The following is a 121,896-nucleotide window of genomic DNA, read 5'->3' on the forward strand; positions in this document are numbered from 1 at the left end:
GTCGTCTATTCGATCTGTCGACTATAGTCATAGTTAAAGAGTTAATTATACGAAAAAAAAAATAATGTTCGTTCAGCGGAGCAAAGCAGGTATTGAAGCTAAACAAGACCATTCCTTCGTAAAAAAAAACATGTTGTGGCCCTGAAAAGGGCCATTTGCGATCGATGCCGGATTTATGCTTTCTTTTCCGTCTTCTTGGGCAGCAGGACGGCCTGGATGTTCGGCAGGACGCCACCCTGGGCAATGGTCACGCCGGACAACAGCTTGTTCAATTCCTCGTCGTTGCGGATGGCGAGTTGCAGGTGACGGGGAATGATCCTGGTCTTCTTGTTGTCACGAGCGGCGTTACCGGCCAACTCCAATACTTCAGCGGCGAGATATTCCATCACCGCGGCCAAGTAGACCGGTGCACCGGCGCCAACGCGCTCGGCGTAATTTCCCTTCCTCAGCAGTCTGTGAATACGGCCCACGGGGAACTGCAGTCCCGCCCTGTTGGAACGAGACTTCGCCTTTCCCTTGACTTTGCCACCCTTTCCGCGTCCAGACATGTTGCTCAATTGGCGAATACGGATTAACGGAGATGCTTCGTTCGTGAGAAGCAAGAGGATTGTGACGTTTCGAACGGGAACGCTGCTATTTTATACTCTGCGACGACGGCGCCCCCTCCACCAATAGGAACGCGCGGTTGCTTTCCGTCCTTCTGATTGGCGCGCCGTAGCCAGCTCGCGGCTGGTATATATACCATTGCGCCGATCGGACACCGTTTTTTCTTGTGCGCACACCGCGGACGCTGTATCGTGGTTTTATCCGCAAATAGCCTTCCGACTGTACGAAAATGCCTCCTAAAGCGAGCGGCAAAGCGGTGAAGAAGGCGGGCAAGGCTCAGAAGAACATCAGCAAGACCGATAAGAAGAAGCGTAAGAAGAGGAAGGAGAGCTACGCTATCTACATCTACAAGGTGTTGAAACAAGTACACCCGGACACGGGAATTTCCAGCAAAGCCATGAGCATCATGAACAGCTTTGTGAACGATGTGTTCGAAAGAATCGCGGCTGAAGCGTCGAGATTGGCGCATTACAACAAGCGCTCGACGATCACCTCCCGGGAGATACAAACGGCCGTGAGGCTCCTGCTGCCGGGCGAATTGGCGAAACACGCGGTCAGCGAAGGCACCAAGGCAGTGACGAAGTACACCAGTTCCAAGTAAATTGGAATTTGGCTACGATATGACACCGGCCCTTTTCAGGGCCAACAAGAATTTCGAACATGGACACGCTCGAGTTTCGCACTTATAAACCTAAAACATTCTGTGCGTGACACCGTAAAATATTTTGCCTAATGTAGCAGTCGTGTTGAATCATCTTCGGTTTAATAGTTTTCGAATTTTTAATATGTATGGAACATTTTTTATTTTCTTTAATACTCTCTCGTGCTAATTGTAGAAGACTTTGATTACGAAACGGTCTTTACGAAATGACATCTTTGCCCGTTCTTGCCAATTATCGACGACACAATTATCGAAACTCAAATTTCGCTTGTTCGATAGAAGCGTGGTTGTCTAACGATTAAAAATTAATCCACCAATGTTTGCGAAAAATCTGATCTGCGCGAAATGTAAAATTCTTTTTAAGCACGACTTGAAATACAATATCTACGAAATCACTTAGAATTTAGTTTTAGAAAATTCCAAAACGGAACATAAATAGAATTACATAAAATATAAATAGAACAAATAGAAATTTATAAATCACAAAAATAGAACAGATAGAATTTTATAATTCTATAATAAACTGAAAACTTTTTTTGATCCAACTTGACTATTGACTTTAAAAATACAATCTCTGGCCATTTCATTTTTAATTGATAATATCGTATTTAATCTGTTTTGCAATATTGAACGTCGTAAGTACGATTTTATCAATTTTAATTTACTAAAACTTCTCTCGGCGGATGCCACAATTGCAAATAGTGCAAAATATATTCGTAAAGCTAATGAAAAGCAACTGAAAACAAAATTAATTTTAATACAAACTAATTTGGAGAAATATTAATTTAAAAACAATGAGAAACAGTTATATAGTTGTGTTTTGACGAAATTTCCGCTGCATTTTTCTTCTACACGGTCCTGTAAGCGAAGTTACGTGAGACTGTACATTTTACGCAACATGTGAAGCATCGAGACGTTTTTAATTTAAAATATTTCGTAAACACGTGACGTAGAACACAGCGTGAAAACTATACCGATAAAGAAACGAAGCGCGTTATCAGAGTTTCCTTGCCGCGGTTAATGCGCTCAACGATCGATCGTGATGCGCAAGAGAATATTCCACAAGTTCATTTTGCACAGGCAAGTGCGCAATCTCTGCACGTTTCATCAGTTCCAATTTGAACGTCTCGGAGAAACGTTTCGTTTATGTTTATTTTGATTTTTCCAGTCGTTCGGCCACATTTCGTCCTAACCTCTCGAACATTTCCAAGTGTACGATAAATTTAAATCGCGGTATGGCAACGGACACGAAATTTCTGTCGGAGTCGAGGGCCGATCTGCGGGATATCTTTCGTTCCGCCGTGAAAGCGGTGTCGCCGAGCGAGATCGTAAGGAAGCGAGTGAAACTCCGCGACAACGTCCTGCACGTCGACGACAAGAGCTTTCCGCTGAACGGGGACGTTTATCTCGTCGGTTTCGGCAAGGCGGTTATGGGAATGGCCGTGGAGCTCGAGCGAGAGCTCGGCGACGCTTTGAAGAGGGGCATTGTCAGCGTTCCAAGCGTATCGATGGACGCTATTTGGGCCTCCGAGGATAAATCTGGCTTCCCTAGGTTACACAACGGTAGGGTAGACTATCGCGAGGGTGGCGTCGACAACCAACCTGACGGCAGATCGTTGGACACCACGCACGACATTGTAGACTTGGTCGAGAAGCTGACCGAAACGGACACTCTCGTGGTACTGGTGTCGGGTGGAGGATCCGCATTGCTGTACATGCCGAGGCCCGTCTTGGACCAGGAGGACAAGCTGGAGCTCTGTAGGAAGCTGCAAAACGCGGGCGCCGATATCGCCGAGCTTAACACCGTGCGGAAGAAGCTGTCTCTGGTAAAGGGTGGCGGTCTAGCGCGTATGGCCTATCCCGCGTCTGTTGTCGCGCTGATATTGTCCGATATTGTCGGCGATCCCGTAGACTTAATTGCCAGCGGTCCCACCGTTTACAGTCCGAGACCACCGGAGAATGTCGTCGCTATATTAAAGAAGTATAACTTGTATCAGTCGCTGGAGGGTGATTTGAAGGCGGTTGTAACGTCCAAGGAGACGTTTAACGACAAACCGCTGTTGAATCCGGCTAAACAGTTCAGACACGTGACGAATATAATTCTGGGAAACAATAGGACGGCTCTTGAAGCTGCGAGCTACGAAGCTTCGCGCAAGAAATTGACTCCGATAATGTTGAGGAATGACGTTACGGGAAATGTACGGGACGTCAGTTCGGCGTACGTTCGCGTAACGAGTCTGATATGTCTTGTTTTGTTGAATGAGCTGGGGAGAGAGGAATTTTACGATGAAGTACGGACTATGCCGATACTTTCGTTATCTATCGATAAAGTCGATGAAATCTTTCGTTGTATCGGCAATCTCGGTGGTATAGTTTTAATCGGGGGAGGAGAACCCACGGTTGTAGTGACGGGTAAAGGAAAAGGCGGTAGAAATCAGGAGCTAGCTTTACGCTTTTCGCTAGATTGGTTGGCAAAGATCAAGAGTTATCCGCGACTCGCTGAATACGATGTGACGATGCTCAGTGCGGGTACCGATGGTCAGGATGGTCCTACTGACGCGGCAGGTGCGTTCGGTTATCCCGCTATTGCGCCTGTGATGCGTGATTTTTACGCAAAAATTAAATCCATGATTACTAAAGAGGACGCGAAAGCTGAGCGGGAGACGACGGACAGAAAAACTCTGACGCAGGATTCGCGCGACCGACAAACCGGTAGATTTATAATAAAATCCAACGTCGAGCCAAAGAGACGAGAGTCCAGTAGTAGTCCAAAAGAGTCTCCTCGAGAAGATGTTGGCGAACGTATCGATAATTTAATATTGAAGACAATGGCGGTGGAACGCATGTTACCTGAGAATGTTTTAAAAGATAACGACACGTACACGTTCTACTCGCGCTTCAAGAAGGGAGCGGATTTAATTAAGACAGGAAAAACTGGCACCAATGTTATGGATTTACATTTTATTTATATCAAAAAGCGTTTGTGCAAGTGCGAGATTGATTCCTCTGACAAACCAACGTGCGAAGAAGATATTTTGGACGTACACGATTTGCATATTGACGCATTGACCGTTGAAAAGTACAAGGCTACGCGCGCTCCCTTAAAATTTGACGAAGACAGACTTTTACAAATTTCACCTTTAACTACTGAAGCTAAAGGGGAAAAACCGTTTCTTAATGTAAAAATCATTGATGAAACTTTCACAGATCCGTGTTGCGATAAAAAGCATAAACTTGATTGATTAATAAATATACAAAGAATATATCTATGAAAAATCCTACATTATATTACATAATTATGTCATGTAAAATAAATTTTTACGTTTTTAACGATATTCCTTTGGAAGAAAATAGATAATTCACATTGTGTAAATGCTGAAAATTTTTAAATATATACATATAGAATCTTTTTCAATTATAAGTATCCGTATGTCAAAGGCACTGCTTAAAAATAAATCTCTTAAATTATAATGTTTACTGCGTAACACGCTTGAAGATATGACAATATATATTCTCTTTACATACATAGAGATATCTACAGAGATCGTATAATATGTTTATACATATACATATATTATTATATTATTTGTTGAGTGCATCAACGTTTCTTCTCTTATGATAAAGAATTATAAAACTAATTTTTCATAAAGGAATATTACAACTACGTAATAACATTTATACAACTAGACACGATACAACTTTGGTTATCTAATACTTTCTATCCTAGTATTTTTATTTCATAGATATATCTTATTTTTCTCCGAAGTTGTTAATTATTTCGGTAGATACATAATTACTTTTGCAGAGATATTACTTTAAAAAGCTTCTTAAAATATAATTTGCTTGGATATATAAAAAAGAAAAGATTTAATATGTAAGTAGGGTCTCTTCTATCACGACTGTTTATTATATGTGTGTGTGTGTGTGTGTGTGTGTGTGTCCGTGGGTGCAATTAAATAAATTAATAAAATATAATTTTCTTTCTAATAACATCTATAAATGCTGTTATAATGATAAAAACGAGATTATTTATTTGTACGTTACGTTTCTTAGTCATTATTGTGCATTAAACTTCAAAATTTTAGACGATAAAAATCTCTTCGATCTTCGAGATTGCCGTTATTTATAAAAATTTTAAAAAATTAAAATATATTTAAATATATTCTGATCTTTTTTTTTACTATATTAAATTAGAGACTAGAAATGGAAAATTAGATCCCAAATTTCTGGACGAAAATCAGAGTAGTGGCATAGACTTATCAATTGTTAACTCTATCTTATGTGCTAAAGATCCCAACTAAATAAATGATGTTTGACTAGCATATCGCGAACTCCATCTTTTAAAGGCTGTGATTGTTCCTTTTTGGGCGGTAGTTCCCAGTCGGGATTCAGGTTGAATGCAAATTGACTTAATATTCTTAATTCACATTTTATTTGCACCCAACCTGGACTATTTATGAAGCTCCATGGTTGATACCTAAATTATATTTAGGTATTAGCATATTAATTCTAAATGCTATTATAAATTGTAGCAGGAAGTATGTACTATTCTATGGTACACACTCTCATACACACAAAGACAATATGTTTGTACACTTATGTACTTACCACTTTTGTACTACTTCTACACAGGAACATAAAACTTCTAACCATAAATGAAGCACTTGTTCGTTTAATCCGAGACAGATGAGAGAACGTAATTTCACATCCATCTGAGCATGTGCGTTGTCATGTGTTAAATTTACAGACTGGACGCAACGATATAATAACTGGAAAATTTCCTTCATTATTTATTGAATATATACGCGAGAACACACACACACACACACACACACACACACACACACACACACACACACACACACACACACACACACACACACACACACACACACACACACACACACACACACACACACACACACACACACACACACACACAATGATAGCGTATGAATAATCTGTCGTATACCTCTTCTGGGGTGAGAACTTTGCCATCTTCATCCAACCTATATGTTTTGCACAGCACCAATCGACTATAAACAGAATTGAAGTCTTTTTCCACTTCTCTGTTAGAGGCTTCTTCTATAAATAGCCACGGATGACACGGTCCGCCCAAAAATGATGGTCTCTTCATTCCATGCTCCAATACTGCTTTCACAGTGGGGCACAATGTACCCCTTACCAAGTCAGTAACAGCTTCGCTAACCGCGTCGTCTCCAGCACATGTATATTGTTTGCTTCGTTCATCCAGCAATTCTACAAACTTCGCGGGAAACCACCCTAAAAATATATTGTTAGATTAATACATATTGAATATCATGCACTTACCACACATAAGATGAGAAAATAATATAAAATTTACTTTGATGGTCTGTATGATTATTAGAGGAATATAATACAAAAATCGCAAAAAATGACAAAACAATATTTAAAAAATTTTCGAGAAAGAAGTTTGCAAAAAAAATTGACAGGATTCATGATATCGTAAAATCATTTTATCGTAATAGTCAAATAATACTGTAAAATTTCTTTCGTAAATACATTACCTCTCAAGCCATTCAGTTCTCCTACCCAGCAATGTTCATCTTTTTGACTAATGATTGTAATTATATCATTCTTTCGGAAACCAAGCTCATCGTCATCGTGTCTTTCAAAATCTGTAACAAAATTAATATATTTGCAGAGCAGCATTCTTCAATTGACTTGATCTGTTAAGTTACATGAGAATTTTTACTTTTATGGTTATTAAAATTATATCGTTATGTATCGTATACAGCCCTATGGTTGTGTATGCACAGGCCCCTCCCTCATTCGCATCTTTTATACAAACACCCCTTTTCCCACCCATCTTTTTTCAGTACTTCTCTCTCTCTCTTCTGCCATATCTATCAATAAATTAAATATACCCGGATTTAACAGACACCCTTGTCGCACCTCTTTCTCTGTTCCAACTCTTTCCCTCATCCCCCCTCTGTATCTCGATTCCCCCAATACATCCCCACACTTCCTAATCAATCCCTCTCAATCCCTCTCTAATTATATCGCTATGTAACAATAGAAATATATTTGTACCTAATAAAGCTTTTGCTCTTCTTTTTCGCGTTCGTGATACATTGACGTAATTATCATGATCTTTCGCATGACTTTCCATCGTATAATCTGCTATAAGAGCAACATTATTTAATTTTGGATCAACATTTATGAAATGCCTCGCAACTTGTAAAACAGATTCCCTCAGATCGACTAGAATTTCTGAAAATTCATATATTAAATTAGATAAAATTCTAAATTTGATTGAAAATTCTACGTTGCTGCATATGTACCTGTTTGACGAATATTTTTAGACTTTGCATCGTCTTCACTATCATCATTTCCAAATAAAATTGTTTGTAACATTGATTTGGTTCGCTTCATTTGACGTCTGTAAAAGTATCGCAAAGCATATACGAAAAGTAAAAAAGAATTTGCAATTATATTAAATAGGAATATATATAATGTATTTTTCATCACTTGTACCTATTCAGATGTTGTTTCGGCAAGTTCGGTACCGCATCCGGATTTCCTACTAGTCCGCCTTGATCAGCCATTAAATAAGCTAAGTGACGACGTCGATGAGTCTCGACTAACACGTCTGTCAGTGACCCACTAACTTCTAAAGATACCTAAAATATATATATATATATATATATATATATATATATATCAAATACACAGGGTGTCCGATAATTACCGTGTCATCTTTCGTAGGCAGGTAAAGCGGGTTAAACTGAATGGAAAAGTTCTTTATTGTTTTGTTTCTCAATAATTAATAAGAAATTAATTATTGAGAAACTTACAAAACAAAAAAAGACTTTTAATTTAACCCGCTCTACCTGCCTACGAGAGGTAGGCACGATAATTACCGGATACTCTGTACATTAAAATATAGTTGAGTTTTGTCATAACGTATTTCTAAAATTATATCAAGAGAAATATACATTGAATAATTGGTCCACATCGTCAATGTCTCCCGGTATATCTGAGAGAGCGTTAAATATTTGTGCAGAGTTCTCCAGTTGTTTTAAGTCTGTTTCTGAAAGAACATTTAATAAGTATTTTATAACAAAATTCAATTATTATAAAATAGACTCGCTCTATAAAAAATATATATTAAATATATACCTTTTATCTTCAACATCCCAAGCGTAATTTGGAATAAAACTATAGATCCATCGAAAAGGAACATATCCCATATTCGTAATAATATTTTCATGTGCACAACTGATGCGAACAGAGTTAGAAACCAGTGTAGAGATATAAGACTTAATTCTATATCGTGTTGCACCAAAACATGATCTATGTCAGGAAGATAATTAGCTACTAATGTGCGAAGTACTTTTTGGTCAGCTTGAATACCTATGGAAATAATAATAATAATAATATTTATCGTAACGCACTAAATTTTCATTGACTTCAAATACTTTATAAGATTGGCAAAATGTGTTACCCAACAATGTTGAAGAGTAATAAGAAGCTGGTAACAAATCTTCTACTATCGTTGCCATCATCCAAAATGCATCTTCCTCTTCCAAAAGTAATAATAATGACGCTGCCATCGTACCCGTACCTTGACAGTAACTTGATACAGCAAGAGATAAAAATTATATGTTAATATTATATATTTAACCTATCAAAGGCTGCGTTATTTACTACCAGTGAATATCGGAACGCAGTCAAAAGAGTCATAAAATTAATCATATACTTGTCCATACCCAATATCAGGATATAGCCAAGCCAAGGCACGCATAACGCGTCTTAAACGCGGTATACCAGTACTATGGAGATGACCAAAACACGCGTTGGCCGGCATAATGCGAAGGAGATCTTTCTCTATTTGCTTATTGGTCATTAACGCATCATTACTCGAGGCTTTCACTATATCTTTGTACGTTATCTCCGATGAACATTTTTTCTGAAGCGCTCCTGTAATTAAAAGAAACGTATTTTTATAACTCGTCGTCCAACAGTTGTATTTTTATTTCATACCTGACATTCGCATCCAAATTTGAGGTCTTAAGGAATGGGGTATGCCACTGCGAACCATTTCACGTAATTTATCCGTACGTGGTAGACTTCGATCCATATTTTGCCAGGAGAGTTCCGCCACTTCTTTGTTATGGCTGAATTCCAAGAGAGCGATCCATTGCAATCTAAAAGAACAAATCCAATACATTTCAATTTTGTATACTTTTATACCCCTTTTATAAATACAATTGTAACAGCTATATTTTAAGTGTGCAAAGTAAATATGACTAATCAACCTGTGTCGAGGATCTTCGACAAATGGTATTCCTAGTAACTTTTTTGAATTCTGTTCAGGGCCATCTTCTTCCTCTACGCGAAAGCCAAATTCGTCAAATCTAGGTCAATCGAACAATTATAAATATTACTTTACAATACTACGATGTCTATAAATATAATCTTTTTTATGAATTTTTCAACCTAGTTTTACATATTATTTGATACATTTAATTGTAAGTTTTACCTATATTCAGGCTGTGAATTCGGATCATCGGGCTGATTCAATTTAGCTAGGATATCTTGCGGCCACATGGATGGAGTTAACGCCGAAAAGGGACCACCAGGCGCTGGCGACAAGGTCTCTCCACGCAAACCTCCAACTTCTACTTCAACCTCATCTTCGGAGACAGCTGTTTCTAATTTTTTCTAAAACGTACAATTACATTTGACAAATATAGACCACGCAAGTAAATGATCAATATAAGATAGTCTTTGCTTATCTAAATTTGCTTTTGAAGAAAAAAAAAAGGTCAATCGCTGCAAGTTTGAAGTTATTTCTGGGCACTTTATTCACCATCTCGTTTCAGTTTCATTTAACATACTTTTACACGCTGAAACAACCATTAGTCTGTGTAAACGGCTTCGAGAAACGACTTGGACTTGGCGAGGTGTCAACCGGACTCGATTCCGCATGTTATCTTACGCGCCTATCAATCTGGAGCAGAAGTCGACCGAGCGTCAAAACGACTCGACCGCGCGGATACTCACGCCGTGCTCGTCTTTCCCGACATAACCATCGTGATCACGAACGTTGAAGAACGACTTGGCCAGGTCCATGGTGCGAAAACAATCCTTGTTTACGGTCTCGAGTCCGTCAACGCGTCAGATCTTCATTGACATTTCTCGTCCCGTCGTCGGAGCCTGTCAAACCATGGCGGTGTGCGGTGCGGGGTGCGGCACCGTGGAGAGTGTGGAGTAACGTCACAACATCTGGGAAGAAAAGAAAGCGACCTGCGTCACACTTACGTAGCGTCATCTGGCAGCTCCTGATTCAAAATCCAGCAGGAATGGAAGACACAGCGCGATAAGAGCGTGTCTGATAACAAGCAGATATATATTCCTCGTGAAAAAAACCGAAATTAATTCGCATCCCGAGATTTTAATCGCACTTCGTACATCCTCTTTCTCATCCCTAACTCTCCAAGTTCCTCAAATTAAAATCCAATTCTCGGTTAACCGCGCACGCATGCAAATCCTGTTCACCGAAATAATGAGTAATCGGCGGACGTCGGTTAATTTATGGAGGCTTAACTCTCTTATCATATGGAGATAAGAAAATGTTATGTTACGTCTGTGACACACTTCACGCCACAACTTTTTTGACAGCTTCTCGTCGCGCCTTCTGTTTTTTTTTTTTTTTAATTATTATTAATTAATTATTGATAAATTCAACAGAGATTAATCGTCCGCGCAAGTAAAACAAAAGGCTGGAAAGCCAGTTTAGTAACATTGCGTGCTAATTGATATGTAAGTTTATTGAGAAGAGGATCGGGGTGTATAGCTTCTTAATTTTTTTAATGAACAACTGTTCCCCTTTGGGGATGCAACATCGCGCTTTATCTCTCTCCCCCGTCACTTTCTTTTTTTTTGAACTATATATACAAAGCCGTCAAAAGGGTTTTGATTGCACCGGGGTGCCGAACGCGCGAAACGGAGCATCGAGAGAGAGAACAAAAAGCGACGAAAAGAAGAGGATGAGATTCGCGAGATCCCGTTACACTCGCGTTACCTCGAAGAGGCGACGGCAGAGTGCAGCACCGGCCGATAATTCCAATTCCCCTTCTCCCTCCACCCGCCGCGACCGTCCAGCCTCCGGCGCCCCCGTGACTCCCGTGAGCGAGTGATGCGCCGTGCAGGAAAACATGGCGTAAAGTGAGTGCGTTGCACATGTGTCAGTGATTTCGGTAAGGGGCCAGAGTTGTGTTGAATCGCGAATCGCGAGGTCGGCGCGAACCGCGAGCGTGCTCCGGCGGGCCGCGGCGGGTAACGGTGTCGTCGGACACGTCGAGAACGGCACGCCGCGCGGCTCCCGGCGACATATTCGCCGGGGAACACGCCGGGAACGCGGCGCGGGTGACGCACGGAGAGAGCGCGAGAGGACTCTCTTTTGGCCACGTTTGGTCACTGGTCAGTCTCCGTTCTGTCATCGCGGAAATTCCCTCGGCCGGCCGTTCGTCCGCTCGCTCGCTCGCGCAGCCGTCTCGGCGGATCTGCTCGTTCAATCGGATCGCGCACAGCCGCGGGTAATAACCCGCTCTCGGGGAAGTCGTCGCAACGCGTATCGGCGACCCATTCCGCGCGCGCGACACGCGGATCCGCTCCGCGGTCGCTCGTCGCTCGTCGCTCGTCGCTCCGCCGATCGCCCGATCGCGGCTCGGTCCGCGCCTCGCGGGTGCACGCGCCGAGCAGAGCTAGCTTTCCCCGACACGGCGACGCATTCCGATCTCCGTGGGTCCAACTGGCGCGACTAAGCACAGATATCTGTATTTACATAACGCGCGTAATACGCGCGAGCGATGCTAGTAATGCGGCACGATGCAACCGGGTCGAGAGATCCCCGATGAGAACGGGAACGTCCCCGTCGAGACGCCGATTTGTTTGAAACACAGTGTCTTTCCCGTTGCTCCTCCGTGTTCTCTACACGAAGTATTTCGAATACGATATCTTGCATAGGCTACCCAAGTCTTATTTGAATACCTAGAACGCTGAGAATCTCCTATTTTTAAATTATTGTTATCTTACATGTTGCTGTATCGTTTGTTATATCACTTATCAAACACCAGTTGTGCTTACTGCAATTGAATAGATTGATATTTATCGCTCTAGGCAAAATTTGTCCTGTCTAACAGAGTTATAGCGCGTTAAAAGTGCACGTCGCAGTCGTGGAAAATACTATAGAAAATATAAAGTTATATTTTGGTAAAATTGAAATTTATGAACGGCACGTGTCACTCGTAACGATATTTGTCTGATTAATTTCTTTAATTCTTCAAATTAGATGATTTATATTTTTAATATATATATTGTTATATTTATAATATTATACTTTTATATATATGTGTTATACATTTTCAGGTTGGATCAGTTGGTTAGGAATAAGCTTTCTACGTTAGAGCATACATCGATAATAGACCGGTAAAAAAATAGGTAAGCTCAATAATAAAATCTAATCTAATCCCCAGGTTCTTCAATTCTTTATAAAATGTATCTTAGATGTACATAATCTCAACCGAAACGTTGCATATTATTTATCTTTATTCGATTAGACGTTGCTTGTAATTTTTGAAAAAACCAGTGTTATCTATAATAACAAATAAAACGAGATAAAGATAATTCCTATTTTGTAGAAATATCAAATAAAAAATGGAACTTGACTTATATGTGTATAATAACTGAATAAGAGTACTAAATATATAACGCACAGAACCAGATTTATATAGAATAATTAAAATGAGAGTTTATAATTAGTAATCTCAAGTAATTGTGATAATTGTTTGATACTTTAATTCTGTCTCGCGATTAAAAAAAAAATGAAGATTATAAAATAGGAAAGCAGAGAGGCGGGAAGAGAGATGGGTTGCGATCTCAGAAAAGAGAGCCGTTTCACAAGCTTGGTTTAGACATTCTAAATATAGCTGGAGGCTCTATAGGCTTTCCGTACTGTGTCATGCCGCGCAGAGCAGCATCCTGCTGTGTTGCGTAGATCTTGCTCATTTTCCGCCGTCAGTATGGCAGAATGCCAAATTTGGTCAACTCAAAAGTATCCGATGATTTTTTAATAATCACCTTTCCAAATTCTCAATTCCATTAATAAATGAGATATACGTGCTTTTTTCGTTCTATAGTGTGTTAAAATGTAATAATTTTCTTATCAAAAGGTCTTTATTAAAAGACTATCGATAACTATGATTCATTCTAAAGATTTTTATTTCTTATAATCTGATAATACACAAATTTTATTTAAAGTTCGATACAATTTGACAGTATACTTATCTACGATTACATTTATATTTGAACTAAATGAGATCGTACAATTCATTTTTCTTAGAAAGTTATTTTGTCATAACACTCCTAGATTATATATATATATATATATATATATATATATATATATATGTGTGTGTGTGTGTGTGTTTTTAATTGTTATAATAAATATGTGATTTAATGAAACTTATGTGTTTGGCGTTTTGTTCGCAGATCATGGTTTGCAAAGCTGGTGAAAAGACTCAAGTATGTGTCGTTCAGTTTAATATACCTTTTGAGGCTAACCATAAACTTTGCACTAGCGACAACTTTTCCTTATATGCATCGACGCGCGTGAAGGAACTTTACAGCTATATTGAAGAACATTATCACATGCAACTGGACAGTTTTAAATTACTTCTATGCACATCGTCATGCACAATGGTTATTTTAACTACTTTAAATATATATAATTAATACTACATATGATGTGTAATCATACATGTTCTAATACTCTAATCCATATTATATCCAATATTAGGTTGATTTGTCTGATGTGAAAGACAAAACGGTGGAGCAGATTGGAGTGGATTTTTCAGTTGATCCGAGTTTATCTGAAGTGAAAAATACTCTATATGTCGTTGATCCAACAGAACCCTTTGTTATTGATCTAACACCACCGAAAAACATGGATTATAATCTGCCAACGTATAATCTCACAAGTGCACCGTCCCTTCAACAACGATGGACTGAGGAAAATATTGTTAGGGAAGATGTTAGGGAAGATGTTAGGGAAGATGTTAGAGATGGTAGAGATGGTAGAGAAGAAGTTAATTTCAGAAGTTTTATTAAAACTGAAACAAGTATGTAAGCACCATTTAAGAGTTATTTTAATATATATTCGTATATATTAACGAAGATCTTAGTATTATTAAATATATATATCTGTATAATTATTTTTGTAATTTCTTCAAGGCTATGTCGGTTTAGTCAATCAAGCAATGACTTGTTACTTGAACAGTCTTCTCCAAGCGTTGTACATGACACCAGAATTTCGTAATGCACTGTACAACTGGGAATACGTAGATGGTTCAGAAAAGGATGAAGCTCTAAGCATACCATATCAATTACAGAAATTATTTCTCAATTTACAGGTACAACGTGTGCTTATAATCTTAATATCTATATCTGTGCATTATATGTATATGTATATATATATATATATATATATATATATATATATATATATATATATAATAAATTTAATTTATTTTTAAACGTATATTTAATTTAATTTTTGTGTTTTTGTGAATTGTTTTCAAAATAATTTTTAATAATATCACATTTTTTTTAAATAGACATCTACAAGATCTGCAGTGGAAACAACATCCTTAACCAAAAGTTTCGGGTGGGATTCTACCGAAGCATGGCAGCAGCATGATATTCAAGAACTTTGTAGAGTTATGTTCGATGCATTGGAACAGAAATTCAAAAATACAGAACAAGCGGATCTAATCAATAGACTTTACGAAGGTACAAAACATCATTATGCGTAAGTTGTGAAAATATCTGCAATTTGTTTTCTATGTCGTTAGGAAAGATGATCGATTACGTTAAATGTCTTGAGTGTGGAACAGAGAAATCAAGAGAAGATACATTTCTCGATATCCCATTACCAGTTAGGCCGTTTGGAAGCAATGTTGCATATAACAGTGTGGTAATATATTGCTGCAATTTGAAATATTTGCATTTATACATATAAATATACATAAAAAAAAAGCTTTTCTTCTCGTAGGAGGAAGCGATTAAAGCGTTTGTTCAATATGAAACATTAGAAGGAACTAATCAGTATCACTGTGAAAAGTGCAATAAAAAATGCGATGCGCACAAAGGATTGAAGTTTACGAAATTTCCATACCTATTAACTTTACATCTCAAGCGGTTTGACTTTGATTATAAAACCTTCCACAGAATTAAACTCAATGATAAGTATGTAAATTGTACAATATTATATTTGATTAATGAAAATTCTATTCCTAATTTCGAAATAATTTCACATTACCGTGATTTATGCTATTTCAGAGTCACGTTCCCGGATATATTAAATTTGAACTCTTTTATCTCGTCTACAACGAGTCAAGAATCTCCAGGTGGTGAGGAAGACATCGGTTTAGGTATCAAGTGCGATGATAGTTCCACGACAGATAGCGGTACTTTAGATGACGATTGTGCACCGTGTGACAACAGCCTTTCCAACAGTAATCATTCAGCCAGTCATGATCAAGACGATGATGAAGGTATAATATTATGGTTGTGATTATTTATCGAAACAATTTTCAGAATTATTAGAGGATGTGTATGTCCACCTTCAGGTATTGATATGAGTAACGGACCGTCGACATCGAGTTGTACTACGCATAATCACGAGAATGAAAAGAATCGCAGTACTTATATGCTGGGAAAAGGCCCATACATGTATGAACTGTTCTCAATCATGATTCACAGCGGCAGTGCGAGCGGAGGTCATTATTATGCTTATATAAAAGATTTCAGAACACACGAATGGTTATGTTTTAATGACCAAAGCGTTACTCAGGTATAAAAATTAATTTTAAAGCAACTTATCATATTTCTTGACATTATTAACAATTTTTTTGATTGTGTTATATTTTCAGATAACTCACGATGATATCCAGAAAACATATGGCGGTGGCCCTTCGAGGGCGTATTATAGCGGTGCGTATAGCAGTAGCACGAATGCGTATATGCTCATGTATAGGCAAATCGATAGTGCTCGTAATACTTTACCTATGCAAACCCAAGATTTTCCACGACATATTCAGGTAAGATTCAAACAAAAACTAGAATTCAGATACAAATTCGAATAAATTGTATGCTACACTTTGAATTAAAATAGTTTGTACAATTCGAATCAATAATCAAATTATTTGTTCGATTTCCGCTTACAGTTTTAAATTTAAATACAATTACCTATAGTTACTATAATTATTTTTTTAGAATAATAAAATTTTTTTTAATGAATAAGGAATTTTAACTGCAAAAGGTTTTTTGCCTTTTTAAAATTTATTTTATAGGAAAACACTTTCCAAGGTACACTATATTATTTAATACATTATTTTATCTTATTTTTGTAGGAACTATTGAAGAAAATGAAGGAAAGTGAAGATAACGATAGAAAAAATCATGAGAAGAAAATGTCTATACCTGTGTTGAAAGTGTACTGTCATCATCCGGTAGAAGGGAAATTGATGAATGTCAAATTATATGTCATGCCTGATATTACTTGGGCCGAAGCAACGGAGAAAGCGTATAAGAAATTTGGTCTTGAGAACGTAGTGAGTCTGGATCAGTGTCGTTTAGTTACTTATGAACATAATACTGATTTAATAGAATGTAGTTATGATGATCGAGAGCATGAACCTGTTGGAAATATATGGCGTTTCTCACGTCGATTCGATTTATTATTAGAAATTCGTCGCAAAGATCAAAAGTTTGAGACGTATTTACCAGGTGGTGAGTATAAGACGGGATGGATGTATATGGCTAATTACAATATTTATGGTCAAAATTTAAATTTTTCAAATGTTACGTTTTAGGGGTTGCAACTAAAGTATTTGTCATAGACGTAACCCGAGAGGAGGTAATTGACGGTCCGATCGATATCCGAGGTTTATTGTCGCAAAGTGTTAAAGAGTATAAACAAACCGTAGGAAAAATTATTAATATGGATCCTAAACAAATGAAAGTAATATTGCGAAAATATCCGGAAACTAGACCAGTGGAAAATGATGATACTGACCTGCAAACTGAAGGATTTTATAACGCGAATAAAGTATTCATTTCAACGATGTATGATATAGATAATAACAAACCTTTTCAAGAATCAACAGTACACAGAGTCATAGAGAATTTCAAACATGTTATCTCTCTGCATGTCCAGTTACCAGATACCAGTAAAGGTGACATATGCTTTTTAAATAGTTTGCAAAATAAATGTCACATAACATTTACAATTGTAATTGCCGTATTACAAAAATTTTAATTTATTATAATTTTTATGTAGAAACATTGGAAGAATTGAATATCCCATTGTTAGATGATAAAAATGAAGAAAAGGAAAAGTCTGTCAGTGGTCCATCGAAACTTGGCGTTATTGAATCACATTGGGATGCCAGTTTGAAATATAACGAAACCTCGAAAGGTTGTACCCGAAGTAACGAGGATGCCACCATACGAAATATAAGTCCTCAGTTAGGGGAAACTGAAGAATGGAACACTCCTGAACAAAGTAATAGTGAAGATAGTAGCCTTAGCGATAGTGATAAAACGTTGGTCGGCGATGCACCGGAAAGTGTTGATATTGAACCACAATCGTGGGATAGACGCCACTATGATAAAGACTATATGATTTCAAAGCAATTCGAAATAGAAAACTGGGACATTGATGACGACTCCGATTATTACTTTAGAGCTACACCATATGCAGATAGTACTCAACAAAAATGTATGTCGTTAAAGTCAATTTTAGTGACTATGACTGATGGTTGCTTAATTTAAAATTGTCTCATTTTTCTTTTTTACAGTACTTAAAGTATTAGTGGATAAAAGAATGAGATTGAGCACTTTGAAGAAAGATTTAGAACCATTTGTGGGTGTGCCTGTGAAGTACTTTAAAGTTTTTCGTCTATCAAATTCTGGTGAATCAGAATGCAGCTGTTTGACGGAGCAACTTAATTCATACGAGGATGGTGAAAGACTTAATGTGAAACTCGGACGAGCTTTGCGTAACGGAGAATTCAAAGTAAAATTATACCAACTACTGATCAACTCCATTGAGGTTTGTACTGTTTTTTTTTGCACACATAGAAAGTATATTTTATATATGTTACATTATTGTTATTAAAATTTCTTATTATGGATTAAAATTTTATTAGCCTTACAAATTTTTATACGAATGGATTGTCTCGAAAGATATGACGATTGGACATGCAAAGAAAGAGATATTGGCAGAAATAAAGAGAAAATACGATATAGATATACCATATGAAAAATGCCGGCTTAGGAAAAAGTGTTATAAGACAGCCTCAAAAGTATTTCTAAATGAACAGAAGTTTGACGATCTGCGATTTCATTCGAAAACATTTGAAATGATTGTTCAAGAACTACCAGATAAAGAGACAGTCACAGACACCGATCAGATTGTCGTGTTCGTAAAAAGGTGGTTACCAGCAAAATTGCAATTTGGACAATTCCAAGAAATTGTTATGGATAACAGAACGGTCGAAGAACTGAAAAAGAAAGTAAGATGTGTAAAAAAAATCGCTTTGTATCAATGAAAAGATAAAATGGACTTACATTTTTCATTGTTCTTCTTTCTAGCTTTCCGCAATATCAGATATTCCGGAAGAGCATATAGATATAGCTAAGGGAAAAGGTAGTTTTCCATATGACCATTCTGTGCTTCGAATCCAAAATGAGCATGATTGGAGTGAACATCACGATAGTTTATCTTTCAATTTTGAAGATGGTGCCGTCTTCTTATACAGGTATGCATATATTCATTATATTTCTCGATTGTTAAATCTATGTGAAGTAACTTTTAATCTCACTCAGTTTTTTGGTTTGTTTTACAGGGACAATAGGGAAAAACCAAAACAATTAAATGCCGACGAGGTAATGGAGATCGCTTTTAAGGAAAATTCACGCTTAACACCGCTTTCTACTACTTCGAGTTACAGTCCACGTCGGGAGAGAGCACTTAAAATATATTTGGATACCGAATGATCGTCCATAGAGAGAGAGCACCAATCTCCTAAAATTGAGTTGCTAAATAGACAGATGTGCGAACACAAAACATTTGCACATAAAATGGTTGCGTGTTGGGTATTTGCGAAATCGATATTTCTTCAAATGCCAAATGTTTTGTGTTCCAGTGAGTCTTCAGCATTTCAAAGCTTTCGCGTTCCTAAAGATTTTCGGCTTTTTTTTGAAACTATTGGATTTTTTAAAGCGTTTGGATTCACGAATTGTTATATAGTAACACGGAATCCCGGTATTCGTACCTGATTTCGAGATTTCTAGAATATGAATGATTTATATGAAGTGTAAAATATGTCCGATATCACCTGGTCTGTTGAATCAGTTTTCCATCTGTAGAATCAAACTGAGCAGTACGATTATTCATAAAAAAAACTAATAATAGCGATGAGCAAATTTTCTGATTTAATGAAAATTCACGTGTGTTATTGACTTTTCAATATTTTGCATGACAATGTAACTTGTGTTCCTGTCACTCTACTATTTTCGCGAATCTGCTCGGTTTTCTCTATTGTACATAGAGAAATCTTTATATCTTTATGTCTGTTAAAATATATTTATAAAATAGGCATTGCTCTTTGTTGGAAACAGTTATATGTCTAGTATTGTATAAGAACTGCACTGTATATACAAAAACTATCAATACTTTTGTTATCACTTATCTGGCACAATGATGAAACTTGTATTTTTTCTAGCGTATGAAACTTATGGGTTTGCTACTTCATGAAACTTTACTCCATGAGTTTTGTCAATCATTTCTGAGTCTTAAAATGTATTTGTATAGCATTTTACCTGGCAGTTATCGTGTGATGGCATGTGTCAAATCACTCAATGTGATCAATTTTTTAATAACAAATATGTTATCACATGTACGTTTTATTATTTTTCAATTAACCGATCTATACTAATAATGTGCATAAATTCGGAAATAACGACAGAAAAAAAAAAGATTTTTTAAAAGAGATTTTGTGAGAGAAACAGATTTTACACGGTCTCTTATTCCTGACCATACTACCGATATACAAAACTTGGGAGCATATTGCTACTCAATATTACATTTGATTACTGTTTGTACTCTTTAAGAGATATACATATCATTGCATTATCTTTGCAATAATACTAAATACTAAAAATAGCTTCTTGTGGGTTCCGAAGATGTGTACGGTAGCTTGAAAGTGTGAAACATTCATCGTTTTAGCAGCCAATATTTATTCGCTTGGAAGCTGCTTTCTGTTGATTTTTTTTCCTCGTAAGGATGAAAGATTGATGAACTAGACCAAGTGGTAACTTAATAGTTCTATTTGTTGCGTCTTTATTTATTTTTGTTATCCTCCTTAACGTTTTATTTATCATTTGAAGCTAGGTTTCACACATCGTTTGATCATCGTTTTTATAATCGTTGAATGAAGAACAAAAAATGTCGATTACTATCTTTTAAAAAAATGTCTGATACTATCTTTTAGCAAGGTAGATAACAATGAAAGCAGCGAGCTACATTTGATCTTTTTTGGCGAATAAGATAATTGTAAGATCGTGGAATACATCTCTCTGGACACGGATTGTAATTTAAAACTCTCTAATCATCGGCGATCAAAGGTTATTCTCTGTATAATACACTGAAGTTATGAAACAAATTATATTTATAATTATTAACAATGAAATAATGAAGTGTTTGAATTCGTCATCCTTATCCAGTTTTTAAAAATATATTGAACGTTTTAAAAAATGCTAACATCAGTTTATATAAACATTTAGAATTCTGTTTTTATTATAATAAAACATATGATGTAAAAGGATAAATCAATAAGGAAAAATCAACTTAAATGCAGTTGCAATTATTTAGGTAAACGAAACTTTGGAATAGCTATAACAATAGAAAATCATTGCAGTTTATCAATTTAATTTCGTGATAAATATATTGCGTTGAGAATAATGAGAATGTGCGTGAAGCATAAGTTAGCTCGTTAGCTACGATAGCATATCGTAGAGCGATTTCGACTAAAGTTCAATTAATTATAAAATTATGTAATAAATTAATCAGCAATTCTCTCTCTCTCTCTTTCTCTCTCTCTCAATCAGTAGAATTGTCTCGAAAGTAAAATTTGATGAATTAATTGTCAATTAGGTTAATATTTAGTCGAGGTCGTCCGTTCTTCCGAAACGACCGGGTTTCCTCTCGAACCAACGGTCACGATACAGGGATTCGAGATGGAGCAACTTGAAGCGCGATGGCACTCCCAACTCCCAACGCTGCAACAAATATGTAGTGTCGGCTTGCTTCTCTCTAGTTCATTCCCTCACATATAATACGTGTGTGACACTTGTAAATAAAGATCCATGTAAAGATCAATAAGGATACCACTTTACATTCCTTACAAGTGCCAAAGAATTTATTGAGTACGAGTGACACCGAGTGGAAAGTTAGATAAAAATACGTACGTATCGCGACTGTACACAATGACACAAAACGACACCATCATCACCAAGGTATTGACGATTTGGCTGCCTCTGCCATCATCAGTTGAAATGAAAATTCAGATTAGATTTAATCTTCGGTATGTTTTAGGTGGAACGCTTAGAGGAGAGCTTAAAAGAAACCTTACATAAAGTCGAGGTAATCAAGAGGAAGCTTGAGACGAAACTACTCAGTGCAGAAAGTCGAGAGAGATTGGAGAACGAGCTGTACGAAATTAAGAAAGTTCTCGGGCGAAACGAAAAGGAATTACAAAGCTTGAGGAAAGAGAACGCCAAGTCTTTCATGATAACGGTGTGCTTGGTCTTTGTGTGTTTCCTCTTCTATGGAATATATTTGATGATTTTCGGAAACGCTTAATACCCGTAGGAAATCGCGATATTAATTTATCTGCTTTTCGCAAGCTTTTTATACGCGGTACGACTGTCAGAACACAGTTTTACTAATTGTCAATTTATGAAAGCCAGGTTTTATAAATAATTAAATTTATTTTATAAAGAGTATGCGGAAAATGAACTTATAATACTTTAATTTTGATATCTTTTTTTTACTGTTAGTAAATTAGCTACATATGTATATCATCGTTACTGTCGCGTCACGAGTAATATTGCCAAAAACATAATGAACACCATATTCAAATAGAAACATTATTTAAAAGTACCATATATACCATACTAAGATACCATATATGTAAATAATACCATTGTAATAAAAGGTACGTTTTGTTCCATGCATAATGCATCACTTATCCTTGTTTAACATTCGGTGAACAACAAGGATAACTGATGCATTATGCGCATCATGCGTGAAACGGAACGTACCCAAACATATCTCAGATCTCAGATATATGTAGGTTTTATAGATTATATGCAAGAATTTGCATGGCACTCGAAATGCCCTGTATCATATACATAATATAATTACATGTATACTTGTCTAAAAAAATTTTTTTTAAATGTATATATTGCAAAAACGTAATTTTTTATGCAAAAAATTTATTTCCACGTATCAATCAACATAACAATCAAGATAAATATCTCTGTTTTATAAACTAGTTAGTATCTGTTATAGATATTACATAAACATCAATTTTATTTTTTAAAAAATATATATGTATTTAAGTATATAGAACGCGTAATTTTGCTATGTTGAAAGGGCAACGAAGTGGCGCATCCATGAATACGAAAGGGTACGAAGTGGCGTGTGGCTTGAATTTAAGACGGAATAAACCATAGACTGGACTATCTTTAGCTGTTAGCTATTAAATCATACTGAGGTGTCCCAGCTAAACGACTACGTATGTATCTGGCGTGTACTTCGGCATCCAGGAAGCTGCCGCTCACCGCAGGATCTTCTTTCATGGCGACTCTCCATTCAAGCTGCATTATATAAGAAAATTTTTGAAACATATGCCCAAGTTTTTTTCCCGAAAAAGTCCCTAAAATCAAAAATAAAAAAGGAAAGGAGAAAAGTTTTTGAAAAAACAGAAAGAATAAAAAATATTTAAAATAAAAAAGAAAAAAAACCCCAAAAAGGGAAAAGAAAAATTTCGAAATAAACCGTTGAAAGGATACGGGGAAAGTTGTTTTTTGGGGGGAACCGGAAAAAAGGAAAAAGTTTTCCAAAAGGCCCCCAAGGATAAAAGGTTTATTAAAGGGGGGGTTTTTCTCCCCCGGGGTTGGGCCCTTCACAATGTATAAAAAAAAACTCGTGGAAGAACATTCTATTAGGAATTTTTATCTACGTAAAATTTTTTCTATAAAACTTTTTAAGAAAAAAACTTTTCTTTTTTGAAAAACTTTGTGTTAAATTTTTTTCAAGGGAATAGAAAAAAAAAAATTTTAACGTAAAAAAAATTTTAAAAGAAATTAATTTAAAAATTTGATTCAATAAAATTTTAAATTTAAAATTTTTTTTTTTTAAAACAGGCAATTATGAAAAGCTCAATTTTGGAAAACAACGAGAAAAAATGTAGTTTTGGGTAATCGTGCTTCGGTTTGTTTGGGTCCAAAAAGGGGTTATCCTTTGCGCATAACAGAACCATCGTACGGGTATTTTCCCGGGGTTGGGGGGGGCGGTGCTACCATCCTAAAAGGGGAAAAAGCACATTCGGGGACTTCAATCTCGCAACCGTGAACCGTCAACGCGCGATTTACGCACCAAAGCTTCTTAGTACCGGTACTCAAATTTTTTTTGCCCATCCACATGGCCCGTACCCCAAACCTCAACGCTCAAAGACGGGGCGCGCCGACCTAAATAGCTCGACTTTTCCGTAGGGTTTTAGAGCTAGGATAAATACGATAAGATGAGACAGACGGGGCCCTTTTTGTTCGCGCAGATTCATCGTCTACGTACACCCAATACCGTACAATGGGTGAGAGAAAGAAAGACAAAAAAAACCCCCGGGGCAATAGCGCCTTCTATCTCTTTCCTTTTTCTTTTTTTTTTTTCAATTTTTAGAAAATTTTTTAAGTGGGGTATTTTTTCCCGTCAGAGAAAGTGGAAAACCCTTTGTGTGTGTTGAGGGTCAAACCCAACACGTGGGGAAAGATATAACCTACCATAGCACACAAAAAAAAAAAAAAAATTTCTACCCCTGAGAGAGAGAGAAAGAGATGAGAGAGAGGGAAGAGAGAAGAAGGAAAGGTTCCCGGGTTTTGCGCTCCTCTCGGGGGTTCCCCTTTTTCCCCTTCCCCGCCCTCTTTCCCCCGGGGGCCTCTCCCCCCTCTCGCCTCCCTCCCCTCTCCTCCCCCCCTCTCGTCGCGGGGTCTCCTTGTTTTTTTTTTTTTTTGTTTTCTTTTGGCCCCCCTCCATACTAAGGGCAAAGAAGAATACAATATAATAAACGTAAATAGAACATGTCCATTGCTCTCTCTCAAACAGTACGCACTTAAACTAACTTACAACTAACTCGCCTTAAAAATTAATGCAGCTTAAAACTAGGAGAACAATGCTACGCAAAAATAACTACAAGAAAAATATAGAATACGCTACTGCAAGAACAGAAGTCCAGTTGTAAACAGCAAGCAGCGAACAGAAAGCAATCAAAGTCAGTCAGACTCCAAAGCAAACAAATACGGACGAAGGAGATTCTTAAAAGAGCCAAGAGAAGATGCAGATTTAATATGTGTCAGGAAGAGAGTGCCAAAAGTACATTGCAGAGGAGTCGGAAGAATTGGCGGTAGGTAACAGTTCGGTGGAGAGGAATGTGAAATGTATGCGAGGATGAGGCCAAGCGGTCCTGATCTTCTCAAAGCTGAGTCAGGAGGGATTAAAGTTCCTGAAGATAAGAAGGAGATTGAGCGTAGAGAAACACGGTAAGTTTGACAGCCAAGAAAATAAAGCCTTCTATTTCTGACCGAGAGCCATCCCAAACGACGCCTGAACGGGGATAAGGAAGTGATATGTTCATCTCGCCTGAGATTGAATATAAATCTTATGCAACAATTAACAAGTCTCTGCAGCTTAGTATCCAACTCGCCACTTAAACCATGATATACAAGGCAAGCAGTAGTCGATGTGTGGTAAGACAAGAGTATTAACGAGCTTGATTCTAAGCGCAGTGGGAAGTGAGTTCTTATTAAATTTGAGTTTGTACAGAGCGTGGTGAACCTTCTGTGAATACATGAAGGACGTGCTTCTTCCATGACAGGTTGGACATTAAGATTACACCCAAATTTTTCACATCACTAACAAAAGGGAGAGGCGTCTGGTTAATAACTATCGGTGGTAGAAGGGTAGTGTCAATGTTACTAATATGAGCCTGACTGCCAAAATGATGACGTTGGATTTAGCAAGATTGAGTTTAAGGTCGTTTGCAGTAGCGTATTCAAAAATGGCACAGGCATCTCTAGAGATCAGCTCAAGGCCGCGGACAACATCGGCAGGTGGACATGAGAAATATATCTGCATGTCGTCAGCAAAAAGCATATGGGATTAGAGTAAGACAAAACCTTGCTAATGTCGTTAATGAAAAGGGAGAACAGCAGAGGACCTAGCACCGAACCCTGAGGAACACCCAGGGACACTGATAGCCAGTCAGAACAATTCCCCTCATCGTCGACTACTGCCTGAGAGCGGCCCTGCCAAGTACCAGAAGATCCAAGTAACCACGGCATCAGAAAAACCAACTTCCACCAGTTTGATAAGTAGGAGGAGATGCGAGATTTGGTCAACGCCTTGCTAAAGTCGACAGAATCATGATGGTAACAAGTCCCCTGTCAATCGCTTCCCTGATATCATCACAGACACGTTAAAAGAGCAGACTGCGTGTTGTGACCAGAGCGATATGCCGATTGTCTAGGATCAAGAATATTATGTTCGTTTTAGATAGTCGGTGATCTGTTCAGCAACAATCCTTTCAAGGATTTTGGAAAGTTCAGGCAAGTTAGCATCGTCGCGTGTCTGATGGGGACAACGGAGTGCGAATCTTAGACAGTGGGCGAATCAAGGCCCGCTTCCATTCAGAAGGAAACATGGAAGACTCTAATGATTTATTAAAAAGTGTAGTGAGCCATGATGAGATACTAGGCCCAGGCCATACGCAGAACCTGAAGTGGAAATGCCATCTGAGCCGGAAGCGTAAAGAGTTAGCAGGTCCAGCCATAATATACTTAAGAATCGTACGAGGTAGTATCGGAGAAAAATGAACTCAGGACGCTCAGGTGGGCGAAGCAGCACGAGAGGAAGCCAGATAAAATCGTCATAACTCAGCGGTGGTGCGCAGGAGACCAAGCATAGTGAGCATTTTAACTGATCCGGTGTGAAGAAGTGGAGAGGAGGAGAAACAAAAAGAAGACTTAACGAGTACCAAGGCGAGCCAACTCTCTCCACAACTTAGCCGGGTCAGTGATGGCACTGAGCGAGCTCCAAGTAAAACTCGCTCTTAGCACGATTTATTCCGCATTGAGCTGACTCCGAAGGAGGTCTATATCTAGCATATCCTAGCAAACTATTCGAACGTTTAGCCTGTTTATACAGTAGGTTTCGATCACGAATACGCCTCCTAAGTTCACACGAGAGCCACGGCCACAGGGCGCCTTCTAACAACGAAAGCCCGAGCAGGCGCAAATACATCAAGTGCACCACGTAAAGTACGGGATAACAACGCACAAGATTCCTCAACGCAAGTGACATGCGGCAGATTGCTAACCACAGACCCGGCGTCGCTAACATGAGGCTGAAGAAATTCAAGAAACTCGGAATCGACTATACCCTTGTAACTTCGTCGTAAAATAGAGCGCCGAATGTCGACATTGAAATTAATTGACAGCGAAAGTTCAATGAGATCATGACCGGCTATAAAAGGACATGAGGACTTGTTTAAACGATAATATCTTGTCGCAATCATCAACAACTAATACATCGAGCCATGAGTCGGAGGAAGCGGGGAAGCGGTTGTGTGATGGGTGGCGTCCGAGTTCACAATGTGTAGCGACAGGCTAAGCATTAGTTCGCGGAAGTAGTTTGCCTCATAATTATTTGCTAGTAAATTACAATTGAAGTCGCCACCAATAATTATATTCTTGTAAAGATGTGAGCAGCCAGTTAACGACTCTACAAAATCGCGGAGAAGGTGACCCTTTGGTCTCCTATATACCGATGCAAACAATATCGAGAAAGAGAGAGAGAGAGAGAGAGAGAGAGAGAGAGAGAGAGAGAGAGAGAGAGAGAGAGAGAGAAGCCTGGCTTCTCTCTGGGTCCGTTCCGTTTCACGCTTGATGCGTGCATTGTCTATAGTAAACGTTACGTATGCTATAGATAAATGCGCCATTGCGCGCATATGCGTTAAACGGAACGGACCCTCTGTCTGTCTGCACATTATACGCTACTATGTATAGATTGCGCGCTGCCATTGGAGGCGCGAAGACAGCAGTAAAGGCCTAAGCAGTAAGGCAGTAAAATCGCGTAAGGACGTAAAACGTAAGCGTAAGAAAATCGACCAATCCCAATCAAGTATTGCGCTGTCCGTAACCCCAGTGAGGGAAAATACTTGATTGGGATTAGAGATTATGAGGAATAGAGAAGCACGCGTACAAATAAGTTTGAAATATTTAGCGATGAATTACGTGCTTTTTTTTAACGAAAAAACGAAATTGTATTCGTATCACGTATTACTTGCGCGCGTCGCTGCCGCGCAATCGGGAGGGCGCAGTCGAACGCGATTGGCTCCTCGCGAGGTCGAGCCCACGGATCCGGCCAATCACGTTCGGCCGCTCCGAGTCGCTGGCGCGGCGTACGCACTAGACGGCAGACGGCTGAGACGGCATACTAGGCGCGACGTTCGTTTGAACGCAACGTACCGTCAAAGTCAACGCGCGGCCGGTTGTTCTTGTCGGCGAGCGGCATTGCAGCTTATTTCCATCAACCCTCGGGGTACCGTGTTACCTGCGGAAGTCAATCAGCTATCATTCTTTCGATAAATTTCGCACACGTCGCCGTGCTTTGTGCTACGTGTTATTCCGAACGCGCTTATTCGTGCGATTGGCACTCCTGCTCCTCGTTTCGCGGGCAGCAAGATCGACTACGCGCCGTTCAACAATTCGCGAGTGTATCAAAAAGCGTTTGTCGGAATAAACGTGTCGCGTGAATCGCTCGCTCGGGACGGAGGCGTCGGAGACGTCGAGGCGGAGACGTCGCGAGACGGAGACGTTGAGGCGCAGGTACGTACACGGCAATTAATTGTGAACGAATTTTCTTTCGTTGTGATATTCGCGGGCGATAATCGTGGCGTTCGTCCCGTCATATTTCTGGACTCGAACGTAGAATTTGTGCATTTGTCTCGATCGTGTCGCGCTTTGAACGCTGTGCCGGAATTGTGTGATTTATCTCCGCGTCTCTCCGTAGGGAAAAAGAGGGCTGATGAGTTATTATAATTGTCATAACGAGTGATTCGCGAATAACGGAGCGCCATGACACACCGCCCGTTCGTGAATGCTTCGTAATTTCGTGTATCTCGCGTCGCGCAAATTAGCGGCCGGCAGTCGCGATTTTTTGTCGTGTAAATTAATAATGCATATTAATAATGCAGTTTTACTTTCGTGAGATTTACGAGATTTTTATTATAAAAATTAGGTACTAATGTTTTTATTATTTTATTCTTTTAATTATTTTTTTATTAACTTATTAGCGAAAAGTGAGACAAGGAGGAGAAGGAGGTCGCGGCCTGGACGTCCTGAGACAAGGAGGAGGTCTGGGAGAGACATCGGGCTCCGGCGGAGCAACCTTGGGGTGAGTATCATCTCATCTTATCTAACTACACAATAATTTCTTTTCCATTTATTTAGATTGTTTTATCTTGATAAGTTAGAAATAATTAGAAAAAAAGAAATTATTCAAATTTTTATTAAAGTTTCTTTTTGTAGATATCTTTTTCGAAAAATAAATAATTATATTGTTAAATATCTTATTAAAAGACATTAGAGACGCGTAAGATTTATATCTTTTAAAATGTTGATCATTCTGAACGCTTTTTGAATTTGAATCTTATGTTCGTATGTTACAGTATCATCGTAGCTACATGACTGAGTAACTCCGCCCGTTGCATATTGAGTCGGTGAGTCAAAACATTTTTTTATCGAAGTAATAAATTTACGATTAATTAAAATATAGAGCAAATGTTTTTTGGTATATGTCGAATTATGACAATTAATAAATTGTAGTATAAAAAATCGTAGATCTATTGCCTTTAAAATGAATAAATGTAAAAAAAACTTTTATTGTAAATAAAAGAGGACCGTCGATCGCGCGCGCGCGCGTAATCGGCAGGGATGGCGGAGGGCCTCTGGCCTCGGATAAAATCAGATAGAAACAGGTCATGTCAGAGGATATTTAAATTAACATTTTTAAATTAAATGTAATATTGTGTCAAATTAAATATATTTTATTATAATATTTTGATAAAACATTTGCACGATTGACTCAATAATTGTAATTAAATTAATGTTGAGCAAAACATTAAAAAATATCTTTCAATAGCTATTATTATTATTATTACTATTATTATCACTATTATTATCATATTTTACTAACAAAAAATACATTTGTTACAAAGAAAATTTATTTCTCAAGTATAATCGAAAATAAAATGCAAGTATATTGAAATGCCCATTTTCAATTTAAATGCAAATATTATAAGAAAGAAAGCATGGCACACACATATGATTACAGAAAAAGTTTTTAACAATAGTTCTCGATACATAAATTAGATATATTAGTGGCTCAATTTATATCCTCATTAATGCAGGTTTATGGGCCCTAGGCTCCCCGAACCCCGAACAGCAAATAAGGATAAGGATGCCATGCCTTTCCTCTACTTCGTCTGTGTTGAATCATTTTTTTCCAGCATGTAAATTAAGTGGATACTTGCAATATATCAGAGTTATACATATCTATTGTTGTCGCTTTTCCGCGATGCCGATTAGTTTTCTCGTTGCGCTTACTTTGTGAGTGGTCATCTATCATCGCATATTTTGACAATTGTGTATATTAAAAGTTAATTAGTGTAATACACTGTAGTAACAAACACTAGTAACAATATAAAATATTGTACTGTTACACTATTATACTCTATATTAACCCCTTAATACACACAACTGTCAAAATATGCAATGATAGCCGCTCACGAAGTAAGCGTAATAACGATTTAATAAAAGCTAAATAGCGCGTCTCTGATGTCTAGTTTATAAAAATTATTAAGATATCTTAAATTTTTCGATGACCAAACACATTGAAATCTTGTAAGTAATTAGCAGTATTAAATTCATAATAATTAAAAATTTATATCGTTTTCGGTATAAAATTCGGTAAATACGTATATTAATGCATATACTCATCTTTAATTATATAAAAGGATTTTTAAACCTATAAATGGAATATAATATACATATACGAAAAGTGTATACGAAATAACGCGCTCGATCGATACTTTAGCATTCTCTCTCGATTCGGTTGAGCTCTGCAATGGCGACAAGAGCAAATAGTACGAATTGTACGCTACCAGATAGCGCCTCGGGTACTTTTTCAAAATTGCAATCAGTAGTAAGAGCGTAGCGGTACGAGACAGGTGAGATGAGAGCCGGTGGTTCAGAATTTTTGAAAATTCTATGCGATATTCGTGAAAGTAAATCCGACTTCGTTCCCAGACTAAAAGACTTAGTGACTTTCAAGACTTGAAATTCCGATGATAGAGATGATGGACACTTTATCCGGTTCCGCACTTTCAACGCGCGAAATCAGACAATCGTGGATTTCCCAAGTAAGTTGTACATTATTAATCGATAACCTTGAATCGGCACTAAGTGGGGTATGTGCCAGGGGTAGGCGAAGTAAGCACTGATGACGGAGGTCTCTCTATTTTCTGTAGAGGAAAAGAGAGGAGAGAGAGAGACAGAGAGAGAGAGAGAGGAGAGAGAGAAAGGAGAAGAGAGAAGAGAGAGAGAGAAGCAGAAAGATCCTACCACTCATGCTGTAGCAGACAAAAAAGCGACCATCATTCATCTCCCCTCGATCTAGTCTCCCTCTTCCTCTATCCTCGCTTTATTCTATTCTTAATCTCTCGTCTCTCTCTCTCCATATCTTTTCTATTGGTTACAAAAAAGATGAAAGAAGCAAGTACGCTTTAATAAAGCTTCTTTCGTTATTGGGCAAAAGTAGGGCGTCGGAAATTGGGCTTAAGATGGTTCAATACGTATTAAGCACGAAATTAATGTTTGGGCGAGTCACTTGTTTGTTCTTCGTCTTCGATATATTGTTTTTTAATTCTAAATTTTGCACTCGTGACTAAGGCTGCGGTCCACTTGACGCTACAAATGATGCTTTGAAGCATTTTTCTTCTCCTTCTTTCTTCATTGAAAGAAAAGAGAAGAGGAATGCTTCGAAGCATTTGTAGCGTCAAGTGGACCGTAGCCTAAAACATCGAGGGAAGCCCGTCGTTCGTCCTAAGCTATTTAGGGTAATATTTCATTTGTCGTATGACAAAAAAACATATTGATTGACTACAAGAGAGAGGATTTCTAGAAACTCGAGAACTTCTCTATTTTGTAGCCAATTAACGTGCTTAATAAATTCGTCATACAATATGAAATATCAGCCTTATTCTTCTACTTTAAGTATCTTCAGAACTAATCTTTAAATCGTGATCTTTATATATAATCATATCTCCCCAAAATAAAATCGATTTATGAAATTAAATGAATCGTGATATTTTATTATTCGTGGTTCTGAAACGTAATTTTTGAGAACTTTTTCTCTTGCAATCGTTTACAATGAAAATTATTGTTTATTCTTTTTTTAGGAAAAATTGATTCCAGCGATTCATTATAGAAATCACATTGATAATATATAATTATTTCAGTATAAAAAGAACTATTTATTACAGCGGCTTTTGACTGGAAACGTTCTCTTATACTAATTGATAAACGCAAACAACGAATTTATATAGATATTTAGCGCGTATCTTGTAGGTACATCTTAAACTTCATTTTTTAAAACAGGATCAATAATTTTCTGTCGTGAGTGAAAGATAGAGCAAAATTCTATTTGGCACAGAATGGCATAGGGACGTCAATTGTCACTTTTCTCTATGAAATTTGCATAGACAGAAATGCTTCACAGTGATCGTAGAACACAAATTTAATTTCTCGTAAAGTCTCTGGTTTCCGTGAGACCGCGACGTTGTTCCTGCGCGGAACGATTCGATTAACGAAGAGCAAACGGGTAGTTTATTTTCCGCATTGAGATCCGAGCAAGACGCGCCTCTTAACTTCGATACGATGCAATATTGTATCCGCTCGCGGTGCATCTGGAATCGAATAGCACATCATACGAGGGGGTGATGAGCGGAGGACTGAGGAGAGCACATACGTAAGGAGAGGTGGTGTTGATAGCGCTAACAGCGCCAAAGGAGGGTATAACGCATCACGGTAGTCGATGATGGAAAAATGGGTGTGGGGGTGGCGGCTGCTAGGTAGAGCCGGAGCTCGTGGTGGCGAGTGGCGGTAATGGTGGTGGTACTGGTGGTAGTGTGCACGAAATATCATCAGGGAGAAAGAGACAGAAAGAGACAGGAGAGAGAGATAGAGAGAGAGTATGCGTGTGTGTGTTTGCGCGCGCGTGCATGCGTGTGGGAGAAAGATAGAGAGTAAAGTGGAGGAAGATGTGGAGGAACGGCGCGGGCGCTGATTGGTAGCAGAATCGATTAGCCAAGCCGAGCTAAACCTCCGGTACCGCGGCATGGTTCGGCGTGGCGACGCCACGAATTTCCCGAATGGGGGTTTCCCGTTGGGGCGGACCCCGCCGAACCCGGAGAACACCCCGGCCCTCTTCGCCATGGCAACCCGACCAATTCGCCAACCGCCGGCAACCGAGACTGACCTACCGTGTGTTCCTCGGCTTATTTTTTTCCTATCTGCCTCCGCGCGTTTCTCTTCCCTCGGTTCTCCTCCTCTTCCTCCTCCATCGCACCACGACCGTTCTTTGTGTCTCCGTGCCGTTCTCTCGTCTCGCTTCTTTTTTTCTCTCTCTCTTTCTCTCTCCTGGTTTCGTTTGCTCATACGCGTTTATACATACGTAATGCGCGAGGAGCGGGAGAGAAGAGCTTCATTTTTTTCCCCTCTGATTCCTCTTCGATTGTCTTCCATCCGTTTCCCTCTTGCTGTCTCTCTTCCTCCCTATCTCTTCGGTTGTACGTTTTTCGTACGCGATCAAGAAGACGAACACAAACGCATAGAGAAATGGGAGCCACATTGATTTTGCCGACGACTGATACAACCCCGTCGGCACGTTTAATTAGAACATGGCGACTTTAATACAAGCGCACGACAACAAGAACAACAACAGCGCTCCCCCCGATTTCCCGGGTGCGATTCCCGCGATTCTCTCGGGTCTATTCCGTTGTATCTTCTCCGATTCCGCTATCATGCTAGCGATGAGAAACCGTGTCCTTCGGTCTTCGACGGGAGGGCGGGGGGGAGGGAGGGGGGAATCGCTTATCTATCTAACCTAACGCGTTTTACGCTAGTGCCAGACATCCCTCGTTCATCCACTCATCCATCATTGTCATCGTCGTCATCGTACAGTCATCTTAGTTATTATTCATCTCCATTCTCGAAATCACGCCTGCTCGAGTTCACGCGCACACCTCATACTTTGCACACAAATACGTAATACGCACGCAAACACCTTTACTCCATTCTCTCTGTCTTTTTCTCCTGACACTCATTTTTTGTCGCATCCTCGCGCTAAGACTAAATTCTCTACACGCCTAAGCTACACATGAAAACACCCTATCTACATGAGCGCCCTTCGCGCTCGCGACCCGTCGGACCGATCCGGAAACCATTTGCTGGATAACGACCGTTTCCCGTCGCGGTGCCGATCGCACGATCGGTCCCACGGGCCGTCCCAGGGGGGGCCGTGCTAATCGTTAAAATTACTCTAGGAATGCTTAGGGCCACTTACGAATAGTATGGTACAGTATACGTCTTAAGGAGTTACGCTTCTCTCCGACACGAGGTATGCCTGCCTTCCTCCGGGGACGGATTGCCGACACGCGTCGATTAGGAAGTTGCAATAATCGCGAAGAAAAATCATATCTGTTTTCTGTTCTTCTGGTTGTCCGTCGGGCGCCTATGCTCTTTAATTCTATGTTCGCGGATTTCAGTGACTTCTAAGCATCGATGTGCAGATTAAGTATTGAAAAACAAAAATTAGTGATAAGCAAGCAAGATGCAAGTTTCAGATAAAAGTTTACATATTATCAGTGTTTATGGGCCAATCTATACTGCAAGTCTTTCCATTTTTTCTTTAATTTATGTTTATAGTTGGAGTAGTCTATTCAAATAATAGACTCTGTACTATTCAAATATTAGATTATTTTTTAAATTTCATTTTTTAGTATTTTGATTGTTAATAAAGAAGACAAAAAGTTAAGCACTAAACAATGTATATTTATATGTCATCAAACGTAAAACTATTATAAAACTATTTCTTTATTAATCGCCAAAAACGCGAACTTTTCGAATGATTTTATTTAATTACGATACAACAATTCCACAAACAGATTATTATCGAATCTTTGGCTTCGTTCTTGGTACTTATAATAATATAATGTATAATTCAATAACGTCGTTTTATCAGCAGATTTTTAACAGGTTAAATATCAAATCAATCAAATAGTAATTTTTTTCCTTTTTTGAAATCTGTACTGCAACTTTTTCCAACTAGTAAAAAAGTTCAATGTTTAATGGACATCTCCGACATTTATATCCTCGTAGCTACCCTTTCCGGAATAGGTAGATTAAAAATTATTATTTATGCGATTCAATACGATGCGGTCTTTGTTCCGAAGTACGAATCTGTATGCGCTGTTTGGATCGAATACCAGTTTCGGCAATCCGTCCTTCGTCTCGACATGGGTAGAGCGGCCACATATTTCACGCGATTCTAAAAAGGATGGGGGTGAAAGTTCGATTCTGATTTGCGTGTGCCGTCAATTGATATGACTTAAACGTTGTACTTTTTGATTATCGTCTACCTCTCTCGATGTGACGGATGATGAGAATATACGGTTAACGCGGTTTCGTTGTAAAATTACGTTAAAGGAACGAGCGATTCTCACGCTTAAGCAAGCACCGACCATATGCTGACCAATAGTTGTACAAATATTATGCGTTCGATGATAGTTTCTCGCACGCCCATCGCTCGATTTGTTCCTATGTAGCGTCTCTACCCATTTCTTCACGTAGCAAATAAGTTAAAAGAGTTTATGATACACGCGTATCAGCTTTGGTCTAAATCGAACATGAATACATTCTGCGGAACGAAGTACCGCGATACCTCGTTTGAAATTTGTGTTATCGTCATTATCGAGCGACACGATGACAGGTTTTGCGTTTTAATGTACACACGCCCGATTTAATCCAAAATCGTAAACGCCGACGATGCTCGGTGGAATTTTGTCGGCTTCTGATTTCGCGTACGAGTTCACGTTCCCTTGGACCAGACGATTTCGCATGTTCAATTTACCGTCATGCGATTATTATGCTTTGCTCTTAGGCTAATATCTCCGCAAATGATATCGATGGGCATTTCGATAAAAAGAAAATTGAAACATTTAAATGCATGACTAGATAAGATGGCAAACGACGTCGAAGAATGGAAAATGAATATTAGAGAAACAACGTTTATATATATGTAACAAGTTTTAAATTACATGTTTTTGTCACTTAACATACCGCAAACCATAAGAAGCTAAGTTTTCTTTGGTATAGATATTTGGCGAAGAATTTTTGAGGCTGACGTTTATCTTAAACGCAGGCTCTGTCGAATTGATATAAGATTCTTCCAAGGATGCGCGTTTTTTCGTTACGGCAACACGATAACGGTAAACAGATTCATGCGAATTTTCTCACGGACGCACACCCTGTACTAACGTAATGCATTATACTGTATGTACAACGTTCTTACAATAATCTTTTTTTTCTTTTCTGAGCGCATTTCGTCGACCGCGAATCAGAGTCCGTAGTGTAATATAATTACGTAGGGTCGCCTATCTGTACACAGGCGGCGCAAAAATAATCACTGATTGCGACGCGTTGTTTAGGTATTTTGCACCGAAAAAAATTGCGACGGTGCCTTGTTCAGGTTTATTTATTGCACACTTTGTTCGAACGACCGTGTCGCATAATTTCGATGTTTAATCTGTCCAGACGTGTCTTGTGATTATATTAATTACGTTCCTCACGTAAACATGCATGTCTCATTGTCTTCATTACTTAACAAATAAATGCGAAGAAAGCGCGGCGTTATGTGAATATTATTGTATGTTAAAATTGAAAAGGCTGCTACTTGGATAAATACTTAGAAAAATCTTTTCCTTCATTAAATTTTTCCATCTGTTCTATAACTTTAATGATCACAAAGTTGTTTAAAGTTTTTCTAATAAAAAGAATACGCGTTTTTTAAATGAGCTCTATATGCGCCGTTGAACGGATGTCCTGCGTCTGTTGCTTGTCGTTACTACTCACGTGATTGTCGTTCGTTACTACTTACGTTCGATCGTAAAGCTATGTGACTACTTGCGACCCGACGGTGACCTACAATTGTACGTAACTATACTCGTTATAGGGTTGGTCAGTGTAAATGTCTGTACTTCCTTTAAATTCAATAGAAATATATCTGCGAGTGCGAAACTTGAATTTTTAATAATCCAGATGCATATTAAAAAATATACGCATACAGGCCTTGGCATTTAAGTTGGTCGACGAAAATTTAGTTAGAATGCAACCCACTCATTTAAATTAATGTTATCTCTTTTTCAAAGTAAGTTTCTCCTACACGTTATAAACATCTAATGTTTCCATGTTTAGAAGCACTCTTGAAACTCTTCAATTGAAATGCGTTACCTACCGGTAGAGATGTCAGTTGAAAGTTCTTTCAACTCAATAAATGTTTGTATCACTTTGAGACAATACGCGCCGTTGTTTCTTCTTTCTGCAAATATTTTTCAACAATTTCATAAATTCTTTAACTTTAAATTTATAAGAAATTTTATATTTTTGACGCACAGTCAAGAGATAGTCTATTAAATGAACAATTACTGAGTGTTATCGAACGCTATCAAAACGAGATATATATTGAATGTAACAGACAACATATTGGTTGTATATTTAATCATGCTTCTCCAAGTGTAGGAGAAAAAGACGCTACAAAACTTAATCGCTTCCTCTGCTACTCTCATTCATTTGGAGTTAGAAATGTGACGGTTGCTTTGAAATCCGTTATACGAATGGATAATGTTGCAAACAAGTACGCGGTATGGACAGATTCGTGCAAGTACCTGAAACAACGTGCGGTCCGAGCCTGCGGGGGGGGGGGCGGGATAAGGGGCCGAGTGCGGTGCGCAATTTACGATTTCATGATGCCGCCGACGGCGGTGGTGACGGCGACGGCAACGGCAACGGCGACGGTGGCGAATGCGACTCCGTACTTTTTCAGTAGAAACGTTTCAACGCGGCGTACCCAGGGCACCCCAGTGCTCGGCGGCGGGTCATGCGTAATGTGGGTAGGTGCCGAGATGAGGTGGCACGTGTCCGGAGGCCGTGTGATGGCCGGCATACAAGTTGGCGCCCGGGCTCGTCGACCAGTAGCTCGATGCCGATTGGAATAGGCCGCCGGGAACGGAAACCGAGACCGACGCCGCCGGCGGCGGCATCAGGTTCAGCTTGGCGTGGCCGTAACCGGACATGAACAGCTCGCTCTGGTATTTGTACGCCGCCGGATCGGCCGCCGCCGGCTGCGTCGCGGCTGCCAGCCCTTGAAAGTCGAACTTGTACGCGTACCTCTTGCCGTGCACCTTCGTCATGATGTTCTTGTCGTAGTAATACCTGCGAACAAACCGGGCGGACTATTCAGATTTTATGTTGGGCTTTATGATGGGTCCACATTTTCAGGGGCTAATATTCATGTGAGTCTTTCTCCCAAAAAATTTGTCGGCGATCATATATCTAAGTTTCGAAAACTATTTGGCATCTCTAAATCTTAACTTTTTCTTCTTTATTAACTTACTGATAGATTCATTTTGACATATATGATTGTTTTGCCATAAAACATGTAAAACTCAGACATCGGAACTCTCTGTGACTATTATACGGTAATTTAAATATTTATTGTTCATCAAATAATAAGATAACGATTTATTTGTCGTTTTTAACCTTTAAACTTTTATGATTTTAATTTTAATAAAATTATTTAAAATAAGCTCTTACGAGATAATGAACCATGTACAAATTACAAGTGATTCAAAACGACAATTCATTATTTGGTTGCTGTTCTTGAAATCGCGTATCGCGTATGTGTTATTTTTGAATCGTGTATATGTAATAGTTTCTTAAATATTTTGCTCTATACTTGGCGGTTAAAAAATATTGAATTCTAAACTCTCAACGTCTTCAATTCCGACATTGAAAATGAGCTTGCTTGTCCGAGAATTCTTTATATGATGGGTGAAGGGATGTCAAAAAGAGCAATCGCGTAATATAATCAGTGGATCTGATGGAAAAATAATAGCCGCGTCTAGCATCGGTCTGACTGTCGATGATTGAAATTTCTCCCTCGTCCGCCACCACTCTCTGAGTCCCGACGATATCGACACATGCACACGTGCGCGCGAGGAAACGCGGAACATCCGAACGTTCATGTGCCGAACGAATTTACTTTCACCCCGAAACTTCGTCAAAACATAAATGATGGTCCGTTAATGGCTTTTCCATTTGACGTTAGCGAAAAACGCGCCGCTGCTATCGCGAACGCGGACGCTGCGAATCGACGCGTGGCGGCGACGGAGCTCGCGCCCGTCCTGAAACTCACCTCAGAGCCCTCGACAATTTGTCGTAATTCATATTAGGCTTGGACTTTCTCTCGCCCCATCGTCTCGCCACCTCGTCGGGATCGGTCAACTTGAATTCGCCATTGGTTCCTTCCCACGTGATGCACGCGGCGTTACTTGAGTCCGACAGAAGCTCGAGTAGAAACTGCCAAAGCTGTATCTGTCCGGAACCAGAGCTCGCGAGCCGACTGCTCGTCGCCCCGAACATTTGGTAGGGATCTGTGCGGGCCACAACAAATTCAGTACTTCACAAGTCTCATATTTAATTAATTAAACAAATCAGAGACTTATCTCTCTCTCTCTCTTCGCTAATAAATATTTAATAAAAAATGATTTTTACACTCGACCCAACTGGCCACGCATTTATTAATTGTAACAATCACGACGTTTCGAACATTGGTTGTGGTCCTTTTTAAATTAAGTGTGAAAAAATCTAACAATAAGTCATAAAATAAAATTCATAATGTAACATTTCGCAAATACTCCAAAATAATGACGTGTGGCAGGCACAACGTCGTGATTATTACAATTAATAAATGCAACCAGTTGAGTCGAGCAAAAATTATTTTTTATATTTAATCATTACATTGCTTATATGTAAAATATATAGGAGATATTTTACTCTCAACACGGGTTCAAATTTGTTACTAGCACAAACATCGTTGAGATTGCTTCTCAAGATATACTATATTGCTAGTTTGTTAATTATTCATAAGAGCATTAAGCAAAATGTTTGCGTGATCTATACCAATAAACGTAAACTCCGTTTTCGCACTGTGAATGAGCGCGAACGATGAAATTTTTCGCAGTTTCACGTAGGTTATACCTATCCATTACACGGTTGTTTTTCAAGAGCTCCCGTATCACCCTTTAAAAGCTTTACAATGCGTCATCACCGACGCTCGCCGCCGCTCAGACATGAAGAGCCCTACAGCCATACAAAAGAACATAATCGCAACCCCACAATAGAATAGAATTCATTTGGATCATAATAATTTCAATTTGAGAAACTGCCGCCGAAGTGGCTTAAAGGGCGACGCGAATGTCTTCTAAGCTTTTCGGAGCTTTAAACGAGCGATTCGATATATCGATTTTTATTGTCGCAGTATTTTGCAACATGAAAAAGAGCGCGACAGCTTGGAAACTACAAAAGACAGCTTTTTTTCTCGAAACTTAGCTATACGGTTAGGATTTTAATTTCTGAAATGTTGAGTAGACACAAGTATGATACAAGTATCTATAAAAATAATATTTTTAAAACTATATATATATATATATATAATCTTTTACTTTATTAAAAAAAAGGAATGTACAGAAAAGGATTTATGAGCTTATGAACAGTAATTGTAAATCAAGACTTGACAATTGAGATTGTAATTTAACAATGGGCCTAATTAATATGTGTGAGGGTATACTTCGCAATTTATCGTAAAGAAAAAATGTCACAGACTTTCTAACGAGGAGGCTAAACGTCCTGATTTAATGATTTGGACGGTCTGAAAGAGCGAAGGAGAGCCCTGGCACGAGAACTCCAAGACGAACCCCATAAAAATACAAGTCGAGCGATTATGAGAAGGGGACAGACGCGGATGATGGGGACGGATTCGGAATTGCCGGACCTCAAAGGTCGTTTCGCCCGATGAATCCGCTGAATGCGTGCCGGAGTGATCGCCTTTCGATCGAACGGTAATTCACTTACAAGTTAATAATGGGAAGGGGCGCGGTACACCCATTTATCTGCCGGGAACGAGGGAACTGACGGGAGAAATACTGGGATGCGACTACGCCCAAGGATTCGACGCTCTTTTCTCATCGCGATTCGAAACTCCGAGGAATCGATGACGCGCGAAGTAACGGTGACCTTGTTTGATTATCGCGTAGATAAGCCCCCTTTTCAGGTGAAAAGAGACCTTGTACTCCCAGTCCTATTATAGATTTAAGCGATTTTAAATGATCTATTTGATTTGTAATTCAGAACAAGACTCCAATACATAATTCATCATAATTTAGAAAACATATGCAGAGAATAAGGATTACATGCGCAAATAAAAAAAAATGTCTTGTGGTTATGAAAAAAATTGCAAGGTATATATAATAGTATAACAATTCTATATACGCAGTTTGATACGTAAAATTATAAATAAAAATCTGTGCAAAGTTCTGTTTTAAATTATATGGATATTGAATACCCGTGATAGTTTTTACACTATCAGCTGCAGTGAAATGTGTGTGAGATCTCTTTGGGATAACTAAATTAAAAATTTCATGCCTTCGAAACTTGTCAAACTTTAGTTCGGTCTCAGAGACCGGTATTTTTATACTGATGACTTTTTATCAACAGATATTTTTGCAAGTAGATATTTCAATTAAATTAATTCGCTGGGAATACCTCTGATACTAAAATTCATTTTAGATTGGGTTAAGTGTGAGGAGAGAACGCTTTAACTTCTCAAAAATATCTACCTACTACATACCAGGCTGCCTGAGATGGCTGTGCGTGTCCAGTGCTGTCTTTGATAAGCTGCTTCCATAGCCTGAAACAGGATGTTTCGCATCCATGCATTACTCCCCATCGAAAATTTATATAGGAGGAAATATATCTAGAACGTTAACGAGTAATTTTTTTTCTTAAGAATGGAGGAAGACCAGGATTCAAGTGGAATAGTGCATGAAATACGGACGGCGCGATTTATTCGAATTTCTGCCTGAGCCGTACTTAGTTCCCATCGTCACAGACGCGTAATTATCTGTCGAAGGAGATGCCGGATAATTTCCGAGCATTTTCATGTAGCCTCGATGTCGCTCGTGGTGGATCGGGGATACTTCGATCGCGGGCGAGACGGCGCGCGGGAAAGTCATCGGTCCGAAGATGAAAAAGCGCAAACTCGGTCGAGCGTTAGAATCCGTTAGAGAGGATTTCCGTGTAGGCAAACACACGGGGCTGAGTGTGCTACGTGTACGTTTCTCTCCCCGTTCGTTTTCGTCGCCGTGTCATCCTCGTCGTAGTGTAGTAGGCTTCCTCTCTTCGTCTTATCGCACAAATTCTCTCTTCGTGCGAGCGTTTTTCGTCCGATAGCCGGGCGGTCACGTTCACGCACGGACGTGTGCAATCTGTTTAAGGGCACAATGCCCCTTAATTTCGGCTCGTTACAGGCTCGCAGGCGATAGCCTGCGAAGGTCAGTCGCGATTGGCTCTGCGTTATTCGAAAATCGGTATAGAATTGCGATTGTTTCTAAATTGGTTCGAAGACCGTCACGCCATTAACACGCCATCAATGCGCATTTTATTTATATATTTCCAATTTTTACACTCCTGCATTTGCGGTTCAATAATCTTTAAGTTGTAGGCTTGAAAATCGTGCAGTCTTTTAAAAATGTTTTATTAACTGTTTGTGCTGTACTTATTATAAACGCAGTATATTATATTATACGTGTTATAACTTTTATCCAAGTGATAAAGAGTTGATAATTAGTCTCAAAAATTTTATTAGCTAATAATGTAACGTAAGCTTTTACATGCTTAAATTTTTCAGCTAAACATCCGTTTTTATTTAAAGATCGAATAGACATCATGAACTAACAATAGGTGCAGAAAACTGTAAAAAACATTCGTTCTCGTTTATGTACTCGCCAATATGTGTCGATTTGCAAAGATCAATGCGAACGATGTTTCCCCCATGACGATAACATTTTCGACAACGGTTTCTATGATAGAGCGACGTCGCGTCGGAATGTAGCGAGCCCCATGGGGCAGATGCTGCCTTTAAATAGCAGTCGGTGTCCGCTGTGTTAAACAATCTGATTTCGCCTCTGATTGGGAAGCGGGTACGTCCTTGGACGAGGGTTCCGGCCAGCCGGGGACGGCGTTCTCGGGTCTGTACGGGTCGTAGGGTCCGCCGCAATCAGTGTAGCCGCGGGGCTTCGAGCCGTCGCGCGCGCGTTCGTTTCTCCAACGCAAACTCCGACACCGCGATCGAGATTCCATCGGCAGCATGTACAGCGGGTGTCACTGACGATGGCTCCATCGGATTTACGACACTGATTATAGGCAGTGTGAATTATGTTGAATTACCTAAACCCGCTTAGCCGTTATCGTTTCCGAGTATTATGACACGGCTATTCTTATTAGTATGAAAAAAAAAGTTTTTCGCGTATAGTTCTTATTTACGGATTTTTAGATAAATTTGGAGTCGATTTTTCTCGACGAAAACATTGAAATATCAAAATTCATAACTTGCGAATGCATATTGCAAGCAATAAGATACTGAGAGTGTAAATAGATTCTTAAGAACGTCCATTGTTTACTAAAAAATTTCACGTTCACATCTATATTTATTCGAGGATTGTTTATTGAAATATTTAATGACAGATATGGAAAGCTTTACAACAAATAAAATAATCCTCTTCTTTCAGTATTTTTGCTAAAATAATTTCAATATTATGGACTTTTCCATACTCTACTTGCTTTTTTAAACAGTTTCTTGTATCCCTTCTTAATAAATGTGTCATCGAGAATTAGCAGAAAGTAATCTACGCGAAAATGTTGTTAAGCATTGTTTTTACAGATCGATCTTGCGTATTGTATCGTGATTCGTTTCGCGTCACCTCGTATCGACGAACGTGCACCCATTGTCGCGAGTATATCTGCGCATTCACGAGCAATTACACGGGGCGGGGTAATCCCGTTAGGCGGCATACAGCCTCCTCGAGGGAGGATCAAAGAACTCGTCGTCATTCCGTGCTGCTGAACTCTTTGGTAACCTCGGACGCGTACAATGCCGAATAATCCCGGCGCGACTTTGGAGAAACTTTGGGCGCGTTCCAGCAAACACACCGACGCGGTCCAGACGAAATCCTCTCATTTGTTCGGTCATTCTTATCGTATCCAGATATCGTTCCGCCACGCTAATTTTGAGATGTCGCTAACCGAAAACTGTCGGGATCGCGTCCAAATTGCATGGATATTTTAGAAGTATGTTTTACGAGGGTGGAATACAGAATAAATTAAAGCTTTGTTAATGTTTGTTTCGGTGCTTTGAAAATAGAGTAACTGACGCCATTTTTATTATTATATAATTGACAAAAGAACGTATTAGCTCAAGTCAAAAACATGGAGAATCCTTGATATTAAATTCTGATCTTTCACATTAACTACAAACTATAATTAATATAATAATTAGTTTGAGTTTTATCTGTAATTTTATTATGTGTATACATAGTGAATAATAATGGAATTGTGCACCATGCGATACTTTATCAAACATTGACAATTAAAACATGTACTTTGGAAAATTCTAAAATTTGCGTTAGAAGTATCTCCATCCGCTCGTTCACGCTCGACGATCAATTCATCGTCAGACTGTGGCCTAGATCCATAAATCTTTAGTCATATAGTCTTAAGTGGTACTGATTCATACGCAGTCCTTTGCACAGATCTATTTCAAACATAAATCACGTTGCCATGCGGTGTGTAATAATGAGCAAGCGAGCGCGCGCGCCTAACACGTCGAGGCTTGAGCGTAGCGAGTTGCCCGTATGAACTGTAAGATAGGAGAGTACTCTACACCTGCGTACAAAGGTAAAGCTCCTGCATGCGGGTACGAAGTTCAGGCGAGCATTATTTTTCGCATCGTTCCCGCCAACGGCAACGTTCCGCCAAGCTCGTCGGAAATGTGCCGTGGAACGCGAATATTTTTCTCGCGTAGATCAGCGAGGAGCAGTTTATAGCGAGATCGCGTGTCTCACTTTTTTGTACATGAAAAGCCGAAAAGAGATTTTCATAAACCGAGCAAAATCGAAAATAGATATAGGTTAAGTGTTGAAAACAGAAGAAAGATTTTCGGAAAATATTTATAGAATTCTTTTGTTAATTTTAATTTTATATATTACAGCACGTAAACGCTGTAGCACGTTTTATACAAGTTCAAGAGTTTTATATAAGTGAAAGAAATAACGAAAGACTCGATAATGAAATTAAAATAATGTAGAGTTAATAAAGGGCATTTTTATGTAAGTCTTTATCGCATTACCGATTGCGAATTAAGAATGCTGAAAATAAATTACGTCGTTATATTATAATTATTTATTCGTGACACATATGACACACAAAAATATCTGAAGTAGGTACTCCGTATCGACTAACTGTCCAGTAAATTGCCTTCTAAAAAGCGGAAGTCGCAGTTGTTAAATGAGGCTTTCTCAAGAAGTTAGACGTGCGGGCGATTCGTACCCCGTGATGGAGGTAACATGTTTTTGTTCGTCAGATAAGGGCAGGCGTAGCAAAAGTTATTTGTAAGAGCGAGCTGCGTAGCGCGGAAAGAAAATTAATCGTTTCCTAATTATCGCATAGCGTGAATATAGCGCCGGCTCGGTAAAAGGAAAAAAGATTCTTGTCTTTGACTTGAGTTCCCTCGCGCGATACGAGCGACCCGCAAGTATTGTTTATCATATTTTTCACGTATCCACGCGAGCTCCTTGCGCAATCTCTCAACAGGAATTCTTTCTCTCTTATCGCATTCCTTTGAAAAAAAGTGTGTTTATTTATAAGAAAAAAAACGTAAAAAAGAGAAAAGATTATTAAATTTGAGATAAAATAAAGTGCTGGATGTAAAGAAACGTGATGTATGCACAATGAAAAATTTTGCGATCTATTTGCATGTTTGAAACATAAATCCCGAGAAGACTTTCAGTTCGTATCGCTTCTAACTTACAAATATGTTTGTCGATATTATCTTTGTTAAGAAAAGACCAACTCCAAATTGATCAAAGAATTCATAGATAAAATATAGGGCTCTCAATATTATTCTATATATTATTTTTATCCTTAGAGAAGATATCGGAAACTTAATTTTGACAATTTTTCGTTTCTCAGTTATTTTTACGCGGATGTTAATCGACATTTGACTCGACATTGACGGACGACGGATGTTGAAAAACTCACGACTTTTCGACGAAATCGGCTACTTTTTGCGCGTGTGGGCGATAGACGTTCGACTGCACACGGTTAAAGTGGAAACGCAATCCCTGCACCCCAACAAGGAATCAGAGATGAATGCGAGCCGATATGGGGGGATAGTCCCGAACGCAGGCAGCCATGCGTGAACGTGTCACGCATAGGCACGTGCCCGTGTATATACTACCGAAAGACATAATGCGAACGGCGACAGCGACTCTGACGACGTGTCCCGCAACCCCTGCAATATGCCACGGACGTTTCTTCCGCGCGATTCCAATTTACCCGGTCTTGTATCGCCAGGGATATAATAGTCCAACCGAGATGGAGCGTACTTCACCCAGTCGCGCCAACGCGTTTTTCCACAACGTGGAAAGATCACGCGACTCGTAGCAGATTAGCATGCAATCAGATAGCGTTTCAAACTTTGCCATCAAAATTTTTTATCATAAATATAGCACCTAATAAAGTTTATGCTCGAACTTTATAAATCAATTTTATCAATTTTTTACTCGCATATAGTTATATTTAATAGTCATTTTCACATTTAACAATAATTTTCACGTTTAATAATTAATTCTTAATTTACTTTAATTTTAATATATCAGTGCTTAGGTACGATTGTAATATTGCTTGGAATTTTTATATGTATAAATTATTAACGGACGAGTGTATTGTTTTATAAACGCATATACTTATTGTTAGTAAGATATATTTCTAACCAATTAATAACTAATTCGTGTGTCAAAGGATCGAACTACGGTAATCATATCAGTGTAGAACAAGACTAGTTGTATTTCCAGTTACATGGAGAATGTGCACAGAAAAAATGCGCGCGAATAAATTTTCCTCCAATAAATTTTCATCAAAGTAGCGATGAAATGTGAACCGCATCATCGTCCGATCGATCACCTTTGTTTTCTCCCGAGGGAATGAGAGAGAAAGAGAGAGAAAGAAAGAAAGAGATAGACGATGTACCGCTTACCCTTCCTCATTTTTATTGTCGTAAATCTGGCAGCGCGAATGCGCTGGTCACGCGCCGTTTCCCAGTGACTTGTTGCCCACGATCCATGTCCCCCAGAATTTCGTTCCATGAACGAGCGGAACCCGTGCCAGCAAGATCCGGTCGCCCGCTCTTCTTGGCCGGGGTTCCGGTCGCCCCCTTTCTGGATACGTTAGCATTCGCGCTTCAAACTTTTAGAGATTTCTCACGAATTCAAAATCCATTTTTTTTCGGACGAACTCTCAACGCTGATCTTATCGATCTTATCCAGTCAATTTTATACGTTGTTAGTCTATTCCCTGCCTCTTTCTAAATCGTAGCACCAACTAAAATTGCAATAGAGGGAAAATATTTAGTTATTCGCTACTACTGCTAATTATACCGAATTAATAATTATCAGAAATAATGCATTGTGATATAATCAAAGAGTATAATTGAAGAATGAATTTGAAAGTTCATGCACCTTCAGCTTCACCTTTAGGTTCTACGATGGATATTTTAAGATCATACAATAACTTTTATCGTGTATATACACTTCTGTCGAATTATTCGTTTATTGTACCTGACTTTCCAAGACAGTTTTTACACGTGTCAAAAATCTGATCTAATGAGCACCTGAAAGGCGTTGAAAAGATTAGATCGTTTTTAGACATCTTTTGAACTTTGCATTATTATTAGGATATCCTAATTGTGCCTTCTAGCGTCAATCACTTCGTACATATTTTAAGGGAAGTAAACTCAGAATTGGATAATGGGGAGGAGGGGGACGGGCGAGATAGTTACCTATGGTGTCGAGGATAGTCACGCCATACGCGATCGGGCGCGTGAGCGAATTGCCGAGGCACGCGCCGCTCCGGAGTACGTAATTATCATAGGGAGGTTGCCCTCAGACACATACACACGCGCAGGGGGTCGAGGGGTCGGTCGAGTCGGGTCAGGAAGTCACGCGAGGCGCACTGGGGAGCGGAAGGGCAGCACGGCGTCGACGGAGGTAGGAGGAGAAAGAGAGAGTGCTTTTATTGTTCTACGAGTCGTCTTAAAGTCGCTTTTCCTGGCCAGTGGGCAGACCCGCTGAAACCCCCCGGCTGGTGGTCGATAACGCGACGTGATGTTTCTCGACAGACGCGCCAGCGCGCCTCGACAATTCTCGAATCGACCCGCTGAGGTTTATGTTATTTTCGCGGTGTATATAAGCCGTCGCGCGCAATGGGAGGAGCCGCACTCGTTCAGATTAATCCTTATATGCTTGTGCCGGATCAATTCGACCGAAACGGTTTTCCTGCCGTTTATAAAGAAGAATCCGTGAAAGAGAGAGAATTTACAGTCATATAAATTAAACTTTAAGCTCTCGCTTGGTAGAAAGTTATTCAAATACGTTGTAGCTTACATTTTTTTCCGGATAGGAACAATTTAACATTATAATTTATTATAAAACTTAAGATTTAGTTGTGGAAGAAACTGTGCGTGCAGCTAATCTGTTTTAGTTTTCTTTGTGAAAATAAAAGAAAAATTGTTTGAATCAAATTTTTGTGCATCCGATGTGTGCACTTAAGACCGTCCATAACTTGGATAACACGAATCAAATATAATAATATTTACGACGTTTGCTGTTTTTCCCGATAGTATAAAATAAACCCAAATGAGAAACTTGTCAAGAGCTATAAAATTCTGGGCTATATAATAACGCTGATGCCGGCGCCACAGATAATTAAGTTTCAGGCAGTTCACGCGAGAAAGCTTTTTTGACCACTTCGACTTTAGATTAGATCGCGTGGAACAGTACAACGCTTCAGTGCGCATTTCGGTACGGAAAGGTTACATGAGCATGACCTGCGCTTCGAGACATGGAACAACTTTGGGTTACCAAACACGCGAGCAACATTAATGGGTATACTCGAATTACCGTTTTACAGATATACATATCTCTAATGTGTTAATTCACGGGTGTCAGTTCATCATTGTCTTTGCATGACGTTACGGAACGTCGCGAATATAAGTTGGGAAGTAATTTGCATTAAAATGCGTCGCTCAGACAGCAATTCGCTGATTTTTTTCGCGTATACATGAGAAAAATTTCTTCGGCATTTTAAAATTTACAAACTTAATTTCTTGGTTTTGTTCAAATGAATTAATCAAGCGAATTATTACACAACGTTATGGCAATCTCGTCGAAATATTATTAACAAAAAGGTAGATACAATTCAAGAGATACATATACAACACGTACACCTTGCATGACATATAGAATTTAAATCGTTTAAATTAACAATTTAAAGTTATTTTAATTAAAAAATTATATTATTTAGGCCCAGTTTAACAGTGGCCAGTTAGCTTAACTAGTAGTTAACTCTCACTCTTCGTCTCTATCTAACCTTTGAGTTAAAAAGAGACAGAGAGTGAGAGTTAACTACTCTTGGCCACTGTTGAACTGGGCCTTAAATGTTTATCGTCATTGCAGTTATATAAACGACAAGCACCATCGCGTTTCGTGTTGGTATCATTGAAATAACGCTTTTTCAAATATATCTTAATGCACTTTATTTATGCTTGTTATTTATGCACCACGGATTGACGTTAAAATCTCTCAACTTCGACTTTTTCTCTAGTTTCCTTTACGCACGATAATTATCTAATGAAACTCGAAAGTTGCCGCGGTAACCTAAGATCAGGTTGCTATCCGAGGAGACAAGCTTGTAATTTCAATTTCACGCGGCTCGGAAGACCACAAAGTGCCCTCGGGTCAACACGCGTCACGTCACGTAATTTCATGAATCTCGGCGATGACGACGATGTCGCTCCCTTTCGCGTCGCGGCGCAAAGCGTAAACCGAGTCAAAGGCGACCCCGCGCCTGTCAAGATCAGAGGACGATGCTGGAGCACGCCATTCGAAAATGCCCCCGAGCCCACACCGTGCTAAAACGACTCGTGTGTGCGTCGTCGCGAGAAATACCTGAAAATTAAACGTCCAGGGCACACGGAGCAATGCGAAGAAGGGACCCAAAATCTTCCTTTCAAGAAGCCTATAATATATTCTTCAAAAAGAATCTAATTCACAGAATCCTATATTAATTAGCACAATTCGCGGAATTTCATTATCAATCATTTACATTTTTCAAGTAATTAACTTGGCCTTCAAAAGTGTGTTTCAAAATAAGGACGAAAGGGACACAATTTCGTTTTGTCTTGCACAGTGTATTTTGTTCTACCCTCCTATACATTTATTATAATGGTATTGGTAAAAGATTTACGGTAAATTGAAGCTAATTAATGCATAATATGAAGAAATAATAAGTGACGCGAATCATCATTTTTCTTCGTTCTAGAATAACCATCGGTTTTACAAGACAATATCAGGACATTATTATTTATGCAGTATTTTTAATTTGAAATTCTAGTGCAAAATCGTCCGGTTAGTTTGTACGTGGTCTGCTATATAATTTGTCATATACTACATTGTATGTACGTTGCGTTAAATTACGCTTAAAGGCCCGGTGCTAAGGTGTGACATGACAGACTGCGCGCGAGTCGTGAATGCAATCCTGAATACAAGGGCAAGGTGACACTGATGGCGCCAACGGGTTTCGCGCGCGTTCAAAGGCGAGACTTTTACGTCCACCCGCGCCACGGAGGTGATCTCGAACAACGTCGGGACTGTTTGTAACCTGGTTGGTGGCGGCCAGAAGCCGTTTATAACAAAGATGCCCGCGGGCAGGTCCCTGTGATCTCCGCGAGATGATTGTGCCAGAGTCGGTGTTGGCGTCCACACCAGGGTGGGGCCTGCTCTTCGGCGTTACCACCGTGCGGGCAGGCGTCTCTACACAGCCCCCGGGGCTTGCTCTCTGCCACCCTTCCTCACCATCCCTCGCCACCCTCTTTGTCGCTCGCTCGCTCTCCGTCGACGACAAAGGGGCCGCGGTTCAACGCGCCACAAAGCACCCGGGACGCCACCTACACCCACACCAACACCCACATTCTCGCATCCTTTACGCGTCTGCACGCACAAAGCTTGCTCGAACAAGCCGGAGCGTCGCGACGCGTGAACTTGTACCCAGCGGCGCCGCGACCCACCCTTTAGGTATACGTAGCGTCTAGCGAACCGAGAACGAGAAAAAAGAAAACCTCCTCTTCAGCCAGAGGGGCTTCCGCGAAGAAGAATGGAGGGCACGCATGGCGAAGGGGGTTGTGGAATTTTAGAAAATCACTCCGGGTACCCCGGGTGTTTGACATTAATATGACGGAAAATTAATCAAAGAGATACGAGAAAATTAGAGACCAGTCGATTGTTAGTGGTGACTAAAACAGGGCTAGAATAGGGCTACAAAATCGTTGCGCTAAAGACTGGGACTCTCTGCAACCTAACGTGACGTTGATGTTTTTGCTTTTATTAATACAAGAAATTACGTATATACATATGTAAACGCGTTAAGATTTATTATATGTGAGATGCGCTTGCATAATCCAAAAAAATTTATCTTTGTGACTTGTTTAAAAAAGACGTAAAGGCGCAAAAAGTAATCATTGCTTAATATTAATAATATCAAGGTGTTTTCTGCAATTGCAAATAGCAAGAGGTAACACATTATATTCTAAAGGTTTTATAATCGTATTTCTTAGTGAGTATTCTAACTACTATGATGCTATCTGAATTAAAAACATGCTACATACATTTTTATTATTTTATATTAAAATATGATTTAAATTTGTGTCCTTCTAGTAATACTATAAAAATTTCGTGTAATAAATGAATACAATCTTGTCTTTATATATCCTCCTCTTGATATTGTTAAACACCTTTATATAAACAGACTCAGGTGACACTCACCCTGACCAGGTGCCGGCGACGTGGCGTGGCTCCAGCCTCCCTTGTAAGAGCTGCCAGCATCTAAAAAAAAGAAATATTTTTAAATAAAAAAAAAAAAAAAACATTTCTTCTTATTCGCGGTGCAAAGTTCTCGATTTGCCGCGCGACGCGTGTTGAAAATCTCTCTCTACGGCTTATCGATCCGCGCAGATATTCGTGATCCGGCCGAATTGCGATTACATTTTTTGAGGTCACGTCGGTAGCGCGGGCGAATATATCCGCAATTACCGGTTAATCGGTTCGAGGAATCACGAGAAGCCGTAAAGTATATCTGATTGAAAGTGCTTCGAGCTATCGTGGCGGCTTCGGCAGGGGAGAAATACGAGTACACGATTCTTCTCCTTCGCGAAATCTTTACGACGCTTTAACGGCTCTGATCGTTCCTACATGAGCGCGGCGCAAGACGCACGCGAGAGAGTCCATGAATATGCATTGCGGATGCATATATCGTCTTTGAAATCGATTCTCGATATGTGGATTTGATAACGATAGACGTAGCTGAGCTATTTGCGTCCAAAAGACGTTGAAAAGTTTTCGGCTGTTATGTTAAAATTCTAGCTGTTCGAGTCTTTCATTAAATATACACATGTCAGAAAAAAGCGAGAAGATGTACAAAATATGTCAATCAGGATCAAATTTCTCTTAGATACTTAGAAATTTGATGTTAAAATTAGACAAACTGTTATTTGTTTTTGTGCGTCTTAAATAACGTTTTAGTTGCAAGAGTCAAAGATGAAAGTTTTAACATGTTTTAACAAGTTAATTTATGATTTCTACCAATTTTATTGCTGAGAAACAGTGTTTGGACTGTCTAGAACAGTCTGTACGATAACATTTTATATGAGAAATATCTGAAACATTAATTATGGAATAGTTATGGAATAAAACGCGAAAAAAGACGTAAGTTGAAAATAAATGTCACTTTTTGATTGCGTATAATATCGACTTATACACATATGTATTACAATAAAACTAAAATCAGCATTATCTAATTAGCAATACTCTTTATAACTAGTAAATCATTTTTTGATCATTACACACTCTTCTATCTTCTATATGTTTTATATGTAATCTTACACGCAATTACAACAACTTACTTCTTTTATTTTTAAAACTATTTTTGCTTAAATTTTCTCTTTTCTGGATCCGTTAGATCGACGATCGCCGATCTAGCGGTTTTCTCGGTCGAATAGTATTCGAACAAGACGCACGTTGGTCGAACAAATATGGAATTATTTGTAACACGTGCGCGGAGATGTTGCTCGCGACATCAGCGACGGCGGCGGTGTTATATTCGCCACGCGAGAGTTCTCTCGAGAGCTCCCGGCGCCGAGCGAGCGTACGCGTCGCCGTCGGTGGCATGTTTGCGAACAGATATATTTTCATTTCGCAGTTATTGGCACAAAGGGTCGGCCCTCGTGTGTACATACGTAGGTACGTCACGCCGCGCGGCAGAAACTCCGACTTTCCGAGCAAACAAAACGACCTACGCGCGCGCTCGATCTTTCGTCTTTACTGCCCCCCTTCATTTGATCTGGAGACCCCGGAGTCCATTAATGGATCCTCGGATTTCACGTTTCTCAAGTGCCGAAGGGTGTGCCGATCGTTCGGTAATGCGCGCCGGATTTTCTTGGGGTTTCCCGTGAAACGGTGTCGTAAGAGTCGTAAGACCTACATCCCAAAATCCTCTCTCGTGAACCCTTCTTTTCTCAATAGAAATATAGATAGCCTAAAAAGCGTGAATTCCGACGGATTGCCGAATACTACAACTAACACTATTTGTAATAAACACTTTGATGGTGCAATTGTAAATTTCATATAAATCCAGATATACATTCTTTATAATCTTTATATTATGGATTAATAATTATATTTATTAACATAAAATTATACATATAACACACGTTATAATTTTTTATCTGAAGATAAATTCCAAGTTTTATTTTAGAATTCGTTATACCTTTTACTTTTCTTAAACTTTCCGATGTTAGTGTATTTATTGCAAATGGCGTTGATATAATAAACAAATTTAATGACGATAACACTCAATGACAAACGAATGGCAAACGAATATTTTCGTTTTCCTTATACTTTATGGATTCCAGCTTATTCTTCGACGGTAACAACACACACACACACACACACACACACACACATGACACATGATTAAAAAATAATGAAAATTTAGTGAAGCAAATGGAAAATAATAAAAACTGAATTCGGAATTGTTAATGCGTCGAAGGTTGCGTAATAGAAACTTTATACTAAAATGCTTTACGAGATTCTGATGTAGTATAATATTCTGTTTGATTAGCTTAACTAATTAGCTAACGTTTACTTCTTTCTGTCACTTTCACGAGCCACGTGGTCACTGATAATCACTTCTATGACATCACGCTATCATAACTATCAGCAATCTATATCGCGTACGACTTAATCCTTTGGCGGACTGCAATTAGATAATTAACTGTTCTATCTCTGGAAGATTCAATACAAATATTTTAATTCAGATAGATAATGATAGAGAATTCAACAATACTTTTGCGAGATAATACGAAATGGAAGCTTTAGAAAAGCTTACATTGGATATGCATTGAATTTTTCAATTACTTTTTGACAGCAAACGATTTCGCTTCAAACACTTCATTCTGTTCCGATAAGGTTCATATTTATCGGATAAATACGCTTAGAAACACACGTATTTTCTATCGATCATGAAACACGCAAAAGTCACATGATCAGACCTTTAATCCTGTGTCCGGCCCTATTTGATTCATACCTGTCTTTAAAAGTTTTGCGTAATTAAATATCATAATGAATACTCATACGTTTGCGATATTTCACGCATAAAAAGACCAGATGTGTTTACGACATATAAAATATAAAATCGCGATATCTTATTCCCCATTATAGCACGAAGAGATTTTTAGAAGCACTCGCGCGTACGACATAGGGTTAAACGAGTAGATTGCGGTGAACACATTTCAAGCACGGAATTTGTAGGCAGGTGGACACGTGCGTTACCGAGCGTGATAGCTACCGAGAGCGTGGGACCGCGATTTATCACCTCACTGCCGAACATATGGCACGCTATTAAAGCGATTTTGCCCACACAAACGGGGTGAATGGGGCACACAGAGCGGAACGTAGAACGTACCGGCGAACAGCATCGATAGATTGGTGAACGCCGTGGTGCGTGGTAGCTCCGCCGCGGTGGTACCGCTGCTCTTGAGGTCCAGCATCGCGCGATGCGGTATATCCGAGTCGCGACGCGCGGCTTCAGCTGCTTCCCCCTGCGGTTGCGGCGGTATTTTTTACGCGACTCAGCTGCCGCCCTTATCGTGGCACCCTGGTCGTCGACTTGCGGATTAGCTGCTGCGGCACGAGGCGCGACGACGTGCGGGTGAGAAACGTGGTCATATCAGCAACGAACGTGGTCTCAGCGAACGTCTCACCCTCGAACGGCGGCGAGGTGGACAGCGTCGCGTATTGTTATTCTCGTTTCGCCGATGGTCGTCGTCTGCACGAGCGTACTGTACGTGGACTGCGCGCCAATAGGGGCGCCGATCATCTTGCCGACCCGCTCCGAGTGACACTGCCGGCTCGCGCGAGACGGACGACGACGTCGCCGGGGGCAGACAGGACGCGCCCGATCGACGAGGGCCAGCGGGCGAGGTCTCCGCCCCCGAAGGGCGCCGAGGTCGCACAGGGGTTGGTTCCGCGGCGCGTTACGAGGGCCGGGCCTGCGGGGGTGATCTACACCCCCCGCGTACGAAAGGGCGGAAGCGCGCCTGCGTGCCGCGAGCATGGCGGGAGCGGCCGCAGCCGCCGCGGTGGTGCCCCGCATCGCGGCATCCGGTGGCGACGGAAGGCGGTGGCGCGGCGACCGGGGGGTGGACGGCCGACCGGGGAGCACGCGGCCGACGTGCACCGGACCTCCTGCACTTACCGACCGGCGCTTGTCGACGACGTAGTTTGCCCCGGTAACGACGTGCCACCGGTTCCCTTCCGGGAACAAACCCTCTGCGGTAACACGCGCTCTCGCGAGAACCGCGCACTCGTACGCCGGCGTGTCGCCGCACCGGCGAGAGTTGTCCCGGTGACGGAACGACTGAGACACAGAAGTCAGAGTCTGCTCAATCTGTGCTTTTAACCGAGTTGTCTCTTTAGCGAGAGTATTAATTCATTAAAGACTGAATTATATATGTATTACTTTTTCCTCTTTCAAAAATAATTTATAATCCGTTGTACGTAATCCGACAAGTTCAATGAAGTTCAATAATTTGTTTGAATTCGAACAGAGCTTATTTGTCAAAATTAATATTATTATCTTCGAAGTTTCTTTCTGCGCCGATAGATTAGCGGTGTTTCCGAAGTTTAGAAGTATACCTACTCTTGAAAATCTTCAAATTAGAGATGGCAATTAGGATATTGATTAAAACATTTTTTGAACTAAAGCTCTTATACCACTTTGAATAGCTATTGTTTCTATTGTTTTCTCTTTTTATTTAAACATCTTTCAGTGTTTCAGAATTTTTTAATTTTTTTTTCAAAAACAGGAAAAAGATTTTTTAATGAGAAGCTTGAATTCAGTTTCTTTCTTAATTTATTATTTTTATTTTCAATGCAAAATTGATGCGATTTTTTAAATTCTTATCTTTAAAAATCATCCTTGATCAACGAATGCATATCGAGATTTTTTCATACTAATTAAATAAGTAATTCCTATAGTCATTTTTATTATATACCTTGAAAAAAACAGAAGATATATTGCTAACATTACTTTTTATGTTTGCTACTTTTTTCCCCGATATGATACTGCCTATTCGTTTCTGAATAGAAAAAAATCCCGTTATTGGTCGATATGGAAAATTCTTTACTATCCAGCATTGGCTTTCTAGCTGACCGCTCAGGTACATATCGAGATCTTTCCATATCTTCAAGTTTTTGAAACTTCTGAATTTACCGATAAAGCTTTTCGTTCGAATAATTTCGTTATAAATCGCCTGCGTTTTTTGAAAACGTGAAAATATAAAAAATATGAAAAGTAAAATAAAAAGGTGATCTCGACGATTTAAACCGTCAGTTTTACGAATATTGTTTCTCCCTCCCTCTCTTTTCTCTCTATGAAATTCTGTAGAATTATATTTTGGCGTGCTATGTCCTCGCGAATAATCGATAGACGCAGCTGCTGCTTGTCGATGGAGGCTATTCAACGACGCGTGATTATATCATTGCAGAATTATAATAATTAATTACAGGAACGTGCGCCCTGCTCATTTCGGAATTACACGGCGACCTCGTTATTAATGAGAAATTTACATTTTCGTTGTAATTATACCTCTTGCGCCTGGGGCGTAGCAACGGCATTTGCATAAAATCTGCTTTATTCCACGAAAATATGAAACTGTCTTAATTAATTAACTATTTATCATTATTATTATTCTAATGACGAAGAAACTTTATGGCGCCGCATATACAAATGCGTGCGAACCATTCTGTTTTCTGTTATCCGCGTCCGGCATTAACGTAGTTTAATTTGCAACTTTATATATCCAGAGTATACAACAAGTGTAAATATCCTGCTTGAACAATAGTACATTTCGATAAATACTTGTTTTACTACTATTTAACTATTTACTTGATTATTATTATTAACATTTTTTTATCGATTTAAATTATCTTTTAATGAAAAAATTTTCATATAACAAGAATTTATCATTTTTTAATTATATATATGTATATATATTTAATATTTCTCTCTCTTTCTCTCTCTCTCTCTCTCTCTCTCTCTCTTTAATATAACGCAATGCGTTACGCGATAAAATACTCATTTAATATTCCGATTAATTTTGTACATGACTGCAGTTACATTTTTATGTATAATTTTATTTATGATAAATCTGTTTATATATTTCACAATTAATTAGCATTTAATCATATTTGATGAGTATATATAAATCTCTTTTCCTCTCTGACAAATTTGTAATCCATAAATTACTTACGAACTGATCAAGAAACACGCGGCAGCGTCTCGCACCAAGTATATTTTTTATTTTTCGTTTATACATTTACTCCGGTCTTTCTGTTGTATTGCGCGAGAGCTGGGGGAGGAGGAAGGAGTACAAAGGCATTGATGACCGTATCGTCTACGGATTCCGATTCAGTGAAGCGTGAGGGTAGGACGCTCTCGGCCGCTAAAGACGCGTCGCAAGCGCGCGACAAAGGTTAAAATCGCGCGAGGTCCACACACAAGGTCTTTCTCAACGAACAAACGTGCAGTAATATTCGCGTAATATTCGCCACATAATATCGCATTATTTCACGTACTGGCACACGCGTAAAACAGTTTTTCAATTGAAAGGATATTGCGATTTATAACAATTCTATTTCCTTATGGTATTTTGTTGTAACAATACGTCGTAATGTGTACAGTAATATTCGGCATAATGCAAAGAATTATTATTAATATATCAAAGTTATAATTGACGTGATTGATATTGAGATTATAAATAAGTTAATACGATAATAGTTCCTTGTCGATAGCTTTTTCGTAAAAATTAATATCTATTTTTGATAAATTTTATAATATACTGGAATTTTATTTCTAACGGATCTAAATAAATTTTATAATATGTATCGGACTCTTTCTCATCTTTATTTAATTATAATTATTAATATACGTAATATATAATAATATACAAAATAAACGGTATATTTGCAATTGCGTTACACAAAGTGTTGAATTGACAATATGTCCTAATGTAATTCTATTTTTTTATAGAGATATTGTCGATAATATTAATAAATGAAAATTCTAGAATATTAATATTTTTTAATACATTTTGCTGAATTGAGTACAGTAATTGATATATATATTTAGAAAATAATAATAAATTAAAATAAAAGCGGTAGTATATTAATTCAGTCAATATTGGTTTGCTAAAAAATTATCAATCAATAAATCAAAATTAAAAAGTACATAAACGCAAATATATTTCTAAATAAAATAAAATTCAAAGAATTTTAAAAGAATTATTTAGAGATATCTGTTGTTAAATTATAACTATTTTGTGTGCGCAAGTAACGAGCGTTAAAACGAAGAGAGGAATAAGTGAAGCGTAACTTTCGTGAAACTGGACGGATGCAGATGCAGCACCGCAGGATGCGGTTCAGGCCGAGCAGGACCCAGCCTACAAGTAAGTTTCGTGTTCATTTTAACATTTCACGGTTAAAATTTAATTATTTTGATACATGTTCTCTCTCTTCGGAATTATTAAATAATTATATAACTTTAAAAAACGTTAAATACTCTATAAGTATATTCAAGATGTGTGTTATATGTAGAATTTATATAACATGCATATTTCTTTGTTGAAGTAATTAATCTTAATAATTGACATATTTCATAAAAGTAATATATTCTCTATTTTAATTCGGAATCTTGTATTTGTTACAGATCCAAGTGCGAGATATGGCTGGTCCTGAATCGGCGTATGAGTGAGTAGAATTTAGGGTATGGGTGATGGTTTATTCCGAAATCGCTGTCTCGGAAATCAGTGCGATTTATCGCATGTATAAATTTTTACATGTAGATTCAAATTTTTACGTAAAAAGCGTCAAGAGAGAAAGAAGTATAAGTAATTTTTTATACTTCAGAAAGTAAAAGAAATCGTCAATATAACATGCTTAAAAAAACGTAAAAAGAAAATTTTTATGAAATAGTTGACTCAATTCACAAGTCACATAATTGGGATTGAATAAATAATTTGGTGTCTCTGGCTTAAATAAGAATTAATTTCCTATAAGATGTGATTTATTACGAATATAAATATGATTCTTTTTCTTTTTTATTGTGATTTATATTTTTAATCTACTCTCGACGCTTTAAATAAATTCTCAGCATGGACACAGCTTTAGCATCAAAATTAATTAATAAAAAAACCTGAACCTCGTATGTAACGAGGTAACCACGTAAATTCGTGATAAAACCATAATTATTTATTATATTTTGCCCATCTTGAAAGATTCTGCGATTTTAAGTTTTTGATTCTTCTCGTTCACTTCTCAACTTATACTTTTTTTAAAATAATATTCATGTTGCGTGAAAGAATCGTGAATTTTATGAAATTAAATTCGTGAACATTAGTTAACTGAATATGCGATTACCTGAGCGCATTGATAAATTCCGCGATTTAGCTCTTCTCTTGTAGTTTTCTATCTCTCATTCATATCTATTTGTTCTCGCGATTATTTCAAACAATAATTAATTTACAAGAGTTATCGCAAACTTTCGCTAATTATTTCGCTTACGTGATTTGTTAAAATTGCAATTTTGTAAATTTCGTGTCGCGAGTGTTTATGTGAAGTGCGCAATCAACATGGGACAACGCGGGAACACACCCTCCTGAACTACTTCCGATTACCATCGTGGATTTAAGTGCAGCAGAAGATGCATCGGTGGACGTCGAGGGACGTCGCGAAATGATGAGTGACTTTAAATTCATTTTACAAGTAATCTGTTCTTCTTTAATTACGCTTTTTCTGGATTTTATAGCATTGTAGAATGTATACAGTATACATCATTTTCCATATTATTGTATATACGATCATATATTGTTACTAGGAAATTGGCTAATTATTTTTCGGCTCGAAATAAAATAATTATCTCAATTTCTATGCGCTATCTTTTTTCATAACTATTACAATAAAGTACACATAAAATTTATGTACAAATATGTAGAGTTTATATACACAATATATATACACAAAATATATCAACTCCACAATTTTGCAAGTATTATAAGCAGCAAAAAGAACAGATTATTATATTCTTATATTGCATGCGTAGTAATTGCGATATTTATCATAATTGCACTGATTTCCAACGGTATAAGAATAAAAACGCGATTATACACTGTAAAATTCATAAATCTATCTATAATCTTGTGCGTACCGTGTTGCGAATTTTTATTTATTATTATTAGAAAATATCGCATTCCATATACTTGCATTCATAATTCGGTTCAAGTATGTGAAACTGACACTTTGATGTTTAGCTTATATTTTGTACTGTTGTTATATTTTAATTATGAAATTTTTATGAATATATATTTGAAATATCCATCTATGTACATTTTAGGCAATTTTATTCTTATATATGCAAATTTCACAATTTTATAATGATTGTCACAGCCAATTCAATCCGGGTGATATCTAAATACAATTCTTTGATATCCGATAAAACGAAATCCTACGGTGATGATTGAACGCAAGAACAAGGCCATTTATATGACATGCAATAAGTTCAAAACAATGGAAACTGCATTAAAAAATGCGGTCGCTAAAATAATTAAATTAATATTTTAATATTTATCATTATATCATCTCCAATTAAAGTAGCAATAAATGAGTGCTAAATGGACACAAAACAAGTAGGGCATCGATCATTTTGATTCCGACAATGAAGTCACCTATGAAATTGAAGCATTTCGCGTATCTACAAGATTCGGTTCGCGGAAAAAAAAACGTCGAGCGCGATTGATGAGTAGAGCGACGGCGATGATCGTCGAAGACTGAAAGTGGCTAACGGCTGCGTGCGCGGGCACATCGACAGGAGTCATTTGCAGTTTATAACCGTGATTCACGCCACGGTGATATCCCCGTCGTGCGGGCGTAGAAGGCCCAGGAGGTAGCGACTATGACGCGTACGTTCGTTCCGCAGCTCGCACGCACACGCATACGCACGCGGGGCCGCGTGCCCCGTCTCTCTTTCGTAGGTGTCCGTCGCGTACGTCGTTTCGAGAGTGGGCACCCCTTCCCCCCTTCCCCCGATAAGAGGGCACGCGCACGACACGCGACCGCGTACGCCCGGCGGCGCATTTAACGCGCGATCACTCTCGAGTGCCCGCGAGCGCGCGGCACGCCGGGGGTTGAAATGCACCCCGCGGGTGGGATCCATCGTCGTTTTTCTGCATCGGCCATCCCCGGTGGGCCACCCCCTATTCGCCGTGTTCGACGTTGTTCCAGAGCGTATTCTTCTCGTGAAGCACGTCGCACCGATAATCGAGTGGAAAGTTGCGAATTATTTAGGGTGAAAGTATCATGAGTATCGAAAGTCGGTCTTCTCGGAGAATTAATAGTGCAAATTAACGACCGTGAAAAAAAGACGACGGTCAATTATACTCTTGACAAAGGAAAGTAGCTGCATTAGATTAATCTCAAAAGGTTTGTTACATCTGTCAAACAAAATTGAGACTAAAATATATGGCTATTACACAGTTTTGAAATAATTAAAAATAAAGTAGTCTACATTAGTCACAATATACGCTTGTTGCTAAAAAGAAATTTTTCAATATTATTTTAAATAAATATTCGAGAAAAGCGGATAAGAAAGAGCGTGGAATTGCATCCCAAAACGGACAGGATCTAATAGAATCCGTATGTGTATCTCGATAACGGAGGGAATATCCTGGCAGGCTCGCTACGGCGATTAGCTCAATTAGAGGAGCAGTAGAGAAGAAGCCGGTCGAGCCCGGACGAGTGCTATCGTCGATCGGTCTTGAGGAGGCACTTGGATGCCGAAGGAAGCCGGCAGGGCGGCCGCGTGCCTGCTTCAACCCCCTCCGTGCATTATCTCGAGATGTAACGGAGTGCCGGATCGGTATTACGGCTCGCGCGCTCGCGGCACTGCGGGACGCGGCGGTACACGGATGGTGTTGGTGCGCGTGTAGTATCATTGTGCGCGGCATCATGAAACATGACGGGCCGCCAGCTATTGTACCGCGAGACGCATAGCCGCGAGGTAGGGCATGGAACGAGGGAGCCAGTTACGTACACACACCCCGCCGCGGCACTCCACCCTTCTCTCTTTTCCGTCCTCCCCTCGTTTCTAGTGCTAGCACACTCTCGCAGCGTACAGCGGCGCTTGCCCTCTTCCCCTCCCCTCGCCCGTCTTTTCTCTCCTTCGCCCTTTTCTCGGTCCATAACACGATAAGAACCGTGTCACTTTGTTACGTTTGGGGGCCGCTTAAGTGCGCGATGATACATATCTCCTCTCCCCGTCGCTCGCCAGATAATTCCTCGCATTCAATTTGTACAATATGCTCAAACCGCCCGACGGTGCAGATAGTAGGATAGCGCGTCTCTCGTTGATACGCACGCGTGTTACACCCGACATCGGTGTCGTTTCGGTGTACCGATAATTCTCTCGCCGCGTTACTGATAACTCCACGGTTGGAACGAATCCGCTCGTAGACGACGTCCCGCGGGAAACGAAATCCGATCCTTGATACGAGGTTGTAATGTCGTGTGAGTGAGGAAGAAATGTACACAAGATCGATTTGAAGAATATCGATGTCCGCGTTATATTTGCGTTTTAAAGGGCAACATATAGGGTAACGTAATTTTATATCCATTACACGATACAAAGATGTTTGCGTATAACCCTACGTTACTTCAATATTGTTTATAATTCTACATAGTTAAATTCTTTTCTGACGATGCGTCGACGAACGCATAATATGCGTTGCATCCGTTTTTATCATTTTGCTTTATTTTCATAGATTCTTTGTTATATGTATGTGATAGATAGTATATGATAAGGAACATATATTTCTTTTTTAAAAATTACGTAACAATATTAATAAAGCTGATAATATACATGAAACTTTAGAAAGACCAAGATATCAAAACGATATATTTTTTTTATTTGAAGTTGATTTTTTTTTAAACAAAAATTGACATTCAGTAGACATGAACAAAAATATAACAGTTTGGTTTGGGGTTGTCAATTCACCAATAATTTTATTCTTAAAAAAGACCATAAGGTATTTGCGTGTTGAAGGAAAAGGCATCGTAAATAGTAAACTAAATAATCGCAATGTACGGGCGGATCTTCTGACTGATATCTCGGTATGGGTTTCGACAAGTGGCCTGAGTGATTCTTTAGGGAGATTCTTTGCGTAGCATTTTAAAGTCCAATGCACTGGCAAACGCGTTCCTGTGGCATGTTTACTGGCCTGCATGCGGCAGTGATACAAAGCCATACGTCGACACGAAGTCTGCCTTCAATGGATAATCACACATTTACTATTTCGCCGTATTCAAGCAAAGGACGATGACAACTAATTTGAATAATAATCGCTGAATATAATAGAAAATCCAATTTTGATAAAGAACGTATTTGTATCTCTTGAAAGAAGTAAAAAACTTATACTTTTATATATTCAAGCATTTCTAAATCTAATATTTTCAGACAGTAAAGAATCGTTAAATATTAGAAAAGCACAAAACATTTTTAACATTTAATAGCTTTTCCATCTCAAAAGAATGTTTCATACATCTAAAGTATTAATTAACAAATATTTTTTATAATATGAAGTATTAATTAGCAAAATATTCAAATTTTCTTTATGCAGTTAAATTTATGTTCTGATGATTTCGACTGCGGATTCGGGAAGACTTGCGTAGTAGCGGTATAAGGGTGCGTAGGGTGCGTACAGAAGCGAAGGCCATCAATTACGTTACGCAAGAATGCAATCGCGAGCTCAAACAAAGGTCCAAATGCGCATCCATCCCCGATCTCCGAACAGTTAGTGCACGCTTCATATCTTCAGCCTAATTATTTGCGAATTTGCATATCTCTGACCGGCGTAGCACGTTCCGGGTTAACCAAACTGCTATACTTTTGTTCGTGCCTACCGGATGTCTCTGTTTCTATTTGTTCCATTGTGAATCTACGTGGATTTAATAATTCAAACAATTACGATCGTTAAACATTAATTCAATAAAAGAAAGGCAAAGGTAATCTCCTTATTTATTTAAAATATCCGATAATCTTTTTTCTGCCGGATTTTTATTATAACCTCGCATTTTTTTTTAAGTTCTGTAATGAAGAAATCGATTTCTTTAAGATACTTACGACAATGTAGAGAAACTTCTTACTTTATATCAGTGACTCGCAGTCTGTAATTTTAATATATATATAACAAAGCTTTTTTTATTAACTTTTTAAAGAAGATGTCATGATATATCATTATTTGCTGCAACTTTTCAATCATCAATATTACATATTTCTGTATTTCAGTCTCAAATTAACATTCTATCGAAGACCGCTTAAGAGATTAACAGAGAAATATAGTTTTTCATTCGTTTTTTGAGAAACAAAGATGTAGATATTTTTAATTAGTCTAGAAATATTAACCACCATTTAATTTAGAATTACTATAGAATAAGAAAGTGTCTGGTTTATTAATTGAAGAGAAACGCGTTTCAACATTGCGGTACTTTTCCGATCAATGGTGTGTCTCGTTCAGTTTCCGCGAACGGTTTTACTTTAATCGTAGCTCCGTCATATGCCGCGATTAAAAGCGGGAGAAAGCGACAGGATGGAATGGAAAAGCGCCACAGGATTCGGCTTAAAAAAATAATTATCGCCTTCCTCATTTCGGTTGAACAGAGAAAGAGATAAATTAGGTTTTACGAAGTTAGCAGGACTAGCCGTTTAAAGATTTTCGCAAGCAATGAGTGTCTTCGTTTTTAGAGGTTTATCTTTTACAAATATAACGTTTAAATACAAATTAAAATACTATTTATATATTTTATGTTTTATTTTTATCTCTCGTTATGCCTTTGTAAATATGATTTTTTTTTACATAAAAGTTTAAAAGCGATGTTGTTTTTTAATATAATTCTTTAAATATGTACACTTCATCAAATAACAACGAATTTTTCATTGAACTTACATATCGCGTTGCAATAATATGAAATTAATATGATTTTATAATTGGAAACTTTATGATTTTAATAAATAATAATTGACTATTTTTCTGGGAAGTTTGTGAGAGATGCACAAAAAATTTATTATATATATAAATATAATAAGATATCAGTTGAGTTAGGTGCAGTTTTATAGTTGCAGTTTTAGTTGGCATAGCGTTACATCTTGCAGACATTTAATTAAACATTGCTTAACTTCGACTTCGCCAAGTTTTTGGGGGTCCGTGTGTTTTCTTCCTAAGCATAGTGTCTATAAGTATCTGTCGGGTAAACCGGCTCTGGAAGTTTTGACGTGTTGCGTCGGTGAGAATGCCAGAAGCGAAGGTGGGGCGGAAGAGACACGAAGAGGAGACAGAAGCAGAAATGGGACCGCAAGTGGAGGAGAGCGAGAGAAACGGTAGGACGGTGTGCGAGGGAAAAGACGAGCGAAGCGGAGAACCGAGAGAACGGAGGCATCCGCGCGCTCATTTCCGTTTTGGGGCCGTCGAGGGGGATGAAAAGGGGACGGGGGGGGGCGCTAACTCGCGAGATATTAATTCCGTGTTAGCGCTAGGAGGGTTGCAGAGGCGAAAACTACGTGCCGAGGGGGACTTACCCCCCCGCATCCTCCTGCAACCCGCGTCTCTATCCCACCGTCGCTCTTCCCCCCTGCCCCGCCGCGTCCACCAATGTAACCACCCTCGGCGCGCGAGGGTGGGAAGGCGTTACAAATCAGAGATTAGCCATAGTTAACTCGACTTGCGCAGTCAAACAGTTAATCAATAAACGATTATTTACATCGTGCGCCCGCTGCGTGCTCGCGCGCACCTAACGCACCCAACGCGAGCGTATTTTCCTGCCGCGGGATGACGAATGCGGCGCTGATAACGCTGCCAGCCGCTGGACCACCCGGGGTCGCTCAGGATTAAAATTAAAAAATGCCTATCTCTGTTCGGAGATCGTCCACCACCGGCTGGTAATTAATTCATGCCCTGTTTGTGAGAATAACCTAGGCACACATGAGTCAAATCGATCGATGTGACACGTGATTGCGATTGGCGTTACTATATTAAACAGTTTACTAATTAGTTTATCGCAATCTTTCTGTTCAATTTACAAGTGCAACCTAATTCAAATTACATACATCAAACGGCAATTGGGCCGATACAATGACTTCTCGACGATAAAATTAATAGTTATTTTATAATTTTTAGAGGGGATAATAAATGTCAAAAAATTTTATTTTGAAAAAACATTATTTTAATTTTAACGATTCAATATCAATTATCACATTTTTGATTGTATAGGTTGTTTTAAATCCTGTGGACCTAATTCTGTCTCCCCGTGCCTGTATGCAATTATTTCTTGTTACAATGTCATGTTAATCAGCTCTTAATAATGACAAATTATTTCTAAATATCGAAAAAAATAATTGTCGACCAGATTTCAATTTAAGTAACATCGCTGGAGTAACTACATCATTGATTGCGCGCACGTTAGCCGAGTTTGTCGGGGATGGATTGTGATCAAATTCAGAATTGAATTTGTCGTCTCGAGTGATTTAGATTCGCAAAGGTATGCGTTACAATAACGAAATCTTGAATTCCGACTGGAGGATGTACGTATACATCAAGAAAGGAGATCTCGGACAATGCGTGCCGGGCGTTCGTCTCCGGAAGACGTCGATTAGGATCGGAGGACGTCGTGCGCAGCGTCGACGACCTCATCGCGATACCTCTCGGAACCGAACCGCTTCGCGGAGAGGATCATGGTGGCTGACGATCACGGTGCCGGTAACAAACGGCACGATGAGTGGGCACCCACTCGCCCATCCACATAACTCGGGAGGGTAACTCGGCGGTGCTGCGGCAGCAGGAGGCAGGAGGGCGCGTCGCCGGGGGTAGAGGAGGAGGAGGAGGTCGTGAAAGAGGGGTGCGCGGAGGTAGCTGGATGACTGGCGGCGGAAGCGTCGTCATGGCGACGCATCGATCAGCCGCCGCCACGCGAATCGAGTCGAGTCGAGGCCACATCGCGCCACGCCGCGCCGCGCCACACCACACCACACCACGCCACGCCACCACACATCGCGCGGATATATGCGCGTGTGGCTCGCATGTACGAAAACGAGATAGAAAGAAAGAGACAGAGAACAGGGGGTGGGAAAGAGTAGAGAGAGAGAGAGAGAGAGAGAGAGCGAGAGAGGAGAGCTTGGTTTTACTCACGTTGGCATTGTTACTCGGTTACCTCGCTTTGATCCGTGAGGCAAGGCGAGGTCCGACGAGCGACGACGGGGGACGGCGCGGCGGAGGAGAGGAATTCCTTCCGGGGGGTAGGGGGTAAAACAGGAAGGTCGAAGAAATCGGCGAACCGAGGTCATGGTTTTCTTTCGGAATGCCGCGGTGAGCACCGCGTGATACGCGGACGTTTTTCTTTCGCGCGCGCGCGCGTGTGTGTGCGCGTGTGCGTGTGTGTGTGTGTGTGTGTGTGTGTGTGTGTGTGTGTGTGTGTGTGTGTGTGTGTGTGTGTGTGTGTGTGTGTGTGTGTGTGTGTGTGTGTGTGTGTGTGTGTGTGTGTGTGTGTGTGTGTGTGTGTGTGTGTGTGTGTGTGTGTGTGTGTGTGTGTGTGTGTGTGTGTGTGTGGTGTTGTGTGTGTGTGTGTGTGTGTGTGTGTGTGTGTGTGTGTGTGTGTGTGTGTGTGTGTGTGTGTGTGTGTGTGTGTGTGTGTGTGTGTGTGTGTGTGTGTGTGTGTGTGTGTGTGTGTGTGACGTCTCGTCCCCGGCAACAGCTGCGATGATTATCGCTTCGTTTCGCGAGCAGCGCACATGCTCTCGAGGGAGATCACATAGATGATGTCCCTCTTACGCAGCAATTACGTGAAGCGCCGCTTGACAACTTTATCAAGCTTTACCTTTGGGAGCAGTAAAATACGTGTATTCAATAAAAGCGTGAACGCGTTTTAATATAAAGCGGGACGTGCAACAAAGTTAGCACAGTGCTCATCGCGCGAATTAAACACCTTCCTTTCCCGCGATATCAAAGTAGCTTACGCTTCCGCCGGTTAACTAGATAGGAGAATATATTCACTGGATTGTAGTAATAAATTATTAAGCAGCATGAGACATTCGCGCTTCATGGTTGATTAGACTTTTTACACGTATATGTGATTACATTTCGATATTATAAATCCCGCGAAACAAAAATAACTTCTATTATATTTTTTTATATTAATTATGGTTATTTGTGTGTGTTATAGAATCTTAATCTTTAACTCAATCATTTTATGTATGATACAGTATTTTGCACTAATGAATATCTGCTTCAACATTATAATGTAGTACAAAAGTAGTTAAAAATCTCTTACTAAAATTGTATCATTTTAGCACCAAAAATATAAATCATACATTATTTTTCGCGCGTAATATTTGAATGTTAAGAGATGCCCCCTTTTTATTTTAAGATTCTATTCCATAATTCTTAGATGTTTCATCTAGCATTAATCATAATCCTAAGAACAAAAAAAAATGCGCAAGAGTTCACAATGTGTCGTCGGTGGTTGGTGGAACTCTGACGGATGGTGGAATTCGATCCGTAGAGAACCCACAGAGGAACGCGCCACAGTTCGACTGCCACAGTTCAGCAGCTTCCGGTGGCCAGGAACAGCGGGTGTTACGCCGAATCGCGGGGTGTCGGTGGTCGATCGATCTCGTGCATAAGAGAAACGTGGAGAATCCTCGTCCTCCTCGTCGTGGTCGTCGTCGTCGTCGTCGTCGTCGTCGTCGTCGTCGTCGTCGTCGTCGTCGTTGTCCAACCCGTGCGCGCGCGCGGCTTCCCTGGTCTTCCAGTTCTCAGATCGTGCTGAATACCGCTGATTGTCCTCCACTCGCTCGCTATCCCGCCCTCTCTTCTACACCCGAATCCCCCTATCAAACCGGGGGATGGAAGGGGGATGAGAGAGGGAGACTTCCACTCCTAACTATTCTCATCCTCCTGCCCACCCGAACGAAACCCATCCCCGTAGGGGCGCCTTATCCTCCCCACAGTGCCGTTGCTACTCCTACCCACTCCACGATAATGATGGCAATCAGACCCTCAGAAAGGATTTCAGGAAATTCTCTCGCCTTTTTGTCGGCGGCCGGGGCGGCGGCGGCGGCAGCAGCGGACGCCACAAACACCGGTCGCCCCGTCGTCCTCGCACTCGTGGCAGCAATAGCCGCCCCTTCCTCTCGCCGTCCGCCTCGCTATCCCTCTATCCGCTTCGTCACGCTTTCTTCCACGGCCGATACGGCGATCGCGACATATCCAAACCGCTTGCCTTTCAATGATTTAAACGTGAAACGCGACACGCCGTCTCGCGCGATAACGTTACGCTGAAAACCAAGATTTGTTCCGTGTTTAAGGATCCGATTATAGCGCAATTGAATCAGAATGTTTGAATTTCGAAAATTTTAGTGAGACGTTTACTTAAGAATGAAAACTGTTGCTAGATTTAGGCTTTCTAAGTTTCTGTTAAAGATTGTTGGTTGAAAATTGTCCAATGGTCACGTCTGATTCCTTTTTTGATTTCCTATTCTACAGTTGCTGCGGAAATATTTTTGATAATTTTATGCGGATATGTGATTACTTATTTTCTTACAAATATAACGTGATTTGAAAAACAACTATAGGTATATAATTTTGGGCATTGCATTGCTCTCATCTTTTATGGCTTTAATTAATGGAAAAATGCATTTTATCTTTCTCCATCATTGCCAGAATTTAGAACATTCTATACAATAATATAAATTATAGCAAAAAACGAATCTTGAAATATTAAGAACAAATATTGCAACTTTAGCGTTTTGATCGATATATACGACGATAAACCCCGTAGTTACTTCTTTCGCGAATCACATAAGGAAGAAAATATCGTACTAGCGATAAAATTTATGATAATCAGTTGCACTCTCACGAGGAATTAATCATCGCAGCTGTAATGACTGCATATATAACACGCGATGACGCTGCCTCATAACTAATGCATACGATGGAGCGTGAAGCTCACTTTATCATATCCCAGATTTTATCAGAGTTCACGGTCCGCGATTTTCAATCAGTTTTACGTATCTGCAACGTAACTCATACATAACACTCCTAACTTTTGGCAACGAAAAAACATCGGTCGTAACTCCTGTTTCCTGTTCAACGTTTACGTTGAACGTTAAACAGGAAACGAGTTACCGGTCTTAAGCAAAAGTATTGATTGTAATATTGGAAAAGAAAATGTGCTGCTTTAGTTTTAAGACATAATATTTTTGTGAAACTTTCTGGAGTTGTTTATTTAAGAAATGGCACGTTATTAAATCTTTGAAATAATACAATAGCTTGCAAATTGTTGGATATGATACTATTCTGTCTTCCATGAATTCTATTATTTCAAAGATTTAATAACTTGCTTTTTGACATACACGGTACTTTGCAACACGATATTGATTTTAATTATAGATTTTTTAAATTATACATTTTTGACAAAATATTTTCTTAGTAAAGTTTTAATCGGGATGCTCTCTCTAATAATTTTCCAGAGATTCAAACAGAAGGATTTTTCACGAACTAAACTTCAATAGGTTCAAACAAATTTTTTTTAAATAGTATTCTTTTAATTAATCTTTATATAAGTGGATTTTATCTTAAAAAAATTTTAATCTGAAACTTGGTTATACATGAAATTACGAATTTGTAGTAAATGACGTTTCTTCATTTCTACTAAGGAAAAATTGAAGAATTTATTAAAAATAGCGAATTGTATGACATGTATTTTCAATTTGTCTTTTCCGTCATTATAACAGCAATTTGTATAAAGTACTTATGTTGATTATGAAATTATAAACGAGCTAAATTCCTTGAAACGTTGACAATTCTCGAACACTTCACCAAGTAGAATTTGTCCCTTACAAATTGCTAGTCCATCGATTAACGATGCAAAATGTCAGCCGCTTATCGCGAAAAAAATGAGGGTCTATTTTATTTCGGAAGTGACAACGCAGTGACGTCGCAGAAATCGACGGATGCATTCTCTTTTCTTTCTTCCCGTTCTTATCGTCACCAAAATTGCCCCGTGCTAATAAATATATGTATAAAATATATAGACTTTTCATGAGATTGTAGAAATGTATAATATAGAGTACAAATTTTATGATTTTGCAAATACGGCCTGAATAGAATTTATATAACGAATTATTAACCGAGACCGATTAACAAGACGAGATGTCAATCGCTTGTAGTGGGGCAAACGAGAGTCTATTTTATTTCGGAAGTGACGACGGTGACGTCGCAGAAATCGGCGGGCGCGTCCCCCGTCGGCGACGAAAAGCGAGAGCGCAAAAGAGAGAGTCATTAGCCAGTTAATCATGCGTTATCGTGTGTGCTTAATGTTCCGTCAATGAAGGAGTGACTGGGGAGTGAGCATTGGAAAAGGGAGTCTTTTAGCGCCCCCTCCTCTCCCTCTTTTTTTCGCCTTTCCTTAGTTGGCAGTCAATATTGTCGACGTGCATAGCAGCGTGCGAGCAACAGATCACGCACTACCACACTCGACACGATCTCAACCCTCACCTTTGTCGCGGTTAAAGGGCCCGTTTCTTTTCTAACTAATGGAGGTGACGGGGTAACTTTGGCCGATGCTTTGACGCTAAAGGGCCAATCTCGCTGCAGCTTTTACCGCGTTCCTAGGAAGCCCTGAGTGCTCCCAGGAAATCCGACGAGAGATTAAACGCATAAGTAATGATTTCTTGCATACAACTACTGAACTGAAAAAATTTGTTTATATCAATTTTGACAGTAATCCGAAATATATTATTTGTGAACTTAATAATCAAGAACTAGAGAAGAGACAAAAGTAAGATAATTTACGAATACCGCGCGTAACTGAATTTCGCGACTTTTAAATCGAACAATACATAAGCATTTATTTTATATTTTAAGGAGTAGAAAACTCAAAGAATATAAACAATTGTATAACTTTATTTTTTTTAAATTAAAAAATGTATAAACTTGCATGTTTTGAAAATTTAAAAGTTAAAGATTCAAAGAGATCTGCAGATTTAAGGCCCGGGCACATGAAGAAACTTAAGCAGTAAGGACATCAACGGTATGGATTCGCTACTGGTTACGTTTTATCTTAAGTTCTTGACTGTGATTGACTGATTTGTTTACTGCTTAAGTTTTACTGCTTAAGTTTTTCTATGTGCCACGGCCCTTACAAGTATATATTCAGTTTGGTACAATATTAAAATACTTAATTAATAATTATAATACACATCATTTATATTCATCGTTAATTGAAATTGTGTATTTTATTAGCGGTTATACAATCTAAAATTACATTATCAGGATATGGAACGACGCGTAATGTGCTTATCGGGGAAGTCATTATCTGCGATTCAAATGTGAACACTTGCAACCCTCCAAATAGAATAATATTTTTCGCAGTCAGAGGGATGCGAACAATATGCGAGACATCTGCCACATTTTAGGCGAACTAAAATAAGGGATGATTCCGCATTACAGTGCCATCTGTTCAGGGGTTGAAGAAACCTGGGAGAATTTTGCGCGTATAGTTAGTAGACAACGTTTCACTATTGATTCGAAACCGCTTTGCCGAAGATGCTGGGAGGCTCGTATCCAATGCGTTGCCATTGTTATCCTCTTAACCGATCATCGTTAATAATTTGTCTCATCGTTCGTCGACGTGATCTTATCACGATAAGAGATTTTTGCTACAAGAGTTATAATCCACACCAATATATTTGTATTAATCTAAATTCAATTTAAGGCGAAAGAAAATTTATAAGACTAAGTTTATAACTGTTTTTGCTATACGATTAATTGCGGTGCTTTATGAGTCACAATTACATAAGTCGCTTTCGCGAATGAGGATTATAGAACGCAATTTGTTCGGACTTTAATTACTGCGATCAAGAATTTATTTCAGTTTTTTCATTTTGCTAATAAGGCTTTAACTTCAAATTTTGTTAATATAAATTTCTATTTAAATTAAGTGAATATTAAGATTTTTTATTATTGCATATCATTCAAATATTTTGACTTTCAATCTGGACTAATTCTGTAAATAGGCTATAATTTTCAACTTTAACAAGGGCGAGTGTTCCATTGTTACATAAATTCTCCAGGATACTCCGCATTTATCGCGCAATCAACGAAGGCCGCTACCGGGGCGCGAGAAAACGCCACGGCATGCAAGCGCGGCGATCACGGGCGAGAATTAAAATTTATCGCGTAATACGATTTGTCGAGGGTCGGATTTACGAAGTCGTGCGACGGCGTATGTATGTACATACGTACATACATGCACCCTCTTGCGCGAACGCATAATAAACCGCGTCGCAAGGGCGGACCGCTCTCGCGCGAATTTCCGCCGAGTCATGCGGGGGGGTAAAACTTTCTCGCTCGCTCTTTTTTTTTTCTCTTCCTTTCTTGTCTTCTTCTTTCTCCTCCATTTCCCGGTAATATTAGCACTTACATAGCCGTCGTTGTCTCGCTCTTTCACCGGTCGCTCTCCCATGTTCTTCCTCCTCTCCTTCTTCGGGTTCCCTCCCGCTGTCTTCCCCTCTCGCTAGTAATGTTTCTACTAGCACGCTCTCACCAGCCAGACCAGCCAGCCGCGGCAGTTAGTGGCTTAACGAGGTTATTTCACGACGTCGGGTGGGTGGGCCATAGGTCGCGCGAGAATGAATAATGATTCGTTCGTGGGGCCGACGAGCGACCTCGCTGCTCCTTGACGTGTTACGGGTAATACATGCTGGAAACGCGCGCGTGGATCGGGGTAAGTCGAGGACACGGCGTAAAGCCGTATAGGGCCTTTGAAGCGGAAATCCGAAAATCTGAGAATTCCCGGAAGAAATTCGGCCGCCTCTTCGTTTACCGTAAATTGCAGTTTCAGCGTAAATTACAACGCTGCAGTCGGGAAACGCGGTTCGCGGTTGTAATACTGGATAATTTAATCCGCGTTGACGTGATTTAGGATGCGATGATGGGACAGTAAAAGATGCATGCAAACGTTGGGACGGATATGCGGATTTACGTATATCGTTTACTACGATAAAGAGTTCTTTTTTATTTATCAAGAGTGAATTTGCATATTCTTGAAAATAATAATGTTATCGATTGATCAATATTAAATTACCAAGAAAGTAAAAGTTTATTTTTTTGCACAGAGAGTTCTTTGTTGTACGTTATCCAACAGATTTAATTCAAGTTTCAATCATATTACGCACTGTAGGAACGTACTTAATCGTCAAATACGACCGTTTGATGTTTCGAGGAAGAAAAGGGAAAAAGAACTCGGGTACCCCGAGAGAGAACCGAACGAAGGGTTCTGTCACGAAGATAAGGCAGCGGTAGGAGCAACCTGGCCCTTCGAAGCCGCGCGCCACGTTCTTTGTTGCGAAGCGCAATAATTGCGCGGGAGGGCGGCTTGCCAACAGCGCCAGGGGGTAGCGGCCAGGCGGTCGACGCTGGAACAGAGAGGGTCCCGGAGGGGGTGACAGCACGCGCCGGAACCGGAACCGAGAGTCGTGTGTCCCCGCCGTTCCCGAGCGGAACTATCATGATTAGTCACGGGGCCTGCAACGACCCGTAGGAGAACTGCGCGAATAGAAAGACGGAACCCCGCGGGGATACCAAAATCGGTCGTGCGCGATCGACCTGAACGACACGAAATGAGAGAAGAAAAGAGAGAAAGAGGAGGTGGAGGAGAAGGAGGAAAAAAGAGACAGGGTGACAGAGGGATAAACTCGCGAGAATACTATTTATTGTATAGTAATATCGACTTATATTGAAAATTAATAGATTAAATACGTAGTTTTTTAAATAAAATAATTTTCTATAAATTGGTAGAACATATATATAATAAGTTAAATATATTTTAAAAAATTATTTACAAATTATATTATGTGTATATCAAGAAAATTGAGTTATTTAATTTAGTTATTAATATTCTTGAACTAATTATTCGCGCGTGTGTATTACCCGCTTTAATACGTAAAAGTCTGCGTATCATTAGTATGCCCAATTACCTCGAGAATAAGAGTTTGCGCCCAGTCCAAGGAAAAATCCTGCACGAGGACGGAAGTCGAGCCGCGTTTTGCGTCTGAGGGTTCTTAATGTATTCCTTCCATTTTTTAAAAGAGAGACAGTTACGATTCTCTGACCCTTAGTCACCCCCGAACGCTGGGAACGAGGGTTAGACTAGTCGCAGTTACCGGTGCCACTGGTAGCGGAAGCGAAGGGGCTTGCAGAGGTTCGTGGATAAAGGGCAAAAGGGATCACGCTCAGAGAGAATCGAGGGGGGGCCACCGGATCGTAGCATGGGGTGTTCGAGACCCATAACCACCCCCTGGGTTAACCGATACCGGCAATTATCAACGCGTCTCGGTCACCGTGATCCTCCCTTCTTCGATGCTAAGACACGACTACTTACATAGAATGATCCTAAATTGGTCTCACAAAATTTACATTTTTTATGTTTGTATATCGTTATACTGTTTGAGACATTTACAATCGATCTTTTTGTAACAAAAATTTTCAACAGATTAATATATTGTTAAATACATTCAGCGATATTAGAAACAGGATGCATGGAATATTAAAGAAAATAGGAAATTTTCTTATAATATTCCCCATAAACACACACACACACACACACACACACTTTTTTGTAACTTATATTTATTTTATGAATATACCTTTTTTATACGGTATATAAAAAAGAAATATTTATTGTTAAAAAATTAATTTAAAAATTTTAATTATGACAAAATATGTATAAAAGTTAATTTAGAAAATATATAAAGAAATTCATAAATGATTTAATTTCCACTGCATTTCCTGACAGAGAATTTTTGATGATGCAAGAGTTATTGTATAAATTCCAACACAATAATCTATATTTTCCTATTTCACGACTTTTATAAAATTGACAATTTAATCTATGTATCATTCTATTATTTCACATTTAAACTTTACATTTAAATGCCAGTGCTTAATATAGGTGAGAACAGTGGAAATCAATTTCGTCGTCTACAGACGAGTCAATTTCTATAGCAAGGGGTAGGTGGAGCGGAGCTCTCTTTCATGTAGCACCATTTAGAACATTCTCTTTCAATATATTCCGTGCAATTAGATAGATGAGAGGCAACGTTACACCCATACGATACGAAATATCACCGTTTAGAAACTCTTCCGTCAAAGGGTGTTAAAGTGTCGTGGTTGAGACCGTCGCTTTGACTTTTAACGGTATCGTGGAATGATCGTATACTTCAAATATAATTACCGGACACAGAATCGGCTGACAATTAAAGCAATTTTTTCTTTTCTTTATAAAGGCGCAATAACTATTATAAAGGAAATTATTATAAAGCTGATAACATTACGATTAAAAATTATCATTTTTATGGTATATTTATGTTTTATGAAATGCATTTAATATGCATGTATAAAATTGCGATCACTGAGCATTTCTAACTTCTCTATTTTAATATATATTTGAGTTTAACGATTAATTAAAAAATATCTGATTGAATATACATTTCAGATAAAGAAAGGTCATAGAAATTGGACCTCTGTTGCACTTGAATCTATAAGATTATGACCGTGTGCGTTGAATTCGTTACGTGCTCGATTTAATAGAATAGATGCAATAGATGTGCATCTATAAAGTGCGTCGTTTATTGCTCATGTTAAAAAGGTTAACGCGTGTGAACTGACAAACACGATGTCGGCACGCGTGTCACCTCGTCTTGTCAAACATCAATTACGTGTTCAAACAAGCTACCCGGAGGGATGGTGCTTGACCGGCAAACATTAAATACATGCATTACCCTGAGACACGCTGACACAATGACCGACACTTCCGCTGCCCCTCAACTTTGTTGGTGCTGGTGCAGATTACATGACAAGTTAAAGAAAATAAACGCAAAAATATTTGTATTTAACGTTCAACTATTACTGTGAGATCGCTTTGAATGTAGATATCGTTCTGAAATAACGCACGCGCAAGAATCAATTTCCAACTAACTGTTCTAATTTTTTAGGGTACAATAAGTAATAAAGACAAAATAAGATTCTGATTGAAACAATTTTGTCATTAATATAAAATATAATGATTTTTGCATCATAAATATCACATAGTGATCAAGTGTTAATGTTATTAGCAATCAACTATAACTCCTCTCTTCTATCTATTAATAATTAATATTAGACAGATGAATTTGGAAAAGTGTTCACGACCAACAATCAACACATTTGCCAATACTTTTCCAAATCTATTCCGTCCTTTTCAACCCAATAATTATTTAAAACTTATTGTACAATACAGTTGTTGATAATGTATTACTTTCGTCCTGTTCAACTCAACATCTCATTTCTCAAGAATTGTTTTGTGCTAGGTTCAATTATACCGTACATTAAGTTTAATAATCAAGTTTCGCCGTCTCCAACTCGACATTCCATTACTGGAGAATTATCGTGCAGCTAAAATACGACGTACCGTGAGTTTCAGCGAAGTCGACGATTTTAATTCCCGAGAAGTTTTTGTACCGCGCGAAATTTGTGCCTCGCGCTTCGCATCGAAATTTCGTCGCGCGCGAGAGTAAGAGCGAGAGCAAGGGTCGAAATTTCGCGGAGAATTCAGCTCCTTTGTCGGCCACGTCTGTATCTAGCGAGAATTATAGCCGGGTTAGGTATAGGTACGTGGCTGGCACGAAATGGCCCGACTTAAAATCTAAGTAGCCATGCATCCCCCGGAGCGGGCCGCAGATAGGGGAAGATAGAGAAAGCCCGGTGGCCGTAGAGGGTTGCCCGGGATGGCGAAACGCAGGGAGAGAACCGCGGGGCGGCGGTGGGTGAGTGAGAAGGGAGCTGGCGGGAAGGGGAGGGGGTGGAAAGAGTGGGATGCTGGGATGCCGAGGGGAGCATCCGGGATCTCGGAGGGTACGTGGGGCGGTCGGTCGTCATGGATACGCTCCCGGCTAACCCTGTAACCGCTCCTCCCTCGTCATTCTAACATTTTCCCAACTACCCGCCGCCATCATCGACCCACCATCTTGTCTCGAACCCTACGAGTCCCGTCAAAATTTTGAGACGATCCCTTGAGACAGACGTGACTAAAGATTTCCCTTATACTGAGTGACCGTGCAACGTTTGAATGGAATCCTATCGTGGGATGATTGTCGCGATAGAGATGGAAAAAGTCAAGAAATTTTTCGCAGTCGTGACGATGAGAGTAAAATGTATTCAATGTGTCCGATCCACAGAGTAATTCGTCTTGTAAATAATATCTAGATATTATAAATCGTAACATATGTTATGTGATGTGTTAACATATGTTATGTATATTTATCTTAGATTTACAGTTTTTATTTAATCTATGTTATATGTAATAAGAGACCGGTTCATTTAAGAAAATATTGAAACCTACGAAAACCTGATTATTTTGGATTGATTTTGCTAACGACGGAATTTTTTATTCTCTGTTTTTGATTAAGAGAAAAACAGTATAAATTAAAGAATTAATTAGTAAAACTGACATATAACGATTTCATCAATTCAGCGTTCTGCGAATTAGTATTAGTATTTTATGTTTATAAATATCAATTTTTAATCGCGACCAAATTGTCAACTGAAAAAATATCGCGGGTATCATTTTTTGCAAATTAACGAGCATCGCTTCATGACTACGGTGGACCACGTATAGTGCGAATAATGTATTGAATAATATAACGTTATCTCAGCCGGTTATTTCAGTGACCTTGTTGGCGCGAGATGAATTAATTAGTAGCGAAAAACGTGTTACGGGAGCGAAAAACCGAGCGGCGCGCGCGGCGCGACCCAGCATCCCCGATCGGGATTCACGCGCGAATCCCGATCCAGGAGGCGAGAGATCGATCGATCTCCGCCTAGGTAAATGCGGGCGACCGCGTCGCGCCGTTAAACGCAGCCATCGGGCGAGACGAAAGTTTCGGGCGAGTCGCCGATAAATTTCGGGGACGGCGAGCAGGATATTGCTGCGGCCGTGGAGAGTAGTCGACGGGCGTCTTGCTCGGCTGGCAGCGATGCAACACCATCACATCGTGCAACACGACCCCCGCCGTATTCGAACACCTTTCCGCCGTTTCCTCGTCCACCTCATCCTCCTCCACCACCTTCTCTTTCTCCTCTTTCTCCGTCGTTCTCCCCTTCCGTTCCGCCGTCTCCTCGCGGCCCTCGCGGGCGTGGGTGGTAGATAACGTGATTTACACTGGTCGGGTAATTAATGTCCTCGGCGACCGGCGCTTTAAAAAAGCAATCGGAAATCGGCGACAACGAAGAGCAACAGTCAGCCCGCCGCCCGCCGGCTGCTGCTACTGCCGGATGACAAATTATCGCGCGCAAGACCGTTACCCCGGTTTTTTTTTCGCGTTTCTCTTGGCACGGGAGGGCATCGCAGTGTGACGCTCATCTTTACCGGTTCTTAATGATTTCGGAAAGAGATACCGGCACCGTTATCAAAGGCGAGACGCCACGTTGCATTCTACCACGTTTTTTAATATAAATTTGACACTGCTTGAAAAAATAGTGGCGAATCAATTAACACTCGCCAATTTTATATTAATAGATTAGATTTTGTTATGCATAGGCTTCGGTCGACAGAACGGTGGCCTTTGTTAGCACAAGCAAAAATTAAAATGCAGCAATTCTTTGGTGTATACATGATGAACACTGCGGTTTTATGATAACTGAATAATAATATTCTTTTTTTTTATCAAAGAAAGAAAAAAATGTCTGTGAAAATGTTTAATGTAAAGATTGTAAAGTTTATCGTTGCTTTATCAATGATCTTTCTTATACAGTTTTGCATTTTTACAAAAAAAGAGCTGACAATTATGTCCAAAAATAATTACGTGTGAAAATTTAGATTCTATGTATATCACACATTTATGCATGAATAGGCGGACCCCTTAAAACATGTTTGCGACTCAGCGAAATCTTAGCGTCGTGTGCTGCTTATCATTGTGGGAAAATAGCGAGGGCTTTTGCTCTCATTAACCGCATTACGTCATCACGACGTACATTAAAACCGATCGATGGTATCTCCGCGGCGCTTATGCGGGATGAACTTGCGCGTAATCAGGTTGCGTGTCTTTCCGCACGTACGTGCGTGACTTTACGCTCGGCGTTACGGCAACTATTTCGCATCGCCACGCATTGAGTTACACTTTCGTGCATATCTCACACCCGCCTGCTTCCCGTTTCAAGAAACGTATCATGCCTTGTTATTAATATTTTCACTAGTCGAAGAGCTTTTGTATAAAAAGGACTGAGCGCCCTCCATTGACGAATCTGCAAATAAACCAGCTTCTGCTTTTTTAGAAAAACTAACAGAAAGATAGAGAAAATAGTAACATTAGATGCCATGCACTATCATAATTTAACGTAGCAGAAATAATGCATGAGTATAAATGAACGGACGCATTTAGTCAAGATGTATACTCGATGAATTCTTCAACTCTGTTTTCTCGAACGGGGCATCATACGAGAAAATGTTAGAAAACAGTAAAACACATTTTGAACATATTTTTTACAGAAAAAATCATCCCTTTTTGATTGAACTTGTTATACTTACTATATATAAAAACCCATCACTTATCCTCTATACTTAAGTTCGTCTTATATAAATGTTTCCAAAGCATGAAAACTCAGACCAAAGTTAGATCTCAATTCCTTTTATACAAAAGCCGTTTAACTGTGTTTTCTGATGTGAGAAAGAGTCGAGATCCCGCAGAAAAATAAGAGATGCCTCGCTTACCGGTGATGGAAGCGGTGGGCGAAATGGCGGACGGGTTGGCGCGCGGAGGCGGCGAAAACGCACCCGCCAGGTAACCGCTGCGATCGGCGAGGGCCTGCTTCGCCTTGTCGACGCTTTCCTTAAGTCGTTGAAAGGTGCTGCCGCATGTGAGGCCGCGGTACGGCCAGTTCTCCTGCTTGACGCCGGCCGCGGTTACACCGGCGGCGGCCGCGGCCGCGGCTCCGGCCCCGGAGGCTCCCTTTAATTCGAGCGCACCTGCGTACGAACAGCTAGCGCTGTCGTACATCACCAAAGAGCCCCTGCAATTCAAGATTGTTTTCTGTGAACGATAGAGAGAGAAAGCCGCCGCCAATTATCGAGAACAACCTGTCATATAGAGAAGTAGACTACAATTGGTAACGTAAACTACCTTCAACTCAATAACAAGTCCTTAAATGGTACGCAACTACAATCTCTTTTATTTTGTCATTTTTTCAGGAACATCCTTGTGCTCGGGGAAGACAAAGAAATTTGAAAATTTTATTTATTTTTTTTTTGCTCATTGATTCTACATATTAGGCAGCTACATATTAGGAAGAAGTCTCAATGAGGAACATCTGTACGTCGACGTTGACTCCGTTTCGTTCAATTGAGTACTTCCTGCTGAATATTAACATTGCAACTCTCAGAAATGAAGTTCACGTCGCTATACATTATCACAGCTAATAGTAGCTGCATCAGTAATAAGCTAGCATTTTGTTAACGCGAATTTTTAAAATCGAAGAGAAAGTTAATCCTGTTACTCATGTGAGTTTCGTCCGCGTTATTAAATTCTTTTTTTTTTTTTATCTATTAAAATGGACATTGCTAAAATGCAATGTAGGGTCGATGCAAGCAAGCAAGCAAGCCTACATTACTTTAGGCTGATGGCACTTGTGCTCATGCAGATACCGCAGTTGGGATCATTAAAGGACCCTTGAAACATCCGGTAAAGGCATATGATCGAATTAAAATAGATGAGCATATTATATGCACAAATATTTCTCATTTTACAATCTCACAATGAGTGTCTCTTAGTTATTGCTACAATCTCTTTACAATTTTTTTCTCGATGTTTTTTTTCTTTATTAACTTCTGTTATATTTTATTACTTTACTTGTATGATTTTATGAACAGTTTGAATTTTTAACTTGGAACAATGTTCTTTAATATTAGTCGATTACATTAAGACAGTTGCCTCTCCTAACTACTGTTCGTAAGAGATAAGATAAAGGTTCTATTATTACAAACAATTTTTTTGAAGTTTTTATCGTTGGGTCATTTATGATGTACGCGTGTTCCCGGGGTTAACCGGTCAAAATAACACTTAATAGGCAGGTATATACGTCTACCTTTGGTTGCAGCTGGCCATGAATCAACCAAAGCTGCACACCATCAGGAAAGCGTTTATTACATTAGCATTCTTATTCATCATTTTAGGTGCGATATCTGTTAGTGGAGAATAAAAGGTCACGTCGAATGCACTATTAATCTACAAGAATTAGTGTTTTATATATAGATGCTTAGTTTAAACTATCTTCTTTACCTAATCGTAGGTGCTATATATTTCGTTTGAATTAATAAACATATAGGTATTCTACCAGAAATTGGTTTACAAAATTATTCGTGTAAAATTTAGTTTACAAATTGAAATGCAAATAGGAAATGTTCTCTTTATAGTTTTATTTTGATTTTGTATTTTGATTCAACATATTTACTAGATCTTTGTATATAATTAGAATTGAGTGCGACGCTTAGCACTTCTTTATCGCTTTCTTCGCGAGGCTTCGACGAAGAGAGAGGCACAAATACATTCGGAAGATATCAAACTATCGTGCATGTAACAACGGAGCGCTTCCTAATCGAAGTCGCGTAATTTAGAAAACACGCCTATCATCTACGTTTCATCGGTGATGCGGCCTCGAACTTACGGTCATCAAAATTGCGAAAGTGATCCACGATCGAATTTGCACGACATGAGGCCCGTTGTGATCGTATCTCCGGGCAATTCCGCAACGCGGAGAGCGCGGAGATAAGAGGCCACCTATAATATTGAAGCTTGTCGTTTATCGCGAGTCCGCTTCCGTCTAATCTTGAAAATCTGCCGCTTCCGCTATCCCTTCCCGTATTACATAAATCATTATATTCATTATTCAAACGAAATGATGCCGCGCGATGCTGCCGATCCACGTGTGACTCGCCCAAACACGTGAAACTCTTATCGTGCTCTATTTTTGAAGTCAGAGAAAATGTGTAGATAAGGAAATTATCATATGAGCTGTTATTAATACATGAATTACGCAGATATTTATTTCCAGCTGTCTATAACTTGGACACGAACTATTGACCTGCTTTCTATTTGACCTTAATTATTAATAGAAAACTATAAACAACTATATCTATTTCTAAAGTTATCCTTTTCTCATTAAAATCGATAGATCAATTTCTAATATTTATATATGTATTGCATAAAAAGTATTCAAATATTGAGATTAATTCAATATTCAAACTCGTTTCCGTTCTTTTTTTCATACTCATAATTTAAATCTTTTTAAAATATATTTTGGATTATATATATGTTTTTAATAATTTTAAATATACATACACGTAAATATTGTAAAATTTTACTTGAAAAATTTTGCAATAACTAATTTTGTGTTTATGTTGTTTTATAAAATCAAATGCTGTCAATTTTTATTGGCAGCATATGTTGGATGTTAGAGATTATCAAATCCTTTCAATAGCTAGTGTTATCTTAATCGTACACAGTAAAAAATTTAATGTCAATGAAAGTCCACTCTATAAATTTTGTGTTAAAATAACTCATTCATCGTGTTATTTTTTACATTTAGAAATGTTATATCGACATTTTTTAGTCGATATATAACACGATGAATGAGTTATTTTAACTCAAAATTTATATAGAGTAGACTTTCATTGACATTAAATTTTTTACTGTGTAAATAATCAACTTTTTTTCTATTTCAATTGTTTTCCGTTTACCTTCGATCACCGTGACAATTTTCGCGATGGACCTGTAAACGTTTCACTGTTGTTGCGCTGATCGTTCAAACGTCACTTTTCTCTGGATCATCCACCAGAATAGTCCGAAAGGCGAGATACAGCTTTTTTCGATCATGTCGAGTCACTTGTTATCGCGAGACATTCGTTGACATTCGATCGGAATGGTTAAGGATAAAAGCACTCTCGTGAGTACGTCCGGATGTCCAGCGCGTATTGAGGTCAATCTAATCACAAAACTGTCACATAGTCACGCTGTTTCGCGGCACGATGAGCGCGCAGCCGGATTGTCTTTGCGGTTCTGTCTGTGACAGTTTAAAAGCCGAATCGAGCGATCGATCGTCGAAGATACCACAGTTCGTGGACTGCTCGGGTAGTCGCCATTTTTACGCTATCGAGAATTTGTTTCGTTTACTAAACAATGCGTCGTTCTCAATCAGTTTCGGGGTTCTAATCCTTTTTATTATATAACTATTGAATTTTTTACTATTTATAGTTACTACTGCCGCAAATATTTCGAGCTTTAATTTATCGTAATTGTAAAAGTAATATGGCACAAAAAGGAAATATTTACCAAATATACTTGTTGATTTTGATTTTAGATTATTTTTCATTTTTCAGTTTAAAATAGAATCAAGAGGACGTGTAAATTGAGAAAAATATCCATTACTCGCGTCGTTCTCTTCGATGATTCTTAGCGTTATAGTCACCAGAAGCGTAATCTCGATGAATATAATTTTCGATACTGTAGCTTCAGAAAACTGTACCTTACGCCAATTGTGCAACATCCATTGTCGTGTATAATTCGCACTCATTATATCGAACAAAACAACGTTGTCCGCGCGTTCATCATACGAGATAATTACGTTCTCCTCGACGCGCGTTGACGATTTCCCTTCACACGCATTCGCACGCGATCGCGACCGCGCAGTACTGTTTTCCCTATTCGCGCTTTTTCACGATATCACTTTCCGCGGGCTTATCGGTCACGTATCCGATACGGAGCAGGCTGGACCGCGGTATCAAGAAGAAGGTACTTCGGGCAGGTTGTCTCGCGCAACTGTGGCCGCCGCGGGCAGCAAATTGCCTGCTTCCGGGCCTCATTACATCACTCTGTTACTCTGTTAACGGCTCGCCGGAAACCCCTCTGCCTACCTCGTCTAAACTCTCGTCTCGCATATATGTACATATATATATATATATATATATATATATATATAATACACACACACACATATCATTTAAACGCATCGTCGCGGACACGACACAGGCGCGCGATTGCACGCGAGAGGGAGAAAAACCCGCCCGAGACCACCGGGAAAACGCCTTCCGATGCCGTGTGAGAACCGCGTCGCGACGCTTTATTTCCCGTCGATAAATTAAAAATCAGTTATAGGAAATGGTCATGTCGTAAGACGAAGCGGAATAGAGCACGATGCAAGTTTCAAAATTAAGAATCGTGAGAAATAAGAAACAATAATTTTTTTTAGAAATATTTCTACGTGGTTAAACCAAATTGTAATTTTTGATGTGCAGCAAAACTGAAAGTTGTAACGAGATATAACGGTATCATTGGATGAATTAACGCAAAGTAATTTTTTCAAAGAAGTCTTTCTGCATTGTAGTCTTTGAGAGCAGAAATAGGATATAATTAACTAAACACTAAAACTTTATATTTATATATTACAAAATTATTTTAATTATTTATATTTATATTTTTTTATATTGCATATTCATGCATGTAAAAATAGAAGCAGGCGATAGAATTATTTTATTTTATAAATGAAGATGAGTCCAATAAGCCTAAACAAAATAATAATATTAAAGAATATATTTCTCGTGATGAGAGAGATGCAATGAAATTATTCATGCAAACGTTTTGCGAGCGTATATAAATTATATCGAAACGTGTGATTTTTTCGGCAAAGATGTCCCAGTTATAAAGGATATGCGTTTAAAACCACGTTTTTCCTCGTATGCGGATGAAAAATTTGCTTTTTTCTAAAAGAAAAAAGAAAAGAAATAAGTACGTATAAAACGGTGATCGCGATGCGTAACGCGCTAAAGCAAGGGGACGACGTAGCGACCGGTGGACACGCGCGGTAATTTCGCGTTGGTCAATGCGTGCGCCCGCCGTTTAGCCCGTAAAACGTGCGTGGCGACAGACGCGGAGACGCATGTTATAGGCTCCGTGAACGGAATTATATAGGGCTACGTCGCGCGACGCGCCAAAGCACTTCCGTTCGCGCGAATTGAATCTTCGGAATTCTTGCATCGGGCATCTACTAGATCCTAATTAATACGTTGAACTATTTTGTGTTTGTGAATGTATTTTTAATATTTTAATCATGAAATTTACATTATTTTCCGGGATTTCTTTATCTTTTGCTTACGATATCGCCATCAATATCTCCTTGTTTTCTTTAATTATACTTGTTGGAGTTACTACGGTTAAACGAAATTGGAGTCTTAACACGAGACATAAAATAACACTCTCTCAATTAAAAGTTTCACAAAATTAAGATGATAAAAATGAAAGTTTTTAACATTTTTTATTTTATGTTTGCGAGATTTATCACAAATCTCATTTATGTTTTGAGAAACGTAAATGATGAGTTATAATATAATTTTTATTATCTCAATTTAAGCAAGAATATAGCTTAAGGCTTAAAAGATTGAACGAGCAAAACGGTTGTTTCAATTTCTTTTTTATTGTATTTAAAGATCTGTCTTTTGTTATTGTTTATGTTTTGAAAAGAGGATGCAAATTGAGTAGTTACTAATACATAAAATGGATTATTGATTTATTAGTGAGTAATAAAAAAAAGATATACGAATCTATTACTTATCTTATCTTTATTACTGGTACACCGAAAACTTCTATCAATGTATCAAATGGATGAAAACTTAATTAGCACGTCTGATCAATCAGTCGAACGACGAATCTGTAGATAAATACGAAATATCGAAGAAAACGCTCGTGAAACCGCCGTAAATCCGCGTGTAAAACAATGCAATACGTTCGCGGTCGCTCTCGGTGTTATCGATATTGTTCCATCGGCGAGAAGCACCGGTGCGACGGAAGCGCTCGGCCGACAATCTTTGGTTTCTTCTCGTCGGGGTGTTCTTTCTCCGAACTTCTCTCCAGCGCGTAAAACGTTCCCGATCCGAATCGCACCAAAACCGGAAGCACGAAACGTCGCACACTTACCGTCAGTGCGGGGGTCCTACGTGGTATCTTGTCCAGCACTGTCAGATCCAGTTCGATCCTCGAGATATCTCCCACGATCTCGCCGACGATATATACTCGATAGACCGCGCGAGTCTCGCGTTTTATCCCCAAGATCTCTCCAAGATCGTCCAAATCGTTTTCACGTTCACTTTGAATGTTCACTGCGGCGTCCGTGCGGAAGTCCGGGAAAAATCAAGAGGGATCGTTGCGGAATTATCGACACTGAAAATCGCGACGGATGGGTGAACGAGTAACGCGCGGGGGAGAGTGGATACATGCACTCGTCGGAGCGTGGATGTCGGACCGGTGACTTGGTTCGCTCGCTTGCAGGGATATCCCGAGAGTTTGTCAGCGCGCGTGGACCACCGTGGCGGACTCGGCCGCGGTACGACGGACGCACATTTGGCAGCGTCGTTATCAGTCGCGGTCCGACGATTGGCTGTATCGGAGCCTGCGCCGGTACGTCCTCCGCGGGGGGGAAAAAGCGAGCCGCGCGAGAGAGAGAGACGGCGTGACGGAGTGGTGAGGGTGGACGACGAGGGTGGAGAACGGAGAGGGAGAAGAGGACGCGCGGGGTAGATTCCCGCTTTCGCCCCCGGACACGGACTCTCCGACATGGAGCGGCTCCTTAGAGGCGGGATCATCCACCAGGCTGCTCCTTTCTCTCTCTCTCTCTCTCTCTCTCTCTCTCTCTCTCTCTCTCTCTCTCTCTCTCTCTCTCTCTCTCTCTCTCTCTCCTCTCTCCTCTCTCTCTCTCTCTCGATTTTCCATTGTCCCTCATCGTCTTTCTCCACCCTCGTTCCGCTACTGTCTCCTTCGGCCTCACCCCGCTTCGCGTTTGAGGAGCGTAGGTGGGAAACGCGGCGGAAGGCTTCCCGCGGAGCGTCATATGAGACGCGCGCGATATCCCACGGTGCTTTTATTATTATTGATGCCGTGGATACCGGCGTTAAGCGTGATAAGCGCCCGCGGAGACGAGCGAGAAATGGATTGACGCCGATCGCGCGGTGCGTTGTCGGGGCTGATCGCGCCGACACACCAAGCCTGGTGGACTATAGCCGCGCGAAGGCACCTCCTCCGCGCGGAAGGCGCTGAAAGGTAATAACAAAGTACACGTTCCTACACGTACCGCAATCCAGGTGCCGTCAGCGATTTTCCGTGAGCGACACGGATGTGCTTTTGAGGTAACAGCGGCGAGTTATATTGAAAAAAAGGGATGGAAACGGGAGAGATTGACGGCGATGGAAATAAATCGACTCTTGTCGAGGTTTAGAAAAAGAGGACTTCGTATTTTGTATGAAATTATTTTTCTTTCGATATAATTCGAACTCTCTCCCCCCCCCTCTTAAACTACATTAATCATAGATATCACATTTTTATGGTCTCCTTGTACGTGAACTCTTGGTTCATATTTATTAAAAATATGATATTCTTTAATACGACGAAGAAAGAGGTGTAAGTGTGCGATATTGCAGTATTTATATTAATAGTTGTAAAAAACTAAAATAATTTTGAGATGCATCTATTGTCAGGTAAATTAAATTTTTATCATAACAGCTCGTCGGTCGAAGCATAAAGCAAAGAAGTAAATAACAATTGTTTAATTTTGTACTTTGCTTTGACCAGAAAATCATTTTAACATTTTTTCCATTCCTTCGTGGCTTATCACACAGGACTGAAAACAGCATATAAAAATGATGCAGAACAGAGAAGTAAAAGACGAGCGAAAGAAAGAACGGAGGAAAGACTATTTATTGTATACTCTGTGAAACTAAAGAAGAATCTCAAAGAGAGAGTGGCAGGGAGACAAAATGGATCTATGCCTAGAAGATCGTCATGACTGTTGGTCGATGACACGCTTGAAATGTCCAATTTGTTTGATTAATATATCGGCGATATCGCGTGATCTTCGTGCGAGATCGGTTCGCCGTGCGAATAGCGAGCCGTATCTGCTTGTACTGAAAATTATCTGATCCACGCGGTGGAGTAACAACGGGGGCGCGACAGGCCGGACACGTGCCTGGTATACGATTTTCAAAGGGCAGCCCGGGCATGGGGTAGCATATATTCATACGTATCGCGATAATAATGTATCGTTATCGCCGCCTTCGTTAACCAACTCGCGCGCCATCGGCAACGGCGTGGCGGCGGCGGCGGCGGCGGCGGCGGCAGTGGCGACAAAATCAATGCTTTGATTTAATAGAATTCCGTTTCGTTATATCCCGCACATTGCATAAAATTCGCGACTCGTATAAATATACACGCGTGCGAGTGTAAACAATTTTTACGCACTATGAGAAATCGACAATCGTCCGCTACGCGTTGATGCGATAAAAATAATAAAGTTAAATGTGAAGATATGTTTGCTAAAAACAAAACAGAAAAAGGAAATACTGTCATCGTGATGCAACGTTTAATATTTGCTGATTCCAAAGGCGTCTTCCATTGGGAAAAACTCACTGGCATTCAGTGTCTCAGTTTTTGAGTTTTTCAGAAACATGCTCACTAATTCTACCAATAAAATACCTACGCTTTAAGCACTCAGTGCTGCCAGTGCCAGTGAGTTTTTCCCAATGGAAAACGCTATAAGCTATATTAAAATCTAAGCTATTCTAACAATATAGTAAAATAAGGGTGAGCCATCAACGCTTTTATTTTTCTCGAATTGAAATCATACAAAAGTATATAGACTGAATTAATAATTACAAATTGATTGAAGCATAAATTGCAATGTAAGTGCTTTTTAACATGTCGAGTATTTTTAATGCAAACTATATAAAATAGATTTATGCCCTAAAATTCTCCTTGTTTTATTTTAAACTTGTGAATTTTGCGTTTAGTGATTCAACATTAATGTATAATACATAATCGATTACGTTTACAAAATATCTGTCACAGAAAACAATGATAAAATTTTCAGATTAGAATGCTATAAATAGTAAAAAAATATTCTCACTAAATCTATTATTTAGTCTATTGATTATTTTTATTATTAGCCAATTGCGCTTTCATTTCCCTATTTATACTTCTACAAACTTCTATAAATTCATAAAAAGTTGATCGTAAGATTGCAAGTTTTGCAATTTCTGATTTATTTTAATATTAGAATAGAGATTTGTATTTATACGTTAAAGTTTGGTTCTATCGGTATTGTTTAAACGGTTCTATCGCAGATTACTTTTGTATATACTTCAGACACTCCTAACGACGGTCATCGCCGTTGTTCCGCTTCCTATGACCGCCATGAATAATGTCGTACCTCTTCGTTCATGCGTAAAGTTTCCGATCGTCGGACGAGAAGCGGTGTCAATCGTGCGAGAAACATCAATGCATTGTACGACTGATCGTGATCTGCGCGATCCGAAGCGCATTGTCATGTAAAAGTCCGATAGTTTTATTTTTCTGCAAACAACAACGTCCGAGCCGCGCAAGCGAAACACTTTCAAATAGAAGAGAACTTTAATAATTTTTTTTTGTTATGTAATGGTTTTTTTATAAATATCGGCTTTGTAACTGTATTCTCTGATATTGAATTATTATTTATAATTGCACACTACATGCTAAAGAAATTTATTTTATAAAGTATTTCGCCTAATTTGTTCATGCTCAGTGACTTTGTTAGCTGTTAAAAAAATATAATATGCCTTGAACCCAAGAACTTGTTTTTGAAACAATTTTTTGCATATTTAACAGCAACGATGATATTTCAGATGATCAAATTAAGTAACATATTCTACATAATGTTTTTGAACGCTCATGATACTGTTATTATATGTTTTTTTATGTTTTCTTATCTTTATAATAATATTTTCATTTTTTTTTACGTTAAATAGAATTGCACGAAGCAATCCTTCACCGTCCGTTGTAGAATGAAATATTTTTTCCGTAAAATATGATTGTGTGAAACTTTGTATCTCTAAACTCTCGGATGCGGTATATGTCGCGAAAAATATATTGTCCTTGGCGATGTCTTCACCAACGGTAACCGCTTATCACGCACGAGGTCCGCGTATAACCGCGAGGACGAGTCTATCGGCGTTTAGCCGGCTTTCGTGAATGTAAACTAGGCGTTTCCTGCACGTATCGTACAAAGTGCTCGATTCGCTGGTCTTTTTTCACCCAGGCCGATCGATAATGCCATTGCAAACACCCTGTATGTGCTCGGTTAATGTTAATGGCAGGGGCCGACTCGGTCGAACGGGGTGGGTTGCCCCTTTGCCCGTGAGTTAGAGCTTCCTGAGGCTTTCCTCGCATCCACCGCTTTACCCCGTCCCATCCCGCTCAAGTCCTGCTTGGCTAATGGTAAGGGCAGGAAATATCAAAAGTCGTCTCCACGATCGTTCTTTTTACCGTATTCTCTCTCTCTCTCTCTTTCTTTCTCTCTTTCTTTTATAATATAGCTGGATACCTTCACAACTTTGGTGACTTTTGAAAGATAGAAGATGTAGTTTCAAAATGGCGAATACGAATTAAAAATAAGCAACAGAAACAATTGATAATTGTATCGTTGAGATTTATCTGTTGTTATACTGGCCGAAAAGAATGCCTTTTTATCACAAACATTATTGTAACTTGTGCGAATTAAGTATAGGCAATGACTATTATAGATTGATGAGCTTATTATGCGTGAGCGAAAGAAACTGTATAATTTGAACCAAACGTAACCTTCGTAAATCTATATTAAAAGTAATATAACAAATATAAAGAAATATGTGATATACAAGTATAAGAGAAAGTCAACTTTGATTTATAGTTTAATATAATCTCTTTCTCATGCAAGAAAGAAAATTATTATAATAATAAATTACAGAGAAAAGAGAAAGAGAAAGTGAGAAAGAAAGAGAAGAGAGGGAAAAAAAGATATTATAAGTATAATTTACATTCAATTTGAATACTAGTAAAGACAAAAATTTGTAGAATATATATGCTATCTTAAAGAAAAAATTAACTGATAATAAAATTTGTTAATTCTTTATATTTAAAGTGATTTCTTACACATATATATATATATATATGTAAGAAATATCTAGTTCGTTTGTAATAATTATTTTCGTAGCTACTATATAAGAAAAATATTGAATGTCAGGAACAGGACGGAAAGCAATGATTCTCTATGGTGAACCTTAATATCGCGAACTTTTCCTGGAAAGGTCACAAGGGGGTTAACACGCTTATCGTGCGCAAAACGCGTGATCGTCAAAATGATAAAAGAAAAAATGAATCTGATTCAGGAGAGCAAATGTAATCACTGTTTGTCACGAACGGCAACGCATTCAACAGGTTAAAGCAACACATTAAAAAGAACGCGAATTTATTCGCATGCTTAAAAATCTCTTTCGTCTCTCGTGAATTCGGTCACGATATTTCACCGGGATGAACAGTACCAGATACCAGCGTATAAAATAGTAACACGTTAATCTTCTTCTCGCGTGTTCGTGAAAATAAATTACTCTAGAAATGTTACAGATTTACCACAACGATATTCTGACGTTACGTGAGCAATTTAGTCTTTTATTCTTCCTTCGAGGCATTGTTCATTAAGAATTCTCGGAAAGACACTTGAAACTTGCTCAAGTGAAGATCCGTAATCTTTTAGAATTTAGAATCTTCTATATATATATGGGAGGGGTACAAACCACAGTGGTGTAAGTAAAATTTTTAAAACTATTTTCTCGCGTGCATAGATGCAATCTATACAATATATAAATTGCATCTATATGCACACGAGAAAATATTTTTAAAAATTCGACTTACACCACTGTGGTTTTTATACTTCCATATAATGAATTTCTTTTTATATACAATCAGAAAATTTAATAGCTTCTATTGAAATCTTTTATAAGAAATTAATACTGCATGGGAACAAAGAAGCCATTAAAAAAATCTTTCATAAGTAAATAGCAACTGATATATAGTACAAATAATTGAAATATTTAAATTTTTGAGCGAGATCTTATATGCCTAAAAATAATTTTCATGAATTTTATATGTAATATATTCCATCTCTCTCTTTATCGAATCATCTTGTTTTTTTTTCTTACTAAAAAAAATCGTTTCTGAATTCTGCAATAAATCTGTAGATGAAAAATTTGTACTAATTTCGAGACTTTGGCGAGTTTGCATAGGATGTGGTAATTACAAGTTGGCCGCTCGTTGAGGTCATTCTCCAAATGTCTCCAATTCAGAGTAGTTGAAGCTGCCGCTTGCACCTTTGGTATAAAAGGCGTGCAATTAGAAGCAACGTGCACACGAGACAGGCCGCGGCGGTGAAAAGGCGCGCACAATCGCGGCACGCTTCGCACGTATCGCACGTACGTAAATTCGACCCGAGGGATTCGCCGATATATCGCCTGATTTAATTTGTTGCAATTAGGGCCAAGGGTCGCTCGAGCGTACATCGATGCGGGATGGAGGAGCGGGACGCAGGGAAAGAGAAAGAGAGGAAGAGCAGTCTCCACCCGTGGCTCACCGCGCCCTGCTATTAATATCAGTTAACGACACGATATGATCACTCGTCTATATCCAGACAGCCGGCTGCCAGCGGCAGCCGTTTGAGCCGAGTCATGACTCGAACCATGTCGACGCGCAGATCATAGCTTCGACCGTGATTCGAGCTCATCGATCGCGAGCTGACTCACCGAGGATACGCGCGGTTTCACCTCGACTCATAATTTCGCGAATCCTAACACGCAGTTAGATAATTCTATCGCGGTTCAAATAATTTGCGTTAACGCTTTTCTCAGAATTCAACGCTAAACGCCAGATACTTTACAGAATGAAAGAAAATAAATGAAACAATTAAAAAATGTGATTAGAAATGTATCTGTAGAATGATATTTATCTAAAGAAAGATTAAAAGACAGCCAAAGGCTGAGTTTTTTCCATTTCTTTTATTATACGCCGTACGCGTTTAAGATATTTCTTTTTTTTATATTCTTACGTTCGTGGTTATAGATATTCTAGCAATCGCGGGCCTCTTCGCGATACGCAAGAAAACGTCATAGGGCCGTTATGGTAGTGGCATACGTACCGATAGCAATGGGCGATACGGAACGGGTTCTATCTAGCAGACATCCGGCCAGCATCGAAACAAGCCGACCGCGCGCGTATTACCATAAGCATTTATATATGCGCCAGCGCATTATACTTGCATACCCGTCGGGCGAAGGTGCCCCGTTCACCGTTGTCGGCGACGGTAGCGCCTCGTATTAGGCGCGGGTACCGCACGGGGGGATGCGTGTAGGTGCCCATCAGGCCTCTGGCTACTTACTTACGTGTACCAGCCGGCCTCACGAGCCACCGGCACGCGAGCCTGATTGACTTGTAGATGAGGCGACACAGTCGATATACTCCGGACTCTATACCGTCCGGCCTCTGGAAGCGGCCCCCTATAGCCGCCACCCCCATAGTCCCAGTGGTTCGCCAGCAGCGATTCCCATCGAACCATGGTTGCGCCACGTTCTCTTCCTCTTCCCCGCGATGCTTTCCATCCCTCGTCTCTGGCGCGTTCCTCTCGCTCGCATCGTTCTCTCTCACTCTGGCGATCTCTCTTTCTCCTTCTCTTTTTCATCCTTTTTATCCGCTCTCCTCGCCCTCTTTCCCAGCCACCGACCGTTATCTAGTTAATTAATCTCCGCCGACGACGGTAGTCGACTAGCGGGGCGGTAAAACTCCCACCGTCGCTGCCGCCGTAACGAGCCGCGGCGACGAAAGTGTCGAGCGGCCACAACCACCCCCCCCCCTGGTCTCCGGCACTCTGTTCACTGGTGGCGTGGCGTTACCCTCCTTTCGTCGGGAAATTTTAATTATGGTGAAAGAAAAACGGACAGGCCTCGTTAGAGCCCGGACGAGTGTAGAAAGTTAGCGAGATATTCGAGAGAATTTGGAGATTCACATGACGGAAAAGATATCAACGCGAATAATTCGGTGAAGTACGTAACCTTCGAGATTTATAATGAACGTGCATAATTTAACTGCTAAAACATATTTATGTGAGTAGAATAATCGTACCGGACACTCGGATGTTTCAATGATAATTTTTTTCCGTTTATATACTTCCGAGATTCGCATAAGATATGATTAGCAGCAATAATGATTACGAAGTAGTTAACTGTTTTAGACTTAGACGATTCCAGGAAAAACAAAAATTAAAAAATCCTGTTTTATACTTTTGATTTTGCAAAAAAATTAAATTTGGCATTCATTTTCAAGAAATGCTAAAAGTAAAACGAATAATTTTATACTAAAGTATTTTTTTTAAAGAGTTCCCTTTTTAATTGCAATTTTATATTGAAGAATTTTTGACAATTCACACACTGTTTTTATGAATATTTAGTCATGTGTTTTGAGAACGTATTGTTATAATGTCTGCATCTTCTCTTACTCTTCAACTTCGTGATACTTTTGTATAGCATTCACACTCTCCAATTTCTTCCGTTGGTTATTGTTCTGGTTAAGCGATGTGATCATTTTGAAGACATATCAGTAGAGCTGTAATGACTGAATAAAGGTAAAATCAGACCGACCGTATACAGACCAACCCTTAAGCAGTTACCCGCGGTATTTATTACCATGGGGTAGAAATTTATCGATTTCAACGATGGTTGGTCCGCATCGATCGGATAGTCAGGACTTGACGCGAATTTTGCCCACAGGTAGTGCAGACAATTGGATTTCTAATATAGTTCTAATTCTTTAAATATCATCGAATTTTATGGAATATTGTATTAACAATACACTGCTTTCCAAAAAGCATAATTGTCTTTCAATTAAACAATTTAAAAAACTCTCCAGGTAAATTCAATAAAATATTACGCGTCTAATTCAAGTCAGGGATCTCACAGTGCGCTTTAACTTCACTCAAACAACTATCTTATGCTAACTATAATATGTTATTAGGCCTGATAGTTTCGAGAAGAGTGCCTTCACCAACATCAGTTTTACCCTTGGAAGCAAGAATATCGATTCGCGAGGGATGCTCCTCCCCAAGCCTGGACGTCGCTCGCACAGATGTCCGCGAGCGTCGTCGCTGCGGTTGCCGTCGCCGTCGACGTCGACGCTAGGCGTCACGACGGCGTCGGCAGCAGCAGTGGTGGCGCACACATTGCTCCCCCTGATGCGGGGTGGGCGAGAGTATTGATTGGTCGCCGTGGTCGCCGTCGTCGTAGGCGCCGTGCAAAAGGGTGGCGGAATCGCCAGGCGCCATTACGCGGGCCCGCCGCGACCCGCGACCGTGTCGTCGAGAAGGGCGTCCAGCCAGCGTCCGGCCGCGGTCTCGACTCGCCGAAAAGATGGTCATGATGGCTGGCATGGACGACCATGAGCGCAAAGTCGTTCTCGAGTTCTGCCACCTGCTCGAGAAGAGCAAGCAGCTGTTCAACGGGCTGCGCGACCTGCCGCAATACGGGCACAAGCAGTGGCAGGGTTACTTCGGGCGGACCTTCGACGTCTACACGAAGCTCTGGAAGTTCCAGCAACAGCACAGGTGAGTGATAAAGATAAGGGGAGCAAGCAAAGAGAGGGACAGAAAGATATATAGAGCGTGCGCGCGTGTGTATGCGTCTGCTGTACATATCCGAGAGAAAGCGAGGGAAATATACATAACTTTGTATCGAGGTTCCTCTGATCTCTTAGAGCACACTTGGTAGCGATTTTTCGAATTACTTTATCAAGAGATAAATGTTATCGAGTGGTCCAAGTGGTTGATAGCGAAAAATGTCTGCCAAATATTTTATAGCGTTAAAATTACGTTAACACGCTTTCGTAAACTCGCATGCGTGTGATTTCCGCCGATTTCCGCCGATTTATTTTCATGTCCGACCGCTATCTCTCGATCGAGTAGAAACAGGCATGTTCGGTCAGACCACGACAGTGGTGGCGCTCCGCAGTGAGGCATGCCGCAAGATTATGACTATCGTAGAAAATATCGCATGGTGTCGTTCTTGGCAGTTTGATGTGGAGTACGATATATTTTAGCACGCGAACGTTCGCGACTCCGCAGCGCGGCTCGATCGCGTTTCGCGTTTCGCGGGTGACGGCCGACTCGGCGATCTCGTTGACGATGACGAAACGAAAGTCTGTGTGGCGAGATCCACGTGATCGAGTCCTTGTGTGTTGCGCTTCAGACTTTGTATTCGTTCGCCAGCCAATCTCACGAGTCAGAGTGACCGAATAAATCTCATTTCCGTTTGCATAGACTGGTTGACGTCCCGTGCAACTTCACGTTGAAGTATTGCATATTGGCGGAAAAAGTTTCACTTGTGTTTCTCGCTTCTGTCGTCGTTTCATTACACGCTAATTACATTATCGTGTAATACGTACGTAATAAGCGAGTCCGCGGTAAACTGAGATGCGGACAAAGGAAGTCTCTTATTCTCTGTTGTTAGTGAAAACTCCATTGATGTTTCCAACTGGGAATAATTTACTTGTGTGCGTGGGTGTATCATAATTGAAATGTTTATTTGTTGAGCATATTTACGTAAATTATATTCTAATTTGCAAGATGATTGGTCTTTTAAGTGATAAGTTTGATATATTTAATTGGACTATTCTTGGTCATGTTTATTTGTTGGGCACATTAAAGTGGATTGTGTACTATTTTGATTTTTAAATTAATTGCTTTTTTAAGTGATATAAGTTTGGTATAATATTTAATTGGACTATTCTTGATCACTTTATATTTGTTGGGCATACTAAAGTAAATTTGATTTTTTAATTGATTGATCTTTTCAGTGATTTAATTGGATTATTTTTTATCAATTTTGAAATCAAAATGTCCATGACACTTAAAATTATTGACTTAATTTTGCTATAGAGTGTTATATATTTCGCAAATATTGATAGTTTTCCAAGAAAAATATATTCTTAAAAGCTAATTTTTATAATAATTAATCTATAGAAATATTTTGCTGCAAAACGCCAAAACGTTTTCGAACGGAAACACGTGTTTCGGAAATGATAAAATAGATCACTGAAAACTAAAATTATCCTAATTGTATTTTAATTAATCGTGAACGATATTAATTTTTAGATTCGATGGTAATTCGGCGATAAAAAAAATAAAATATAGCACACACTGAGCGTGCGTGCGTGAACACGTGCGCGCCCACGTGTATACAGCCTCGCTTTGTTTTCAGAACGATACTGGACACGAAGTATAACCTGAAGAGGTGGCAGATCGGCGAGATCGCCAGCAAGATCGGCCAGCTCTACTACCACTACTATCTACGTACCAGCGAGACGAGCTACCTGCACGAGGCCTACTCGTTCTACGCGGCGATACGCGGTCGCGCCTATTACAGCCGCGCTGCTAAGGAGGACAGGAGCGATCTGATGGTGAAGAAGCTCAGGTACTACGCCCGCTTCATCGTCGTCTGTCTCCTGCTGAACCGTATGAAGCTCGTGCGGGAGCTGGTGCAGGAGCTCGACGCCCAGATAGCCGATTACACCAGCACCTACGAGCCGGACGATCAGCTCGAGTGGAACCTCGTCCTCGACGAAATCAAGGCCTTCGTCAAGGCCGAGTCCGCGGTCGGTGTCCTGCACTCGGACTCGAACCCCATCGTGCTGACCCACAGGCTCGGTCCACAGACCTGCCCGCCCGTCGAACGATCGCCACCCATGTGCCTATCTCTCCAAGAGATCCTGATAGTCGGCAATTGCACCGATCAGGTGAAGTTCAGTGAGTTGTCGATGGACATGTTCAGAATGCTGCAGACACTCGAGCGGGAGCCCAGGGACGACCCAAATCACCTGCACGACGCCTCGCCGGCCGGTCGGATGCCATTCAGACCCGGTCCCTACCCCGGGCCGGAGAACGGCGCGCCGAGACGCGACAATCCGCACAAGTACCTGCTGTACAAGCCAACCTACAGCCAGGTGCAAGTGTTCCTCGCGAGTGGCTTCAAAGAGCTACCGGCGAACGGCGCGTTACTGCTATACCTGTCGGCGGACGGCTGTTTCTCCACCGTCAAGCACCCCGAAGAAAGTGAGTGTTTAATCGAGTTTCACGTAGAGACGCCCTTATTGTTCAGTCGCTGTGCTGTCGCAAGTTTATAGACCTTAGACGTAAATCCCTTTATTTCAAACGGAAGATCTGCTGAAAATAGATCTTGAAGAAAGGGTGACGAGCATCTTCCATAAATGTATCTAATTTGTCGCTCGATCGATGGGGCTGCTAGTTTTACCAAGCTTTATTATTGATAAATTATCTCTGTACGCACGCATTATTTAGAAAAATTAGGGATTAAGTAGAAATACTCTTGATCTAAACGGACGTTTAGGCTTTCATTCGCTTCGCTACCAAAAGTGACCTATTATTCATGGGTCAATTAATAATGTACCAAAAATATCTCACGAGCTATTTTTATAAAGTATAAAAATAAGTGGGATGGAATATAACAATCTTAATAAAAAAAAATTAAATTTTATAATAAAAAATCACCGGTTTGAAATGTTCTTATACGAAATTATTTAAAAATTATTAATATTTATTAAAAAAATAACTTTTGTGTTATGTTCTGATTAATTTCGTAATGAAAATGTTTTATTAATAACTATTAGAACGCAATGTATAATAAGATGTTCCGAGATTCTTTTTTGCATTTGATATTTTACATAAAAAGGAAATTAAATACAGCAAGAAGTAAATACTTTATTAAAAAATAATTTATTATGCCAAGGTACTGAAGCTACAAAGATAACCGAGTCAACGCAAATACCTAGGTATACAGTCAACTTTGGTTGTATTGCCAAATCGTTCTTTCGATTTATATATTTACGTGCCGGAGAACTTGGAGACTTCCGTGAGTTATAAGTCACAAACTAATAGGTTATTCTTGTCCGTTACTTTGGCATCGCACAAAATCATTTGGCTTGCAAATTATTACATCGCGCTTGAGCGCTATCAATCCCAAGTATATCGAGTCCCGCATTTCACGCCCTGCAGTCTCGGGACTCTCGGGTCCACCAAGTTCATTCCCGCTCCACTTGAGCCGATCGTGCGCCAGCATAAACGGCGGTCACCCAAAAGTGACCACTGATACAGCGGCCCGTTGTACAGTCATGCGGAGTTAAAGCGAATCACCCGCTCGGCGAAGCCGAAGGCGTACGGGTGTCGGTCTTTTCGGTCAGTTTCCCCGGTCGGTAGTCCGGTACTTTGGCCACCGATAGCATCGTGGAAGTGGCTGGGTTGGGTTCCCGTGTTCTCTCAATTGGAACAGCCACGACGCGATAATCCGCGCGTCGTGGCCGCAACCACGTGTTTCGTATACGTGTGGGTACGCGGAACACCTCCCGAAACGTCTCTTTGTATCGAACGAGCCCTACGAGCCGTGCAGAGTGTCCCAGATTGACTGAAAAATACTCGAGAGAGAGAGAGAGAGAGAGAGAGAGAGAGAGAGAGAGAGAGAGAGAGAGAGAAGAGAAAAGAGAGAGATGAGGAGCAGGGAGAGTGGAAGAGGGAGAGGGGAAGAGAGAGGTGAGAGGGGAGAGATAGGGAGAGGGGGAGACGAGAGAGAGAGAGAGAGAGAGAGAGAGAGAGAGCGAGAGAGAGGGGAGGGAGAGAGAGAGAGAGAGAGAGAGAGAGAGAGAGAGAGAGAGAGAGAGAGAGAGAGAGAGAGAGAGAGGTTCTTCGACAAACTCTGACTTGATTTTCGCAAATTTATAGAAGAACTGTTTTTTCATAAAAAACCTTTTAAAAAAATTGCGTTTAATTTGAAATATAAATACATCTTGCAGCATTGTTATCGTAAGAAAACAAAAGAATTTTTTCTATTAAGTTTAACTTGAGCATATTTTTATTTAGCTGTTTCATGCTCATCTCGATTTGCGTGGGATGCATATTTCGTTCATTGACGACGATGCTAATAATAACGGAACACTCATAATTCTTCACATATAACGATTTTGAATTCGAGGATGTTCGTATAAACGCGACATTCTTTCGTTTGATCAAGATCAACTTTTTAAACAACGCATTTTTTAAACAATGCATGCATTTCATGTATTTTATTGTAAAGTGTCTCTGGAAATTTATTTAGATTTAAACATGATATATTTGAAGAATGGCTTGAGAAATTCGAGCAAGTGACTACTTAATCGAAAAGTATAGATTCTTTAGATGATCTAAGTGATCAACATTATTTTACACCGGTAATTAATAAATGCTTATTAGTCTCGAGGAAGATTTTTTGCTTTTTTGACAAATTTATGTGTTACCTTTTTATTATAATATCTAATTAGCTTATGTTTCGTTATATTTGCACGTTGTTTATGCTGATAAAAATAATTATCCAAATCAGAGTTACTTACAAACCATTTATCTGTATGTAACTGTGGCTGCGATTTAAGGAGAATCGAACATTACGCCTTAGATCAAGATTACATACCGGCCACTGCAGCGAAGGTCTTTAAAGGAAAATAGAGTATCGTCCCAATATCAAGGCTGCTTCGTAATAAAGATTCGTACCATGCCGAATCTAGCTTTGCAATCAATATCAATGTATTAGAAACTAGGAGTCCATCGATTACAATAATTGGCAACATAAATAATGCGGAACGGATTCCACGGTTTTTGTTTATTGATGATACTGCTTCGAAAAGCACATATAAAAATTTTAGAACGTTTGCTTATGCTTAGAATTTAGAATTAAAATATTGGCTGCGGTGAGTGACGGCAACATTGAGGAAAGTCACGTTTATAAACTTATAAACTGCTATTTATGCCAAGAACATTAAAAATTTTAAATGTTCAAGAACGAAATTGTTTATAATTTAATGTACTTTTACACGATGAGCAATTAAATTTTGAGTTCTCAATAAAAAAAAAAAAAAAATCATTCAATATATTAAATAAATATGGACAGTTTTGTCATTTGTCATACAAAGTTTTATTTAATTAAATTTATATCATCTTCCCCTGATTTTTAACTTGAAATCTTATTGAAATCTTAATTCATGCATTAATTACTGCAATGTTTAAATGTCAAAGATTTGAAAAAAAATTCTGAAAAAAGATTAAATATAAGTTTTCACTGGCAATGAGAAAAAGTCATTCAAGACGTATCTCATTTCGGAGAATACACTTTTGCATCTCGATTGTGAATCTCGCGAGGCATTCCGTGTCAGATAAAACACCGGTTGAAATTTCCGAGGTTTCCTCAATGTTGTCCAACATCCGTCTGACGGATCGGCGAACGCAGAATTGCACGCCGCGATGTTGATAAAATTTTGCGATCTTGCAGTGGGGTACGACCTGGGTGGCGTGTCCACGTGCAGCAAGAGAGATCCGGAGCACGGGAAGAGACCGGCCGGCGGCAAGGAGCCGCACTGCCTGTACCCGGGCGACTTGTATCCCTTCACCAGGAAGCCGCTCTTCGTCGTCGTCGACTCGGATAACAGCTTCGTGTTCCAGCAGATACCGCGTTACTTCGGCCAACCCCTGATGGTGCTGATGTCGCCGCAGGACGTGCCGTCGACCCTGCGCGACCTGCGACACGGTGGCAGCCTGTTCACCTTATTTCTCCACGCCCCCCTCGCCGCCTTCTGCCTTATATGCAACGTCGGGAGCCTGCCCGTGCAACATTGGGAGCGCTGCCAGCGTTACATCGAGCGATTCCTTAACGAGGCCAGTCAGCTCGTAACGCGCTCCCGATGCGGTAAGGACACTCAACACAACCGTTTGTCCGAGGCGTCGATCAGACGAAAACCAAGGAAGGGGCTCGATAGTGGAGGAGGATGAATTCTGGAAGATCTCGAACCGTCTTTCAATCAGTCTCGCGCTGATCGGCTAAAAATTAGCAGTTATTAATGGAAAGATCATAATTGAGATTGTAAATTTATATTCAGTTTTGAGACAGATGTAATTAACATTTTACAGTGTCACAGGCACTAATCATCGAATTCAAATGTTCTCGACTGTTAGTTTAAGAAACGGTTTTTAAAATATCCGTTTAAAATATCTTGAATGTCCACCGCAATAATTTAAGCTAGAACGTTTCTGAATAGGATCCAATCCGCTCCTGAAAAACGCGTACAGTTATCGAAAAAGATTTATTCAACTTGACCAGGATATCGCGTGGTATTTGGTAGTTATAGCACGGCACTGAGAGAAGGGCAAGCAAAATTAAGATTTTATCGCCAAAACGAGGGCGTATTCGTTGTGCAGCAGCAGCCGCCTGACTCATTGAATGCGACTTACGATCGCGTTACAACAATAAACGCATTTGGCCTAGATCCAAACGAATTTATCAGCGAACTCTCGTTCTCGATTTTTGCGTGTCTCTTTAACTCCCGAGCTAAGAGATACCTGTTATCTTTATCGAGATGAACCGATGTTACATCACGAGCTTTTTATCTTAAAACATTTATGTGCTTTATGCAAAATACAATTAGAATATCTTTCTGTTTCATAAATTTCCTTGAGCAAACTCAATTGAAAAGTCGAAAATTAAAGGGTCTCGGTAAATTAAACTTAAAAACATCGCGTAACTTTATATATAGGGAAAAGACAACTCTGCTTTTTCTTTATTCGTTTCCGTCACTTTTCTAGAAAAGCCTGTTTGAAAACTCAACTCCGAGACGTCTGAAAAAATTAAAAAGTTGCGGAGTAGTCTTTCATCGAAGTCGCACCGACGAAGAACTAACTCCAAAGAAAAATTAATGCGCTTTTATATATATATTTTAACGCCGCGAATTAGAAAAAAGAGAGCTGACATTCGAGGCGCATCTTCCTCCATCAAATCGAGTCGCTTCTCGATATTCTCGATGCCACGTAACTTGATCCGCGATCTCGCAATTCGTAGAGACCAGCGTGCTGCAGTTCTTCGGTGACGACTTCCTGCGGCTGCTGCTGGTGCGCTACGTGTTCTGCGACGTGGTGCTGAACCTGCACCGCTCGTTCCGGGGCCGACAGCAGAGGCCTCGTTGCTATCCGCCTCTGCCGGACGCGGAGGTCCTCGAGCATCCCACTCTCCATCACCTGGTGCTCGACCTGGCCGCCTGCCTGGACGCCCGCGACCACTTTCCGGACAGCAACGAGCTCGCCTGACCCCGGCATCTACCCTGCCCGGTCTCGGACACGACGTCCCTGTTACCATCCCATCACAACCATCACGATTACGATTACGACTACTGTAATTACAATTGCAACAATAAAATCGTTACACTGAGACCTCATTAAACCGCGTCTTCGCAGTAATCGCGCAATTCGCGAAATCGCGCGGCCGTGTGTCTGACAGTGAGATACAGGGATTCGGAGTCCCCTCCCCCCAAAGAACTTGGAACACGGGACACCCGGGGGTAGCGCGCGACACAACACCGTGACACGACGCAACCGCGGCACCGAGGCAGGATAAATCGCGTAATCGCCGGACGACGGGACGATCGCCTACACCGTCCGTTTATAATGACAACGCTGCGACATGGAGAATCCCAGGGAAATACGATTGGGGCGATCGAGCGAGTGTTGCTGCTACGCACCGACGCGACGCTTCGGACTGATAATGTAAAGATAAAAAAAAACTACCGCTTCTGGTTCTTCAAGAGTTACACACACTTGAAAATGCGCTCGAATGCTTGAAGCTTGAACTGTAACATAGGTACATATATGGAGTGGCAATATAATTTTCGTACGAATAACACATTCCCGATATTTGCATTCTCTCTATCTCGTACTCGAAACACCGTGAAAGCCCGCACTGTCCCCCGTGCCTTTCCGTGCGATTCAAGGCAGAGACGCATTATCGTCGTCGTCGTCGTCGTCGTCGTCGTCGTCGTCGTCGTCGTCGTCGTCGTCGTCGTTGTGGTCGCTAGCGATCGGCCGAGAACGTCACCCACGCGCGCGCGGAAACGTCTCTTCTCCTCCGCTCGTTTATTTATAAGCAAAAAGTAGAGCGCGGTCTACGAGCTTGACGAGGAGTTTGACGTTAACCGTACGGATGACGACTCGCACGGGATGAGCGAGCGGTTATGCGAGTCGGAAGATTATCGAAGAAATTGCTATTAGGCGCTCACTTATACATATGCGATCACTCCTCCTGAACGACACACCACACTGTATCGGATCTTTTAGCGGCTGTACATTGAGTGAACGTCGTTATAAGACTTCTAGCGTAACACACACATACACACACATACATACACATACAGTGTATTATATATTTATATTTACACACACGACACGTACACGCGCAGAAACACGTGCTGTATATTCTATATATTTTATAAAATATTGCAAAAGTATAGAGCGTTTCAGACCTACCGGACCATCTTTCAGTCGCGAGATCGTTGACGTGTTTTTCTCTTTCTTTGCGAGAACTTAAATCGTGCAGCACCGTCCGTCACACACATTTAGTTCTACAGATTAAATATCTTGAACGAGCTGTGTGTGTGTGTGTGTGTGTGAATTAAAAATTTGTCGAGAAGTAAATCTTACTTATAGTTAGCAAAGAGAGAAACGGTATTTCGTTATTTATTTATTATACTCGTAAAATTTGGTTTTCTCATTGTTCATGTTATTGGCTCAAGAGTTATTGACACTCTACATCGAGATCCTTTTGGTTCAACGTTGATAGTCAAAACGACTTGGTACGTCTGGAACACCTTGTATATATATAAAAAAAAATACGCCATAGATATCGAGAAAATAATATATTATATATCACGTTTATATAACGTTTTATACAGGTTGGCCCGTAGTGATGAATGGTACAATCGAGAAGGAAGTGATTTTGTACGCGTAAAAATAAGTCAGAAATGTAAATTGAACTTTTTTTAACGATGCTTCGTTTTCAAGAAAATTGATTTCAAAAATTAAGGAGTTTATAATGCTCTTTCAGCTTAAATAACCGATTTCGATTTATTTTTGTACGTGAAATCAACCTCTCGACTTTACCATTTATTACCGCGAATACCCAGTACATTATGCAGAGTGTCACAGAATTATAATCGCTTCTACTGCCATTTTTCGATTAATTTGAGCCATTTCTAGTAAAAATGTGGAGCCATCAACAGCATTCACAAGTTGTATACCGATTTTTATACATGCTTGTATTTATTTATTGCGATTGACCGTGAGGGTGCGAGCCGAAAATTATAAGAGAAGATCGACTGATCTTTCGATACGTGAAAGATGTGCCGATAATCTTGGAACACCAAATACACGTGTATATATTGCGGAACACCATCCGCGCGTACATATACAGAGAGCTACGAATAATATGTACAATTACGAACGCGCAGCTTTCGAGAAGAATGCAACGCAGCTGCGTCTTTCTCTATACGAATTATTTTTACATTGACCGAGGTGCATTAAACAAACTCGACATTCGTCATCATCAAGCATTGTATCGCGGTGCTGGCATCGAGTGCCAAGATGTGACACAATCGCCGAATCCACGTTGCCGCGCATGACGTACGTCCGCCTTTATATATCTTTCTTTATACGCTCGCGCGCTGCGAGATAATGCGCGTCATTGCAGCGAGATTGTTCGAAAGGAAAAAATTTCACTTTCAAATCAAATCACGTAATCTTCGTTTTTCTGCTATCTCATGTCGAAACACTTTCCCGCTTCGAAAATCACGTAGCTTTTACTCGGATTCATCGAATCGCACCTGCTTTGCTCAACAGCTGCAAGGAGGATCCTCGAGGAATAATTATCAAACGGAAACGGAAGTTTCTTAAAATGGAGGACCTCGTGTGTGCTCGTGTAGGGATTATATCTCTTCAACTTTTCTTCCTTTAATTTCCGCAACGCAGCATCTTTAATTTTTAATCACGTTTTTAGTCATATCGCTCGCATTAATAGTGGCAAGAAATATTTAGAGAGACGCGACTTTGTAAATAATTAAATAACGAAAGACACGCGAAAGCGCGCTGCCGCCGTTGACCTTCCTTGATAATTAAGACACCGGTAAGTGGCGTTAACGCAACGTAAGAATACCGCAGCTGTACCCTAATTCCGTGCTGCGTTAGCAGCACTCGTCAGCGTCATTTATCGCTGAGAGATGACGACGGCAGCAAGCTCGAATAGTTCCGTAACGTTTCACAAGCCACGTCGATTCGCTTTCTTCCTCGATAACTGAAGATACCAACATACCTCGTTAACACGTTACAGAAATACCGTTCAGAAATCGCTTTTGGTACTTGGCCAATACGCGAGATTCTCATCGGCGCGACTTTCTCTACGTTTATACCGAGTTAAAGCCAAATGAAGAAGAGGAGGAACACCCGTCCGAACCTGGCCGGCCGCGCGGCAATGCACCCGCAGTGAAATTTGCCGCGACGGTCCGCGTGGACCGCGGATGCACCAGGTGACCCGGTGGCTCGCACGGCTCGAGACAGTGTCGCAGCCCGCCGAATACCGGAGACTGCTATAAATAATTCGATGTCCGCCCCGGTCGCGCTCGCGATGGGCGGCCGAGGGTACTGAAGGGAGTCGCCTAGGAGCCGCTGCAGTGGGCTGCTCTAGCGGGCCGCTCAGCCTCCTTTTCTCTACTCTGTCTCTCCCCTTAATCCGTCTCTCTCTTCCTCTTTCTGTCTCTCCCTCTTCCCTTCGATCTGGAGGGCGAAGAGAGTATTTCGTGAACGACGTTCCGTGATCTCGTTCAGGTAGGCAGATAGAGGAAGAGGAGACTGGAGGTGGATTTAGTGCCGGACCTCCGTGTGCGGCCGCGGCGTTTCTCCGGGGGTGGGGATGGAGCCGGAGCAACGAGGACGCGCTTCGCGGGCGTCGTCGACGTCGAGCCTCGGACGCGAGGTCCGTTGCGGGTGTCAGTACTACCAGAGCGACTCGCTTCTGCCGGAACGACGTGCTCTCCTCGTCAGACCGTCATCCAGGACGATGCAGCAGCCACCTGCGGTCCGCTGCAGGTCAGTATCCCCCTATCCACCAACGTTCCGTCTAACAAGTCGAGCCTGACGGGAAACACGTTGGCCCACCCTCGGATCATCGATGTAAAGTGGTCCGGATGAGAATGCCTTGTCCATATCTCATCTCGCTATCATATCGCGCTATCGGATAGGTTACACCGTGCGAAACCGCGTCGCGTACCGCCGCAGCTATTTAAGGTTCGCCCGGGTGGCTATAGATAGAAAGCTCGGTCAGCTCCCAAATCCGCCAAGTCCAGTTCCCCGTCCGCGACCCGCGACCCGCGTGTCCCGCAGCATCCGCGTTACCGGTACACGCGCGCACGCTGCTATGTCCCCGGGACGAGGCTGGACATCTGACGGGACCGTGTTACACTGAACAGAGCGCACGTTTGCAACGAACGTTGAGAGTAATGTGATTCAGCGAGTCCGAATTCCGGCGTTACAGAGAAGCAAAATAATCTTGTTGCTTATCGATAAAGATGCAACAATCGGTGTAAGATATATAGTTCCAACAACGCGAAAATATAAAAGATGTCCGAAAGATAGACAGACTCTGAAAAATTTGATATGTTCTCTTAGATATTTTTGCATTGTTTTTATTATTTTGGGTTTCTCTATACCTATATGTAGCATTAAAAATTGAAACTTATTAAATCCATGTCACTTTTAATTTTCGATTTAATAGTAAACAAGGTAAGAAATTTTTAGATACAGTCGAATTCTTTATACATTTTATTATTTTGGATTTCTTTATATTTGTAGCACTAAAAATTGAAACTTATTAAATCTATGCCACTTTTGATTCTTGGCTTATAGTAAACAAGGTGAGAAATTTTTAGATACAGTCGAATTCTTTATACAGAAAAATGGTGTATTTTTAGAGAATTGTCAAGAGATAACGTGTTATATGGAAAGTCGATGGGAGACGTGCAGAGTAATATATTCTTTAAAGGAACAGTAAAAACATAATCGATTTTTCTGTTTAATTCTAAAAAAAAAAACGAACATAGCGCGAAATGACACGAGATCATGTATCATTTGATGAATTTCATTCAAACGACATGATCTCTTCGATGTAGATACCCTGTGTAATTTCGTCCTGCACTTGTTTACGTTGGTCTCATGAGATCGGAAGGGGGTCATACATGTAGGGTAATACGTCATCTTCGAATGGGAAGAAATATGCATGGAAGATATGTAAAACACGGAGCCCAGACACATTTAGAATAATTGAATGACGAATTTTGCTGTGTGACATCCGGTGTATTACTTTTTGTTATAAGTTATCGAATATCGGTGCATTGACTAAAATTATGAATATCAGAAATAAGGATTTATCTTTTATCGCGCTATTTTCATCGTATACTATCACATCGCTTTCAGTCGAATATAACTTACCCAAGCAGCAGAGTGACGTCAAATGACGTATTAATAACGTCTTAATGACGTCTTTAACGTCAATAAGACGTCCTTGAACGTCATCTTGCTACTTCGGTACATTTTAGATTTTGTTGCGGGACATTTCGATAATGTTAGGTCATTAACCGCGACTCGTTTGATAATTTTTGCCGTACGATTGTATTGCATTTATTAACGCTCTACATAGGATGGAGCAAACTTTGCTTAGACGGCAAAATATAACGAAGATATCGAAGATAGCAAAACCGTGAGAACGTATTTTTTAGTTGTTTATTTAATACCTTGACTACCAGTGTGTGATCATCTATAACTGGTGCCTAACTTTCCAGTCACGTTCTGGTGATCACTGTATAAAACATAAGTGCCATTTGATAAAATTCTGAATGACATAAATGGTTAGACAACAATACATATAAAATAGAAAAGGTGCTACTCGACAATAATTTTTTAAATCATATATCACCCTTTTTGTACGCGGTTATGATAATGAAAAATCTGTTTTACCGTGGCATATACATACGAAACTCGCCGGATAAACAACGCCGTTAATGATTCAAAACGCGAACACGCAGTTTTTATTTATATACGCAATCGGTCTCACGATATAAGCGTGAATTCTCGCTGCAGCGAGCACGATTACGAACCGATCGCGCCGCCGCCGTCGCTGCCGCATCCGGCGATGGCACCGGTCGTGCGAATCACCGACACGGACGTGATGCCCGTCGCCGACAGCGACGACAGCATCGACGACCGGGGCCGGCTGCCGCCGGAGCTGCTCCTGGACGGCGACGTGATCCTGCCGCTGGATGGCAAAATCGAGGACAGCGCGATGGAGGGCCGCGAGCTCGGCGAGACCGGCGGCGAGACTTCCGAGGAACACGAACCCACGGCGCAGCAGTTTCAGGACAGGCTCGAGGAGCGATTCCTCGCACCCACTCCCTACACGGAGTCCAGAACCGACGGCGAGATCAACACTAGTCAGGTAGAGTCCGCAATTTGATCTGATAAATATTCACAAGCGTGGAAAAAGATTTGGTTATTGTCGCAGAAAAATTTATCAGATCCGCAAAAACACATAAAACGTGACATGCGCCGCGGGTAGCTTTATGGACTCAACATTTTTAAATTGGCGATACAATAATATAATGCTAATTTTTCTTTTTATGAAATTTATTTTTTTATTTCACTTACGAAATTTACAGTTTAAGTTTTATTCCAAACTGTTTTAACTTATATATACGTTGAAATAATAACACAAATCGGTAAATCAATATTCATTGGCCGAGAATCGTGACTGCTGCGAAGGCTTCTCGTTCGCGAATGGAACAAAAGGGAACAAAATAAAAAACGGTTAAATATAGCTGCGAATCGATTAGAGACCCCCGGAATTTAAAAGCGTCAACGAAGGCTCTCGGGGGCTAGTCTTGGTGTTGTCTTTGCTTGGTTTGTTACTCGCGCCGAATATGCCGCCTATATTTAGCGAAACTTGCGTGTAAAAAGGAGGCGCGAACGCGAGCGTGTCACTGTCCGATTGTGTAATACCGCTGCCGTTCGCAGCTCGCATCAGTACGCTCCAGAAAGCTCGAGCGCTTCTCCATCGGTGGCGCAATCGTATCCAAGAATATATATGGCGCCGCCGGAATATTAATCATCCCCCGACCTTGGCGATATTTTTCAATGAGGACGTGAAGTCGTCCTCGCGCACAAATCCGCGCCCCGCATCAGCCCGCGAAAGTCTTCGCTATTTATTTCGGTGGATCCGACAATAGATTTGAAATGGATTCCGAACCTGGGTTACTTCGCGATTATAGCTACAGTGGCTAAGCTACCTCGCAGCACTTAAAAATATTCGCTTTTAATGCACTTTGCGTGTTTCTAAATAGCATTGCATGTCGAATGCTTCGCACGATACTAATCCTTCATTGTTGACCTTAAAATAAATTATTTGTAATACTTTACTTTCTGACAGTTCCAGCTCTTTTTTTTTTTACAAAATAAAAGAATCTATGCTGACAATACTAATAATAGTTTATGATGCAGAAATTTTATAAGCTTCTTTTTATTACATTATATATAATATATCAATTTAAAATTTTAAATAAAATTTTATATAAAAGTTTACTTGAAGAAGCATGAAAAATAAATATCTCTCTCTCTGTCAGCATTCAGATTAATTATATATAATATTTAATATTGATGTGTAACTCATTAGAATTAAAAACATTCGGGCTTATTTTACATAAGCTAGAGAGAAAGAAGTATATTTATAATTAATGTACCCTAATTTAATCATTAAATCTCGATTAAACTTAAACATTAAAAAGAATTGGTTGTACCTATTTCTAATAGTTCCCGAAAAAATATAGTTTGTACGCGGTTTTTTTTAGAGATCTGGAATATTGCCGGGGGTGCCGAGAGTCTCGATTTTTTAAAGATAAGGTTTCCACCCCGGATTATTTCAGAGAAGCATTTGTCATTCCAGGTAGACTCGTCGGCGATGGAGGAGCTGCCACTTCGGCGCGGTGCTCGCGGCCTACCTCAACGTCTGAAGACACAAGCTGGCAAGCTGCGCTCTCGGCTCCGTGGTTTCCAGCGGCCCACATTCTCGTTCCCGCAGAAACGGCAAAAACCCGAAAAAGCAACGACGACAACGACGACGACGACGATAACGACGACGGTGAGATCGGCGGCGGCGAGCAGCGGCAAGTCGGACAAGTCCCGCAAATCCGAAAAGAAGCGGCCTAGCAGAATCGACCGCATAAGAACGTCCATCTCCGAGAAGACGGGGAAATTCAGTCTGCCCGACAGGTCCAAATTTCACCTGCCGGAGAGACCGAAGTTCGGTTTCCCGGATAAGTCGCGCTTCCATTTGCCGGACAAGTCAAAATTTACCATCAAGAAGCCCAACATCCGCCTGCCCGACGCGCTCGCTCGCGTTAGGCGGCCGCCTTCTATGCGCGAGCAGCAAAAGCAGCATTCGACAGAGTCCACTGCCGGCTCTAAACGCAATATCTTCGATTTCGCCACGTATCCGCGCATTTTCGACAAGAAGTCCAAGAAGCGCGGCGAGTACGCGACGTCCTCGCCCAAGGACTCTAGAGCCCAGTCAGCGGAGAGCGCGACCTTTCCTCGCGCTCGGAAGGCAAAGTCCTTCGGCGCCAGGTGGACGCAACGTTTCGGTGACTCGGCTTACGTTCAGGATCAGGATCGTCCGGAGAAAGCGGCGGGAAGCGACGACTCTCCTCCGTGGCATCGGAGTTCCATGGAGGAACCGCCGAGATTGTCCGCTAGAACGGAGGAGGAAATATTGGCGGCGGCTCGCGCGATTCCGTGGGAGGAAACGAAAAAACGAGTGCAATACGACGAGGAGGAGATAGAGTACATGGACTACGAGCAGGAATCGTCAGAGATGTCGGATCGACATCCCGCTCCTCCGAAAAGATTCCACAAGTCGCGAAGGCGGGAAGTGTCGTACGAACACGAGAAAGTGATAGATCCAAAATTATATGATAATCAAGAAATAAAACACGTTCATCGAAATGAGGAGAACGAGGATGTGGCAATGCAAGACGATTGGCATGCGGATCAGCAGATGATGCAGCAGGAGAAATTCAAACCAATCCCGAGATCGCGATCGTTGGAGGAAGACATGGCACGAGTTCTGGAGCAAGAAAGATACGAGGGAGCGTTCATGGCGGTGGATCCGATTCTATTTGAACTGCGCAAGGTGCCGTCCGATGAGGAGGAAGGCGAGCCTTCCTCGATACAATCCGATCGGGAGCAACAAGCGTCCAGCGGTAGTTCCTGCGATCGAAGGCGTCGCGGAGTGATAGAGGAGATCGACTCGGACGAGTTCTTTCTGCGGGCGAGCGGTATCAGCCAGGATGACATGAATCTAGGCAATTACTTGACCGACGAAATCCGAGATGCTCTCAGGACAGAAGTCGTCAGCGCGTTGCAGGACGACAAGCTTCCACCTATTCCGCCTCAACGTCCTATGAGAACGCGGACTTTGAAAAAGCAGAAGGAAGATTTAGAGGAGTCCAACGAAGCGGTATCACCGGTCAGACCAAAACGGGAACGATCGGCGGCGGCGCGACACAGTCGAGAGGCATCGATCACGGACGAGAGGTTCCGCGAGCGCACCAGGAGTGACTCCAGAAGCGACTCCAGACACCGCGTGGTATATCAGGCGGAGGGCGATCAACCGGAACCATTGCAGGAGCCATTGGACGACATAGTCGTGGTGAAACCGGTGCGCAGAAAATCGAGGTCGTCTTTGCGCAGTTACTCGCAGCCGCCGATGGAGACGTCGATACTCTCCCCTTCGACGCCCGTCACTATTGTACCCGATTCGTCCGCTGCTCCCTCAACCATGCCACCGGTCGTGCCGACACGCAGAAAGCGTTCGCACCGGGAAATGGTGGCGGACCGAAGAAACGGTGACGTGGACGTACCGATTTGCAATGATCATCGCGACGAATGGGAGATCGAGATCGAGTCCAGGAAACCGGCAATTCCGGTGAGATCGTCGCGATCACGACAGTCGCTAGACGAGCGATTCGCCAACGGCGACATCGTCATGTCTGCGAGTCACGAGGACATCGAGGATTTGGACGCGCGGCTTCGACGGCAAGACGTCGCGCCGGAACCGGTACCGATACCACCGAAACGACGATCCCGCTCGAGAACGACGTCGGTCGCCGCCGACGAGGACAGGACGTCGCACGGCGCGGAATCCCTGCCGGAGGCCGGCTACATCGAGGAGGACATCCCGCAAGAGGACGAGAACAGTTCGGCGCGAGATCTCTCGGGTTACGCGATCGTGGAGAAGCGGGAGAGGCCGCCTAGACCACCGCCGCCCAGAAGAAAACGCGACAAATTCGCCACGACGCCGAGACCGACGCCGCCTAAGCGACCCCAACGAGCGTACAGCACCCTGGGGCCCACTAGAACGAGGGACACCAGCATGACGTCGGAGACGATCATCAGCATGACTCTACTATCGGCTGAATCCGTGCCGTACATCGAGGTCGGCGCGGACGATGAGGAACATCGGGACCTCCGTAATGGCGAATTGCTCAACAAGATACAAGGCCGTCCGCTTCCGGCGCCGCCGCGGCCACCCAGGGCGAGGAAGGAGCACGCGGTCGGACGACCTCGCACCCCGTTCGAATACGCGGAGGCAATGGAGGTGACGGCGGCGACGCAGACCGATCCATTGCCGGATGATATGGTGATCGAGGAGATCACCCAGGCGAAGCTCATAATGACACCCTCCAGATCGGGCTCGCAGATAATGGTATCGATGGATCGTATACCCAGTCCAACCAGAACGACCACGCCTCCCGTACCTCCGCTACCGATGCCACAGTTTCTGCAAAAAGAGGAAGAGGAAGAAGAAGAAAAAGAGGACGAGCGGCTGTCAGGAGAAGAGGACATCCGAATAGCGTATGACACGGTGTCGCTAACATCGCCGTCGCCTACAAGAGAAATCGACCTGAAGAACAAGCACAGATCGGCACCGCATCTGGAGGAACGCGTCACGGAAGAATCGCAATCGCGGCCTCAAGTCAGGTCGGGTCTGTTATCCGACGAGCCGCTGAGAATCGGCAGTCTCGAGGTCGGAGATTTAAAGGTCGATCGACTGAGTGTGTCGCAGATAGAAGCTCACAAAATCGTGGCGTCTGAGGTGGACGCGATGATGATTACGGCGTCGGAATTGAGAGGCGGCGATTCTATGGAGGATAGTTTTTCGCCGGCCATTATCAGAGAACTGATGGCGATCAGAAGCCACTTGGAGACCGTGATGACTACCCAGGCACAAGAGAGACATCGCGAAAGCGAGAAGCAATCCGCGAGCCACGCGACAACCGACATTCCCACCACGGAGGACAGTCAAGTTCAGGAACGGCAATCTGCTTCGCAAGATGTTTCGCCGGAAGCGGCGAGGCCCAGCGAGACTGTCCGACCAGCGTCGACGGAAGATGAGAAGACCGAGGCTGGCGATGACCAAAAGGTTGTTAAAACAAACGTAGTATATGTCAGAGACAAAAAGATATCACACCCTCTCTCAATTGCTCAAACCAAAGAATCCCTTCCCCCACAGACATTTACGATAGATGAATTAGAGTCCAAGGATAAAGAATCTACCACACATTTGCTCACGGTCGCTCAAGATAAGTCCTTACGAATTTTAGATTCCGAACATCCCCTAACTTTGAGTTCGCGAACCACGTCGGGCTCCCACGTGGATGAATCTCGTGCCTCATATCCTCGGTCGGATGCGTCTTCAACCCGATCCTCTGAATCGAGAGAGACGCCGGAACGCGTTGGCGAACCTCCAAGTATCTCTGTCCAGACTACTACTACTACTATTACTACCACTACTTCTACTTCTACTACTACTTCTACTGCTACTGCTACTGCTACTGCTACTTCTACTACCGAGCTGGGCGCAACGGGTCTTCGTGGCAGCAAGGACGATGTGTCCGATAGTAAAGAACAGACCTCTCGCAAGTCAAGATCTAGATCCTCCTCGCCTGGCAGAGGGTTCGCGCGGCAAACCGCGTCTCCGGTCCGTTCATTGCCACCAGCCATTTCCGTGACTCCCGATACCCCCGATTCGACCGTATCAGGACACGGCGGTACCTCTACGGACGCTAAACCGCAGCGTGCCGTCATTTCCTATTCTTCGGACGCGAAACAGAGTGTCCCTAAAGACAGTCATCAACCACAGCGCGCCGTTATTTCCCACTCTTCTGACACAGAACAATCCCTTACGGAAAAGCAAAGGGGATCCTCTCAATCGCCGGTATCCTCCTTTCCCTTAAGCTCGACTCACTTCATCGCCTTTCCAGCTTCCGAAATTCCAGCTCAGTTCTTTTCTCTGAGTGAAACGCCAACGAGTCAACGCTCTGATACAGAACCTGGTGTTATAGACACTACGCGGCAGCTTCTCCGAGCACTCCGATTAGTCGGTTTGAAAGCCATGAGGTATTTCATAGGGTATTTAACGTCTACGTTATGTATGGACGACACGAGAGAGAAGATCAGAGAAGTGGAATTAGCAATATGCGCCTTGTTACTTCTGATCGCAGGCTTGTTGATATATTATTTCAGTAGCACACGGACTGTGACACATCATCATCATTGGGATTACTTTAATCCCCCTCAATAGCACTTCTACAATCCGATTTGCCTACATCGTGTATACAAATTGGTAAATAGTTCATTGGTTCGTAGAAATTAAAATTTTATATTCCTAATTGTATAAATTTTTACATAAGAATTTTGTCTCGAAGAAAATATACAGACTAGGATACGACAAAGTAAGGAATTTGAATTGAATTATAGTTCTTGTACACGTAGAATAAAACGAAGTGCCAGGTTTGTAAGAAACAAATTGTAATTATATTGCTAATATATATATGCCAAATATACAATTATAAACTTTAATATTTATAAAGAACACTATTTACAACAATTCTTCATAATTTTATGCGCTATATACATATATATACATACATACATCAGTTAACTTATATGTAACTTATATATATTTAAGAAAAAATATTATTTAATCGAACCTTTGCTTTCCTGATTTGTTGCCGGGGAACAATTTCTATTTTTAATTTCTCCTAAAAGAGTAAATACAATTGATTTTCTTTTATGTAGAGCATAATATGCACTCAAAGTTTTAGTAGATATTTTCGATACAATCATTAGTAATTAATTCTGTTCCTTTTTTCTTACAACAGTGGCTCTATAATTTTTGAAAAAGCTGAAGCGGCTGAGAGCGATAAGTGAAAGAAATGGATGGTATTATAATATATTCCATCCAATTGAAAGAAAAAAGACAGTCTAATAGAGTCAGTGATGTCATATCTAGTTCGATATGATATCATTAATTACCATTTGATAAAGTATCATAAGCAAAAAGATTCTCCATAATCCCACTAATCCAACTCAACCAGTGGGAGGACATAAAAAAAGAATAAGTTAAAGACTAAGATTCAACTAATTAACAATGTTCGACTGTATAATATTTTTTCTTATACATAGATAAATATTTCTATACCATTATGAATTTTGTTATAATTATAATAATAAATCAGTTATTAGATATAGAAAATATACAAATGTTTGATATTCAAATTTGTTGACAAATAAGTATAATACGTCATAATGAGATGAAAGAACACAATATTGAAAATAAATTAACACACAGACGTTTTCAAATGAGTAGATATAACAAAGCATCATAAAATAGTGCCTTTATCAAGATGACAACCCGGCACCACACTAATTAGCCGGGCAAAAACGCTTACTCGCGAGTGCCTGGCCGCATCGACTAAAATATATAAACAAATTCGGCAACAAGCCTTATTGCCCTCACCAATGATCTCGTCGGACGATCGGACGATCGACGCCACCACTAAGATCACCACCGGGCACATACTTGTGAGTCTATCGCGACTCGCAGAAAGTAGCACATGGTATTTTGGGAATCTCATACTCCTCTCCTACAATCATCATCACAACTACATAACGACTCGACCCCAAAATGTCATGATATATATGGATATTATATTACAATATCGTACATTTCGGAAATTATGGTCAACGAAAATACCTGCATTTACTGGAAGAGATCTTCTTCGTATACTTTAAGTTCCCGTCTGTCTTTATGTGCACTTTTCTGCGAATAGTTAGCTGCTATTGGCGACCACATAGAGCTAGACATAGTATCGCTAACTTGCTCTATTATCGGCTGCCTCCTTGCTAACGATACTTTCAACTGAATGGAGGAAACCATACTGCCATCCATTTCGCTTATGGCTCTTTCAGCTGCATCAGCTTTCTCGAAGGTTATAAAGCCGTGGCTGTGAGAAAGAACGGAATTAAATTATTAACAATCACATCAAAAATATCTATTAAAACTCTATGTGAACATGAGAGCGTAGGTAAAACGATTTGTATATACTTACTTCTTCTCTACTTCCATAGAAATATTGACGATATTTCCGAAGCTTTGGAAGTGCTTCTTTAGATAATCCTCCGTTATCTTATAGCCACTTACAAATATTGTATTTCCCGCACGTGGCTTAACTTCCGGCTTGGCCGAGGGAGATTGAGTATCGTTGGTATTTCTCTCCCCAGTGTCCTGAGCACCGACAAAGCTGTTATATAAATCCTTCACTTTTGGCCTCGCTGCCTCCGTTTCTTCCTCCTCCTGCGTCGCTGAGAACGGTTGGTAAGAACTAATCGTCTTTTCCGTACTGTTCAACTTCCTTTCTAGCCCGCGAGATCTCTTGAACGTTTGCTCCGGTCGCTTTGGAGTCTTTGGAGCTGTGATTACGCCAGACTTGATTAATTTTTTGGCCACTTCGCGAGCGTCTCTCGCTTCCGTAGGCCGCTTTGGAGCCTGTGGAATGCGTTCTGCTTCTTGTTTAGGAGCCTTTAGATCCTGCAGCGCTTTTTTCTGCAGAGCAAAGGATGATTAACAACATAAAACATAAAGAGGTAAGGTAATTGTTCCTGTATATGGCTAAAGAGACGTACAGATAAAAATAATTGTTCGAGAAAAAACGATGTAGATTAAATAGAAATTTGGAACTTACGTAACAAATTAATTGAGAAACAAATATCTAATAGATAAATCAAATTTCATCATACGCGTCTAAAATATAACCTGTACCTTTCTCTTGAGCTTGTTGAACTTGGTCTGAAGCATCAACTCTTCCTCGGTTAGATTCGACGGAAAATGTAGGTACACCATATTTTGCATGTAATATCAACAACGAACGAAGTCCTTCGAGTCCGTTTTGACACAGAGATAGGCTTATTTTCAGCAATGTTTCCTCACAACTTGCGACGCTCTGACGGAACGTGACACGTGACCAAACGCGATAACGTACGCGTGTGGGGTTTGTCGGGACGGTCACGTGCCGACGCACGTGAGACGTCAGCGGCGCCCAGTTCAGTTCCACCATGATCATGACCTCGCCCACTTCCGCGAAACAGAAGCGCTTTTGATTGGTGGGCTACGCGCGACAGTTGCCCAGCTTGTTTCACTTGGAAAAAATCTACCAAGGAATAATTCTATAAAATTAATTTATAAATAATTTATAAATTATATTTTTATAATAAAATATATAATAACTTAAAAATAATACCTATAAGTTTATTTTTTATTTAAGGTAGTCGTCTCGTCAGGGCATGTATTAGATAAAGTTTTCGATTTTGGATTTTATATCAAATTATATGATCAGCTTTGCAGTCGATTTTTTCTGTGGCTCCTTACCGACTATTTACTCTAGAAAATCGATCTCGAAAATCACAAATTTTGCATTACTTCATACAGACGGCCAGTAAAAGAAGGCTCTATCACGGTATCAATCACATATTTTTCGCATTTTTTGATTAGATGAAGTGAGAAAAAACATTGCTTTTTGTACATTAGATTTCGAAGAATCCGATGCAACCATAAAATATATAGTTTACCGGAGATTTCGCTGCTAATTTTTTAGTTTATTTTAGTGAAAATGCGGTAATCGAGCAGACATTTTTTGGTCGAGGTAAGGTTGGGAAGACTTGGCAAGCCGCTGGCTAATCACTGTAGTTGCAGGTTATGAGGCTCGTCTTTCTTAGCCGAATTGGATAGTAATTGACACCCCTGTCATGCGTTTTGAAACCCTTTCTCAGTAATTGTCAAAATTCAATCGAAAAGGAGATGTAACCTCACTTGTAACCTTTCTCGACGACTCGCATGATCAGCCGATCAAAACGGAGTCAAATGAGAAAAATCACATAATTTGGAAAAAGTAACATACTTTGGCACGTATGAAATTTTACACCATAATTCATAAAATTATTTTTCCCGTAGCAAAATTGCCCGAAATATATTTCTGAACGTGAAAACCTACAAACAGTCACATGACTAGCACGTAGCGAGACGCCTACCTTAAATAATATATAAAAATATTAAATTAAATAATATATTAATTGATACTAATATATAAATTAAAATTTATATTAGTATCAATTAATATTAATTTACAAAAATTGCCTCTTTAATCAAGAAAGAGGAATTTTCATGCGTACTCCAATGTGCGTGTGTATTTTAATATAGATATATATATTTGAAGTTTATATAAATTTCTCTCGCAATATACGGTACACAAAATTATAAACAGAACTCTATCCCAAATTCCGCCACGAAATTCTATACATATCTGTACTAAAATTTAAGCAACTTTAACGAAAGATTTTGTACGAAATATATATATCGCGGCAAAAAATGATGGTTAGAATTGTACGTTCCATTCCTCGATTCCCGCGCGAATATGCATGTATATGAAATATATATTAAAATTTATACATATATTGGAAATACGTATGTAAAATTATAGATAAAACTCTTTTATATTTGTACAATTACAATATTATTATTTCTTAAATATAGATAAATCGCGCAAAAATATCTGTTCCGATTAAACAGCCACCGTCGCGTCGCACCGAGACAGAACGTAGAATACAGCCAGTTAAACCTGTGAAAGTTAACGAAAAATTCGGCATACGTTGATCTCTTATCGTTCGTTGAAAGTTTTCGGTATTTTTTAACCGGCCGCGGCCGCGCGCGTGCCGCGTCGTG

The 121,896-nt window shown here is 40.4% G+C and overlaps 10 protein-coding genes and 2 long non-coding RNA genes across 22 annotated transcripts in view; 6 read left to right on the plus strand and 6 right to left on the minus strand.

The window, feature by feature from the left end:
* LOC143902442 (histone H2A) overlaps positions 1–627 on the minus strand; it is a 1,468-nt gene extending 841 nt beyond the window's left edge. The window contains exon 1 of the mRNA XM_077415352.1: positions 1–627. This exon is cut by the window's left edge and continues 841 nt beyond it. Coding sequence (XP_077271478.1) covers positions 174–548 — 375 coding nt within the window. The 5' untranslated portion in view covers positions 549–627 and the 3' untranslated portion in view covers positions 1–173.
* A 141-nt stretch (positions 628–768) lies between these two features.
* LOC143902444 (histone H2B-like) lies at positions 769–1,810 on the plus strand. Its single transcript, XM_077415354.1, has one exon. It carries the CDS (start codon positions 836–838, stop codon positions 1,205–1,207), a length of 372 nt encoding a protein of 123 aa, XP_077271480.1. The 5' UTR covers positions 769–835; the 3' UTR covers positions 1,208–1,810.
* A 423-nt stretch (positions 1,811–2,233) lies between these two features.
* On the plus strand, positions 2,234–4,530 carry LOC143902731 (glycerate kinase). Its single transcript, XM_077415886.1, has 2 exons — positions 2,234–2,347; positions 2,436–4,530. The coding sequence occupies exons 1-2, from the start codon at positions 2,310–2,312 to the stop codon at positions 4,507–4,509; spliced, it is 2,112 nt and encodes a 703-aa protein (XP_077272012.1). The 5' UTR covers positions 2,234–2,309; the 3' UTR covers positions 4,510–4,530.
* LOC143902730 (small G protein signaling modulator 3 homolog) lies at positions 4,214–10,551 on the minus strand. The gene is made up of 15 exons (XM_077415885.1): positions 10,319–10,551; positions 9,795–9,976; positions 9,571–9,669; positions 9,296–9,459; positions 9,022–9,232; positions 8,757–8,887; positions 8,432–8,665; positions 8,248–8,342; positions 7,787–7,932; positions 7,594–7,691; positions 7,343–7,522; positions 6,817–6,927; positions 6,240–6,550; positions 5,876–6,036; positions 4,214–5,744 (listed from the first exon to the last, which is right to left on the minus strand). Exons 1-15 carry the CDS (start codon positions 10,385–10,387, stop codon positions 5,552–5,554), a joined length of 2,385 nt encoding a protein of 794 aa, XP_077272011.1. The 5' UTR covers positions 10,388–10,551; the 3' UTR covers positions 4,214–5,551.
* An 841-nt stretch (positions 10,552–11,392) lies between these two features.
* On the plus strand, positions 11,393–21,075 carry Usp47 (ubiquitin specific protease 47). 5 transcript variants are annotated; one of them, XM_077415880.1, is made up of 18 exons: positions 11,393–11,514; positions 12,686–12,757; positions 13,808–14,017; positions 14,115–14,436; positions 14,549–14,727; positions 14,932–15,106; positions 15,169–15,290; positions 15,369–15,562; positions 15,656–15,870; positions 15,946–16,169; positions 16,249–16,416; positions 16,729–17,107; positions 17,191–17,553; positions 17,658–18,098; positions 18,178–18,431; positions 18,529–18,894; positions 18,974–19,140; positions 19,228–21,075. In XM_077415880.1, the coding sequence occupies exons 3-18, from the start codon at positions 13,811–13,813 to the stop codon at positions 19,376–19,378; spliced, it is 3,927 nt and encodes a 1,308-aa protein (XP_077272006.1). In that variant the 5' UTR covers positions 11,393–11,514; positions 12,686–12,757; positions 13,808–13,810; the 3' UTR covers positions 19,379–21,075. The 5 variants fall into 5 exon arrangements, with proteins under 5 accessions (XP_077272006.1, XP_077272007.1, XP_077272009.1 ...); XM_077415881.1 differs by lacking the exon at positions 11,393–11,514 and adding an exon at positions 11,522–11,737; XM_077415883.1 differs by lacking the exon at positions 11,393–11,514 and adding an exon at positions 11,830–11,853.
* Positions 21,076–21,334: 259 nt separating this feature from the next.
* On the plus strand, positions 21,335–23,280 carry LOC143902733 (uncharacterized). 2 transcript variants are annotated; one of them, XM_077415888.1, is made up of 3 exons: positions 21,363–21,898; positions 21,978–22,178; positions 23,040–23,280. In XM_077415888.1, the coding sequence occupies exons 1-3, from the start codon at positions 21,869–21,871 to the stop codon at positions 23,061–23,063; spliced, it is 255 nt and encodes an 84-aa protein (XP_077272014.1). In that variant the 5' UTR covers positions 21,363–21,868; the 3' UTR covers positions 23,064–23,280. The 2 variants fall into 2 exon arrangements, with proteins under 2 accessions (XP_077272013.1, XP_077272014.1); XM_077415887.1 differs by lacking the exon at positions 23,040–23,280 and having other exon boundaries at positions 21,335–21,898; positions 21,978–22,862.
* Positions 23,281–33,628: 10,348 nt separating this feature from the next.
* Positions 33,629–88,425, minus strand: Ets65a (DNA-binding protein D-ETS-3). 5 transcript variants are annotated; one of them, XM_077415702.1, is made up of 7 exons: positions 85,488–85,778; positions 84,703–85,111; positions 81,682–81,980; positions 52,048–52,107; positions 41,745–41,804; positions 39,252–39,489; positions 33,629–38,269 (listed from the first exon to the last, which is right to left on the minus strand). In XM_077415702.1, the coding sequence occupies exons 3-7, from the start codon at positions 81,965–81,967 to the stop codon at positions 37,933–37,935; spliced, it is 981 nt and encodes a 326-aa protein (XP_077271828.1). In that variant the 5' UTR covers positions 81,968–81,980; positions 84,703–85,111; positions 85,488–85,778; the 3' UTR covers positions 33,629–37,932. The 5 variants fall into 5 exon arrangements, with proteins under 5 accessions (XP_077271828.1, XP_077271829.1, XP_077271830.1 ...); XM_077415703.1 differs by having other exon boundaries at positions 85,391–85,778; XM_077415704.1 differs by lacking the exons at positions 84,703–85,111; positions 85,488–85,778 and adding an exon at positions 87,932–88,425.
* Positions 88,426–96,930: 8,505 nt separating this feature from the next.
* LOC143902625 (protein SCAI) lies at positions 96,931–105,593 on the plus strand. Its single transcript, XM_077415701.1, has 4 exons — positions 96,931–97,436; positions 99,088–99,938; positions 103,195–103,608; positions 104,755–105,593. The coding sequence occupies exons 1-4, from the start codon at positions 97,243–97,245 to the stop codon at positions 104,997–104,999; spliced, it is 1,704 nt and encodes a 567-aa protein (XP_077271827.1). The 5' UTR covers positions 96,931–97,242; the 3' UTR covers positions 105,000–105,593.
* LOC143902629 (uncharacterized) lies at positions 103,775–106,245 on the minus strand. The gene is made up of 2 exons (XR_013258436.1): positions 105,477–106,245; positions 103,775–105,038 (listed from the first exon to the last, which is right to left on the minus strand). It is a non-coding gene; the product is annotated as an uncharacterized LOC143902629 (long non-coding RNA).
* Positions 106,246–106,826: 581 nt separating this feature from the next.
* On the minus strand, positions 106,827–108,184 carry LOC143902630 (uncharacterized). Its single transcript, XR_013258437.1, has 2 exons — positions 108,049–108,184; positions 106,827–107,711 (listed from the first exon to the last, which is right to left on the minus strand). It is a non-coding gene; the product is annotated as an uncharacterized LOC143902630 (long non-coding RNA).
* A 13-nt stretch (positions 108,185–108,197) lies between these two features.
* Positions 108,198–117,698, plus strand: LOC143902624 (uncharacterized). Of its 2 annotated transcripts, XM_077415700.1 has the most exons (4): positions 108,198–108,821; positions 110,868–111,222; positions 112,723–116,259; positions 116,441–116,606. In XM_077415700.1, the coding sequence occupies exons 1-4, from the start codon at positions 108,646–108,648 to the stop codon at positions 116,456–116,458; spliced, it is 4,086 nt and encodes a 1,361-aa protein (XP_077271826.1). In that variant the 5' UTR covers positions 108,198–108,645; the 3' UTR covers positions 116,459–116,606. The 2 variants fall into 2 exon arrangements, with proteins under 2 accessions (XP_077271826.1, XP_077271825.1); XM_077415699.1 differs by having other exon boundaries at positions 108,201–108,821; positions 112,723–117,698.
* On the minus strand, positions 117,631–120,177 carry Nelf-e (negative elongation factor E). Its single transcript, XM_077415707.1, has 4 exons — positions 119,941–120,177; positions 119,231–119,724; positions 118,876–119,125; positions 117,631–118,765 (listed from the first exon to the last, which is right to left on the minus strand). The coding sequence occupies exons 1-3, from the start codon at positions 120,028–120,030 to the stop codon at positions 118,882–118,884; spliced, it is 828 nt and encodes a 275-aa protein (XP_077271833.1). The 5' UTR covers positions 120,031–120,177; the 3' UTR covers positions 117,631–118,765; positions 118,876–118,881.
* Between the last annotated feature and the right edge of the window lie 1,719 nt (positions 120,178–121,896).

This window comes from Temnothorax americanus, unplaced genomic scaffold (assembly GCF_048541705.1).
Source record: "Temnothorax americanus isolate GAGA-0224 unplaced genomic scaffold, ASM4854170v1 Scaffold4, whole genome shotgun sequence".
Lineage (NCBI taxonomy): Eukaryota > Metazoa > Arthropoda > Insecta > Hymenoptera > Formicidae > Temnothorax > Temnothorax americanus.

Excerpts from the sequence above, each read along its gene's own strand:
- LOC143902731 (XM_077415886.1), top strand. The coding sequence starts at position 2,310 with ATGCGCAAGAGAATATTCCACAAGTTCATTTTGCACAG. Across the intron at positions 2,348-2,435 it reads CACAAGTTCATTTTGCACAG|TCGTTCGGCCACATTTCGTC; the intron begins GCAAGTGCGCAA and ends TGATTTTTCCAG.
- LOC143902624 (XM_077415699.1), top strand. The coding sequence starts at position 108,646 with ATGGAGCCGGAGCAACGAGGACGCGCTTCGCGGGCGTCGTCGACGTCG. Across the intron at positions 108,822-110,867 it reads CCACCTGCGGTCCGCTGCAG|CGAGCACGATTACGAACCGA; the intron begins GTCAGTATCCCC and ends TTCTCGCTGCAG. Across the intron at positions 111,223-112,722 it reads GCGAGATCAACACTAGTCAG|GTAGACTCGTCGGCGATGGA; the intron begins GTAGAGTCCGCA and ends TTGTCATTCCAG.
- Ets65a (XM_077415704.1), bottom strand. The coding sequence starts at position 81,967 with ATGTACGACAGCGCTAGCTGTTCGTACGCAGGTGCGCTCGAATTAAAG. Across the intron at positions 41,805-52,047 it reads GTCGCCGGCACCTGGTCAGG|GCTATGGAAGCAGCTTATCA; the intron begins GTGAGTGTCACC and ends ATCCTGTTTCAG. Across the intron at positions 39,490-41,744 it reads CAGCCATCTCAGGCAGCCTG|ATCCCTACCAAATGTTCGGG; the intron begins GTATGTAGTAGG and ends TGGCCCGCACAG.
- LOC143902625 (XM_077415701.1), top strand. The coding sequence starts at position 97,243 with ATGGTCATGATGGCTGGCATGGACGACCATGAGCGCAAAGTCGTTCTC. Across the intron at positions 99,939-103,194 it reads CGTCAAGCACCCCGAAGAAA|TGGGGTACGACCTGGGTGGC; the intron begins GTGAGTGTTTAA and ends GCGATCTTGCAG. Across the intron at positions 103,609-104,754 it reads CGTAACGCGCTCCCGATGCG|AGACCAGCGTGCTGCAGTTC; the intron begins GTAAGGACACTC and ends CGCAATTCGTAG.
- Nelf-e (XM_077415707.1), bottom strand. The coding sequence starts at position 120,030 with ATGCAAAATATGGTGTACCTACATTTTCCGTCGAATCTAACCGAGGAA. Across the intron at positions 119,725-119,940 it reads TCAACAAGCTCAAGAGAAAG|AAAAAAGCGCTGCAGGATCT; the intron begins GTACAGGTTATA and ends TTTGCTCTGCAG. Across the intron at positions 119,126-119,230 it reads TCTATGGAAGTAGAGAAGAA|CCACGGCTTTATAACCTTCG; the intron begins GTAAGTATATAC and ends TCTTTCTCACAG.
- LOC143902730 (XM_077415885.1), bottom strand. The coding sequence starts at position 10,387 with ATGGACCTGGCCAAGTCGTTCTTCAACGTTCGTGATCACGATGGTTAT. Across the intron at positions 9,460-9,570 it reads GTCGAAGATCCTCGACACAG|ATTGCAATGGATCGCTCTCT; the intron begins GTTGATTAGTCA and ends TTGTTCTTTTAG. Across the intron at positions 7,523-7,593 it reads TAAAAATATTCGTCAAACAG|AAATTCTAGTCGATCTGAGG; the intron begins GTACATATGCAG and ends ATGAATTTTCAG.
- LOC143902733 (XM_077415887.1), top strand. The coding sequence starts at position 21,869 with ATGACACAAAACGACACCATCATCACCAAG. Across the intron at positions 21,899-21,977 it reads ACGACACCATCATCACCAAG|GTGGAACGCTTAGAGGAGAG; the intron begins GTATTGACGATT and ends GGTATGTTTTAG.
- Usp47 (XM_077415880.1), top strand. The coding sequence starts at position 13,811 with ATGGTTTGCAAAGCTGGTGAAAAGACTCAAGTATGTGTCGTTCAGTTT. Across the intron at positions 17,108-17,190 it reads TGAGACGTATTTACCAGGTG|GGGTTGCAACTAAAGTATTT; the intron begins GTGAGTATAAGA and ends GTTACGTTTTAG. Across the intron at positions 18,099-18,177 it reads AGATAGTACTCAACAAAAAT|TACTTAAAGTATTAGTGGAT; the intron begins GTATGTCGTTAA and ends TCTTTTTTACAG.
- LOC143902444 (XM_077415354.1), top strand. The coding sequence starts at position 836 with ATGCCTCCTAAAGCGAGCGGCAAAGCGGTGAAGAAGGCGGGCAAGGCT.